Source organism: Antechinus flavipes, chromosome 1 (genome assembly GCF_016432865.1).
Source record: "Antechinus flavipes isolate AdamAnt ecotype Samford, QLD, Australia chromosome 1, AdamAnt_v2, whole genome shotgun sequence".
Lineage (NCBI taxonomy): Eukaryota > Metazoa > Chordata > Mammalia > Dasyuromorphia > Dasyuridae > Antechinus > Antechinus flavipes.
Window position 1 is genome coordinate 678,028,944 of NC_067398.1, and position 121,896 is coordinate 678,150,839.

General features: G+C 45.8%; 1 protein-coding gene across 1 annotated transcript; it reads left to right on the forward strand.

The window, feature by feature from the left end:
• The first annotated feature begins 41,963 nt into the window (after nucleotides 1–41,963).
• On the forward strand, nucleotides 41,964–121,469 carry LOC127548419 (mucin-17-like). Its single transcript, XM_051975833.1, has 21 exons — nucleotides 41,964–42,605; nucleotides 56,414–57,475; nucleotides 57,917–58,012; nucleotides 66,601–66,774; nucleotides 68,150–68,242; nucleotides 69,797–72,337; nucleotides 74,030–74,131; nucleotides 74,735–77,560; nucleotides 78,125–78,238; nucleotides 82,197–82,310; nucleotides 86,631–86,744; nucleotides 90,271–90,384; nucleotides 91,060–93,897; nucleotides 94,462–94,575; nucleotides 95,282–97,561; nucleotides 98,132–98,245; nucleotides 106,749–106,862; nucleotides 108,364–108,477; nucleotides 116,533–116,649; nucleotides 117,478–120,867; nucleotides 121,348–121,469. The coding sequence occupies exons 1-21, from the start codon at nucleotides 42,536–42,538 to the stop codon at nucleotides 121,467–121,469; spliced, it is 16,623 nt and encodes a 5,540-aa protein (XP_051831793.1). The 5' UTR covers nucleotides 41,964–42,535.
• The last annotated feature ends 427 nt before the right edge of the window (nucleotides 121,470–121,896 follow it).

Below are 121,896 nucleotides of genomic sequence, written 5' to 3' on the forward strand. Positions count from 1 at the left end.
ACTGTTGGGAGGGGAGGAAGGAGACATGAAATGACTTACTCAAGTTCACACTGCCATTATATGTTAAAGGTGGGGCTTGACTTGGGGTTCTGTGACTCTCTGGCTGGTTCTTTTTCTACTGAATCACACAGCCTCTCGTAACATCCCATAGTACGTCTTTTATTCAAGGCATTTACAAAGTCTTTATGCAGCTTTAGGCTTTAATGACAACACTTTAAAAGCTTTATGGTTAAAGGAGAGAAAACAGTACTAAGATTTTTGGGACACTGTATAAAGTTCCGTGTTGGGCTGTTCCAGAGAGATATATTAGCAGCTAAATGGAATGAGGAAGATGAGTCTTCCTGATTTAAAATCTGACTTCTTATTAGTGTTTTTTTTTTTTTTTTTTAAATTCTGGACAAGTTACTTAATCCTGTCTGCCTCAGTTTCCTCATTTGTAAAATAAGCTGGAGAAGGAAATGGCAAACTGCCCCAATATTTTTGCCAAGAAAATCCCCAATGGGGTCTCAGAGTCAGATAAGACTGAACAACAACAATTAGTCCTGGTTTACTTATCGGGAAACTGAGATTTAGAGCGGAGATGTTCAGGGACTTACCCTGTATCACACAAAGATGCCCGAGTCAGGTGTTCATGACCCTAAGTTCTGTACTCTATCCACTGTGCCTAAGTGTGCATGTTCTGGGGGAGCATTCCCATTGGCCCCCCTTTTGTTCTACTCACAGTGCTTGGTGCTAGATCAAAGTTTATTTCCTTCCCCTTTCTATCCTCAACAGCTGAATGGAGTGGTGTAGAGTAAGCATTATTATACCCATTTATCCGATGAGAAAAACCAAGGTTCAGAGTGAAAGAATGACTTGCCTGTTGTCACCCAGCTAAGTGACAGAGCAGATGTGGCCAGCCAGATGGATTACATACAGACTGAATCTGTCCTTGTCCTACTCCTGAATTCCCTGTGTTCCACGGGGAGTCAGCCTTTCAGTTACTGCCTCCCTTCCATATATAGGGAGATTTTTTTCCTCCCTTGCCCTTCCCCCCAGCTCTCCACCTACTACCTCAGCCAGCCCAATGTTTCCTTGGTCACACGGTGGATTTACCTCTTCTATTGACCCAGGCCAAGGGGAGACAATAGAGCTTACTCTCAGAGGAACAATGCGGGCAGCTCAGTTACTAATTCAGTGTTTGAGAAGGGTTTCGGCCTTCTCAGGGAGCAGAGGCAGAGGCGGGCTCCCCTTCTCTCTGGATGAGGAGCTCACCGTCCACCGATGCTCCTTCAGCTCTCCAGCACACCCTGAAAACCTTGGTACCTCCCCAGTGCTCCTTTCTGTTTGGGGGTGGGGCCGGGCAGGGAGGGGATAGCTGTGATTTAATTAGGATGGGCAGTCCTCCTGTGGAAAACCCCTTTACCAACAGCAGATGGGTAATACCTTGAACCCTATGGTCTTAGAGACTTGTCCTAACTGTCTCTAGGAGCTGAAGTGAGTAGCCTAAGGTCTCCCTACTAGTATGTGTATAACCCAGGTCTTTGACTCCAAAGCCAATTCTTGTTTTTTTTTTTTTAATTAAAGCATTTTATTTTTCAAAACATATGGATGAATAATTCTTCAACATTAACCCTTGCAAAACCTTGTGTTCCAATTTCCCCCCTTTTCCCCCATCCCTTCCCCTAGATGGCAAGTAGTCCAATACATGTTAAACATGGTAGAAATATATATTAAATCCAATATATTTATACAATTATCATGCTGCACAAGAAAAATCAAATCAAATTGGAAAAAAATGAGAAAGAAAATAAAATGCAAGCAAACAACACAAAAAGAGTAAAAATGTTGTGTTGTAACAAAGCCTTGATTCAATATGTCATGGTGAGAGACTGATGAGTGCTCTGGGTATTATTGGTCTGGACATCTTCCAAAAATCAAGTGTGTATCTTGAGTGAAATTTTATTGAATAAATTTTTCAAATAATATTGTATCTTATAATTATCTGCATTTATGTCTTATTCCCTATAAGAGTAGGAGTTGCATGAAGACAAAGACCTAAATTTTATTTTTTTTAACTTTTATTTTTAAAAGGTACACATAGATAATTTTCAGCATTCACCCTTGCAGAACCTTGTGTTCCAAATTTTTTACTCCCTCCCTTCCCCTAGACAGCAAGTAATCCAATATATGCTAAATATATGCAATTCTTCTATACATATTTCCACAATTACCTTGCTGCACAAGAAAAATCTGATCAAAATGAAAAAAAAGGGAAAAAGAAAACAAAATGCAAGCAAACAATAACAAAAAAGTGAAAATACTTTGATCCACACTCAGTCCCTATAATTCTCTCTCTGGATGCAGATGGCTCTCTTCTTCACAAGACCATTGGAACTGGCCTGAATCACCTCACCACCGAAAAAAACCACAGGCCCTAATTTTTTTTCCCCCTGAGGCAATTGGGTTAAATGACTTGCCCAGGGTCACACAGCTAGGATGTGTTAAGTGTCTTGAGATCAGATCTGAACTCAGGTCCTCCTGACTTCAGGGCTGGTGCTCTATCCACTGCGCCACCTAGCTGCCCCACAAGCCTAAGTTAAAAAAAAATATTATCACCTAAACTTTTCTCTCCCCCAATACTGCTAAGGCAATATTTTGAACATTGTCAATACTAAATAAATGTTGTATGAATGAGTGACATTAAGGTTGATGTGTGGAGGAGAGAGAGAGAGAGGTTTATTTTAAAAAAGGAGAATGAATAGAATAATAATTATTCCAATGGAATGATTCTCAGCTTTATTATTGTTGTTATTTCTTTTTTGTTTTGCTGAAGCAATTGGAATTAAGTGACTTGCCCAGGATCACAGAGCTAGGAAGTGTTACATGTCTGAGGCCGAATTTGAATTCAGGTCCTCCTGACTTCAGGGCTGGTGCTCTATCCACTGGGCCACCTAGCTGCCCCCAATGGAATGATTCTCAAGGAATGGAAATTGAGTTAATACAATTGAAGGAAAATGTCATTCTGGACATTGTACATTTAGTCATAGGATTATGTTGGAAGGAACATTGGAGGTCATCGACTCCAACTTCTCCTCATCCCATCCCCTCATCCCCCCTTAATTTATGGATGAGAAAACTGAGGCACATGGTTAGGAAATCACTGAGGCAAGATTTGAACTAGTCTTTCTGAGCTAGATTTCTAACCTCTAGGCCACTTAGCTGCCGCCCAATTCATGTTAAACAAGAACAGATTATTTTTTTCTTGTCTGCTGTTTTGAGTTTTTAGACCACGAAAGCCTTCAAGGCTCCTTTTCACATGAATTGTTGTCTAGCCAGGTCCCTCTGTCCTTTAATGTGTGATATTGGTTTTTTGATGTCAAGTGTTTAATAAATTCCATCTTATTAGATTGGACTTATTCTAGCCTAGTGACATGTTTTTAAACCAAGAATCTCTCATCTCATGAATTATCTGTCCCTCACAGTTTTGTATTCTCTGCTAACTCAGTAAGTCTTCATCCAAATAACTGATAAAAATGTCCAGTGGTTCTGGTCTATCAGATAGAACCTTGGAACCCACCTTTTGAGGTCTCCTTCCAGATGAACATCAATCCATTATCATCACTTTTGGAGTCTGGTCATTCACCCATTTATGATCCTGCCTAACTATCCTTCTCTCAGGATGACTTGAGACATTTTGTCAAATGCTTTTTTGAAATGTGGAAATCCCACATACTCTGAGGCAATGCAGTTTAGTGGAAATAGCATTGGACACAGAGTAAGAAGATCTGAATTTGAGTCTTATCTAACTACACAACTGAGTCTCCAAAGAGAAAAGATCTCAGAATGACTCCAAGTCAACTTTTAAGTCAACTTCTCTTCGAGGGAACTAGCCAGGTTCTGGCCAATATATGTTTAAAACTTCTTCAGACTCTGTAGTCTAGAGACCTCTGTTTCTGGGCCTGGTCTCATTGCCTCTGCTTATCTGGAAGTTCATCATCCAGTTTGATAAAGAAAAAAAATGTGGATCTGTGTAACTATGATGGGGACTTGACCATTTATCCTTTTCTCCAATAGATGGTCAAGGAAAATAAGCCAGAGGGCCAAGAGAAAGCCAGTGAGCCATGGGAAAAAGTGAAGAATTCTCCTCTAAGCCCAGCCCAGAAAGTATGGATTCCTATAGCCTGGCAGGGGATTAGGCTTCCCCTGTAGAAAACACTTGATACCCCCGGGTATGAATTCAACCCTTGGCTTGCTGTTTGCCAGGCCTGGCTCTTTCCGCCTTGGGGAAGGAGGGGCAGAACATGTCCATGAGAGAAGGCTCGAAACTAGTGAGGGGAACTGGTGAGACTGACGTGGACCCGAGGCAGACCCCATTAACCCTACTAAGTTTTGGGAAAAAAAAGGCTGAGACATCTTCCTAATGCAGTGAATGGACTGGACAGAGCATCTATCCAGAAGCCACCAGTGGCTCTTGGTGCCTATTTTGCTAGAATGCCTTCTCTCAGGTAAGGGCCGGGGAAGGGGGAAGGGAGAGCAGGCTGTGCCTTTGCATCCAGGACAGGGGCAAGGCAAGGCACAAGTTTCCTGTTCAGTGAGATGTCTTTTTGGACAGGAGTGTCATGCATGGAGTAGAGGGATGATTAAGGTGAACATTACCTGAAGCCTATGGGAAAGTATTCTGGGTTGTGGGATCAGAGCAAAAAGAGTCACGGAACATAGAACATTGGAACTGAAAAGGATCTTAGAACATAGAATAGGAGTTTAGATGGAATGTCAGATTTGGGAAGGGTCTTAGAACATAGAACATATGAGTTTGGATGACCCTTAAACGAAGGAATTTCAGATCTGGCAAGAGTCTTAGAACATAGATTATCAAAGCTGTGAGGGGTCTTAAAGCATGGAATGTTATGGAACTACTCAGTCATCAACAAATATTTACTGAACACATGTTCTGGGCATTGAACTAGATTTTGGTAATATAACAACTGAAGAGACAGGATCTTTATCTTCAAGGAATTTGTATTAGGGGTTCAATGAGTAAACAAATAAGTAAATAATGATATATATGAAATAAGCACAAAGTATTTTTGCAAGGAGAGGCTGGAATAATTGCAGGAATCATAAAAGGTTTTCTGAAGGAGATAGTGTTTGAGCTGATCCTTGAAAGGAAGAAAGGGTTTTAGGAGACAGAGATGAAGAGGTAGGGCACCTCAGGTATGGCTGAGAGTGTGCGCAAAGGAATGTCATATACCATGCATGTCAAGTGGTTCTTTTTTGCTGGAGCGTAGAGTGTGTGAATTATTTGTCCTAAGCTTAGAAAGATAAGTTGGGGCCAGATTGTGATGGGCTTTAAATGACAAACAGTATTTTATCCTAGAGATAATAGGGATACTAAAGTGTCTTAAACAGAGGAATGGCATCTGCTTTAGGAAGATATCTTTGGCAGCTGCGGGGAGGATGGATTGGGGAGATGAGAGACTGGAGGCAGGAAGACAAATCAGGAGGCAATTACAATATTCCATAAGAGAAGTGATATGCGCTTGAACTAGGGTACTTGTGGTCTGAATATTGTATGTCTTTTTTTTTTCCCTCTAAGGCAATTAGGGTTAAGTGACTTGCCCAGGGTCACACAGCTAGGAAGTATTAAGTGTCCGAGATCAGATTTGAACTCAGGTCCTCCTGACTTCAGGGCTGGTGCTACATCTACTGCACCACCTTTTCAACAAGACTTAAAAACTAGTTGGGGATAATGAGTGGGAATATTTAATGCAGTATGACTCTTAAATTGTAAATGGAAATAGAAACGTGATAGTACCCTAGATCAAAAGGAAACATTTGAAGAAAAAGGTGGACTTAGGGAGAAAGATAATCAGCTTCATTGAATTTGAGGTGGGGGAGATATGGATGACTTCAGGACAGAAAAGTAGTGCTCTCTAACAAGAGATCAAAGCAATGGAGTAGGAGGTGGCTATGGGTTCTCCTTCCCCCAGATTATCATGAAAATAAAGATAATGGCGACTATGCTATAGAACAGATACTGTTTAGATTCCAATAGTCTATCAGAAAAGAATAAAAGAACTGGTACTCTATTGAAAGCCGGTTGAAGAGAGGATGACATAAATGTGTACTGGTCTAGCCAGCCATCATCATGTGATTTCCTCTAGTGATACTGAGTGGAATATGATCAGAGACAGAGAGAGCAGATGTTGGGAACAATCCAAGATTGAAGTTTGGAAAGGGATAAAATGACCAAAAAAAAAAAAATAAGGGGACAAGGAATTCAAGGGTAGAGGGTAAAGTTGAATTGGTTAACTATAGAATTAAGATTTTGGAGGGAGAATTGTGATGTCAGTTTAGGAATGATGATCTGAAACAGGGAAGGAGCTGGAATGATTGGGGTTTGCAGTAAGGTTAGAGTGTGGAAGTAGGAGGGATGAGACAAAGGGAGAGTTGGAAGAATAGGAGATAATGACCAGCAGAGAAATTTCAGTTACTGATTTCAGAGAAATATTTGTGGGTGACGATGAGATCAAGTGGATTGGCCAGCCCTGTGTGTCTGAAGTAGCATGAAGGGGAAGATAATGGGAATTGAGAAGACTGATGAGATGGGAAGCAAGGACATCAACATAAAAATTGAAGTCCCCAAGAACAAGAATGGAGTTCAAAATGGAAAAGAACATTGTGACTCCCCTAGAAAGGTGTGAGGTTTACTTGGGGGTGGTGGGGGTGGCAGAGAGAACAGCCATAAGAAGCTGGTTAGGGAGATTTGTCTGGATGCAATGAACCTCAAGGGAGGAGAAGTTGCTGAGTGATAGTGGTAAAGGTAGAGAGAAGGGCTGGAAGTGGCAGCATGTAGCCTTTTTCTAGCCCAATGGGAAAGGGGAGATAAAAGAAAGGTAGCCAGTATTGGCCAGGAAGGCCAGAGATGCAGTGAGTTTGGGGGAGAAACCAGGATTCTGTGATTGTAAGAAAATGGGAAGGGGTGTAAGAAAAATGGTTATAATAAGAATAGAGGTTTGGTAAAAACAGAATGGAGATTCCATAGGACACAGTGGAGAGAGAGAGAGAGAGAGAGAGAGAGAGAGAGAGAGAGAGAGAGAGAGAGAGAGAGAGAGAGAGAAAGAGGAATGTGATAATGATGATGATTACAATCACCACAACAATAACAATAAACATGGTACTCACAACAGAACAATAAAACAATGCAGTTTTATAAATAGAGATATTCACAAAATCAAGGGCAGTCAGAGAGAATGATGGAAACAGGCCAGTTCTGTTAGGTATTGGATGGAGGAATTAGGTTAGTCCCCTGGGATCTTGAAGGGAATGGAAGTACACTCTCTCCCCAGACCAGTAAAGTCTGATGGGATTTTATAGAGTTCTTATTTGGGTCTAGCAGGATAAGGCGTTGGGGGAAGGGACTGAAGATCCTGGATCTGGGAACTGTGTTCATTTTTGGTAATGGGGAAAGACTTCTGGGAAATTGGTGGCTAATGGATATTCAAGCATCCTATCTTGGGAAAAGGAGCTTTTGGCTGTTATTGTCTGTCTTTCTCTCTGTTTCCCTTTCAGGGATTTTTAGTTTCCTCAGAACTTTGTTTAGTGGGGTAGCAGAAGTACCCCAGGGATACAGTGGCCCAGGACTCTTTAAAAGATTGCCTTCCCTTCTCTCCTTGTCCCTTTCCTCCTTTGCTTCCTCTTTGTACCTCATACTAGAATTTAGCCACTCCTGGTGGACTGGTCTATTTAGGTCTGCTCCAGATGTCCACACTCCTTTTTATCCCCCCCAGAATCTCTATTTCATCATTCGTAGTCCAGTTTATGTTAGACACAATGTCCACCTGGTTTTAAGAGTTTCCTATTAACTTCCTCCAAATATTTAGAATACTTAGAACCATATTTACTCAGACAGTAAATTTTCCTTTCTTTTATTTATTTTTCCAGAGGCAAAAAGAACATTTTGCCATGTCCACAAAGGTGGTCATTAGTTTATATGTAAATAGGAACGGCTAGTTCTCTTGCTGGCCAGAGTGCCACACCTGAAGTTAGGAAAATCCAAGTTCTAATCCAGTCTCAGACACTAGCTTTGTGGTCTTGGGCAAATTACTTTCCCTCTTTGCTTGAGTTTCCCCTTCTGTAAAATGGGGAAAATAATAGTACCTACCTTCCAGGGTTGTGAGGATCAAAAGCGTTAATAATTATAAAGTGCTTAGCACAGTACTTGGCTCATAGGAAGAGTTATTATCGTTTATAGTATAGTTTCTGTGTTTGTATATACATGCATGAGTCTGGCTTGCATGCATGTTACCATGAGATGAGAATCTGGGGAGCAAGGGGAAATCTTTGCCCTAGGCACATCCTAAGTCACAGGGCACCCCCTAAGCATCCTGCATCTAGAGAGAGTCAACTGCTTGGAGGACACAGATGGTAAAAGGAAGCAATGAATCCAAGGAGAAACTGTCCTGAAACAGGACACTCTGATTTCTCCAGGCCTGGGCAATAGGGAAAAGACCTGATCTCTGGCTTAGGGGTGGAGTTCATAATGTAAAGCCTGAGGGGTACTTGGTCATCCAGAAATGATGGGGACCAGGAAGTTCCTCTCCACTTCTTGGTCATATCTGGGTGTGTATATATTTGCTTACATGTGTATCGTTGTTTCTGAGTAGCTGGGAATGCATCTGTCCCTACATGACTAGACAGTGTTAGACTTGGAGTCAGGAGACCTGAGTTCCAATACTATTTCCTTGTGACTCTCTGGAACTCAGTTTCTTTATCTGTAAAAAAAGAGGGAGTTGGACTAAATGAAAAGGTTCCTTTCTGCTCTGAACTAGGACTTTATGATCCTATTTCCATGTATTTGGTGTGACAGCTTTCATGGGGCCATTGCTGTGTCTTTCGGAATATGTCTGTGTCTGTGTGGGGATGTGATTATCCGTATGGCTGTAGGTTGGATGGTGAGAGTTCCAGCTGCAGTGTGTGTGTTGGGGAAGAGAATGGGGTTTGGAGAGGTGCCTGTTGGGGTATAACTAGGCTGTGGATACCTCCCCAGCACCTGGAACACAGTAGGCACTTAATAAATGCTTTGGGCCAGCAGTTGACATTCCATCTTTTGGTTCTGCCTGTGTTACCAGTTCCTGAAGACTACAAGCTAGCCCCGAGAAGCTGTCACCCTCCTGCCGTCCCCCAGTGACTGAGTGTGACTGATTGCTGCTGGCTGATGCTGGGTGTCTCCTGGGAAGCGTGATTGTCACTGACCCAGAGAGGCCTCAGGGCCACACTTGAGGAGGGAGTTTCATATTCCTTGTAGCCAGCCATCCAGAAACACAATTGTGGTTTGCTTTTGGCTTTTACTGTTTTTCTCCACTCTGTGTTCACAAATTTCTTCCTTCTCACTCTTGTGACCAAAGGCCCCCGGGCGACCAGAGAGATCCACCCCAGTATGGAATTTCTTTAGGTGGGAGATTGGAGAAAGATGAAAAGAGACAAGGGGAAGAGAGAGAGCAGCCAAGCCTGAGCTCTGGCTAGGGGCTACGTCAGGTAGCAGAAAGAGCACTGGACATGGGGCTGGAGACACAGCTTAGAATTTCTGTGAGACCTCAGGCCAGTCCTTTTGCCTTCTTTGAAATTTAATTTCCTTATCTGAAAATAATAAAAAATACTTGGCACTGTCTAGTTCCCAGGGTAGTGGGGAAGGAAGGGGCTTTTAAAGGCTTCATTCCTCTCTCGGTTCTGCTCTCGAATTTTCTGACTTCAGCATCATTGCTTTAATTGCCTTCTCCCCGCCCCTTCCCCGAAACCTCCCTCCGAAACCTGTGGCTGCCTCACTCTAGAACATCCTTTTGCTCCGGGGCCCAATTCTTCCAAGAACTCCCCCTTTGAGGAAGGTCCAAGGGCAACCATCCTTCATTCTTCTCCCATCTGTTTCAGATACCAGTATGTTGAGGAGAAAATCTTCTCCTGTGTTCAGGGATAGGTTGGATTCGATGTTGGCTGTGATCCAACTCTGCAGTTCTCATAGAATTCTGTGAAATGGGAGCTGTTTTTCTTTAAAGAAATAGTCATCAAAGGAAGACAGGATTATTACATGCAGTAGGACCTCACATGGTGGAGAGGGTACTGGGTGGCTCACATCCCAGCTCTGAAACAGACTGACTATGTGATGCTGACTAAGTCACCTCACCTCTAAGGGCCTCAGTCAATTCCGAAGATTTCTCTCTTAAGCCACAGATAAGTTGCAAACAGAATTTCCCTTTTGCTTCTTTGGATTTGTGATTTAATTAATGTGGCTGTTCTTTCTAATGATGAAAAACTTAGCTATACCAGACCATCCTATGGACTCTTGTCCCTGACCTCCCACTATTCTCAATCTGATAACATCACAGTTACTTCATATATTCTCATCTATTATAGACATAAAGTTAATTTTAACACCATTGTTACAATTGCAAGAGTTAATGCTTATAAAGTCCTTTAAATGCTTCTTCGTTAAATTAGCTAATGGTTTATCTTTCTCATTAAAAAAAGACCTTAGTTTTATTTAATTCAATAATTTATTTTTATTTCATTAATCTCTTTTTTTGATTTTTAGGAGCTTGATGTCAAAATTTTGTTGGAATCTTTAATTTGCTGGTTTTCTAATTTAAAAAATTATTCAGGGGCAGCTAATTGGTGTAGTGGATAGAGCACTAGCCCTGAAGTCAGGAGGACCTGAGTTTAAATCTGGCCTCAGACACTTAACACTTCCTAGCTGTGTGACTCTGGACAAGTCACTTAACCTCAATTACCTCAGGGGAAAAAAAAATCACAATTTGTTGCTCTGTTGATTGCTCTTTAGTTGATGAAACTATTTAGAGACTTAAACTGCTCTAAGCTTGCAAAGTTCCTTATACATATTATTACTTTTGATCCTCACAACAATCCTGGAGGGGGTAAGTGTTGTTATTCCCATTTTACAGATGAGGAAACTGAAGCAAGCCGAGGTTAAGTGACTTGCTCAGGTTCACACAGCTAATAAATGAGGCAGGATTAGAGATTGTGACTTTTTTGACTTCAACCTCTATCTATCCTACCCCCTAACTGCCCAGCTTTCAGAATCATAAAATATGTATCATTATCCTTACTCACAAGAAGTGACACAACCTATCAGGATGCATGATTAGAAAAATAGGTGTTCATGTATTCAGAATCAGAGAAAACAGTTGGAAAGCCCAGATGTTGCTGTGGTAGCCTTGATATATGAAAAAAATCCAGGGAGAAACTTCAGGCCAATTGGTACAGAGGGACACAGGACGTAGAGTAGAACCCCTTAGCACAAAAAGGTGTATGAAGGTTGTGATTAGCAACAGTTGAGGGAGGAACTAACCTTAAGGGGGTGCATGGAAGTGTTATTTTTGCCACAGGTATTATCAGCATTCTGCTAGGGCTTGGTATGCCAGCAAGACTTGGACTATGTCTCTGAAGAATGAAAAATGAGGATCATACAGAGGGCAGGTATAGGGTGGATGTGAGGAGGCTGTAATATGTAATCAGGGAGGAGTTCTGATGAGGAACAGGAGTGAAAGAGGTCATTATCGAGAGGGAAAGCAGGTGGGCTGGTCATGTGGTGAGGGATGACAGGTGGACAGCCCCTGGATCACACCCTCTGTAAGGGTCCAAAGCTGGGTTTCAACTTAGTTCTTCCTGATTCCAGATCTAGACATGTATCTAGCTTCCTCTAAAAAAAGAGTAGAAAGAGATGAAGGAGAAAGAAGAGGAGAGGGGAGGAGAAGAAGGAAGAAAAGGAAAAAAGGGAAAGAATGGAAAAGAGAAGGAAGGAAAGGATGAGAAAATTTCCTTATACTTTCTTGTTTTCAAGGCTTATTCCCAGCAAATATTGAAATAAGCAAGATTTGTTTTTAGTTGGTCTCTTCCCTCATTTCTTGTCTTATTTTAATCCTCAGATCTTTAGTCTTTTAACTTGATTATTATTATTATTATTATTTGTTTTTGATGAGGTAATTCACACAGCTAGTAAGTATTAAATGTTTGAGGCTGGATTTGAATTCTGAAGTTGAGGATTTTATTTTAATTCATGTGTTGCTGAATGAAAGGTAAAAACATGAAATCATGTTGACTGGATCGGCTACAAATTTGTTACATAATTTCAGTGGGATGCAATCTTTATATATCTCTCTAATCATCTTACTATCACACTCACCCCAGTGGCTTTTTCAAACCCCCACCTTTTTCAAGCCTCCTCAGCTCCTCCTCTTAACAGAGAACTGGGTTTTCTTTCCTTTCTTCCTACTCCCCAGTCTCCAGATTTCTTTCTCTCCCATGCTCCAGGTTCCTTTTCACCATCCATTTGGCTTTCTTATCCTAGACCATCTTTCCAGCCCAGTACCTCCTTTGTCTTATTGGTTGCTTTCTCTCATTTTAAGGAAGGACTTCTAGCCAGTTTATTTCTTATTTTCCAGGTGCTTCTCCCCACCTCCCCCAGCTTTCTTCTCCCCTTCCTTCCTTGTTTTATAGCTCTTTTTTTAATGGATTACATTAGAATGTAAACTCCTTGAGGGAAAGGACTTTTTTGTTTTTTTTTCCCCCGGCACATTGTAAGAAATTAATAAATAAATTCCAATTTTTGTTTTTGTTGCCCTATATTTCATGGGAAAATTGCCATTGGCCAGGAGCTTCTTCCTCTCCCCTTTTCCTCATCTGACATCACTCAGGTGCCTTCTGCCACTATTTCTTCCTTCACTTCTGTCTTCCATGAAGAAGTGACCTTCTTTGCCAAGACAAACTCCTCTACATACATAAATAATCTCATTCCGTCCCATCTTTTCCATCATTCCTATTCTGTCACTTAATTTCAATCTCTCCTTATCTATTGACTATTTTCTACAAAAATGCCTATGCCTGCACCATTCTGAGAAAGCTCTCACTTGCTCTGCCTATCCCTCCTAACTACCTACCACCCTATAACTCTCTTCATGGGATTAAGTGACTTGCCCAGGGTCACACAGCCAGGAAGTATTTATTAAGTGTCTGAAGCCAGATTTGAACTCATGTCCTCCTGACTTCAGGGCTGGTGTTTTATCCACTACATCAACTAGCTGCCCCATAGCTAAACTTCTTGAAGAAGCTATCTATAATGGATACCTTCACTTCCTTTCTTTTTATTCTCTTAACTCTGTGTTGTCTGGCTTTTGATTTCATTATTCAAATAAAACAGCTTTCTCCAAAAATACCAATAATTTCTTAATTGTCAAAATGAGCGCTCTTTTCTCAATCCATGCTTCTTAAATTTTTGGCAGTTTTTTCTCCTAGATATCACCTATTTTGATCATCTTTTTTCTTTCTTTCTAGGATTTTCACGACACTGCTCTCTCCTGATTCTCCTCCTACTTCTCTGACTGTCCCTTTTCAGTGTCCTTTGCTAGATCTTCATCCAGGTCATACCCATTTATTGTTGCAGTTCCCCAAAGCTCTGTCCTGGGCTCTCTCTTCTTCTCCCTCTATGTTATTTCATTTGATGATCTTATAAACTTCTGTGGATTTCATTATCATCCCTAAGCAAATGATTCAAAATTCTATTTGACTGACAACCTGTTTTGTCACCAACTGCCTATTGGCACTTTTCTTGAACTGAATATCCCATAGATATCGCAAATCGAATTAATCATCTTTCCCCTAAATCCTCCCCTCTTCCTAACTTTCCTATGATTGCTGTGGCCACCACCATCCTCTCAGTAAACCATACTCACAACCTGGGTTTCATCTTCCACTTCCCACCCCCCACCCCCCACTTCCACATCCACTTTATTGCCATGTCTTGTTGATTATGTCTGCAGAACCTTTTTTGAATCTGTTGCCGTCTTTCCCGTAACATTGTCATGCCCCTGGCATCCAGGACCATCTCCAGTTGTCCTGATCTAGAGCTTGCTATTGGACCCAGATGGCTTCAAAGGAGGCTGGTGACTTTGCTCAGCCCTCCCTCTCCCTCACTTAGATCCAATTCTTTCGCATGGCATGGCATCTCTTTCCTGACATCCTGATCCTCTTGGAGAATGAAGGAAAACAACCTTATCATCTCAATCATGCATTATTACCAAAGCCTGTTGACTGATCTCCTTGTCTCCTATCTCTCTTCCCCAGGCCATCTTCTGTTCAGCTTTTATGATGATCTTCTGGGCTGCTTTTCTATTGAGTAAATTCTAGTGATTCCCCATTACCTCCAGGATTAAGCATAAAATCCTCTGCTTGGCATTCAAAAGCTTCAAAACATAGCTTCTTACAACCTTTCCAGTTTTCTTTCTCCTTACTCATTCTCACATACTTTTGATCCAGTAACACTGGTTTCTTTAAAGTACGTCCAACAAGTATCCACGTTTTAATTCTGTGCCTTTTCATCAGCTATCCTTTATATCCAAAATGTTCTCTTTCTTTTCTCTGCCTCTTGGCTTTCTTGGCTTCCTTCAAATCTTAGCTAAAATCTCATTTTCTACAAGAAGTCTTTCCTATTCCTACTACATTTTAGTATTCTCTCTCCAAGATTCTCTCCAATTGATCCTGTCTGTGTTTTGTTTATACTTAGCTGTTTGTATTTTGTCTGTTCTTTAGACTGTGAGCTCCTGGACTATTTTTTGCCTTCTTCCCACCTCTTGTCCTAAGATGAACCGTGAGCACACAGAGGCAAAAACAGTCCAAACCCTCTACAGCAGATAGTACCTGGTTCTTAGTAGACACTTAATAAATACTTGTTTACTTGACTTGACTATCTTAGTGAGCCTTGAAACAACTGGATGGAGAAGTTCCTAAAGGAACTATCTCCCTGATTTTGCTGATGAGGAAACTAAGGGTGAGAAAGTTTACCTGCTCATTGTCATGTTGGAGTCATGGGTGAAAGGCAGATGATGTTGCACTCCCCAACCCAGAGTGCCTCTTCCAAAGTTGACTCAGATCCTGAGAAAGATAGTGAGGGTTAGGAGGAGGAGGGCTAGATTTTTGAGTTCTAAGGCCTTGAGTTTGAATCTTGATTCTTCCACTTATTAATTGTGTGACCCTGAACAAGGAATTCAACCTCTATAAGTCTCTCATCTGTAAAAATAAAGGACCAGATGACCTTTCTTTTAGCTCTCTGATCCTTTACCATTAGTGTGGTGATGTGGGAAGAATGCAGAAAACATTCTTTTAACTGCTTTGTGTGATGTTGAATAAATCACTTACTTCTCTGGGCCTCAGTTTCCTGTTCTATAAAATGAGCCTAGATGACCTTTTCTAGCTCTATAACTGAGATCCTACATCCCCTGAAGTCCATTCCAACCCTAGATGAAGGGAAGGCACCTAATCCAGTTATTTCATTTTACAGAGAAGGAAACTGACACCCAGCCAAATTAAGTGACTTGCCTCAAATCACATAATGGATGACAGGGATTTGAACTTGAATTCTCTAGCTCTAAATCTATTACTCTCCCAAGTGTACCATATTACCTCCCTAATTATTGTATTTTTTTTAAAGTTAAGTATTACTATGCTGAAACTTTTCACGACTGGCAAAACCAAGGGTATCTCTTCTTTTTCTCCTTTCTCAGGAGCTGCTGTACACGTAGGAGCCACAACCCTGCCGAATACCAGGATAGGGATATCTGGGCCCACCCCAGACGTCTTGGATCATAACCACGTACACATGTTGGAATCCACAGTCATGGGACAGCTGCCTGTCCTGCCCACTGTGCCAGAAGGCCCCTTCCCACTGAATATGGTTCAGGGCCCATCCAGGACAGCAGGGGCCAGACTCTTACAGGCAGATCCTCAGACTCCCACCAGGAGAAAGGAGCACTTCCTTGGCGAGGCTGCCATGGAGACTAACACCTTTTCTGATGCTGAACCAGAGGACCCTTCCTTTGGCAATTCAGAGATAGAAGACTGGTCCTTTGATGATACCAGGAGGCAACCTGGAAGCATCACGACAGAATCCCCAGCTTCCTGGAACATGGGTCTCAGACCAGCATCCCTGCCCTGGACTGTGGTGCAGCCAGGCCCAGTGGGCTTAATGAGTACCAGCCCCCAGGGCCTAGGCTCCAGATCTCAGAGCCAGGACTGTAGCCCCACAGGACCCCAGGCATGTGAAGGGCCTCTGACAACCCCCACATTGGCAGCTCAGCAGAAGACAGAAGGTAAGTTTTTAGATATTTGGAAGTGATTGCTTTTGCCTTGTTTCACATGGAATAGTGGAAGAAGAATAGACTGGGGAGGGTCAGAAGAACTCTGTGTGAATGTGGTAACTAGCTGTTAAGCTTTGACTAAGTCACTTCTCTGAGACTCAGTTTCCCCATCTAAGTGAAATGGAAATCATAGATCTTGTATTATTGGCTTTCTAGGTTATTATGAAAAATATGGTTTGTAAACCAGAAAGTGCTATAGGAATGGGAGCTATTTCAATTTGAGGGATAAACACCAACCATGTGTCCTTCTACCTTCCCAAGCATTTGCACCTTTATCTGCACATCTTTTGCATAGGATCTGTCCCAGTTGCTCCCTAAATGCCTCCCCCTATGCCTTCCCTTCTTCCGTATAATCTGGGTATTTCTTAGATGTACTTGTTTACATGTTGTCTCCCCTATTAGAAATTGAGCTCCTTGAGAGCAGAAACCATTCTTTGTATTCACCGTATTTGGCACGCGGTGCCTGGTACAGAGTAAGCACGTGTGTGGCAAATTTTTGTTGACTTACTGGTAAGCCATCCTCCTTTCATAGGAAGTGTTCCAGAGTCCCCATTCTGTCTCCCTCTGTACAGGTCCATCCATCTCATTGGAGCTGGAGTGGGGATTCCTGGCTTCAAAGTGATAGTTGGTTGAGTACCCAAGCTCCAATTCTGTTAGCATCTCTCTTGGGGTAGGGGCAAACCCAGGGAGATTGGCACTGAGGAAGGCACAGATTCAGAATTGAGTGGGATTTTAAAGATGACTTAAATCTAATCCTCTCATTTTGTGGATGAGGAAACTGACTGTCAGTGAAGTGACATGGCTCCAGGATTCAAATCCAGGTCTTTAGCTTCAGTTCTAGACTGAAGTGTGTTCCATCATTGGTCCTCTGGACCCAAGATGTTTTTGCGTTATTCTGAATTCTGATTTTTGTAATGTTTGGATTTTTATGACTGGTAGTTAAATCAAATAATTTGATTTACATGTCTGGTAGTCACTTGGTTCTACCTGTTTCACTTTGTATCAGTTCAAGCAATTCTCATGTTTCTTTGAACACTACCCATTTGTCATCAACAAATAGTTGTCATTGACAGATATGTTGACAAAGTTCCCTTTTTCTGTAATCATAGGGCTTTTTGGGCGATCTGGTTGCCTTAGAGAGATCCCTTCCTTTTTCCTCAGGGACCCCCAATTCAACAAATATTTTTAAAGCATTCACTCTGTGTATGGGTGCTTTCACTCCAGGAAAGTCTCCTTCTAAAGCCTTATCATATCATGGAGGTGACCTTCACTTCTCAAAGACTATGCAAGTGGAACGTCTACTTGGGAAGACCCTACCAATCTGAAAAGACTTCTCATGTGAATTTGGAGTTAACTTTGTATCCATCATCTGAGGACCAGTCTCATGAAATTCAAAGATTCTCATCACTTGATTGGTGGCAGAATGATGCATTTGTCAGCCACGGTGACTCTTGGATGATTATCTACTAAGTCACAGAAAGATGAAATCAGATTTTTTTTGAACACCAAAAGGAATTACAGATTACTGAATGCTATGAAACACTGGGATACAAAATCAGAAGCAAAAGAACTCCTGCTCTCAATGGTTTAATATCCTGCTGGATCCTGCAGGGGGGAACATGACCAGTACACAGGGCATACAATACGAAGGATTCTAGGAATATCTAAGGAGGAGAGATCATTAATGACTGGAGGATTAGAGGAGGTTTCCTGGAGGACATGACCCCCTGAACTGAATCTTGAAATGGAATTTAGATTCTGAAAGACATTAATCATAAAGGAGTGTGCTTTAGGCATGAGAGATGTTTTGTCTTTCCATCTTTCCAGGGCTTCCTAGTGCTTCTAATCAGATATCCCCTCCTCTCCATGAGCAGATGGGAAATACAGATTTGGGTACAAAGAAATCATCCTCTTCTGGCTCTAGAGGTTTACATTGTTCCAGGAATTTACAATTTTTTAAAAAATTAAAATTAATTAAAATGAACAAAAATCGATTCCTGTCTCTCCCAACTCTTCCTTTCTCCCTGCATTGGAAAAGAAAAAGTAAAACTTTTTTTTTTTTTTTTTTTTTAGCAAGTAGGTATAGTCAAGCAAAACTCATTCCCACTCTGGCCAGACCCCAAAATATGTGTCTTCTTCTGCACCACAAGTCTATCACCTGAGTGTCAGAAGGTGGACAATAAGCGTCATCATTGGTCCTCTAGAATAATGGTTAGAATTGATCAGTTTTCTCAAGATTTTTAAAGGTGGAAAGTGGGGAAAACCTAGATTTGGGATCTGGCAAAGCATGACTCGATGGTCAGTAAAGAGATGAAGGATGGCTAAATTGGGTCAGGGTAATAGGGTTGAAACTATAAAAGGAAAAAAAATGAGATTAGAGCACAAGGGTTGAAGGTCATGGTGAGAATGAAGAACAGGCTTAGGACAATGAGAAGGAGGCAGAGGGCAAGACTGAATAATCAGAGGGGAATTTTGGAGATGTGGATTAATGGTAGAATCATTATTATTATAAGGTATGATCCTCCCTGTGTGTGGCCACAGTGGAGTGAAAGAAGAGGTTATTAGAGGATAGAAAACTGATGATCTCAGAGTCCAGGGTGTTTGAGGGGACTCTAAAATATTAATTGGGGACCTTAAAAATTAAGGGTTAGGACTGAAAGGATGCCTGTAATTCAGGTATTAATTGCCTTGAGAAAGGAAAGAGAATTCCTGCGCTTATAATAGGAAGTCAGGAAACTCCTCTCTCCACCACCTTATTGAGATGTGTAAATGTGAGCCAGAAGCAGAGGCGAGTGACCCAAATAGACCATGACCAAGAGGTGTGAGCCAGAAAAAAGGAAAGCAGCTTGGGATGTACAGCTAACTTGCGGTCACCAGTATCTGTTGTCTCACCTGCAAAAGCAAAATACTTCAAGCTGTCACACCTGTTTCTGAGGTGGCTGAACTGTTATAATTACTCACCTGGGAGATCTTTTTGTTTGTTTTTTTTAGCTAATGAATTTCCTGGTTATTTTTCTTTCACAATTTTGGGAGGTTGGAGAAAAGGAAAGTGATTTCTTCCTTGAGAGGCAGGATTTGTTCTGGGGATTGGATCCAAGCTGGGGAGTATTTGGAGCATATCACATTTTATGATACAAGTGGCTAATGCTTCTTTACCATACTTTTACTAATCTAATTAAACTGTTTGTTTAACTGTGAAAATAAATGGAGAAAAGAAATTGATCTGGAGGCTGACTCCAGCTTTCTGATAGCTGGAGCAAATATTTTTGCTGTGATAAAAAGGGATGGGTGAACCTCAAAGTCAGTCAGTCAACAAGTATTTAGTATACACTTATCATGTTCCAGGCACGGTGATAAGTGCTGGGGATATAAAGATTACATGGCTGAGTGACGGGGGCAAAAAGCTGCAATCAGAAAGTGAGAGTGAGGAAACAAGAAGAAGAGCAAGGCATTTTCAATTTTCTAGGAGCTCACATTCTAATGGGGAGGGGAGGGACACAACATGCATAGGTTTCTGATGCAAGTCGGATGGAAAGGTCCCATGGCCCTCTGCTTGTCTCAGTTTCTTCAATTATAAAATGGGGGATAATAATAACATTTCCTCCACCCTTCCCAATGTTGTAAGGACCAAATGAGACAATATGAATACTAGCTATTGTTGTTGTTATCATCATTATTATTATCCTTAATTGCTTAGGTTTGTTGATTGCTTGACCCACTGTGGCTTTTTTATACATAAGCCTAGAGGTTTATATGGTCCAGCCATTTAAAAGCTGTTTATTGAATGGTATCATCTGTCTTCATTCACTGACCCAAGTACTGTTCCTTTCAGACTGTTCAAGGACTTATTAACACAATGTTAGGAAAATTCTTTAACATCCAAGTTTAAACTATTGATTGATTGTAAGGATTTCCTTTTCATACAGATAAAGAAACTGAGACTAAATAAGTCTTTGGTCCATGTCTTCTTTAATGTCCATTTCCACCAATAAAACCATATCTGTTTCTGATGTTGAATCATTTGATAGTGCCCAGGAATTTGGTGGTGAGAATTTTCTTTTTTTGGGTGCTGGGGAACTGTGACTGACAATATGCTATAAGAGAAAAAGCAGTTGCCAGGTCACCTCTCCACCCAGATTGTTTCTGTGGAACATGGAATTAAGCCTGGTCATTATAATTTCCCAATGTAACCCTACTTATTGTTGTTTCCCCGCCAAGATGAAATGCTTGGGTAAGTAGGTAGATTGCTATATTAGTACTGAGTATCAATTATTTTGTTATTCTTCTTGGAGAACACTTCTAAGAGGGGGTATAGAAATTCATTCATTCATTCATTTATATAACAATTATTAAATACCAACCCAGAGCAGGACCTTTGGCTGTTCTGGGAGATGGAAAGATTAGATAAAACAATCTTTTCCCTTAGGGACTTGGACCTACAGATAAGATACTATTAAAAGTGAATTTTTAAGAGCTTAGACTATTCTGTTAAGAAACAACACAATAACCTCTCTTTTGTACTTGACAGTTTTGATATATATGACTCTTGCATGAAACAATATACTAGTTTTTCAATGTCTTCTTTCTTCCTCTAATTGTAACTAAGGTTTCACTGCTATAAAAGGAGAACTTTTATCTACTATCCCCTTCTTTATCTTGTTTCATAGATTATGTGTGGTGTTCCTTTGTTAGTACAACTAGATTTACTGACAAGAACACTTTTCTTTTCAATCTCCTAAAGTATAGAGTTAACTCTATAAGGATGTTTTTTCCTTATACAAGAAGTATAACCAGCTATAGGGACTATAATGAGCAGACTTTTAAAAAAAATTGTCTCATGTAAACATATAAGTATAACTACTATAATTGTATGAGACACTTGTCCATCAACTGCTGGAGAAATATGTCTCACTTTGAGTGAATAAAAACTTCTATGTTCCTATTTCTGGTTCACAGTGGGTTATTGGCAGTGAATAGTAAAAGTGACCAAAAGAAAATTCAAGCAACACTGATAATAAAAATCTCACAGAAATACTGAATTGGGAAGGCTTTTAGAGCTCATTTATTTCCACACTCCCCCTCATTTTACATATAAGAATTAAGAGGAGAGAGAAGTGATTTGCCTATTGATAAATAACAGAGCTGGAATTTGAATAAGAACAGCTGACTTTTGCAAAGAACTTTAAGATTTGCAAAGTACTTTGTATTCTTTGATGCACTTAAGAGTTATAATAACAATGATTTTTGAGGTAGGTATTATGACTCCATTTTACCTGTAGCATTTCCTTGAGGGCTGATCTCCTTCTTAATTGGGTACTTTGTCTTTCAGGATGGAATCCCCAGAGAGGTAGAGGCTATTATTTCCCAGGTTAGAGAGGTAACTCTGAAACCTGTGTTTTTAGAACTTTCACTCATAAGCCCCCACAAGTGTGCTCCTCATTAACAATCAGTACCCTCAATTGTTGTTTAGTCACTTTTATTCTTGTCCAGTTCTTTGTGGTCCTTTTTGGATTTTCATGGCAAGGATAATGGAGCAGTTTGCCATTTCTTTCTTCAATTCATTTTACAGGTGATGAAATGGAGGCAAACAGGGTTAAGTGACTTGCCCATGGCCACAAAGCCAGTATCTGAGGCCAGATTTGGACTCATGAAGATGAGTCTTCCTGATTCCAACCTCAGTGCTCTATCCATTGTGCTACCTAGCTGCCCTTAGAGTAACCTCTATTAGCTTATAATTTTATTTTTAATTTTTTTAAATTAATATGGTGCAATAAGACCAGAGTACAAAATATTATTCTCCAAAAACATGAAGTACACTGTTTCAAAAATATAAAAATGAACACGTAGGCTTAAATTTAAAAGTACAATGATAGTGAGGCACATGTATAGGATGCAGGTCTGAAAAAGGGCAAATCACAACTTCTGGAATATTATGATCTTATAGTTCTGTTGAGGTTGCGGAAGGGGACCCCAAAAATTTGGTGTCAAAGACCAGTGTTGCAAGGTGTCTCAAAAGAATTTGCAGGTTTGAACCCATTCCAAGTCAAGGGGCAAAGTTTATTGTAATTGTAACACCATCACAAAGTGGACTGAAGTTCCAAAAGAAATTAGCAGAGAAACAGAAGCAAGGAGACACATTTATCCAGCTTTCTAGCATTCATATGCTCATTCTATGGCTCATAGGTAGGATGGAGAATTGGTCTCTGGAATTTGGTTTTTGCTGACAAGATTATCAGTCAGTAATGAATTGAGGAATGGTCTCTTAAATCAAATAGATTGTCAGATTGCATCCCTATATTGCCCCAACAGAACAGAAGCCCCCCAAGGTCAGGGGGACCCCAAAAACCACTGCTATATTTCCCTAGAAGCGATATCATATCATTTTTCCCTCTCAAGCAGTTTGAACCCCAAATTCATTTGGGACAAAGGGAGGGAGATCTCATCTTCTGGAGCTGCTTCATGCTGAGTATAGTATAAGACCCTGCCTAGGGGGTCCACACTGAGGAGGGGAGGCAAGATGGAGGCAGCAGCATTCAGAGGGGTGCTGGGTTTCAGAATCAGTTAGCCAGTGGTATCCAGGGCAAACATGTAGTTGAAAGTTCATAGCTTGGAACCTGAAGAAAACAAATCTCACAAGTAGGTTAAAAATGCAGGGACCAAATATGAACAAAAAAGATAATTAAAAGTAGAGTTTGTAGGGACAATAGCCAGGAACATTACCCAAAAGAAGGCTGGGTTGGGGGGAAGATGAGGCTATTACAAATGCCTCTCATCCAAACAGCTTTTCCTAGGATAATACCAAATAATATTTCCCTCCAAATCCCTGATTTTGTCTCCTTGATGGGATGGGGGTGATGCTTAAAGCAATGGCATTATACACAGTGAAAGGAGCTCTCAGATGATTTGGGGTACAAGCACCATAACAAATCCCTTAGAAATGTCAAAGTAGAATGGAAAACCCATTTTACAAAGAAAAACATATCCCTTAGGTGCACAGATGGTATTTAGGTCAAGTTTTGTAGTAGCTTCCTAGTTAGTTGTTCTCAAGGATGATAATAATTACATGATATTGCATCAATCAGTTATGAAGAAGTTCTAAGGAAGGTAGTGTAGAAGCATTATGAGCGTTTAAAGCCAGAATAATTTTGGAATGGATATCACACAATTATTATGTGGGTAAGAGAACCTTTCTATTAAGAAGACAGGAGACAGGTTAAAATTATTCCCCTGGAGTTGCTAGTACAAGTGGGATAGCATCCAGGGTGGGGATGGAGACGTTTGGGAATGGGGCCTTTGCAAATAATGTATCAGGTCGCATGTGTGGGCTGCCTTGGGGATGCTGAGGGCAACCCCACAACCCTGAATGCTCCCACTGCCCATAGAGTTCCCTACCCTGACTAAAGACTGAGGAATTATCTCCCTACTGGCAGGGGCCATAGAGAGACATCAAGAGAGCTGGAGAGAAAATACTAAGAACAAAGGGCTCATCCTTTGAGTATTGTTACACTTGAAAAAAGTAGAAAGTAACAAGAAAGCAAGAAAAATTAATCCTAAATGCCTTAGCCACCTTTTGAATTATTTGAGGAATGAAGGCTGGGCCATTGCAGCTCTACTAAGAGACCAGAAAGAAGAGGCTGGCCTCTGGGATTAAAGACTGGCCCGAGGGTGTTGGAGACCACCCAGAAGGAGAAAGGCTATGTCCTCTTTTTACCGAGCTGGGGGAAATAAAGGTGGCATGGCCAGGGGCAAACAGGCAGCAGCATGGGCAGTGGGATCTGCAAGCCTGTTTCCCTTGATTATCTAATAGGAGAACTTTTTGCTGTCAAAAGTCCCCTTTTGTCACATAACCCCATGAGCGCATTTGGAGTCAGCAAAGATGTTCACTCTCTGTGGGAAACAAAGAGACAAAACTGGGAAACTGAGTCAGAAGGATCCCTCCTTAAGCAGAGGCTAAGGTTGTCCTCAGCTCTTGCCCATATAAATCATCCACCTAGACATTTCAGAACTCAAGAGAATATCAGTTATAGTCCCAAGAGATTTTATCTCTATTAGCAAATTCTACCAATTACAACTTAGGGCTAGATACATTATTTTAAAATTTTACCAGGACTTAAACCTATAGGAGATTTTGTTTAACATGTTTTATATGATTAAACTCATCCTGGTGCAAAGGATCAATCACTAAACAGGCTTATAAATTCTTAGTAAATGCATTCCTTGTTTAGAAACTATAAATCCTAGACAGGTTCAATTCTCAGGGCTGATGATCTTGCTGATGGTTTCAAGAAAACTGGCAAGTTTACAAATTAAGAGTTGTTGATAGAGACCCTGGGGAAGGGGCTGAACTTGAGATAGAACAGATTTAAAATTAATTTAACTTTAGTTAATGAGCCTAGACAAACTGAAATGAAATTTGGTTATTTTCTAATTCACAAAAATCATTTCTCTTTTGTGAGCCAAGAAAAGAATTAAGGTGTCAAACTGCTCTTCTGTTTTCCTAAAATTGCAAAATTCTTCTGTTAACACTATCATTGCAAATAGATCCCTTTAGTGGGCTTTCCTTTAAAATTACTTTTACTATCATATCTCAAATAAATTTCCAAATTACTTTACACACACATAGAAATCATCTATCTGTTGGTCATCAAAAAAAATCCCCATAAAGTTATCAAATATGAAGCAATTACATCTAATAAAGCAGCTAACATTTATATAGTATATTTTATGCTAAGCATTTTTGCAATCATGTAGTCTTCACAACAAACATCTATTATTTCTCTTTACAAAGCAGAAAACTGGGCAGAGATAAAATAATTTTCCATAAATTACATAGCTAATACATATCTATAATTGAAACAGAATGGTTGTCTTACCAGATAAGAGGCTTTCTCAGTTCATACTGCCATGCTGGGTGGTGCAGGGGTACCTGAATTCTTCCCAGGCAGTTTTTGGACAGAACCTGCTGAAAGCTGAGGTGACGTGCCAGCATATCCCTTTGATGGTAGTTTCAGTGCCAGGGCTCAGGGAATGCTGACCATTGGGCCTTACCCCCAATCCTCCAAAACTGGGTTGGGGAGGTGTTTGGGAAAGATTGTGTAGGTTTCCCACAGCTGCTTCTCCTATTTCTACAGGAGATGCAGAATTTGGGTTTTAATTTGACCTAAGATGAGAGGAGTTAGCAAATAGAGGGATGTGGGCTATATTGATCTTCTTGTTAGCAGTCCCTATAACTAAGCTCATAGGACCACTCTGGGGAGTGGAATGAGAGGGTCCCTTAATATCTTCTGGGGTGCTTTCCCAAAGGAGCAGAAGGGGGACTCGGGGCAAGATAGGAGTCAAGGAAAGGTTACCAAAAAATGTTGCTATTTAACTGGTTTGTTTTTCCTTGTCTTTTCTTTCAAAATGGGGTAAATTTCTGGAATTATCCCCAATGTTTCAGGAATTTTTCTTGCAGTCTTAAAATGACTAATTGCCAAACTTCTTAATCATTGCTTTAAAAAATTTGAGAATTTGCTAAGATGTTTTGCTCTCAAACTTTTTAAGAATCTGTAAAGATATTGTTTTAATTTTAATTAACTAACTTTTTTGTGTAACCCCCAGCTTGGCCAGACCTGAAGTCCACAGGAGGAAAAAAAAAAAGTTAGACTCTTTAAGAAATTTTCGCAGCATACTAACTACAGCTTAGAGTTGTTTTTTTTTTTTGTTGTTGTTGTTGTTGTTGTTTTTGTTTTTGTTTGTTTGTTTGTTTTTGCTGGTTGCATTTTAAATCTTTCCAGGTAACAAAATCTAGTTCACAGAACAAACATGACACAGACATTCTGCACAGAGACGCAGACATAGACAAAATGACATGAAAGAGGACTGTCCCATCTTTGCCATAAAGCCATAAAATTTTGCCAAAAGCAAAAATATAGCACTTTTGTCTTCTTTGGAATCCCAGAGAAGGTGAAAGGGTGGTAAAGGTTCTCTAAGAACTTTGCCGAAACCTGTAAGAATTTCCCAGTCTGAATGTCCCCAGTCAAGGAAAACTTGCTCAGTGTGAAGCAAACGATGACCCACACAAGCCTTCTCCCAGTGGTTTGGGGTGTCCTGCTATAGGATTGTGGCAGAAAAAATGAAGAGCTTATTTTGACAAGGAGGGAATCAAGATTAGACCAGACTCTTCTCATACGGGCCACCAAATGTTGAGGTTTCTTAATTGACCCAAAGTTTGGGGTCATAGACCAATGTTGTGAGGTGTCTCAAAAGAATTTGCAGGCTTGAATCCATTCCAAGTCAAGGGGCAAAGGTAATTGTAATTATAATGCCATTACAAAGTGGGCTGAATTTCCAAAAGGAATTAGCAGAGAAACTGAAGTGAGGAGCACATTTACCTAGTTTTTAAATCATTTATATGCTCATTCTATGACTTATAGATAGGATTGGAGGAGTGGTCTCCAGAGTTTGGTTCTTGCTGAGAAGATTATCAGTTAGCAATGAATTGAGGAATGGTCTCCTGAATCAGATAGATTGTCAGAATATAGCATCCCTAGGTTGGGTGTGTGTGATTCAGGTGCTGATTCAGACTGATCAAGGACTTATTCAGTGTTAGGAAAATTCCTTAAGATCTGCTTTAAATTATTGATTAATTGATTATCTCAAATGAGTTGTATGGTTCTTCTCTGATCACGTTAATTGAGGTCCTTTTTCATATAGATAAAAGAAAATGAAATAAAATAAGTCATTAGTCCAGTGTTTACAGAATCAGGATCTGAACCCTGATTTAGGTGTCTATTCACTCCAGATCTGGGGTTCCTTCTATTTCTGGGCACTGAAAAGAAGCATTATTACAGAATTTCACACTCATTTTTTTTTTTTTTTTATGCTGGTCAAACAATCTTGGAAGCCTAGGTACAATTTACAATTCTGTTCTTAGGATACGGAGGATTATTGAGATAGGACTAGGGCATATGTGAGAAACAGATATTATGTTTCAATGGCCAAGGAGATTTTACCTACCACCTATCCATAGGCAATGTACCTAAGAATAGACAGGTCCTGGGGAACTGATTCATGTCTTTCATGATATAATAGATAAAGGACTATCCTTAGAGTTGGAAAGAATGCCATATTTGGAAGCAATGAATGGGGTTCAAGTCTCAGCTATACTCCTTATTTCTCTTCCTCTGATCTCTTTCTTCAGCTATAAAATGAGGATGTTGGACTAAAGAACCTTTTAAGGCTCTTCCATTCCTAAATTTGTGATCCAAATTCTGCCTCTGACATATACTCATTGTGACCCAAGAAAATATCTAATCCAATGCTTTCATTTTAAAAAGGAGGAAACTGAGGATGAGAAAGGAAAGGATTTGTCTAGAGACCCACACAATGGAATCAGTCAGTGGCAAGGCCACAACTGGACTCTAGCTCTCCTAATTCCTGGGGCTGTCTCTACTCAGCCAAACTGCCTTACAGCAACTCAGTTGGTGCTTGGTTTAAAAAAAAAAATCAGTGTGTTTGTGCATCTGGGTAACCACAATTCATATTTTTATGGTATTTTATGTACATTATTTTGTATGATTCTTACAATAAACCTGGAAGTTATAGATGCTATTGTTATCTTCACTTTATCAATAATGACACTTGGGGTTCAGATAAAGTCATTTACCCAGGATCACACAGCTAATAATTACCTAAGAACAATTTGAATTAAGGTCTTCCTGATTTCATTATACCAATGTCTCTTTTCAAGCTAGAATAAGTACTTATAATGGACAATAGATCTAAAGCTGGAAAATCTCCAGGGTTTATTAAATCTAATACCTCTCATTACAAAGATGAGGAAACTGAACTCAACAGAATTCAAGTGGCTTATCCAAGGCCACATAGCTAAAGTCAGAGGTTTGACTCTTGATTTGAATCTAGGTCTTCTGATTCTGGAACTGGGAGACTCTGTATGACCTGAGTAAGCCCTCTAAAATTATATTAAACCACCAAAAAATGTCCTTTGATCTACAAACTCAAATGGTCTTGTATCCTCTCAGAGCAAGATAAACTTTCTTGGGGGAAGTCACAACTCCAGGAAAGATTTCACATTCACCTGAGATTTCCCTTAGACTCATACATAAAATGGGTCTTCAGAAAATGACTCTTTGTAGATCACTTCTTTCTTGAGAATGAAATGCCCGCCAAGAGAATCCCTCTTAGTATTTATTTAACCAAAAAAATTTTTTTCCATAGCCTTTGGTTTAGTGAATTCCTTTGCTCTAGAACTGGCACCTTGGAGAATGGAATCCACCCATTCCTTCCCAACCTCTCCATCAGTACCCTCATCCCTCATCAGAACCACTGCTTTTTTTTTTTTTTTACAGTACCATTCTTTGTTTAAACTATAGGCATCCAAGGTGCCTGTAATATAATAATGTATAATATAATATAATAAAGGGAAGGGAAAACTCACATTGAAACCACCATCAATCCTTTCCCTAAAGAGAAAAACAATCTTCTTCTCTTTACATTTCTCATATTTCATCATTTAGATCTCTCCTTTATACTTATCTTACTCCCCATTGCACCACAATTTGTGAGATTATAGGCTCATAGCATATATATCATGTATAAGGGAACCCTTAAGAAACTATCCTTCATATCCCAGCCAAAATACTCTTTCTTCTTCTCACATGAGCCATGGAATTTTTCTGATCAACAATCTTCCATACTTACCAATAAAATCTGAACTTCTCTGCTTGGTTTCAAGCCCTAATCTTGTACTTTTCTAGCCTTATCTTCCAACAAAACAGAAACCCTTTGAAGGAAGGAACCATTTGCTATTTTGTTATTTGTTACCTGGCATACTTCTTTGTGCATAGTAAGTACTATGTAAGTATTTACTGAATTGAATCAATTTTCATACAACCCCTTTCCTTTTGTCTCATTTTCCCCCTTTGTAAGTCAGTGTCTAGCACAGTACCTGGCATATAAAAAAAGGTTAATGAATACTTCATTGTTTCCTTGTGCTTTAGTCTATAGACAAATTGAATGACTATTCTCCATGTCTCCGCCTATTTTGATCACAGATTTAGACTTAACATTCATTTAGTCCAATCCCCCAAATTGTTTTTTGAGTTGAGACCCAGAGTGATTGAGTTTCAGAAGCTACAAACCCAGATGGCCCAGGAGCTAGCCTGAAACTCTACTGAAGCTTTATTCTGTACATTCTGCTGTATATCTTCCCTTTCATCTTCCTCTCTAGGCACCTAAGCTTACATTTCTGTTTTCCCCTGGTTCTTATAAGTACATATATACAAAGAATTTTTTTTGCATGAGAGGCCATACAATAACAGATAAAACTCCAACCTTAGCCTGTAAGACTTAGGTTTAAGGATTACCATTATTACAGACTAGATTACAGATTAGATGTTCTCTTGGGTCCTTTTCAGTTCTGCTATTCTATGTTTTTGGATAAATTCTAGCTGACGCTTTATATTCTACATTGTAAGACCATTTTCAGATGTTACATTCTTTGTTGGAAGGATTCTCCTACTTCTGACATCCCATGTTCTAAGGCCCTCCCAGCCCTGACATTTTGTATCCTAAGAGCCCTCCTAGATATGGCATTCTTTGTTTAATTCAAGGTCCCTCCCAAGTGTGACCTTCTATTTTTAAATTGTTCATTTCTGTTGTTTGAAAGTCCCTCCCAGCTCTGATATCTTGCAATTCTATGACATACCTTTCCAGTGACTGTAATAGAGAAGTCCGTTATTCAGGATACCTGTTTCCTGGTACTAGGGTATCTGGGAAAATGAGTGAATCATCGGAGGTTTGGCTGGCAAGTTTAGATCATGGCCAGCCAGATCTGGTATGGTTTATAGTCTGTTCTACCCCAGATCAGAAGAAAATGTCTTAGGCAAATTCCCACAAGTTACAGGTCTTTTTTACTTCATGCTGATTCTTCTAATCCAATCCTATCCAAAAAGCATTTATAAAGAACCTACTGTTTTCAGGACCTTATGCTAGGTGCTGGGGGATAAAAAAATAAGGCTAGGCTCATGAGGGAAGTGGGTGGGTGAGGACAAATCATGTAACAGGTAATTCATACATGACAATCTAAGAAGAGAGAACAAAGCAGCACCATAGGAACCAGGAAGTCCTCCTGTTAGAGGGAATACAGGAACTGAGCCTTGAAAGTAGTTGAAAATTCTAAGAAATATGATTGAGGAGGAAGACCAGTTTTGTTCACATCTATTTGAGAGGACTTATCTGTGCTTGTCTCGGGATTCTGGGTGTGCCCTCATATAGAGGGCACAAGAGACAAAAGTTTCCACTATCTGTTATTCCCACCCTCTTCTTATTCAGCTCACTCCCCGCTTCCTACCATCACAGCTCCAGTCCCCATTAAGATACAGAGTGATAGCATTGGAATGCTATGTCAAGAACAGTTATATTCTTCTAGATTTAACCACTGTCTCTTCAGTTCCACTTTCTTAGCACCTTGTAAGAATTCTAACAAAGAACCCCAGAGAAGGACATAGAGAACCTGCCTTCAAACCCTTTGGGGATGATTTTTGCCATAGATTTTCTTTTTATTTATTTGTTCATTCATTCATTTATTCATCCATGCATTCATTTGTTTTTTATTTTCTCTCTCATGGGTAGGTTTAATTATTTCTCAGGCTAATATTCTGTGAGACTCAGTAAGCTAGACTCAAATTCAGTGAGGTCAGTGGTTTTTTCCAAACCTGAAAGTGAGGTTTCTTGGCTCTCTGCATTGTCACCTCAACTAGAATCCCAGAAATGATAAACCAGGAAAGACTCCAGATCAGCCCTTAACGAGTTAAGGCTCATTATTAAGTGTTTACATGCAGGAATGGAAAGGAAAAGGAATTACTGAAACCCAAGTTCCAGGTTAGCAAAGTGTAGGAGCTTAATGTCTTTCAAACAAGGAAGCTGCAAAGAGACCTGAAGGAATCAGGAGTTAAAAGTCATCTTTTTCCCATGTAGTTTTTCTTTTCCAAAGGACCACAAGCTTTTAAGATGCTTGGTCTGCTGTATGTATTTCTGGTGAGCAGTATGAGGTGACCTCTGTTCCTCTTGGATGTCACTTTGTCCTCAACCAGTAACCATTGTGTGGTCTCTGAGAGTAAGGAGAAAAGACATAGGAAGAGTTTTCTATGTAACACAGTTCATTGTTCTTTATCAAAATTATTGCCTCTCTCTCTCTCTCTCTCTCTCTCTCTCTCTCTCTCTCTCTCTCTCTCTCTCTCTCTCCCCATATATATATGTATATTTGACATATCAAATAGCAATAAAGGACAATTTTCTAGGAATTGCATTCAAGAAAACCATATTTATTCAAGAAGAAGACCATATTGTCAGAAAATTAGGATGGTTTTGTATCCCATTGGGGAAAATGATAAAAGGGACAGGGAGAGAAAACTCAAGCTTGAATTTGGACAGTAAGGATGAGTCTTTAGAATTTCTGTATTTCACAGGGCAGAATTCGGGCACTCATCAATAATGAAACACATATACATATGAAGGAAACTAAAGTGCAATTAATTCATTAAACAAAAACAAAGAACTGTGAATTTCAGGAAAGGAGAGATTATTTTTGACTGAGATAGAGAGGGATACTACAGAAGGAAAGCATCTATGAAGAGAAGATATTTGAACTGGTTCTTGAAAGATAAGATAGATTTCAACAAACAGAGGTAGAGGTTGGGAGATCAGGTTGGGAAGGAGTATTCTAGTAAAGATAGGGAGATGGGAAAGGATGGAATATATCTGAGAGACAGAGAGTCATTCATTTGACTGGAATGTAGATGCCTAAGCAGAAAATTGTATAGCATCAGACTGTAGGGGAAGGGTTATATCAGGTTACAGAGGGCCTGTAAGGCTGGACAAGGAGTCTAGACTTAGAATGTAGGAACATACATTTAGAGTTGCAAGGAACTTTGATGGCCAACTTCGTCATGTTAGAGATGGGGAAATGGAGGCTCAGAGAGATTCATAGTATAATATATTTGGAGCTAGAAGGGGCCTTAGAATAATGATAATGATAATAATAATTATGATGACTAGCATTTATATAGGGTTTTAAGGTTTTCAAAGCACTTTATAAATATTGTCTCATTTTATCCTTATAACAATCATGGCAGGTAAGTGCCATTATAATTCTCAACTAGCAGATGAGGAAACTGAGGGAAACAGAGGCTAAATGTCTTCTCTGTGGTCACATTAGAAAGTATCCACGACTAGATTTGAACTCAGGTTTTCCTGAATCTAGGTTCAGAGCTCTATCTACCATACCATCCAGTAGCTTAAAATCTACCCTCATTTTACAGATGAGAAAACTGAGGCATAGAGATCTAAATGAATTGTCCTGAGTTACACAGTTACTGAGATGGTATTTGAATTAATAATAATAATAAAGTACTTTATATTCTCATTTGATCCTTACTACAACTCTGTGAAGTAGATGCCTTCATTATTGTAATTTTATAGATGAGGAAACTGAGACACTGAAAAATGGAAAATGAATTAAAGATTTTATTGCCCAGGATCATACATCTAGTGTGACCTACAAGAGATGGGATTTGAACCCATCTCTTTATGACTCTAAATTCAATCCTTTCTCTGTCATAACTAATTGTTGCCAATAGTGAACTATTGAGGGATTTTGAGCAGAAGAATGACAACCATATTCAATAAATATTTGTTGTGGTTGTATCATTTAACTCATGTCTGACTTTTTGTGACCCTATTTGGGATTTTCTTGGCAAAGATACTGGAGTGATTTGCCATTTCCTTCTCCAGCTCATTTTATAGCTGAGGAAACTGAGGCACATAGAGTTAAATAACTTGCTCAGGTTCACATGGCTATGCTCTAGTGTCCAAGGCTAGATTTGAACTTAGAAAGATGACTTTTCTGACTCCAGTTCTAGCATTTTATTTACTGAGCCATCTAGTTGCCCCTAATGACTACATGGAATAGGAATAACCTTAGCAAAATCCCTAAATAGAGTACTTCTCTAATTAAACACCTCAAGGGAGATGAGTTCACTACTTCAAAGTGGGACAATTTTGATTATTAGGATATTTTTTTTACCTGATATTGACTTAAAATCTGCTTCTCCTCAATTCTTGTTATAGTCTAGTTCTTCTCTCTGGGGCTCAGCAGATCAAGATAAATCTGTAATCCATATCACACTCCTTAAGATATTTGAAGAAAGAAATTATTTCTTTCCTAAGCTTTACTTTTTTATGTTGAATTTTAGATAACATGATTTTGAATATTATCCCTATTCTGACTGTCCTTCTCTGTGTTCATTTTAGTTTATCAATGTCTCTCTTAATGACCTTGGGATTGCCTTGAATCACTGATCATTAAACCACTGAGAAGAACCAAGTCTTTTATAGTTGATCATCTCACATTCTTTCTACAATGTATTCCTGGTTCTGCTTGTTTCACTCAACATCAGTTTGTGTAAATCTTTTCAGACTTTTCTAAAATCAGCTTGTTCATTATTTTTTGTAGAACAATAATATTTCATTACTTTCATGTATCATAACTTGGTTAGCCATTCCCCAGCTGATGGGGAATTTTACTCATTGTCCAATTCATTGCTACCACAAAAAGAGTTTCTACAAACATTTTTGTACATGTGGGTCCTTTTCTGTTTTTTATGATTTCCTTGGGACATAGTGCCAATAATGGCACTGCTGGGTGAAAGGGTATACACAGTTTTATAGCCCTTTGGGCATAGTTCCAAATTGCTCTTCAGTTTGATTGGATCATTTTACAACTCCACCAACAATGCATTGTGTCCCAATTTTCCCACATCTCCTCCAACATTTATCATTATCTTTTCCTGTCATCTTAGTTAATTTAAGAGATGTGAAGTAGTAACTCAGAGTTGTTTTAATGTGCATTTCTCTAATAAATAGTGTAAATCACTATTTAATTTTAAAAATTAAAGTTGTCTCAAACTGGAATGAGCTGCCTTGGGAAGTAGTGGATTCTCCTTCTTTGAAGGGCTTTGAGTAAAGGTTGAATGACCAATTGTCAGGTTTGGTTTACAGGGGCATTCAGATATTGTTTGGACCAGTTGACCTCAGATTTCACATAGATTTGATGGGGGTGTGAAGTTGTAGGGGAAAAGACCCTTTTATAATAGCTAAAATAGTTTATAATAATAGGTTTTTATAATAATTTATAACTTCCATAATCTAGAATTGTTATAATTTGATATTAAATTTAATATTTTATGATAATAAAATTTAAGTTTAATAAAACCTAACAATTAAAATAAAATAAAAATAATTTTAATAAGTAAGAGTAAATAAAGGCAGCTAGATGGCACAATGGCTAGAGCACCAGCCCTAAAGTCAGGAGGACCTGAGTTTAAATCTGATCTTAGACACTTAACACTTTCTACCTGTGTGACCCTGGGCAAATTACTTAACCTCAGTTGCCTCAACAAAAAAGAAATAAGTAAGAGTAATTTAAAAAATTTAAATTAAATTGATTTAATAAAATCAAATCATTTAAATAAACTAAAAATAAATTTAATAAATAAAAGTTAAAATAATAGTTTAAACAATTTAAAATGAAATAAAATATTTTAAGTTAACAATTTTATAATTTCTAGTTTATAGATTTTTATTATAGTTCAGATGGGTGATAACAAAAGTTGGTACTAAGATTTTGGAGGCCAAATTAGCAAGATCCAGGAACTGTTGGTTTTTTCATCATCTTAGCTTGACATACAGAAAATAATGTAGGGATCATCTAGTTCGGAGAGTCAAACACATGACCTGCAAACTGGTCCAATACTCCTAAGAAGGTTCTTAACCATATTAAAATGTAATAGAGAAATATTTAACAAAATAGATGCAAATCCAAAAAAAAGATAATGTTAATTTGTGGCTTTTTAAAGCAATGTGCACCTGGTAGGCATCCTTATGTTTAGTGGAGCAGGTATGCTTTTATTGGAATTTGATACCACTCCTCTAATTCAAACCCCTCACTTTAAAGATATTGAAAACTGGGATCCAGTCCAAGGTCACACAGGCAGAAAGCGACAGTTGGATCTGAGAGGTGAGAGAGGAGGCAAAGACAATGCTAATGATTGGAGTTGGTGCCAGTGGCAGAGATTTGGACAGTAACTGATGGTGGTGGAGATCATGTGATCAGGAAAATTCCCAGACATGTAAGAGTAGCTTCGCTTTCCAGTTGAGAAGGTCATTAACACTGGATTGTGTATCTTGGCTGTGGGGACCATGTATATTAATGTATCTGCTAAGGAGAGGCAGTGGGGGAATTTACTGGTGGAGATTGTCTGAGTTTGCCTTGAGGTGGTTCAGAAATGTGAAAACCCCCAAAGGAGCCCTTGGCATTGTGTCACCACATCTCAGTTGTCTTTTGGAGACCAAACTAGCTCTTCCAATGCTGCTCCTTCTTGGGTGACCATTGATTGTCTGCTATAGTGTGTACAGAGATAAATAAAATTTGCTCTCTGTGCCCATGAAAAGTTCAAAAAAAATGTACTTTAGGCAAGGATGATTTCTCTTTTTCTGTCCAGCCTTACAAACAGTCCTTCCTCCAAGATGCCTGAGCTCCTGCTGGTCTAATTGTAGGGACATACTTCTCATGTTTGTTGGGTTTTAAAGAACACTCTCCAGACTTGCCTCTTGGGCAGGGCCAGCCCAGGAGGGACTTCTGGGCCTCTCTGAAGCAAGTGGGCAATCTGTTTCAGAGGAAGGGGAGATGGGTTGACTCCTCCCCACATTGGGTCTTAAGTTTACAAAGGTGAACATAGAATTTGAAGGGACCCCAGAAGCAACCTACCTCATAGGGGTGTGGGGAGACTCAAATGAGATAACAGGTGCAAAGTGCTTAGATACATAATACATACATACATAAGGTGATACATAAATGTCAGTAATTAGTATCATCATCTTGTTCCTTTGCCAGCCACTTTTGTCTCCATCCAAGGCCATCTCCAGTCATCCTGATATATTTCTGGTCACTGGACCAGATGGCTCTGGAGGGGAAAGGGAGGCAGGTGACCTTGCACAGCTCTCCCTCACTTCAATCCAATTCACTTGCATGTCAATCCCCAACCTGATGTCCTGGTCGTCTTAGAGAACAAAGGGTGAACAACAACCTCATGTAACAGCTGATGGAAATGAGATTCAGCGATGATATGATTAGCTTAAGGCCACATAGATAGTGGAGCCCACCTATATTAGAGGTAGAAGTTGATTGGCTGTCCAAAGGAAGCTTTCAGGAGGGGGATTTAAATATTAATTATGAAGCTTTAAGGTTTACAAAATGTTTTGATCCTTACAATCACCCTGTGCAGTTACTTTCTTATCTGTAATACACAGATGTTGGAACTGAAGCTGGGAGTGAATAAGTGATTGGTGATTGGCCCAGCAGTCTTTCCCTAACTCAAGGTGTTCCTCATGGTTCTTTCCTGACTTCTCTATTCTTTTTTCTATATGCTCTTTCTCTTAGTGACTTCATCAGCTTCCACTGCTCTAAAGATCATTTTATGTATATGACTTAATGGTCCGTCTCAGTCTCACATCACTGTTTGTCTTTTGGACATTTCAAACTAAATGACCCAGAGATTTTTCAAACTCAGTATGTTCAAAACAACTCAGCTTTCTGGCCAAAGTCACCATTCACTTTTCAGATTTTCCTCTTTCTATCGAAAACACCAGTTGTATAACCTTTGTATTATCTTCAATTCACATTTCTCTGCCTCCATATCCAACCAGTTGCCAGATATTGTTGTTTCTACCTCCATGACATTTTTCACATTCAACTCCTTCTAATCTCACAAGTACCACCTACATTCACTCCCTAATCACCTTTCATCTCTATCACTACAACAGCCTCCTAATTGGGATAGCTGCCTAAAATCTCTCTCCATTTCGGTCTCTCCCCCACACTGTTGCCAAAGTTATTTCTTAAGCACAGAACTAACCATGTCATTTCCCGATTCAGTAAATGCCAAGGGCTTTCTTTTGCCTCTAGAATCAAATAAGAATCCCTTGGTTTTGTTGAGGTTGGGAAGGGAACCCCAAAAGTTTGGGATCACAGACTGATGTTGCGAGGTATCTCAAAAGAATTTACAGGCTTGAACCCATTTCCTTGTCAAGGGGCAAAGCTTATTGTAATTATAACGCCAATTGTAGTGTGCTAGATTCCTGAATAGACTAGCAAAAAGCCAGGAGCAAGAGGATAAATTTATAGGAAAAGAGAGACCAGGAGCTTCATGTTACTTATTTTCTAACTTTATGGCTCACAAGTAAGTTTGAGGGATGGTGTATTCCAGGCACTTGGTCCTTACTGACCAACAGATCATATTTGCTAATTTTATGGCTTTTAGGTAGGTTTGAGGAGTGGTCTCAGGAATTTGGTTATCACTGACCAGCAGAGCTAGGACTATCCTAAGGCCAGAAGACTTTGAAATCCTTGACAGACAGATTGTTCTTAGGTCAGGGGGCTTCAGGATCACTAATATATTTTCCCTAAAATCTAAAGGAAGAAATATTATTACATTCCTAGGCCAAAAGACTTTTACTATTATTGAAAGACAGCTTATTAGAACAATAGGTCAAATTACATCAGTTTCACTTTCAAAGCATATTATAGTCTCTATTTCAAATCTTTTTTACATATTGTCCCCTTTTGAGCATACTGCAGTTGGTTCAGCTGACCACTCTATTCCTTATACATAACAACCCATCTTTTATCTCTATTTCTTTGTACTGGCTGTCTCCTCTCACCTGGGATGTATTCCTTTCATTTATATAGACATCCGTTCCCTTTAAGATGCACAAATTGAGATTCATGCACTATCTTGCATGTGAAACTGTGTCTGATTCTCTCAACTGCTGTATTTTCACTCTTTCAAATTGTTACATTTAACTACTTTGTATTTATTTTTGTATTTGTAGTTATTCATCATATATATATACTCTGATTGTTCTTGTTGTAACCCAATTAGAATGCAAGCTCTTTGTAGGAAGGGATATTTGATTCATTATATCATTATTATCTTAACAGAATACCTGACTTTTAGTAGATTCTTAATAATAAACTTGTTGGTGAATTCTTGGTCAGGCATAGGTTGGACTATATAACCTCAGAGGTTCTTTTCAAGCCAAAGATTCTGTGACTCTGAGCTCCTGATCACTTTAGACTGAAGTCTAGCTACGTCTTTCCCATTTTATACGTGTGAAATTGATGTTTTGAATCCAAGGGGAAGCACTTTACATTTGACTCAGACTGTGGTTTTGTGCAGGAAATTTAAAGTGAGGAGATTCTCTTCGCTAAAGGAGATCTATAACTGTTTTACAACTTACAGTCTTAGGAAAATTTTTGTATATCAGAGGTATGCCTCTCTTCTCAAATTTAGTTTAAAGTTCATATTAGAGGCAGCCCAATGGTTCAGTGTGATGCAATCTGACCTAAGAGTACTATTGTTCTGACAAGCTGTCTGTCAATAATTGTAAAAGTCTTCTGGCTTAGGAATGTAATACTATTTCTTCCCTTAGATTTTAGGGAAGATATACAAGTGATCCTGAAGCCCTCTGACCTAAGAACAATCTGTCTGTCAATGATTTCAAAGTCTTTCGTCCTTAGGATAATCCTAGATCTTCTGGTCAGTGATAACCAAATTCCTGAGACCAGTCCTCAAACCTATCTAAAAGCCATAAAATTAGCAAATATGATCTGTTGGTCAGGAAGGACCAAGTGCCTGGAATAGACCACCCCTCAAACTTAACTTGTGAGCCATAAAATTAGAAAATAAGTATCCTGGTCTCTCTTTTCCTATAAATTTATCCTTTTGCTCCTGGCTTTTTGCTAGTCTCTTCTGGAGTCTAGCCCACTACAATTGGTGTTACAATTACAATAAACTTTGCCCCTTGACTTGGAATGGGTTCAAACCTGCAAATTCTTTTGAGACACCTTGCAACACCAGTCTGCGATCCCAAACTTTTGGGGTCCCCTTCCTAACTTCAGCAAATGGATAGTTGAGTCAGGAACACCTGAGTTCAAATCTGACATGGTCCTGGGCAAGTCAATTAATCTCTTTCTGCCTCAGTTTTCTTATCTGCAATGTAGAGCTAATAATACCATTTGCCTTCCAAAGCTATTGTGAGGATAAAAGAGGGATAGTATTTGTAAAGCATTTAAAATAATGCTTGGTGCATAATAGATGTTTAATAAATGGTTATTTAAAAATTACCAGATTTGGCCCCAAATTCTGACCTGTTGAAAACTTTTTGGATGCTGATTCTTTCATTGAAAGTATATCTCTTAGGGGCAGCTAGGTGGCACAGTGGGTAGAGCACCAGCCCTGAAGTTAAGAGAACCTGAGTTCAAATATGACCTCAGACACTTAAGGCTTCCTAGCTGAGTGATTCTAGGCAAGTCACTTAACCCTAATTGCCTCAGGGGAAAAAGAAAGTATATCTCTTCCAGCTTTGTATTATCTATAAATTTGGTAAATGTGGTATCTATATGTTAATCATTGATAAACATTGTCATTGATAAAGTCATTCAGTAGCACAGGTTCAATGACAGATCCTTGAGGTACTCTCCTCAAGATGAAGGGAATCATTAATGCCATCTCCTTGTATTGTCATCTTGAAGTGTTAGGAGAGAGTGTGTCACAGTGATAGAAGCTAAGTCAAGGAGGAAAAGGGCTGAAAACAAGAACATTGAATTTGTTCAGCTCTCCCCCACCCCCATTTCAGCAAACAGTAGTGGGTTATCCCTTGGGACTCAGCATAGATATTGGAGAGGACTGGAGATTAGTAGGAAACACAGTACCTTTTCTAGACAGTTAGTGTAATGAAGAAGCAGAATTTATATACTCACCTAAAATGGCCTGAACCAATCTAGTGCAGGTTGTGAGCAGAACTGTCCAGCCTACCCACCAGTGCAAGCAGGGGCTGAGAGAGAGGGGGGTCCTGGGAACTGATCCAGGAGAGCTTGAAAGAGGTGAGCTTTAAGTCTCATTTGTATATTATTATTTACACATGAATGTGGACTTCAGTGGGTTCTTTCTTTCTTTCTTTCTTTCTTTCTTTCTTTCTTTCTTTCTTTCTTTCTTTCTTTCTTTCTTTCTTTCTTTCTTTCTTTCTGAGGCAATTAGGGTTAAGTGACTTGCCCCAGGGTCACACAGCCCAGGAAATATTAAGTTTCTGAGACCAGATTTGAACTCAGGTCCTCCTGACTTCACGGCTGGTGTGCTATCCACTGTGCAATCTAGCTACCCCTAGACTTCAACTTTCAATGATTAATATGTGTTCAAACTCCTTGGAGGATCTCTGGAAAGAAACTAGTTGCTCAGAAGAAGAAGGCACCTATACAATTATCTAAGATGTGTGTGTGTGTGTCTGGGATTCCACACTGTGAAATGGATGTTTTTTCAATGCATTGAACTAATATCCAGTGGATATTTATTATCACTGATTAGAATGACAGTGACTTGTTAAAAAAAAAAAAGGTGTGAAATGGAAGCAAAAAGAGAGAAGAACTTTCTAAGTTGGAGCACTGACCTACCAGTGCTCCAGGCACAGAAGCAGGAGGGATCGATCCACTGGCCTAGACACAGTTGGGGAGGTCAAAATAATGAGATGGGAAATGAGGAGATACCAGGTTTCAGAACTCAGACTTGATTTGTGGGTATGTCCCCTGCCTTTCTCTGGACTTCAGTATCCACGTAAAATGAAGGTGATGTCTAAGACCCTGCTCAGTATTCTATTCTGGAATGTTATAATCACTTATTAATTTATTAAGAAAGGGAGGATGTAGCTATGACTGAGCTTTGAGGAAATGGGCATCTAGATGGGAGGGATTGGAGATAGGGAGGCAGGCAAGGAGATTGCTGAAATAATATAGGCAAGAAGGAATGATTCCATTATTCTCACCACCAAAATGGAAGTTCTCCACACTCTCAGGAGTATGTGTACTGGCTTGGTACTAGGCTATAAGAGTTTGAGGTTAAACAGCGATTTAAAGAATCTTAGATTATCTAGGCTACTCACCCATTTTACAGATCAAATTAAAGAGATTAAGAGGCTTGTCTGAGGTCATACAAGTTGTGATTGAATCAGGATGAGGAGTAAGGTAGACTGTGACCTGCTGTAAGAAACAAAATGTAGCTTCCTCAAAGGGCCAGGGGCTTCAGGGGACTTTCCTTTTAGTGCCTTAAATTGCTTGCATCGTGGCTTGGCCCAGCCTGGTGCAGAACCAATCTGACAAGGCAAGACTACAAAGCAGAAGGAGTTGGCTAAACTTACCCAGCAAGAGAGGAGGTAGAAGAGTGGAAGCCGAGTCCTAGACATGGCCAGGTCCTAGGGTCTGGTGTTATTGGTTCCCATCATATTCTCCCTAGCCCTCCAGGTGGGTGTGGTGGAGCAGATTACTCCTCCATCCTGGGAGCTGGCCCAGATGGATGCTTCAGCACCAGCCACCCTGCTGACCTGGATGGGTTGTTCCCCTCCTGGGGAATGCAGGCCCCCTCCCATTCCACTCCTTCACATTCTTCAGCTCCCTCGGAGCCAGTCTCAGCCCCTCACGTACTTGCTTCCTCTTTCTGCCCCTCCCTGAAATAAGGGGAAACCCAGGACCAGGGATTGGCCCAGCCTAGCCTGAGCCCCAATCTGACAGGATAGGACCACCAAGCTGAGTCAAACTAACCCAGAAAAGATGTGTAAGAATGGAGAATGGGTGAGTAGGGGGGATGATGGGATTCACCTCCCCTATTCAAGATCAGGACCAAGCTCAATAACAGACATGCTGCTGCCTCTAGTGTTTTCCCAAAGCAACTTTTGGGAGTGGATCTGGAAATCTCCCAGTTTGGACTGGAAACCCGTTTGCTCTTCTAAGCTTAAACTTCTTAGGGACCCTCAAGATGGATTAATTAGCCAGTCTCAGAAAGAGACTGGAGACAAAAGAGTGGTTTCTGAACAATCAGCTTCCATCTAGGAGTGACTGGCCATCCATCTACACAGAAACAGGTGGGGCTGGACATACCTCGTGGTCCTGCCCTCAGATTAGTCACTGGCCTGTCCCCACCGCCCAAGGTGCCGAATAATGCTGAGTGACCTTTGCCAACTGCCAGCTCCTTCCTCTTCTTCAGAGGGCCGGCCCTCCTATCCCTTTGTGAGACCTAGAAAGGTGTGTCACCTCCCTCTTTCACTTCACCAAACCCAGGGCTGGGAGGGTTTACTGTCAGCTTCCCCCTTAGGGTGTGAGGAGCAGGGAGCCACTCACTGCCTGGCTGGACCAGGCTGCTACTACTGCTGCTGCTGTGGGGGGCTCGGCTGGCCCGGGATCTAGGATGGAATGGAACTTCCTCCTGAAGCATTTGCTGGTTCTGACTGTATTTTTCATATTTACCTCTGGGGCAGGTAAGTTTATCTCCAGGATAGGGATCCAGGGAAGGAGGATGCACTATTTGGGTAACCGGGGGCAATTTCTTTTAATTCTCTGGGCCTCTAGGTCCTTGTTTGAAAAACTAGGAAGTTGGACCACATGATTCTTGAGGTCCTTTCTAGGAAATTCTAGGACCCTAGGTCATTTTGAGTGCTTCCTTGTACCAGAATGATAAGAGGCAGGGGTGGGGGGGGATGAAAAATTTTCCTTTAAGAAAGATGAATATTGAAAGGTAGGTGGGTGGAGAGGAAAGCAGACCCCTACTGTAAGCTAGCTGCCAGCTGATGGGGACCTCTCTTAGGAAATGAATCCGTGCTAAGGATCTCCCAAGGGGCTCCCGTTGGAGATATTTTCCTGGTTGGCTGAAGGTACCTTTAGCAGAGATTCTTATAGAGATAGGCAGAATCCTAGTTAGATTTTGAATGTGGAGGTACATCCAGGCAGGTGCTGTGGCAGCTTTCCGGGAGTTGGCCCTTTTAATGGGAGGTTTACCACTCAAGTTGGGTTCCATTCTTTATGTGGGATTCTTTTCTGGCGATGTCTATCCCTGAACACTCCCTGCAGACACTGGCTTTTCCTGGGGATACTCTGTCCCATTTAGCACCTCTGTTCTCCTTGTACAGATAGAAACTGGTTTGAAAAGATGAGGCTGTAAGGAATGCTCATGGGTCCAAGTCTGGACCAAAGCAAATAATTAACTCAGCAAATATTGACATGATAGTAAATTCCATTACTGTGACATTTTGGAGCTTCCAAAACACTGTTCCCATTACAGACCTCTGAGGCAGGTCATTGGACCTACCTCTATTTTACAGATGAGGAAACTGAGACTAAGAGAAGGGAATGACTATATAAGTAGTAAAGGATCTAAGAATCAGAATGTAGGTTCATACCTGGAAGTTGGGACAAAGATGGGGTGACAAGTGGCTGCCTCTGGGGACAGACTCTCCATTCCATTTTCTCTCTGGTTTTGTGATACTCCCATAGCATGTAAGAAGAGAGAGGGGAGAATCCTAAACTATGGTATTTAGGGAGGAGTTGTAATGTTCTAATTTGGGGTCTCTGGGTAGGCTAGAGGGACTCTAGTGGTGAGGGAGAGGACAAAAGTGGGGGGTGTGTGTATAGATAAAGGTGTCACTAATGGATGAGTTGGGGTCTGGGTTGAGTTAGAGAATACATCCCTGATATTTTGCCCAATTGCTATTGGAATTGGGGTGGAGGATCCCAGCAGTGATCTCACTCTCATGGACAAAGAAAGTAAAACCATGTGTGGTCTGCCTTCAGGGAGTATCGGGCAATTCCCCTTGTGGGACACTTGATTAGATCTGAAGTTGGAAAACCTGGGTTGAAACCTAAGCTCTCATACTAAAAATCCAAGTGACCTTTCATTGGACCTCAATTTTTTGTCTATAAAGATCAGGGAGGGCTGTGTAGGGGACTGATGTTTAAGGTCCCTTCCAGATTTAATCCTGTGGTCTTCAGGACCAGAGACTCCCATTCTTTGTTTTGTTTGCTTAGTCGTTTCCACTCTTAGAAGAGACTTAGCTTCTTTGTTCTAAGCAGATCAGGACCTAAGTCCTTTGAAATGGAGCTCAGTGAATCTAGCTACAGGGGTCCTCAAACTTTTTAAATAAAAGTTTCCAGTTCACTGTCCCTCAGACTGTTGGAGGGCCGGACTATAGTAAAAACAAAAACTTTGTTTTGTGGGTCTTTAAATAAAGAAACTTCAAACCCCTGGGTGAGGGGGATAAACATCCTCAGCTGCCGCATCTGGCCCGCGGGCGTAGTTTGAGGACCCCTGGTCTAGACCCTTTATATAAACCTGATAGGACCATAGTTGGTCATAATTAGAACCAGAGCTCAAGGTTCTTGACTCCAGTATTAGGGCTTTTATTTTCTATGGCAATATGTGGGCAGAAGACTTTAACTTCTAAGTCTTGACTGGTGAGGCAGGGGACTGACTGAAAGGGCTCCCCATTTAACCTCAATAAGTCTATGCACTCTCATCCTCCCCTGCTTCCCAGGAACAGGCCTAATTGGGGGTGGGGGGAGAGACTGTGAGTCACACAGGAATGGCTTGCAGGGCCAGGCAAATAGTTACAGGATTTGTGGTCAAAGAGTATTGTGCATGAAGCACAATGCCCTGAATAGCAGTCAGGTTTGCACAAACTATTCACATTACTTGTGTCAGGGAAGTATCAGGGGATCTGTCCCCAAATAATGTTGCCACAACAGAGACAGGCTTGCTTCTCCATTTCCAGGTGGAGTCTTTACCCAAAGATTTCATTTAGAATCACACTGGGCATTGGGCAAGAATATTTGTGGCTATTCATCTAGAACACTGGGAAGAGCCCCCTCTAGACTATTGCCATTGGCCACTGGTAGATCACCCCCATTCCACTCAAACTGGACAACGGGTGGACATCTACTCACTTCGATCATGTAACGGACACCTACGGTTATTCATCCTGGATACTGGGCAGGTCACTCTATGCTTATTCATACTTCTCTCTACCTTGACTTTTCACTGGCTATTGGGCAGTCCACCTCATTCACATTGGTCAATGGACGGTAGGTATTGAGCAGATATTGCCAAAACTGTTCATTCTGGATACTGGACAGATATCCCAGAGTTATTCACATTGGGCACTGGGTTAAAAATCTCTCCCTTCCCTCCCTCCCCTCCCCATACATCTAAAGATCACCATCAGTATTACTCACCTTGGACATTAGGGAGATTGTCTGGGGGCTATCTATACTAGACAATAGTATATTGTCACAGGGTTATTCACTTGGGAACTGTGCAGCTATTCCTAAGCAATTCACATTGTGTTGGGTGGACTCCAACGAGGACACCCATTGGAACACTGAGAAGACTTTGATGGCTAGTCATTCTGGGCATTGGGCAAGTCACTACTGGGTTTATTTGTGCTCAAAATTAGAAGTTCCCTCTCTCCTAGTTACACCCATGAGACAATGGGAAGGCATTCTTGAAGCTAGTCACATTGTATAGACCCTTGAGTTATCTACACTCCCTTTTGCTATTCACACTGGACAGGAGGCAAGTATTTCTGGGGCAGACTCTTCAGTTGTTCACACTGGCCAATAGGCAGATACTAATAAGGAATATTCATTTTGAGTCTTGGACCCATACTCCTAGGAACATTCACACTGGGGCACAGGCAGGACCCCTTTGGGGTAGTCACATTGGACTTTAGCTTCTAGGACTGTTTGCATTGCCCTGTCTATCTGGGTTTCTGAAAGTGCTTTGAAATAAATAATCAGAATCCCTGATTCTTGATGCTCAGCTTGGTTTCCCTCCCCTGAGTGAGATTATTTCTAGGAGGCACCTCTGATCTGTGGAAGCATTCCTGGGGTCCTCTTTAGTTTCTTCTCTTTAGTTTCCCCTCTCTTTTGACTTCCCGCCTTTACAAGTAGAATCAGAGTCCCAAGTACTGTCCTGTTGGGGCACTCAATGTTTGGGAAGAACATTTAAGGAAGTATTCAATGTATTTGGGGGTGTCTGGGAACACCAGAGGAGTCCTATGGAGGGGCCATCAAAGGAATGATGGCGGGCCACAGAGAGGCAAGGGAAGAGAGCCATCACTCTGGGATAGGTTTTAACTTAGCCCTCAGGTAGGGAGAAGAGTTTCAGTTTATTTTTCTTTTTACTCATTATAGTTCCAGGAAGCAAAAAATTATTTGCTTAGGGCTTCTTGATCCTTTGTAAACAAGGCTTTGCTGTTTTATGCTTTCAATAGTCTTCTGATCAGGAAATTGTCACCTTAATTGAAAAGACGCTAGGTGATGGGTGAAAGAGCTATGTTGTCCTTTCACTCCTCATCTGTCACCCTGGTCACAAAATCACACCTGGATAGGGAAAAGACTCCTCCCTGACCACTGACTATCCTTGCCACATTTTATTTGAGAGGGAGAGGCCAGAGAGAATCAATCCCAATCATTCCTCCTTCCAGGGTCCCTGCCATAGTTATTTCCCACCAAACCTTCCATGTCCTAGTGGCTTCCCCCCTAGTTTCCCCCCACTAGTTTCCCTAGTGAATTATTGGGTTCCAGGGAAATGAAACACAGAGGAAATGGAGACATAATTTCCATTTGGGGAAAGGGAATGGGGAGGTTTCTGTTCACTTGCTCCTTTCTCATCCCTTCCCTATATTCTCTGCCCTCATCGAAAATTATTTAACTTTTCTAGCCCTCAGTTTCCCCATACATAAAATTAAAAGATCAAATTAGTTGATCTCTAAGGTCCCTTTCCACTAAAAATCTATCATCCTTTCAATCAATTGATAAATCAATTAGTAAGTGTTTGAAAAATACCTTCTTATTATATGCCAACCACTGGTGACACAAACACAATGTACAACTAGTGAGTGACAAGCCAGGGGTACCATAGTGCATTGGAGTTCCTGGCCTGAAGTCTGAAAGACTCCTCTCTGAGTTCAAATATGGTCTCAGACATTTACTAGCTGGTCTTAAAGCATTTTAATTGTATCAGATGAGACAGTATATCTTCTATGTTTTAGGAACTGCAAAAATATTTTCTGATGAACATTCTTATTAACATGAGATATTTTTTTCTTTGACGGGGAGGCAGTTGGGGAATGGGTGAACCAAGAGTGGCTCATATAGAAGGTAAATCTAATTGAGTTTTGGAGGAAATAAAGGATTGTAAGAGGTGAAGGGAAGAGGGAGACTTATCCTGCATCATCATCATCATCATCGTCATCATGATCATCATGATCACTGGCATTTATATAGAACTTTAATGTTTTTGGAATGCTTTACAAATATTGTCTCATTTGGTCCTTAGAACCACCCTAGGAAGATAGGTGATATTATTATCTTTATTTTGGAGATGAGGAAACTAAGACATACAAAAACCAAGCAACATCCCCAAGATTACACTACAGATGCTTCTAGGCATCTGAGGTAGAATTTGAATTTGGGTCTTTCTTATCCTTCCTAACCTTCCTTATCCTGACCTAACACCCTATCTATTGCACTATCTAGCAGCCTCTATCATTCCTAAGTCTTCTCTTCTTCCTCATGCTCACTCTTTCTTCCCATATCTCTAAGAAGCAATATAGTATAATAGATGAGTCCGGGTTTAGGAGTTGGGAATCTGACTTCATATCCTGACTTGATCATTTCCTGGAACTATGACTAGATGTAAGTCACTTTACCTCTCTAAATCTCAGCTTCTTCATCTGGAAAAGGGGTACAAGAAGGTTTACAACTCATACCTCCTGGGGCTGCTGTGGAGGAAGTCCTAGATAAATATGGACCGTTATTAATATTATCCCTGGATGTTCTCTCTCTCTCTTTCTCTTTTCATTGTGTATGTCATTTTCCTGGCTCTGCTTCTTTCAATTTGTTCATAAAGATTTCCCCATGTTTTTCTTTTCATCATTTTATCATTTCTTACATGCACATATTATAATTTGTTTAGCCATATGCCAATTGATGGGCATCTACAATGGTTTCTAGTTCTTTGCTTTCACAAAAAATATATATTGGGGATGGGGAGGGCCTTCTTTTTATCAATGGATAGATACCTATCAGTCACTTTCTTGCATAATTCCAAATTCCTTTGCAGAATGATTTGTACCTGTTCACAATTTTACCACATATCTTTGTTTTAAAGAAGAGGAAACTGAGTCTCAGAGGTTGTATAGCTAGTAAGGGACAGAGCCTCAGTTTCAATGCAGATCTATGAAGGGCTGGAGGCAGCTAGGTGGCTTCATAGTGCACAGAGTACCTGGCCCAGAATCAGAAAGCCTCCTCTTTCTGAATTCAAATCTGGCCTCAAACACTTACCAGCTGTGTGATCCTGACCAAGAAACGTCAACATTTGCCTCAGTTTCCTCATCTGTAAAATGAGCTGAAAAAGGAAATGGAAAACCACTCCTGCATTTTTATCAGAAAACCCCAAATGAGATAAGATATGACTAAAAAAGACTGGACAACAGTTTTAAAGGGCTAATTCAGCTGATCTCTTCCCACATCCCCATCCTTCTAGACTTCCCTTCAGTTTTAAATCCTATAATCCCATGACATGGATCTGGGCACAGAAAAGCACGGTATACAGGGCAGAAACTAATAGGACTCCAAAAGAGCCCCGAGAATGCTTGAGGATGAAGGCATCTGCTTTCTTTCTTATAGAGAGAGAAGGTGATGGCTGATGAGGGAGAACATATCTCAGGCACAGCTTCCTTCCTGACACTGTTTTTTGGCACCCAGACGAGGCTGAATTGGGACTGCAGTTGGCACTAGGAACTTGACACCTAAGCTTATTGAGAAGTCATGGTTTCTTCCTCTCTTATAGAGTTTAGATATCCTTGCTGCCCTGGAACTGTGACTGGGGAGAAGCCGCTCCTATTATGTCAACATTGTGGTCTAGGTTGGGTGCTTGTTAGCTCACAGGTGGAGGATCATACCCCGCTATGTATGTTCCCTCTCCAACCCCGAGGGCCTCTTCATTGACGCAGGGTTGTAGAACCCTCTCGGGGTGGAACTGAACATTGTGGTATCTCCACATACCTAAGTTTCATATCTTTTGTTTTTCTTCTCACCTGCACTTGAACCTAGGTGCTCATATCTTTGAAAGGGAACAAACTTGAAACTTGTCATCTCATCAAGGTATATTGCATCCTGTTTACTGTCCTTGTCATCAAAAAGGAGCTTCTCTTTCTCTTTCTCCTGACTCTGAAAATGAATAATTTCTGTAGATCGGATTCTATCATAAAAACACCGATTTTTTCAAGACCCCCGTAGTTCTGACTCTTTGTGACTAGAGGATCCCAAGAGCTCTGTATTTGTGGTCACAGAACCTAGATTCAAAAGCTAGATGTTTATGCTTACTACCTATATGATCTTGGCAATCATCCTCTTTGGGCCTCAGATTCCTTAACTATGAAATAAGAGGGTTGGTCCTTTTCCAGATCTGAATAAAAACTCAGCATTCAAATTGATCAAGATTAAAGCACTGTAACTGTGAGATTATTTTTTTCTCATTGTTTTTAATTTTTTTTAATGAATGTAAACAAAAACATTTTTGACATTTATTTGAAATTTTTTTATTCCATAATCTCTCCTTCCCTTCCTTCTGTCCCACCTCTTTGAGAAGGCAAACAATTTGGTATAGATTATACATGTGAAGTCATAAAAAATGTATCTCCATATTAGTCATGTTGCCAAAGAAAATGCAGACCAAAAAACTAGAAATAAATTAAAAAGTATATTTTGATCTGTATTCAGATTCAGATAGCATTTTTTTCATCATAAGTTCTTCATAATTGTCTTAGATTGTTTTTATCCCTCTCAAAGAGGACCATGACATCAGGGGGGATGCCATGTCATACAAGTGAATCGGATTTAAGTGAGGGAGGGCCGTATAAGATCACCTGTCTCACTTTCCCCTCCAGAGGCATCTGGGTCCAATGGCAAGGTATAAATTCAAGATGACTGGAGATCGCTGAGAATAGCTGAGTCATTCACAGTTGATTATTGTACAATATTATTGTTACTGTATACAATATTCTTCTGGTTCTTCTCACTTTATTTTGCATCGTGCATGCAAATCTTTCTAGGTTTTCTGAAACCATCCCGTTCCTCACTTCTTGTGATGCAATAGTGTCCCATCACAGTGGTCAGTCCCTTATCCAGTTATTTCCCAACTGGTGGGCATCTCAATTTCTAGTTCTTTGTCACCAAATAAAAAGAGCTATGATAAATATTTTTGTGTATTTGGGTTTTTTTCCTTTTTTTTTTTTGATCTCTTTGGGAATAAAGACTTAGTAGTAGTATAGCTGTGTCAAAGGGTTATGTACAATTTTATAGTTCTCCAGAGCAGTTCACAGATCCAAAGGTACATTAGTGACTCAGTTTTCTCACATTCCTTTCAACACTTGTTATTTTCCTTTTCTGTAATTTTAGTCAATCTGATAGGTGTGAGGTGGTACCTCAGAGTTGTATTAATTTGCATTTCTCTAATCAATAAGGATTTAGAGCATTTTTTTTTTCATATGACCCTAGATAGAGTTGATTTCTTCTTCTGAAAACTGCTTATTCTGAAAATAAAATTATTTCCCAGGTTTCAATTTCCCTCTAAAATTTGCTGCTTTGGTTTTATTTGTACAAAACCTTTTTAATTTGATGTAACCCAAAATTATCCATTTTACTTTTGTTGGGTCCCAAATTCTTTCATTATCCATAAATCTGACAGGTAAAATACTCCATCCTCCCTTAATTTCTTATATCATACTATGGGATTATTATAATGGAAGACAGGTCTAAAAGGAAAATGTTAACTCTTTGCAATTGACTTTCACTACATGGGAGCTCAGGGAAGGAAGAGCTCAGCATGGGCCAGGGTAATCAAGGAAGAATTCCTTGAACTGGGACTTAAAGGAAAGTGGAAGAAAAAGCAAAGATTGATCCAGCAGGAGAGATCAGGAAATTGGAAAGGGCCTTAGATACAATTGGATCTTCTCTCTCTTATTTTATAGATGATAAAATGAATAACAGAGGTGGGAAAAATACTTGACCAAAGTCACATAGTGACATTGAATGGGCAGAACTAGAAGACATAGAGGCCAGAATGGAAAACAACAACTAAGCTAGGCTGAAAGTTTTGATTTAGATCTGGAAGGGATTTCAGGTATCCCCCACTACATTGAGAGGTAACTTAGTCACAGTCACTCAATTTATTTTATCTCAAAATGAAATGAAATTGAAAAAAAAAAACAATGAAAATTCATTTTCTTCCCTTACTTCCTTTTCCTCCATTTGGAAAGAAAAAAAAGTACTTTGAATAAATGTGAATAGTTAAGGAAAAAAATTTCCCCCAGTGACCATTTAAAAAAATATCTATGCCTCAATTTGCATCTTGACTCCAACACATTTCAGTCAGGAGGTAGGTAATGTGTTCCCTGTTTTACAAATAGAGATGAATGGAATAATAAATATCAAAACAAGATCTGAAACCATATTTACTTGTTTCCAGATCTGGCATTCTATGAAAGAATAGGGTAGGATCAAAGTGGGGTGCTTTGTTTTTCCATATAGGAAAAAATTCAAAACAAGGCAGGCCTTCAGAAATATGAGCAATTTATGAAAGGCATAGATACTAGACACTTGGTAGAAAGAATCCAAATGACATTTTTAAAAATTATTTTTTTAAAGATAACTGACATGTTTTAATTAGCCACACTTCTTGAAGAAAAATACAAGTGCCTTAAGACTATAATAAATGTTCTTATGAGTATTTTCCCATAAAGTATGTGACATCAGAGTAATACTTGCAGTTTTTCCGGTTCTATGGCATTTAAATTGGAACAGGGTATTAACCATTCCTAACTGACAAGGAATTTAGAAAAAAATTAATTCAAGGGCAAAAAATGTTATTTAGGGGGAAAACATTATATAGCTGCACAATTATTATCTACTTTAAATTTTATTTTTACAAACAGCAAGAGTTTAGTACTGGTGCTCAGTCCATTTACACCATAAAAATTGGCCTGAATAGGGCCTCAACAGGCCATTTACAATGGAAAAGTTAGAAAAGTCTGAACCACTGAGAAACATATCATTGCCCTATATTACTTCCCAAACCTCTTGACTTAAAAATACTTAAAATGCCATATATTTGGTATCTAGTTTTCTCTCTCTTATTCCCATTAAAGGACATCTTCTATGTTCCTCATTTTGATAGTGTACTATTCTGTCTGTAGTATGCTAGAACTTCCACCTCCAAAATCTTGAGCCGTTGCTGCCTCCAATCTTCCGTCCCTGAGCTACAAGAGGGCACTTTTCTATATTCTGCTAAATTTCTCTATATTCTACTTCACTGATTGTTACAATTCCTAGGAGCAAATTCACTAAAGTTTTAATGGATAGCCACTTTAATGGATATTACCACTTAGTTTTTCAAAAAGACTATAAAAGTATTATTTGATCCAATGTTTTCTTCTTTACTAAGGAAAATGTTCATATCATATATTTAGTTTTATTGAATCATATAACTATCTCATCATTGCAAATATTCTTTGTGGAGGATCAGTAAAATAATGTCAGTTCTCAATCATGCGATTAGAGGGAGCAGGGACAAGGAAAATCTAAGCTATTTCTACCTGATTCTGGAAGACACCATTGTAATTATTTTTTGTACAATCACACAATCATTAATTTGTAATTAATGTTTTATTTGGGGTCATATCTAAGTTATTTTGCACTCTATGAGCACGTATCAGCTAGATCCAAATGACATTTTTAGCTGGGAAAGAGAAACAGAGGGATATTTCTTTGGATGAGCACTATTTATGGTTATTAAACACCACCGATGGCCCTTCTTCCTCCCTGGCCTGACCAGTGGTCTTCCAATAATAGGAACTTCTATTCCTGAGTTTTTTTTTTTTAGCAGCTTGTAGAGATCTGAGTTCCAATCTTGCCCCCATGTGCTATGTGACTCTCTAAACCTTAGTTCCCTCAGCTGTAAAATGGGGATAATACCAGCCATACCTGGCTCCCAGGGTTGCTACGGGACTGAAGTAGACGATGTAAGAAAAGTGCTTTGTGATTGTTGAAGTTCCCTATAAAACTTCAGTGGCTATTATCACCCATCAGCTCTGTTGACTCTGGGTCAGATGGAGATGCTGTTGGAGTTTAGCATAGGATTAGGAGTCCTGCCTTGCATCACTGAGCTGGATCAAACATCCTTAACCTGAAGTACAGGAACTTTCAAAAGTATCTTTTGATAACTGTATTTCAATAGTGACCAATAAGTGGCGCCATAGTGCACAGAGTGCTTGGCTTGGAATCAGGAAAATGAGTTCAAATCCAGCCTCAGACGCTTACTGGGCATGTCACTTAACCCTGTTTGCCTCAGTTTTCCCATCTGTAAAATAATCTGGAGAAGGAAATGGCAAACCACTTCAGTATCTCTGCCAAGAAAACCCCAAATGGGATCACAAAGAACAGCCAGACGTGACTGAAATTGAACAAGAACCTAAAAATATCAATGTAATTGGTTTTCTTTGTAATCCTATTTTGTTTTATACATTTAAAAGCCTTCTGAGGAATCTGTTGGGCTTCCTCAGTGTCTGCCAAAGGAGTTCCTAGGTTTTCCCTGATTAAGAGAGGGGTCTGTGACAAAAAAGGTAAAGAATTTCTGGACTAGAATACCTCTAAGTTCCCTGTCAGGTCTAAATCTAGTGACTGTGTTTATGGTCTTGGAGTCAATGGGTATTGGAATTTAGGGAGGATGCTGATATGCTGGCGAGCATAGAAAGGAGAGGAGCTGAGACGGTGGAGAGCCTCTAGTCTGACTGGTTGAAAGTACTAGGAAATTTAGCTTAAAGAATCGGGTGGGAGATAGCTTTGAGGACTCATAAGGCTGTCATGTGGAGAAGGGATTTGGGGTGCTGTGCTTGGCCCCAGGGGTGGGTGGGGTGGAAACCAGGAGCAGCAGGGTGGAAGAGGTGTAAAATATTGCCATCTAGAGGAAGCTTTCCCAATCCTCTTAATTCTACTTCTCTTGATTCTCTCCCTTTTTTATCCTGTATCTATTCTGTTTGTAATTGTTTAGTTGTCTCCCCTCATGAGTTTGGGAGCTTCATGAAGGTAGGATGGGGACTATCTTTGCCTTTCTTTGTATCTCCAATTCAGTACAATGCTTGGAATATGTTAGGTGTTTAATCAATGGTTCTATAACGACAGACTTACTGACAAAATGGCAAAGAGGCAGATTTAGTCTAAACGTTGGGAAAAACTTGCTAACAATTAGTGCTGCTTAGAACATGGAGTGGGCAGGAAGAGGAGGGGGCTTTTTCTTCGGGATTCTTTGGGCAGAGGCTGAATGATCATTTATTACACAAATTGGAATGAGGATCCTTTTTTAGAAGAGGTTTCAATCCAACTCATGGACTTCGTTTCAACTTGGAAATTCTGTCGTTCTGGAGAAAGTCACAGGGAGGTATTAGAAAGGACTCAACAACCCAACAGTTTTTCTTTTTCCCCTAGTAGGAAATAGAACAAATCTTTTAAGTCTTTACCAAAAAAGAGTCAGTTGTGATGTAGTAAAGAGGTAGGGAAGAGAGGGATGAGAGAGAGATAGAGAGAAGGGGGGAAAGAAGAGAGAGAGAAAGGAGAGGGAGATGGAAAGGGAAAGGGAAAAGACAGAGGGAGAGGGAAGAGAAGAAGATGGAGACAAAGGAAAAAAGAGAGAGAGACAGAGACAAGAGACAAAGGCAGAGAGAGACCTACAGAAACAGAGAAAGACAGAGAGGCAGAGGACAGACACACACACACAGACAGACACTAAAAGACAGAGGCAGAGAGAGACACATAGAGCACTCTAGTCTGGGTTCTAGGGAGACTTGGGTCCAAGTCCTTCTGGCACATACTGGTTTTGGCAACCTGGGCAAAGCACTTCAGTCAAGAGGTGACAATTAGGGTCAAAAATAGGTAATTCTCTATGATAAAGAGAAGGTGTTGACTCCTGTTGATAAAGGATCATTACTTGAGAACTTGGGAATTCTTTACACCAAGAAACAACATATTTAACCCCACCCCCACCCCCCCACCCCTTGAACAGACTACTTTAGGAGAGAGGAATTTCTTATCTTCCAAATTGTCTCAGCCAAGGCTACAGAGGATATTTCTTCTTGGGGAAATTAGATAAAACTTTGAACCAGAGATGATACATCAGTATTGGAGAAACTTCAGCACTGAGCCCTTAAATGAAAGGGCAACCTCTGGCCCTCAGCTTGGGGTGTCATGCTTTTATTGCTATTGTGGATCTGTGAGTGTCTCGGCGAAGGGAACTCCTGAGTCAGGAAAACTCCCTCTCCCCAGCCAGATACAAACCTGCTTTGTAACTTGTAGCAAATTGTGGGGATGCTGAGATTTGTCTCGATGATTTGTTCAGGTATCAGAGGTGTGGACTTGAACCATGTCTTCCTTACCTGGAGGTCAGCCCCTCTATCCATGATACTTTGAGATTTTAAAAGTCTTTAAATATTTGAGAAGGTCACAAGGTGAGAGTCAGTGTGATATAGGGAAAAGAACATTGTCTTTGGACTCACAAGACTTGTTTGAAGTCTGAGAGACTCTGCCATGACACACCTGTGTTTCTAGAGGCAAGTCCAGAGACTATCTCTTTGGGCTTCAGTGTCTTCAATTACAAAATGAGATGGGGATAGGGACAGATGGACGCTGAGTTTGCTTCTGTGTCTAGTTCTGGGATCCAATAATTTTGGGCAGTTAAGACCAGAGCTGGAGTTTGACTCTTAAATTCTAGTTTCCATCACATCATTTCATCCACTGGAGAAAGTAACGCTGGTTAGACACTGTCCTACAACTAGTTCAGGGTGAATGGAGCCTTGGCATAGGTGCTGATATTTACAGGGCACTGGGAGGCTTTTTCCTCGAGGGGTTCCCCTAGCTTGCTACTCTGTTCCCTTGCTTGGCTTCCCAGGCTGTTGAGAGGACATGCTTTGGGGTCCACCTATGGCCACCCCCCTTCTCTACCTGTTGCTTTTCCTCCCTCCTCCTAGGTATTGGGGGTTGACTAATGATATTATTTTAGGGATGTGACAAGATCTCCTTTCCCCAGTGCTACAATAAACTCTCCTTGGAAATAGGAGGCTGATTTTGTCCAGAGTTCAAAAATTCCTTGATGTTTCAGCACTGGTTAGAAATAAAGAAGTGCCAGGGGATGAAAAGGGATATATTTTACCAGCCACTCTAACCTCCTCAACCCCCACAGATATGAGCAGCACCTTTACGACCAGCATGACAAGCAAGCTTGGCCCAGAAGCTACATCTTCCTTCACCACAACCCACCTTAAGCAGTCAAGTCCAGACCCTGGTGGGAGCCAGTCCACTCTCCCGAATGCTTCTGCAACTAAATCTCTGGATCCAGGCACACCTGTCACTTCATTTCCCATGGGGGTCAGCCCAAACTCAACAGCTCCCATGTCCGTGGAGCCATCTAAATCTTCATCTATGAGGACTAACAAGACTTCCCCATCATCCCCTCCCACTTCCAAGGTCGCAGGCACTGGGACAAGTATATCTGTTACTCCAGCCCCGAGGTGGGGGGAGAGCTCATTGTCTCCGGGCCCCATGTCCAGCAGAGTGGTCCCCAGCATTCCCCCGGTCACATCTTCTCCCCACCAGGGCTCCAGAATAGATGTCACATCTGACAGAGTGACAAGCACAGACCTGCTTTGGTCTACTCCCTTAGCTACGACTCCCTTGAAGGTAGATTCTAGCCCCACTGAGACAATTCCCTCTAGGCTGTATGAGCTCACAACCTTGACAACAAGAACCGTGGTAGAGAGTGTACCCCCCTCCAAAGTCACGTCAGTCCCTCCATTGTCAAGGACCTCGGCTTCTGGCAGCAGTGCTCTGCGGGCAGAGATGAATATGGCTACCTCTGCAGAAGGCCCTCCTTCCCAGGCAAGGAGCTCTCCCTCCCTGGATCCTACTCCATTTCAGAAGCCTTTGTCTTCTGGAATCTTCCCTGAAACGACCGCCCATATGTCTTTGGGCCCAGTTTCATCCAGCTTTCCCACTTCCACTCCTCTTGCATCCTGGGCAAGCACAGCATCTCCTGATGCTATGCCATCTCAGGGGGCCACTGGGACAGCCAGCATCACTGCAGGATCAGAGGACACTGCAGGAGCATCCACGCAAGCTATCATTACCTCTATGGCCGCTAACCATCTGGTCTCTCACCCACAAGAGACCACAGTGAGAGTGGGCAGCACCCCGAAAAAAGAGACAGCTCCTGATTCCACTCCTTCTACCTCTCTGCTGTTGACAAGTAAGGTTCCAAACTTCCCTTTAGGGAACGGTGCAGGGGGACCTTGAAAAGAAGGTTGAGTTGAAGTCTTAGAGCAATTTGCTATTTCCTTTCCTGGCTTGTTCTACGGAGGGTCCATGTTTGGGGCCACGTCTGCTGGACCCACGTAGCCCCTCAGGTCTCCCTGCACACTAAGTGGGAAGGTGGGCTCGGGGCAACATTACCTTTTTATTACTGTCGGCAGGAACTGGTGACTGTAATGACTGGATCTGTGGTGAGTGTTCTATTGTCCAACAGAAGAAAGGGCTTTGGTGGTGGAGTTTCCTGAGACCAGGGAGAGAGGGAAAGAGGGATGGAAGGCATTGTTTATCTGCTTGTTCTTTGGGATTAGTACCTACAGGAACAGTTTTTTTTCCTCCTTATTAACTGATCTCTTGTTACTTCTGACATCCTTTTCTTCAGGTAACAAAGCAGGTACGCTGCCTCTCTCAAGAACTAGTGATCAGACACCTTCGACAAGTAACCTTCTGGCAACAGTATCCACTGCCAACCCCATGGGTGAGTAGAAGCAGCAATTTGATGCAGTGGATGGAGTTCTCGGCTTGGAGATGAACTCAAAAGCTGGCCTCAGATACTTATTGGCTGCATGACTTTGGGCATGTCACTTCTCTCTGTCTGCCTCATTTTCCTCATCTGTAAAATGGGATAATAATAACAGCTTATCTTAAAACTGTCGCCTCATTTTCCTCATCTGTAAAATGGGTTAATAATTTAATATGAGTATATTGTACATAATATAATCATATAATAGTATAGTATATATAATTAATATGAGTAATAATAATAATAGCTTTCTCCTCAAGGTGTTGAAAATAAAATGAGAAAATAATTATAAAATGCTTATTTGCATAATGCCTGGCATATATAGTGGATGCATAATAAATGCTTTATTTCTTCATTGGAAATTGCTTTTTATCTGAAGCTGATGACAACCATGGGCATGTCTTGTGAAGGATTTATCTTGCTTACGTTCCAGTTTTCTGCTTTTTTGGTAATGTTATACTGATTTACTGCTTTATTGTTATAATAGTTGCTCAGTCATTTCAGTCTTCATGAGCCCATTTGGGATTTTCTTGGCAAAGATACTGGAATGGTTTGCTATTTCCTTTTCCAGCTCATTTTACAGATGAGAAAACTGAGGCAAACAGGGTGAAGTGACTTGTCCAGGCCACACAGCTAGGAAGTGTCTGAGGCTGGATTTGAACTCAGGAAGATGAGGCTTCCTGATTCCAGGAATGGCACTATGGCACAGCTCTCCCAAGTTATTGCTAGAGGCAGAAAGTTTGACATCAGACAATGAAACCCCTTGTCCTCCCTCCAATCCCTCCAGATGGCATGAGAAGATACTTGCCTTATACCCAGTTTCTCCCTTTTGGAATATGTTATGGGTGTAGAGCACACTCAGGTCCCAAGGGACAAATTGGGATCTTGGGAAACTAATTCAATCCAGCCCCTCCTCATTTTATAGATGAGAATTTTCAAGTTGAGATAAATAAAGTGGTTTGCCTTTATTAGCTGTGGGTCACACATCTAGTCAAGTGCCTGGCACATTGTAAGCCCTGAATACTTTCCTAATAAATGTTTTAAGTATTTAAAGCTGAATTCAAACCCAAGACCTCCCGACTGTCTGGCTTATAGAAGTGTCATATTCAAAGTCCACTCCCCAGTATGGTCCATACCAGATCAAAATATTTAACAAATTTAACAAAATAAATGAAAACACCATGCAAGATAGATAAATAAAAACACAATCTAGATAAATTAAAAACACAATACAACACAGATAAATAAAACAGCACAACATAGATAAATAAGTGTAGATAATGTTAATCTATGGGATTTCTAAGTCCAGTCCCGCAGGGGTCCATTTTATCCGAGTTTGACACTGTTGCTGCTATAACATGCTCTCTCCCACATTAGGCCGAATGAAGGGAGTTGCCCCAAATCGCCAAACTAAGAGTCAGGACTTGAAGCCAATCTTCTGATTCAGGGCTAGGGCCACTGCGCTGTAGGAGGTTGGGACTAAGAAGGGGTCTTACAGGGAAGAAATGGGCATGGGGGTCAGAGTAATTCCCCACCAGACCCCTCATGGAGCCCCGCTCTAGCCTTAGGCCTGCCCAGCAGCAGGGGGTGGGCAGGAGGCGCCACGGCTACACATCCTATGACCAGAGAATCCCCAGAGCCCTCCAGCATCCCTGTGATTGGCTCCACGCAGGGAGCTTCTATCTCCGACACTCCGACAGGGGCAGTTGTCATGGAGACAGTTTCTGGCCCTGCTGCCATTAAGTCCACCAGCCTCACTGGGTCTACTGCTACCGGCAGCCCAAGGAGCAAGCCACCGACAGGAACCATCTCCCCTCCACCTGAGACGTCACCAGAAGGAGTGACCCAGAGCGCCAGAACCACCTCCGTCTCTCCCATCCCAGCTGTGCCTCCCAACAGCCCAGGCTCTAGCGTTCCTTCCAAGACTGGCCTGCTGGGGACAGTTTCCTCTCCCACACCTCGAGCAGGCACAACTACTGGTGAGGGTCCCGGCCTACCACAAACTCCTCAGCCCCCTGTTGATTCTGCCCCCTTAGAGACAGGCTTCAGTCACCTTGTCCCTCTGTCCTCCTCTCCTGCAGCTTTCGGTGCCAAAGTCACACGGGGGAGTCCTGCTTTGGACCCCCAGTATACCATGTCCACCTCCAAAGAGAGGACAGACACCCAGGGAGGGACAGAACCTGGATCAGACCTCCTCTCTGCTACTCCACCGGGCAATATCCCTAAGACTGCCGGAGGGGACACGAGTGTAGCCACCTCATCCACTGAAGGGACAAGAGAGAACGTGGCAGGGTCGAGCGCTTCCCCTGAGCCCACAGACACCCCCATCATCACCCAGACATGGCAGCCCAGCTACCTGGGTGCCTCAGCTCCCTCGGCAAAGGACCCACTTCCCTTTCTCTCCACTATGGTCCCCTCACCCTCTGGCTCAGGGAGCAGCCTTTCTGGTGCTGACACGAGTGAAGAGACCACTCCACCCACTGTTCCCATCACCCCCAACGGAAGGTCTAGGTCAGCGGGATCCATTGACACCAGCTCGACTTTTATCAACACCGAGATCCCGTGGATGAGCCCTAGCTGGTTCTCCAACACCGTCCTGGCTGATAGGTCCAGCACAGTGGACAGTACTCCGGACATAGAGGCCAGCACCATTTCCTCAGGGACTTCCAACTCTACTGACTACAGCCTTAGCTTCAAGACAAGTCCTCCTAAAGGCTTCAGCACAGACTCGATTCTCGACTCAACTCTCTCCCATACCTCCAGTAACGCATCCGAGGCCAGGCTGGGATCAGAGACAGATTTTTTCTCAGTACCGACCCGAATAGCCGTTTCCACCATCAGTGGCTCCATGCCCACAGCCAGAGAAAGCGCAGTCATCCCAGGGGTCCCCGACACAGACAAAGACGTGGTTCTCACCATGTCTAAGTTAGAAGGCATAATTCCCGATTGGCAACAGGCACCAAGGGCCCCTCCCGTGGCAGAGGAGATGACTTCGACTGCTCCCGGGACTGAAAGGAGGAGCCTGCCCTCAGCAACCAAGGTCGCTGACAACAGTCCCATTTTTTTGTCCGAATCCTATCCTGAACTCCCAAGTAAAGAAGCAGAGGCTAATAGAGCCGCCCCCTTGTCTACTCCCCGTCCTCAAGGTCCACTGTCCCCGGGCGTTTCAGAGAAATTAGTTCTGTCTCCCGAGTCAGCTTCAGGAGAGATCTCTCCCGATGACATTTCCCCTACAGCAGCCCCAGAGAGCAGCACTGTCAGGGTTACAGAGGGGAGCCCTGACTCGGGGCTGACAAACGTACCATCTGAGGTCAGAGAGAAGCCGGGCGGGCAGACCGCAACGGCGGCTGCCCCGCCTCCCAAGGAAGCGCAGACCGCAGCAGCGCCGGGGGGGTCCCCTCCGTCCGCAGCCGCACCCGCGGCCGACGGAAAATCCGGCAGCACGTCCCAAGAGTCCCCCCAGGCCCACTGGTTTGACATAGCTCCTTTTGAAAAGTTTATCAGTGAAACCGAGGAGAGCTCCTGCGGGCTTCCGTCCTCCATGAGTGTGAACAATTGGATATCCTTTGTCATAACGAAATCACGGATAATGGAAGCGTCTTCTCAAATCATGGCTCTCAGAAAGCTCCTGGGTCCTGAACAAACGGCTGACTCTGAGGAGTCTGGGACCTCGGACGTCGCCACGATCGGCAGCGAGTGGTTGAGCTCAGGGATGGCTGCCGTGACCATGTTGGTGGATGAAGAAAATGCGCCAGATGCTCCAGATGCTCCAGATGTGGAGATCAGCGTGGATGGGCCTGGGACATCGGGCTGTCTAGAGAGCGGCGCTGGCCCCGTGATACATCCTCCTGCACTGCCCAGGACGCAGTCCTCTGTCTATGTGACCAAAGCTCACGCCCCAAGTTCTACAACGGGAGCCGACCTTCAAGCAGAGACAGGCTCTTTTCTGGCGCCCACCGCAGCAGCAGCTTCTCCTACCCGCAGCTTTGTGCCCACAATGGGAGGAAGTAAGGTGGTCCCAGAGCTCTCTTCCGCAGCCAGAGCCCCCGATTTTGCTACATGTGAGGCATACAGTGGTCTTTCTTCGCAGCAGCCTCTCACAGCGACTGCCCCTTTAACTTCATCAGGGGTCACTTGCACAGAAGAGGAGGTGACCGTGGCTATCCCTAAGACTGAGAGTGTAAGTCTGAGCCCCAACACCAATGTCACAGGCAGTCATACATCTCTGCTGTCCATGTATTGCTCTAAACTCCCAAGCACAAGTTCAGAGACTAATTTGGCCACCCCCAGGACCACTTCCTCAGCTGATAGTTCAACATCTTCTGTTCAGTGGGATATTCCAGTGCCTGAGCAAGAACAGAAAGAGGTTACCTTCCCTGAGCTCCCAGAAACAGCCCATGCTGCACGCCTGCATCCCAGCTCCGTGGTGTACCAGACTACTTCTTGGTCGGAGAGGATGGCCTCTTTTAATCTCCCCACTATAAGAGAGGAGGGGAACTTCTCTCCGTCTGTCTCCTCATCCTCCAAGTCCTCAGATAGTTCAGTGACCAACATTACAACCGGAGAAGAGATGGAGGAAGCTGTCTGTTCGTCTTTTGAGCATAAAGATACTAAAAGTCAAGAGCAGACAACCAGCTCTAGGGGATCCGTGGCCACCACGATGGGCCACAGATGGTCAAATTATAGTTTGGCCTCTACAAGTGCTCTGGTGCGCCAGGGAAGGGGCACGGGAAGTGTTCCAGCCCCACAGAATGGCAAAGTTTTTCCTGGTACCTCCGAGGCGATGGAAAGCAGCCTTGGTCTCAAGTCAAGTCGATCCACTTGGTTCAGAACAGACTCAATTGTCTACATGACTCAAGACCATACTCCAAGTTGTGTATCGGAGATTGACCTCGGAGCAGACACGGAGCCTCTGCCAGCACCAACCACAGAAGCATCTTCTGGTGCCAAGGATTCTATGCCCATCCCTGGAGAAAGCACAGACACTCCACGGTCCTCTAGTCCCACCGAAGCGGTGACTCTCACCATGTCTGGGACAAGACCCAGTCCTTCTTTGAAACATCCCCTCGCTTCATCAGTCTCAGTGGCCCTTTTGGGGGCCATGAAGACAGAGAAGATGGCTTCAGCTTTCCCCAGTTCAGGTTCGATCCATGGCACTAAGGCAGCAGGCATCAGCCCCAGTTCCATATCCATCTGCCATCTAGACCTCCAAAACATAGATGCTGAGGGTAGTATGGCCACTCTCCTGACCACTTCCTCTTCCGATATTTTAGCATTTTCAGACTATGAAACTGAGGGACAAAGCCCATTGGCAGTTCCTTCTGACTCGACTCTGAGGGAGACTTTCTCTGAAGATATTTCCTACCCAGCTCCTGAGACCCATTCTACCAAAGCCACAGGAAGAAATTCTCCTCTGTCACCGGCTAAGGCACATTCCATTTCTATCGCTGCCCCAGAGACGCTGTCTGCCCAAGCAGAAACGGAGCCCATCCCAGCTGCCCTGCCTCTCACTATCCTGAGGGATACCTCAGTGCCCTGCACAGAAACCATGCCCGATAGTGAGATGCCACGTGCAGTGCCCAGGATGACCTGCCGACACACCAGCTTGCCCATAGCACATCCGGCCACTTCTTGGTCCAAAATCCCAATCTCTCTTGGAGATCTTGAGGAGATGAACCGCTCTATCTCTACAGACATCACAATATCCATTTCCATGGCTGGAAGAAAAGCGATAGAAGTTGCTCCTCTTGCCTCTGTTGACTCCCTAGAGACTACCATTCCTGAGCAGGCAACTATCTCTGAGAAATCAGCCAAGGAAGCTTTTGCCACTGGCGTCACAGAGTCAAGTTCAAATTTGGCCTCCCTGAATGACGTAGAGGCTCAGGAAGGTGAAGGAGGCCATGGTACTATTTTCCCCGAGACAGCTGACCCTATTGGTCCAGACACTGACCTGAAGACAAGTCCAGATAGAGGGGCCATCCCAGAATCAGCTGTTTATAGGACACTCATGCATTCCACCTCAAGGACCAGCCTTGGAGCAGAGTGTAAGACTCTAAGCCGTACTGTGTCAAGGGCGAGCATCGGAGCAAAGACATATCTGCCCCAGGAACCAAGCAGAGAAGCAGCTGAGGAGCCTGAACTTGTTCCTGGAGATGACTCTTGGTCTCCTAGATCGTCAGAAGCCACAATTGTCACTGTGACTACCTCAACCACCAGCCTTCCTTGTCCAGAGCCCTTTACTCCATCATCTTCACCGGAGCTCATTCCTGTGGCCAATGAGATGGAGTCTGGCATCCTTGGAGCTGAAAGTTCCTCTCCGACCCCTATCAGTGAGATGGCGGACGTTGTGTATCGTCCTGACCTTCCAAATACGGGGGCAGAGACTGGCCTCGTTGACTTTCCAACTGCATCCTCTTCAGAAGCCTCAATAGGCTCAGACCTCGAGGATGGAGGCCCCAGTCCATCAGTCACACCTCTCGACTCAGCACCTGAAGGGATGCTCTCTGGTTGGAGGACACAAGCCAGCACGCAGCTCCATTCCATGAAAGTTCTAGGCAGGCCCTCAGCTTCCACCTTGACCCTGGTCTCGCCCACTGTGGCAGAGAGGCTGGATACCTGCCCGGGTCTGCAGAGGGCTGGCCCATCTGCAGACCCCCTGGGGAGGAGCACCCCCTGGTTTAGTTCTTACTTTGAGTTCACAGAAATACCTCAGCTATTGCACCCCAGCTCTGAAATGCATCTGGCTACTCCTTGGTTTGAAAGAAACAACTTCACAGAGACCCAGCGATACTCCGTGTCTGCCCCGCCATCCTCCACCGTTGTGTGTGCCATGGATCTCTCTGAAGTACAGGGGGAGGAAGCTCCCTCCCCATCCCATTGTTCCACAGAGACCACAGCTTCTGAGCAGGCTACTAGCTCTGCGGGAGTATCGGCTACTACTGGAGGGTTGACCATGGTGAGAACCAGATGGTCAAATCCAAATTTGCCATCAATGAACCCTCGAGTGGGCAGTACAGCGGGCAGCACCCTGGACTTAAGGAATAGTGGCTCCCCCGGGACTTCCTTCTCAACTCAGAGTGGAGCTGGCTTCTGGATTAGCCCTCCTGAAAGGCATAAGGGAGGCTCAGTCAGCAACACCAACCTAAAGTATACTGTAGCTGCTCAGGAGGCCAACCTGGCAAGGACCCACTCATCTTTGGCACTAACCACTCCACTTGATGTCTCCAGTACCAGCAGCCCCGTGGTTAACCCCGGAGAGAGCCCTGTCATCCCAAGGTCTCCAACCACAGCTCAAGTCACCATGAGTACTGCAGGTGCTGCCCTCCCTGCGGCAGAGAGCCTCATTGTACCAACCCCTGCAGTCTCATCGGGAGCTCCTCCCAGGGATGGGGAGCTGGGTTTACCTGGCCCCGGGATGGAGAGCTCACACCTGAGATCTGGGAACCAACTCAGAGAATTTATTCCGACTGCTCACCATCCTGACCTCCCACATGCAGGAGCCCCACACCTGACCACCTCCTTCCTGGAAATTCTGTCCTCCTTAGACAATGTGACCCCCCAGCCAGGTTCAGCTGCCACATCTCTTAACTCTACGACTCCTGAGAGCCCAGAGGTCAGCTCAGCTTTCCCTCTGACCACCTCATCTGCTCTAGCTACGGCCAGAGGCGCCTTGGCCAATGTTGTCGGAGAGAGCCCTCCAGTAGCTTTCTCTGCAGATCCCACCCCTGCCACCACCCGTGGCTCAGCAGTGACCACTCTAAGCCTGACCTCCTTAGTCCTTATAGGACGTGACCCTACTGGTAATGAGGCGGCCAGCGGGGCATCTAGCTCCCCAGAGCAGACACTGACAACTAGCTTGACACCTGCAGCTGCCTCTGGCTCAGTAGCCTCTCCTCCCACAATGCTGTCTGGTCTCACAGCACTGGCAACAGGAGCAGGTGCCCAAAGGTCTCTAGGGGAGAGCACACCCTCCCTGGAGCCAGGCTTAGGGACCAGCCTTTCTGTAACTTGGACCTCACCCCTGTGGAAGACCCCATCTTCCATCAGCCTAGATACAAAGTCAGGGACAGGAACCCCCAGGAGCTCCCCTGTCCTGGTTGTCACCACTTTTGGTGAGTCTGTACCTTCCCTTGGGGGTCTGTACCTGGGGACCCCCCAGTGCATCTAAGCCCAAAGCGAATCTTTTCCTTGAGCCTTGCCCCTGCATCCCAGATGAGTGCAGCCCCCGTGACTCTGCTCCTTCATGATAGGGGGGGAGTAAAGATGGGGCTGCAAGGACAGTTAATATCACTGAAGCAAAGGCAGTGTGGTGTATTGGATAGAGCACTCAACCCAGTGCTAGGAAAACTTGGGTTAAATCTCACCTTTGATGCTTACTAGCTGGGCAGCTATAGGCAAGTCTCACTTATTTACTCGAACCTCAGTTTCTTCATCAGTAAAGTGGGGACAAAAATAACCTGCTTCAGAGGGTGTAGGTGATGTGTGTAAAAAACTTGGCAAATTCTAAACATTATATGAACGTGTTGTGTCGTGTTGCATTACAGGTTCAGAAAAGGGTTCATTGGAAACATCCAAACTAGTGACCACTCCTCCGATGGACAAGACACGTGCAGTAGAGACAACAGCCTCATCCTCCCTCGAGACCCCAGCCACAGAGAACAGTGTTTCTGAAGCAGGAACAGACTCTACTGTTCCAGCCAACCCCACCCTCCTTATAAGTAAGTAACCACTGTGGGGTGTGGTGGAAAGAGCTTAGCACTTGGGAGCCAGGAAGAATTAAGTTCAAATTCTGATGCAGACACTTACTAGCTGTGTGACCCTCTGCCTGGTTTCCTGATCTGTAATGTCACCTACTTTCATGGCTCACAGGGCTATTGGAACACATGACGTGTAAAATGCTTTTCAGGACTTGAAGAGTTATGTAAAGGCTCGCGATTATTAGTGTTATCACTACCAGTGCCTTCTTCCCTTTGGGGAGCCTGGTGGAGGACATGGAAAGTGGAAGTGGGCTGTGCCCTGCGAGGTTAGAGCCACAAAAAGAGACAATTCTCCAGGTCCATTTTTTGGTCCTGATTTCAGGACCGTGCCCCAGGTGGTGCCCCAGCTCCCATGTCTGCTCCCCTGCACACTTCCCTGGAGGATAACTTTCAAGCTCTATTATCCTCTCTTGTCTTTTTTCTCCTCTTGAATTTGTTATATTGATGTCTTTTTACATCGTCTTCACTTCCTCATCCTTTAGCACTCTCTTGCTAAAAAAAGAAAAAGTCACATAAGCATGAACCATGTCTAAGAGTTTATACCTCATTCTGCATCTGTGATCTACCACCTCTCTATTGAGGAGAGCTGTCTGCTTCATCAGCCCTTTGGAGTCAAGATTGGATATGATAACCAATTTGATTACTGAGGTCCTTTACGTGGGGTGAAAAAAAACTTTTTTGAGAACTGTTATTTTTTAAAATAATAATTTCACTTCCCCCTCAATTTATTTTTTTAATTTAATTTTTAATTTAATATATATTTTTTTAATTTTGAGAATTGCATTTCAATAGATCGACATCCTATGTAATCCTATGTATACATTTTAAAAACATGATGTTGAGAAGGGAATGGGATCCACAGGCTTTATCAGACTGACTGCTACAAGGGATCATAAAAAATAGGGTTATGAATCCTGCTTTAAAATATTACCTTTCTGGGGACAGCTAGATAGAGCACCTGCCCTGAAGTCAGGAGGACCTGAGTTCAAATCTGATCTCAGACACTTAACACTTCCTAGCTGTGTGACTATGGGCAAGTCACTTAACCCCAATTGCCTAAGCAAATAAATAAAATAAATAAAAATTACCTGTCCTTTCTTGTTGGTATAAATAGGATTTTATTTTATTTTTGGTTGGGTCTAAGAAAAAATGTGGTATTGTCCATTGACAGGCTAGAACTTTGAAGACAAAATACCCTGGAGCCTATGAAAGTAATATTATGTGTTCTAGGTATATGACATATATTTAGAGTTAAAGATTGCGTATTTTCCTCCACAACCATCTTCATGTGTTTGCTATGACTGAGCCTGGTGTCTTCCCCCATTCTATTCTTCAGGCACAGTATCCTCCTCAGATACCCCGGGTCATTTGGGTACAGACGAACCAACAAGTGACCCTTTAGAACCTGTGAACACCTCCAATCCTCTGGGTAAGTAGAAGTTTTCATTCTATTGTTAATATAGAAGGAGCTCACTCCAGAGCTGGAAGGTCTTCACAAGGCCAGCTAATCATCAATGTAGCATCCGAGTGTCAGAGAAGTGAGTGGACTTGCTGAAGGCCTGCTTCCTTATTTTCTGTCCCTTACTCAGACTAATCAGAGCAGAACAAGAGCTTTTCTTTCTGGGCTCACATTTTATTTTCCTTTTTCTTCTACTTGTCTACTTGCCTGGAATTTTATTGGGATGGGCAGGTTTGTAAATTGTAAATTGTAATAGGCCATATCGCCTCAGAGTCTGGTGCTGTTAAATACCTTTTTAAAAACACAAACTGGAAGCCACTAGTCAATTCCTAAAGATACCACCTGATCTTTCTGTGGGAATCTTCCAGTCAACCTTGGAAAACATGGATAGAGAACATGGATAGAGTCTGCCCTACTATGGTGCTCTCTCCCATCTTTAATTCCTAGTGGAACTATGTGGAACTGCAGCTAAGCTTCAAGACAAACTATCTTGTAACAGTGACTCTTGCAAAGTTAGAGTAACAATTCTTAAATCAGCATGACATCTCGAAAAGTAACATTAAGCTCTAAGACTGCTCACACCATTATAAAAGACCATAAATTTGGAGCTAAAAGAGATCTTAGAGATTACTGAATCCAATCTCTCACTTTACAGATGAGGAGCTAAAAGAGATCTTAGAGATTACTGAATCCAACCCCTCACTTTACAGATGAGGAGCTAAAAGAGATCTTAGAGATTACTGAATCCAACCCCTCACTTTACAGATGAGGAGCTAAAAGAGATCTTAGAGATTACTGAATCCAACCCCTCACTTTACAGATGAGGAGCTAAAAGAGATCTTAGAGATTACTGAATCCAACCCCTCACTTTACAGATGAGGAGCTAAAAGAGATCTTAGAGATGACTGAATCCAACCCCTCACTTTACAGATGAGGAGCTAAAAAAGATCTTAGAGATGACTGAATCCAACCCCTCACTTTACAGATGAGGAGCTAAAAGAGATTTTAGAGATGACTGAATCCAACCCCTCACTTTACAGACGAGGAAACTGAGACCCAGAGAGATTAAAGAGACATGTCCAAGATTAGGTGGGTAGCAAGTAGCAATAGCTGAGTTTTGAATCCAGATCCAAAAGGTGCTTGTTTTAGGGAAAACAATAACTCCAACAATAAACATTTACCCAATACCTGCTAAATGTGTATATGGCACTAGGCTCAGAACTGGAAAGAAAAGACAAAAGCTTAAATTCTGTTGGGAAGATAGAAGGAGATAACAAAGTTTGGGGAGTTTGGTGGGTACAGTTAGAGGATCAGCAGCTAGCAGTGGGGAGGGAGGTGTTGCTAATGATTCCGATAGCTCTCCTATCACCATCCTTCTGCTCTTCCCAACCAATCAACTGCTTAGTCACCAGACTATCTCTGCTCTACCAGGGGTAGAGTGGCAGGTATTGCCCTGACTATACAGGAAACCTGGGAGCTCTCTAGGCTCCCTGAAAAAGACTAGGTCCTTTTTTTTTTTTTCAGAGACCTCAGTGGAGACAGTGAGTGGGGAGACAGATCCTGGCTCTACCACTCCTCAGCCAACCAATGTCCCTGAGTCCATCTCTACGAGCAGCCATGGATCTGGGGCACCCACAGAAGCCCCTATGCCAACTGAGATATCTACCCAAGTGACCACAAGACATGAAGACCTTTCTCATACCCCACTAAAGCCCACTGTTGCTCCAGGTTCCAGTCCCCCCTTAGAGGCTAGCACACTTGGGATAGTTTCCTCTATTCTCCCTGAGACAATTTCCTCTATCCTCCCTGCAGCCAACCCAACTGCAGGTATGATCACTGGAGAGATCAATCCACCAGTTCCCACATCATTGTCTACTCCAGTTGATTCCTTGTACAGTAAAGTTTTTGGTGGAGGAGTGGGAACAAGTCCCAAAGTCACATGGATACAACCTACTTCAACTGTGATGAAAACTACGTCTCCAACCCCAGAGAGGTCAAAGTCCCAGGCAAGAAGTGAGCTGAGCTCCTCTACCCTGTCTCCCATTGCCCTGAGTGATGTCCCAATAGCTGTTGGAGGAGACATAGGCATAACTGTGCCATTTACAAAAACAGCTACCGAGGGTATGGTAGTGATGACATCCAGCACCTTCTCTAAGCCTGAAGAAACATCCCATACCGTTCAAAGTCCACACCCGAGCTCCTTGGACTCTCCATCCATTCCCTGGACTGAGAGAGCAACCTCTTTGAGTGTAGAAAAGACTCTCTATTCCAGGGCTGTCCATAGGCCCTCGAGCTCATCTGACACCACAACCAAGACACAGACCAGCAAAGATGCTGCTCCATCTACTGAATCCACTGAAGTCTTGGTTGATCAGGAATCAACTAGCCCAATTCTTGTCACCAGCGAAAAAACACTGAAAAGTATAAATGTGACCTCCGGAGCCACTCGAGTGATTGAAGCCGGCACAGCAGGGAGAACTTCATTCTCAGAGACCAGCTTACTCTCATTCCCAGAGTCCTCTGATTCTACTGAGGTCAGAACCAGTCTCACGACAAGTTCTACCAGAAGACCCAGCTCTGAGACAGACCTGTCTTTTGGCGTCTCCAAGTCAGAGGAGTGGGGCTACTCGACATCTCCCCCCACATCCTTTCTATCTGTGGACGCATTGACATCTGTTGTCAGTAATGGAGCAGAAGTGACAGAAGCTTTTTCTCCAACTGCTGGCCCCACGGGGATCACCACTTCTGAAAAAGTCATCAGCTATCTGGGACTTGGAGCCACCACTGTAGGGAGCCTTGGGTCTGGGGCGCCTACAGGGACCATCTCAACTTTGGGAGGAACCACCGCACAAGCTGAGACAACTATCCAAGTGACAAGACATGAAGACCCTTTTCATCCCCCACTTAAAACCACTGTTGCTCCAAGTTCCAGCCCTCCGCTGGAGACTAGTACACTTGGGACAGTTTCCTCTACTTCCCCTTCAGCCTCCCCAGCAGAAGATCCAATGACTGGCGAGTTTCCCCACTCAGTTTCCACGCCATTGTCTACTCCAGCTGATGCCTTGTACACCAAAATTTTTGGTGGAGGAGCGGGAACAAGCCCCAAGGTCACATGGATACAACCTACTTCAACTCTGTTGAAAACCACATCTCCAACTCCAGAGAGGTCAAAGTCCCAGGAAAGATCCGAGTTGGGCTCCTCTCCTCTGCCTCCTATTGCCCTGACAAATGCCCCAGTGGCTATTGGAGGAGACACAGGCTCGACTGTGGCAGTCACAGAACAGACAGCTGAAGACAGGACAGCAAAGATAGCTGTCACCTTCTCGGAGCTGCCAGAAACATCTCTGACCACTCAGAGTCCACGCTCCAGCCCCTTGGACCCTCCATCCATTCCCTGGACTGAGGGGAATGCAGAAAAGACTGTCTATTCCAGGGCTGTCCATGGGCCCTCCAGCTCATCTGACCCCACACCCAAGGCCCAGAACAGCAAAGATGCTGCTCCATCTACAACAGCCCCAGATGAACAGGCGTCAACAAGCTCAATTTTTGCCAGTCGAGGAAAAACACAGAAAAGTGCCAGTGAGTCCTCAATAAGCCCCCTGGTGGCCAAGGGAGGAACATCAGACACAGAGACGGGCTCAGAATTCATCGATTCCTTCTACACAAAAGTTTTTGAAGGAGGGTTGAAAACCACCCCCCGCAGAACCTGGTCCTACCAAAGTCTGATCTCTACCAGCTCTTCGGTGGTAGAATCCCACAAGTCCCTCAGTGCTCCAGATACAAACGTGAGCCCATTTTCCTCTGAGACCTCTCTCTCTACTGACGCCAGTACCAGCTTCAGGATAAGTCCTCCTGGAACGTCCAGCGCAAACTCATACACGGCACTCACCCACACCCTACTCCCAAGCATAGCTGCAATCAAAGCTTTCATGACTTTGGAGTCAAAGTCTGGGACCCGAGAGACATCGGCTCGGGCAGAGACGCAAGACCTCCTTTTAGAGGTTACAGCGAATGGGAGCAGCCCTCCGAGGGTTCCCTCTCCTACTCCCGCCACCCTGCTTACAAGTAAGCTCCCACTTTGGCTTCCTGTGTCCTTTGGGAGGGCATGGTGGGCTCCACCCTAAGATGGGAGAGATACACCACTGAAAAGGAGAGGCATCTTCTAGCCTTCCTCCCCTCCCTTCTTCTCTCTTTTTTTCCCCTAATTTTCTAATTTAATTCTAACTTTTTTCTAATTAATTCTAATTGACAATGCCCCAAAGCACTGGGCTATCTCTTTAAGAGATCCCAATTTTGTTCCTTAGAATGGGAACTAGACAACATAACATTGAGTGATTTGGAGAGGAAGAGTTCTAGCTGTGCCCATCGTGGCTGTAGCCGTTGTAGCTGTTCCACTGAGGGAGTAGTCAGATTCACATTGTACCTTGGCTCATATTCCTCAAGAATTAATACAGCTTGGGGGATTTCTTGGACTTAGCAGATTGCTCTCTTCATGGGAGTCCAAAGGACATCATGTTTGTCACAAATGGGTGGCTCCGGGTATAAGAGAGGAGCCTCAGGTCCCTGAAACGACTTAAGAGATGCCAGGGCTTAAAGAGCAGCCTAAGTCAGAGATTTGCCAATAGGATAGGGTCTACCCCAAGGAAGGACCCAAACTTAAGGTAGGACATATATACCTGAGCCCAAATCTTCCTCAGGTTCCAACTAACCCCTCCTTCTAGTCTCAGCCCTATCTGAGAGGAGTACAAAGTCAGGGGGTGTCACAGAGCAATCTCATGTAAGCAGGAAATCCATAAATCCCCCAAGGTCTCGGCGATGGGATCCAAAACTGGACTTTTAATGTTGGAGATTCCGAGACAAACTGACTCCTCAAAGACAGCCTTTGCTTCTGCCTCCGCTCAGGTTGCTAGCTTCAGCAATTCAAGGGACCCTTTCTGCACAGAACTAGAAAGTAGCCGAACATCTGGTCTCTTTTCCTTTAACAGCCTTCAACAGCAAAGTCACAAAGATATTTTCAATCTAAATTTCAATCCAAACACACAGACACAGACACACACACACACACACAGACACACACACACACACACACACAGTAACTTCTACCATCTCAGGGAAGTCAGAGGCTCGGAGAGGGCTCAAGCCCAGATCAGCGGGGCAGCATTTTATTGCCATGAGTAAGACTATCTGCCATAGAAGGAGGCACGGGTACAGCTGTTCCATCCTTGTCCACAGATAAATCTGGGCTGGATCTAGCAGCATCTCCTGACCTACAGACACTGCCCAAATCACTCCAGGAGAATCTGGACAGTGAAGAAGCCTTAGACTGACAGAATGACTTCCTAAATTACCTGAGGCAATGAGAGGAACCAAGCAAAATGCTCATGTGTGATATAGCTTGAGTTCACATCTGGGGACTTCTTTACTCCTCTTGGTAGCTTTTCTCCTTCAAAACTCCTGAAAGGAGGAACCTTTTGGCCTTAGTGCCCAAGGAGCTTTCCCTTCTTCTGGGCAAAAACTACACATCCTTATTCTTTTAAAATGCCAGGTAGCATCTTAAACACAACTGGTCCGAGGAAAAGGGGAAACTTCAGCAAAAGGCTAGGAAGGATCAGAGATAAGACAAAGATACTCGTAGGGGTCTCTGTGAAACCTCATTTCAGGCTGCTTCATAAGGGACAAGTCTGTCTGCCTTGATTAGAGTCAGTGCTCAGGCAATGTGTGTTGACACAGGGATTGACTGACTTACCATTTCTACAGCAATTGGTGACAAGCAAGGTCCCAGTACTCACAGTGCAGAGCTGCCTTCAACAGAAGGTCCCAGATCTCCAGTCAGTGAGCCCCTGCTGCCCACCACGCCAGGTTAGTAAGAGTTACCCCTCTATGTGCAATGAAGGACAATGCCCATCTGTGCTCAGTTTTCTGCTTTGGGGGAGCTTTGCATTTCACAGATATTTGCGGTGCTCTTCTTGGTTCTTGCCTTTTTTAAGAGTTTTTGACTCTTGCTTTTTCTTGGGGACTGGAAAAAAGCACTGCTTCCTTTGGAAGATGGAGGGGATGTAAAGGGTTGTGCAGTGCTTTGCTACAAGTGGTTTTAGGACATGGCCTGGTTCATGCAAACAGGTGGACTGGAGGAAGTGCAGCTCAGAAGGGAAGGAGAGCATATATTAAAGAGGGCTCGGGACAAGTCTAGGAATACAGATTGCCAGTGGATAGAAGTCTGTAAAAGTGTATGTCAGTGTTGCAGAGGGGTTTGGGCTCAGGCACTGAGGGGAAGCTTATTGATGAAAATGCTTGTCCTGGAGAAGGTGTCATGATGAGCATGAAAGAAAGAGTGAATGGTGCAGCTTGGAACATTTTAGGTGTGTTTGTGTTTCACACACACAGAAGAAAAGATGGTCACAGGGTAATTTGCAGCTAGTCCATTAGTGTCTTGCTCCTGTGCCAACCAATGCCCTCTTTTAGACACAGGGTTATCGAGCAGAAGCCCAGATGCCGTAGGTACGGGGCACGCATCCCCTGCCAGTGGAGAGGACCCGGAGCCCACCAGCCTGCCTGTGGTTGCATCCTCCATGGGAACCTCCACCTTTAGGAGCCCAGCAGTGACCGAGCCTGTAGAGACAGCTCCTGGCTCAGCCTCTGCTCAGGCCTCCAGCTTCCCTGTGGGCTCTGCCTCGGGGAGCCCAGCCCTGGACACCACCCCAGCCTCCATGTCTTCTCCGGTGACAGAGGACTCCAAATCCTTGGAGACTTCTGCCACCGGGACCATGGGCACTGACTCCCTGCCACAGGTTCCTACTTCGGGGAAGCCACAGGCGGTTCCAGGCTCCAGCACTCCCTTCCCCTCCGGCTCCCAAGGGACAGTTTCTTCCCTTTTCCCCACGGCCAGCCCCAGTGCAGACACCACAGCAGCAAGGGAGCCTGACAGCACGGAGCCTGCAGACAGTCCCCCAGGGAGCTCCTTCCCTCCAGAGTTCTCGGCTTCAGGGCAAACTAGCAGCCACACTCTTTCCCCAGCTCCTTCTCACCCAGGCTTCCATAGCCAAGTCCCAGAGATGGTCCCCACATCCATCCCAATGCACACGGAGACTTGGAGCACGGCAGGGAAGCCAGAAAGTGAGACGGGCCCTGGGGCCATTTCATCTGGGCCACCCTCCACTGGACTGAGTCAGTCGTCCTCCCCTGAAGCAGGAGGAGCAGCCACAGACACAACATCCATGGCAGGGAGCACAGGGACCTTGTTGTTGTCCATCAGTGTCCCTGTATCCACAGCGAGTTCGGGAACTCCCATCCCTACTAGAATGCCCAGCCCTTCCACGGGGAGCCTGGAGACCTCCTGGCCTGAGACAAGAACCTCCCCTTTCTCTCCCAATGTTGGCCATGGCACGGGCTCTGCCAGCACCCGGCTCCTCCCGTCGGCATCCCTGGCCACTGGGATACCTGTTGGTATGACTGGGCAGCCGTCTTTGGGGACCCCCATGCCCGAGGGGGGGGCCAGCGCTGCAGCTTCTCTTGCAACCTTCCCGCCCAGTGGGGGCACACAGAGAAGCACCGGCTGGGAGTCCAGCCCCTTCCTCCTGCATGAGCCCAGTCCCACAGGCTCTGAGACCACGAGGGACGTCTCTGGCTCCCGGCTTCCTGCACAGACTTCCACACTGAGACACGTCCCAGGTCCCACCGCGGGGCCCAGCACTGACACACCGGATCTTCCCCCCTGGGACCACAGCTCCAGTGTGCCAGTGACCATTGGTGGGGCTGAGACCCCCGCCGGGCTGGGGCCAAGGACCGCAGCTGGAGCCTCTGCCTCTAGTGACCCTCTTGCTCATCCTGGGGAAGGTGCAACGGTCTCATGGTTTTCTAGCCCAGCTGAGGCCGCCATGGGTGTGCTAAGCACCAGCCTGGATTGGCTCCGGATTCCCACAGTAGTCACCCCTGAAGCCCCCTCTGAGTCCAGCACTTTGGGGGATGGTGGGAGTTCTGCTGTCCCTGGTACTGAAAGGACAAAGCTGACTCCCAGCAGTCAGAGCACAGTCAGAAGGGCCACCCCTCCTGCCTCAGCTTCATCCGTGGAGATCCCAACCCGGGAAGGAGGGGCCGGGGCAGCTGCCTCAGTGACTGCCTCCCTGTCTGTAGATTCCACTCCCTCAGGCCCTGGTAATGGAGCCCCAGGTTCTGCCTCCTTGGCCATTAGCTCCCCAGGGGATGGGAGTAGAACCTATGAGCTGTCAGCCACAGCCTCAGAGACCACCTCTCTTCATTCCCTGACCACGTCACCAGTGGAAGGTTCCACCAGGGAAGTCCCAGCTACTGTGACAAGAGAGGGCACTGAAAGGAGACTCAGTCAAGAGCCCCCTACTAGCCCAGAAGTCATCCCAGTCTCCTCTAGGGACACAGCTCCCACAGCGACAATCCATCTTCTGCAGGAGGTATCCCTTGGGCCAAGTACAGAAGGTCTGCCTGTCACTGACCTGCCAACAATGACTGAGACCACATCCCCATCGGCCCCTGGGCTGGCTGCAGAAGCCAGCTCAGCTTCTCCTCTTGCTCCGGTCACACGGCTCAGCCCTTCTGCCACATCCCCCAAGTCCACAGCAGAGACCCGTGGAGCATCTTGGGCCAGGACTGTTTCTTTGCGTCCCACCCACTTCATGACAGAGACCTCAAGGTCTGGGTTGCCCACCCACGCAGACAGGGCTGTGTCCACCTTCTCAGAGAATGTCAGCGAGGAAACAGCTTCTATTTCAGCTGCTCCTTTGGTCACAGCAACAGGGTCCCTGGGGTCTACAGAGCAGGAGTCCAGCCCCACGCGATCAGGCCTGTCCACCACTGAGTGGAATGGTTCCAGTCTCAGCCCTCCTCTGACCAGCGTTTCCATCATCTCAGTTCCTAGCTCACAGTCCCCTTCCTCTGGCTCTGGGAGCAGCCCCCCAACGCCACCAGACACCAGCTTTGCCAATGCCCTGGACAGCAACTCATCCCCAGGGACCAGTCTTGTGTCTGTCCAGTCCTCAGAGGCTGCAGCAACTACTTCCGGGCTGTCACACTCCTACCCAGGCTCCTCGGCTGAGTTCATGCCCTCCTCCACTTCTTGGACCAAGAGCTCTGCACCTGGGATGGCCACATCCTCTGGGTCCCCTGTGACCTTTCCCATCACCACTGGGTCAGAGACGAACATCAAAGGGAGAACAGCAGGGCCATTCACACCATATTTAGAAAATACGGAGCCTCTGTGGACAACTGTCTCTTCGCACTCAGGGATCAGTCTCCCGGTGGACGTCTCTTCCCCATCGGGTATTGTATGGGTTTTAGTTGCTGGTGTTTCCAGCTCGGTCCCATCCCTATGTGAGCATGAGCTTTGTCTTCCCCTTTGTGGAGGATCCCCTTGGAGTGGGGAGGGAGCTGGTCGATCTCTATTTGCCCTATGGTGGGAAGCAGCCATTTGTGTTGAAGACCCCAGGTATGTCTTGTTCTGGCAGTTCCTCCTCTTGAGCAGTTCCTCCCCATTGAGTGCTCTCCCTCCTGGTGTTCACTTTCAATCTGCCTCAGGTGGATGAGGGCAGTCTTGTGTTCTTTGTGCTGAAGTGCCCTTTGCCCTCTGGGGGGAAAATACATGTTCTCATTGAGGTCAGCTGGCTTGTGATGGAGGTAGAATGAATTTGGGGAGTGGGGGATGCCTCAGTCAGTATCTGGAAGGAAAGACGTGATCCTTGCAAGGCACAGCGTAGATCCATTGGAGAGCCAGCAGTCCCTTAGTCCCTACCTTTTGCTCCCTGACAGGTTTCAGATTCTCTGCTAGGGGACGTGGACCCTCAATGCTTGTTGGCTGGGGGATTGACTGACTTGCCCCTTTTACAGGAATGGATGAGAGCCTAAGTCCCAGCACCCAGAGTGCAGATCTACCCTCACCTGCACGTCCCAGATCTCCTGCTAGCGAGCCTATGGTGCCGACCATGCCAGCCACTGTTGCAGGTAAGAAAGACTCAGCCCTCTGCTTACAATCCTCCTCCTCGATTCAGTTTCCCACTTTGGGGGCATTCTGCATCTCAGGGACATTTGTGGGGCTCTTCTCAGAACCTGGAGATTGTGTGCCATTATCCTTGTGTCTTCCTTGCCTTCTTTTGGGGAAGTCTTTGCCTCCTTCTCTATTTCTTTGATATTGCACATCTGGCCTGCTTCCTTCTGGAAGATGGAGGGGAAACAGAAGTTTACCAAGACGATTTGAGGAGAGGGCTTGGCCATAAATAGAGGGCATTTGCCAGGCTGCCCTGAATAAGGCAAAGAGGAGCCCTATCAGAAGCGATCTGGGCCATTGAGAGGTGAATGAGCTTAGAGACCAAGTCTCTCTCCGCCTGCAGCAGGGTGGGTCAGCGTCAGACTTGCACTCAGGCTCACAGTCTCCTAGAAGAAGTTGTGTGAGGAAAGTGCTTGCCCTGCAGGATGTTCCATGGCAAGTGTGGGAGGGAGAATGAATGGTGGAGTCTGGAGCCCTGGAGAGGGGAGCATCCATCTTTCTCACTGAGAGGAACCTTGAATGGAGCCATGAGGGTGACTGTGGGTCATTCGCAGGTAGCCCACTAGAGCCCTGCTCCTGTGCCAACCAATGCCCTCTTTTAGATACAGGGTTATCGAGCAGAAGCCCAGATGCCATAGGTACGGGGCACGCATCCCCTGCCAGCGGAGAGGACCCGGAGCCCACCAGCCTGCCTGTGGTTGCATCCTCCATGGGAACCTCCACCTTTAGGAGCCCAGCAGTGACCGAGCCTGTAGAGACAGCTCCTGGCTCAGCCTCTGCTCAGGCCTCCAGCTTCCCTGTGGGCTCTGCCTCAGAGAGTCCAGCCCTGGACACCACCAAGGCCTCCATGTCCTCTCCAGGGACAGAGGACCCCAAATCCTTGGAGACTTCTGCCACTGGGACGATGGGCACTAGTTCCCTGCCACAGGCTCCTACCCCAGGGAAGCCACAGGTGGTTCCAGGCTCCAGCGCTCCCCGCCCCTCCGGCTCCCAAGGGACAGTTTCCTCCCTTTCCCCCACGACCAGCCCCAGTGCAGACACCACAGCAGTAAGGGAGCCTGACAGCACGGAGCCTGCAGACAGTCCCCCAGGGAGCTCCTTCCCTCCGGAGTTCTCGGCTTCAGGGCAAACTAGCAGCCACACTCTTTCCCCAGCTCCTTCTCACACAGGCTTCCATAGCCAAGTCCCAGAGATGGTCCCCACATCCATCCCAATGCACACGGGGACTTGGAGCACGGCAGGGAAGCCAGAAAGTGAGACGGGCCCTGGAGCCATTTCATCTGGGCCGCCCTCCACTGGCCTGAGTCAGTCGTCCTCCCCTGAGGCAGGAAGAGCAGCCATGGACACAACATCCATGGCAGGGAGCACAGGGACCTCATTATTGTCCATCAGTGTCCCTGTATCCACAGCGAGTTCGGGAACTCCCATCCCTACTAGAATGCCCAGCCCTTCCACGGGGAGCCTGGAGACCTCCTGGCCTGAGACAAGGACCTCCCCTTTCTCTCCCAATGTTGGCCATGGCATGGGCTCTGCCAGCACCCGGCTCCTCCCGTCGGCATCCCTGGCCACTGGGATACCTGTTGGTACGACTGGGCAGCCATCTTTGGGGACCCCCATGCCCGAGGGGGGGGGCAGTTCTGCGGCTTCTCTTGCAACCTTCCCGCCCAGTGGGGGCACACAGAGAAGCACTGGCTGGGAGTCCAGCCCCTTCTTCCTGCATGAGCCCAGTCCCACAGGCTCTGAGACCACGAGGGACGTCTCTGGCTCCCGGCTTCCTGCACAGACTTCCACACTGAGACACGTCCCAGCTCCCACCGCGGGGCCCAGCACTGACACACCGGGTCTTCCCCCCTGGGACCACAGCTCCAGTGTGCCAGTGACCATTGGTGGGGCTGAGACCCCCTCCGGGCTGGGGCCAAGGACCGCAGGTGGAGCTTCTGCCTCTAGTGACCCTCTTGCTCATCCTGGGGAAGGTGCAACGGTCTCATGGTTTTCTAGCCCAGCTGAGGCCGCCATGGGTGTGCTAAGCTCCAGCCTGGATTGGCTCCGGATTCCCACAGTAGTCACCCCTGAAGCCCCCTCTGAGTCCAGCACCCTGGGGGATGATGGGAGTTCTTCTGTCCCTGGTATTGAAAGGACAAAGCTGCCTCCCAGCAGTCAGAGCACAGTCAGAAGGGCCACCCCTCCTGCCTCACCCTCACCTGTGGAGATCCCAACCCGGGAAGGAGGGGCCGGGGCAGCTGCCTCAGTGACTGCCTCCCTGCCTGTAGATTCCACTCCCTCAGGCCCTGGGAGTGGAGCCCCAGGTTCTGCCTCCTTGGCCATTAGCTCCCCAGGGGATGGGAGTAGAACCTATGAGCTGTCAGCCACAGCCTCAGAGACCACCTCCCTTCATTCCCTGACGATGTCACCAGTGGAAGTTTCCACCAGGGAAGTCCCAGCTACTGTGACAAGAGAGGGCACTGAAGGGACATTGAGTCAAGAGCTCCCTACCAGCCCAGGAGACATCCCAGTCTCCTCTAGGGACACAGCTCCCACAGCGACAATCCATCTTCTGCAGGAGGTATCCCTTGGGCCAAGTACAGAAGGTCTGCCTGTCACTGACCTGCCAACAATGACTGAGACCACATCCCCATCGGCCCCTGGGCTGGCTGCAGAAGCCAGCTCAGCTTCTCCTCTTGCTCCGGTCACACGGCTCAGCCCTTCTGCCACATCCACCAAGTACACAGCAGAGACCTTTGGAGCATCTTGGGCTGGGACCGTTTCTTTGGGCCCCACCAACTTCATGACAGAGACCTCACGGTCTGGGCTGGCCACCTACAAAGACAGGGTTGTGTCCACCTTCTCAGAGAATGTCAGGAAAGAAACAGCTTCTACTTCAGCTTCTCCTTTGGTCACAGCAACAGGGTCCCTGGGGTCTACAGAGCAGGAGTCCAGCCCCATGCAATCAGGCTTGTCAACCAGTGAGGAATGGAATGGTTCCAGTCTCAGCCCTCCTCTGACCAGCGTTTCCATCACCTCAGCTCCTAGCTCACAGTCCCCTTCCTCTGGCTCTGGGAGCAGCCCCCCAATGGCACCAGACACCAGCTTTGCCAGTGCCCTGGACAGCACCTCGTCCCCAGGAGCTACCCTTGTACCTGTGCAGTCCTCAGAGGCCACAGCGACTACTTCCGGTCTGTCACATTCCAACCCAGATTCCTCGGCTGCATTCATGACCTCCTCTGATTGGACCCAGAGCTCTGCACCAGGGATGGCCATATCCTCCGGGTCCCCTGTGACTTTTTCCACCACCACTCAGATATTAATAGGGCCTTTCACACCAGCGTTGAGAGACATGGAGGCCCTGTGGACATCTCTCCCTTCACACTCAGGGAGCAGCCTCACAGTGGATGTCTTTTCCCCATCGGGTACAGTCTGGGTTTCAGTCCCGGGTGCTTTGAGCTTAGCTCATCCCCATGTGAGCATGACCTTACCTGCTTCTTCCCCTTTGGGTAGGATCTACTTGGCGTGGGGAGGTTGATCCCTTTCTGCTCTATGGTGGGAAGGAACCACTTGTGTTGAAGACCCCAAGGCATGTGTGTTCTGGCTGGAGGTCTTCTTGAGAGATTACTCCCCTTTGAGTGCTCTGCCTACTGTTGATCACTTTTTATCTGCCTCTGGTAGATGAAGGAAGCTTGTGATCTTGTGCTGAAGTGCCCCTTGTCCTCTGGCAGGAAATTGCATCTTCTCTTTGCAGTTAGCTGGCTTGGATAGGAGATAGAATGGATTAGAGAGGGGAGGTCACCTCAGCCAGTGTCTGGAAGGGAAGGTGTGATCCTTGCAACACACAGAGTCTTTCTTCTCAAAGCCTCAGCTAGGGTACAGGTCCCTCACTGCTTTTTGGCTGGGGGATTGATTGACTTGCCCTTTTTACAGGAATGGGTGAGAGCCTAAGTCCCAGCACCCAGAGTGCAGATCTACCCTCACCTACACGTCCCAGATCTCCTGCTAGCGAACCCATGGTGCCGACCATGCCAGTCACTGTTGCAGGTAAGAACGACTGAGCCCTCTGCTTACACTGGGGGACAATCCTCCTCTGTTCAGTTTCCCACTTTGGGGGCATTCTGCATCTCAGGGACACTTGTGGGGCTCTTCTCGGTTCTTGCAGATTATATGCCATTATCCTTGTCTCTTCATTGCCATCTTTGGGGGAAGTCTTTGCCTTTCTCTCTGTTTCTTTGGGATTGTACATCAGGCCTGCTTCCTTTTAGAAGATGGAAGGGAAGCAAAGTATGGTTTCTCCACTGCTTTTTTGAGACATTGCTAGGAGAGTTCTTGACTATAGATAAATAGTCGTCATTTGTCCATTTGCCCTGGCTAAGCCAACGAAGGGGACTGAAGGAGCTGCTCTGGGCAACTGAGAGGTGAATGAGGACATATGGAAAAGGTCAGGACAGACTCAGGGATAGAGAAGGTCAGTCTCTTTCTGCCTGCAGCAGGGTGGGTCAGCGTCAGACTTGCACTCAGGCTCACAGTCTCCTAGAAGAAGTTGTGTGAGGAAAGTGCTTGCCCTGCAGGATATTCCATGGCAAGTGTGGGAGGGAGAATGAATGGTGGAGTCTGAAGCTTTGGAGACGGGAGCATCCGTCTTTCCCACTGAGAGGAACCTTGAATGGAGCCACGAGGGTGACTGTGGGTCATTCGCAGGTAGCCCACTAGAGCCCTGTTCCTGTGCCAACCAATGCCCTCTTTTAGATACAGGGTTATCGAGCAGAAGCCCAGATGCCATAGGTACGGGGCACGCATCCCCTGTCAGCAGAGAGGACCCGGAGCCCACCAGCCTGCCTGTGGTTGCATCCTCCATGGGAATCTCCACCTTTAGGAGCCCAGCAGTGACCGAGCCTGTAGAGACAGCTCCTGGCTCAGCCTCTGCTCAGGCCTCCAGCTTCCCTGTGGGCTCTGCCTCAGAGAGTCCAGCCCTGGACACCACCAAGGCCTCCATGTCTTCTCCGGTGACAGAGGACCCCAAATCCTTGGAGACTTCTGCCACCAGGACGATGGGCACTGGCTCCCGGCCAAAGGCTCCTATCCCGGGGAAGCCGCAGGTGGTTCCAGGCTCCAGCGCTCCCCGCCCCTCCGGCTCCCAAGGGACAGTTTCCTCCCTTTCCCCCATGGCCAGCCCCAGTGCAGACACCACAGCAGCAAGGGAGTCTGACAGCACGGAGCCTGCAGACAGTCCCCCAGGGAGCTCCTTCCCTCCGGAGTTCTCGGCTTCAGGGCAAACTAGCAGCCACACTCTTTCCCCAGCTCCTTCTCACACAGGCTTCCATAGCCAAGTCCCAGAGATGGTCCCCACATCCATCCCAATGCGCATGGGGACTTGGAGCACGTCAGGGAGGCCGGAAAGTGAGACGGGCCCTGGAGCCATTTCATCTGGGCCACCCTCCACTGGCCTGAGTCAGTCGTCCTCCCCTGAAGCAGGAGGAGCAGCCACAGACACAACATCCATGGCAGGGAGCACAGGGACCTCGTTATTGTCCATCAGTGTCCCTGTATCCACAGCGAGTTTGGGAACTCCCATCCCTTCTAGAATGCCCAGCCCTTCCACGGGGAGCCTGGAGACCTCCTGGCCTGAGACAAGGACCTCCCCTTTCTCTCCTGGTGTGGTCCACATGGGCCACAGCACGGGCTCTGCCAGCACCCGGCTCCTCCCGTCGGCATCCCTGGCCACTGGGATACCTGTTGGTACGACTGGGCAGCCGTCTTTGGGGACTCCCATGCCCGAGGGGGGGGCCAGTTCTGCGGCTTCTCTTGCAACCTTCCCACCCAGTGGGGGCACACAGAGCAGTGCGGGTGGGGAGTCCAGCCCCTTCCTCCTGCATGAGCCCAGTCCCACAAGCTCTGAGACCACGATGGATGTCTCTGGCTCCCGGCTTCCTGCACAGACTTCCACACTGAGACACGTCCCAGCTCCCACCGTGGGGCCCAGCACTGACACACCGGGTCTTCCCCCCTGGGACCACAGCTCCAGTGTGCCAGTGACCATTGGTGGGGCTGAGACCCCCTCCGGGCTGGGGCCAAGGACCGCAGCTGGAACTTCTGCCTCTAATGACCCTCTTGCTCATCCTGGGGAAGGTACAACGGTCTCATGGTTTTCTAGCCCAGCTGAGGCCGCCATGGGTGTGCTAAGCTCCAGCCTGGATTGGCTCCGGATTCCCACAGTAGTCACCCCTGAAGCCCCCTCTGAGTCCAGCACCCTGGGGGATGATGGGAGTTCTTCTGTCCCTGGTATTGAAAGGACAAAGCTGCCTCCCAGCAGTCAGAGCACAGTCAGAAGGGCCACCCCTCCTGCCTCAGCTTCATCCATGGAGATCCCAACCCGGGAAGGAGGGGCTGGCGCAGCTGCCTCAGTGACTGCCTCCCTGCCTGTAGGTTCCACTCCCTCAGGCCCTGGGAGTGGAGCCCCAGGTTCTGCCTCCTTGGCCATTAGCTCCCCAGGGGAGGGGAGTAGAGCCCATGAGCTGTCAGCCACAGCCTCAGAGACCACCTCCCTTCATTCCTTGACCACGTCACCAGTGGAAGTGTCCACCAGGGAAGTCCCAGCTACTGTGACAAGAGAGGGCACTGAAAGGAGACTCAGTCAAGAGCCCCCTACTAGCCCAGAAGTCATCCCAGTCTCCTCTAGGGACACAGCTCCCACAGGGACAAGCCCCCTTCTGCAGGAGGTATCCCTTGGGCCAAGTACAGAAGGTCTGCCTGTCACTGACCTGCCAACAATGACTGAGACCATATCCCCATCGGCCCCTGGGCCGGCTGCAGAAGCTAGCTCAGCTTCTCCTCTTGCTCCGGTCACATGGCTCAGCCTTTCTGCCACATCCCCCAAGTCCACAGCAGAGACCCGTGGAGCATCTTGGGCCAGGACTGTTTCTTTGGGCCCAACCCACTTCATGACAGAGACCTCAAGGTCTGGGCTGGCCACCTATGAAGACAGGGTTGTAGCCACCTTCTCAGAGAAGACCAGTGGGGAAACAGCTTCCATTTCAGCTTCTCCTCTTGCTCCGGTCACATGGCTCAGCCCTTCTGCCACATCCCCCAAGTCCACAGCAGAGACCCTTGGAGCATCTTGGGCCGAGACCGTTTCTTTGGGCCCCACCAACTTTACGACAGAGACCTCAAGGTCTGGGCTGGCCACCCACGCAGACAGGGCTGTGTCCACCTTCTCAGAGAATGTCAGCGAGGAAACAGCTTCTACTTCAGCTGCTCCTTTGGTCACAGCAACAGGGTCCCTCGGGTCTACAGAGCAGGAGTCCAGCCCCACGCGATCAGGCATGTCTACCACTGAGGAGTGGAATGGTTCCAGTCTCAGCCCTCCTCTGACCCGCGTTTCCATCACCTCAGCTCCTAGCTCACAGTCCCCTTCCTCTGGCTCTGGGAGCAGCCCCCCAACGGCACCAGACACCAGCTTTGCCAATGCCCTGGAGAGCACCTCGTCCCCAGGGACCAGTCTTGTGTCTGTCCAGTCCTCAGAGGCCGCAGCAACTACTTCCGGGCTGTCACACTCCTACCCAGGCTCCTCGGCTGAGTTCATGCCCCCCTCCACTGCTTCGACCAAGAGCTCTGCACCTGGGATGGCCACATCTTCCAGGTCCCCTGTGACCTTTCCCATCACCACTGCGTCAGAGACAAATTCCAAAGGGAGAACAGCAGGGCCATTCACACCATATTTAGGAAATACGGAGCCTCTGTGGACAACTGTCTCTTCGCACTCAGGGATCAGTCTCCCGGTGGACGTCTCTTCCCCATCGGGTATTGTATGGGTTTTAGTCGCTGGTGTTTCCAGCTCGGTCCCATCCCCATGTGAGCATGAGCTTTTTCTTCCTCTTTGTGGAGGATCCACTTGGAGTGGGGAGGGTGCTCGTCAATCCCTTTCTCTTCTATGGTGGGAAGTAGCCATTTCTGTTGAAGACCCCAGGTACGCCTTGTTCTAGGCGTTCCTCCTCTTGAGCGGTTTCTCCCCCTTGAGTGTTCTCCCTCCTGGTGGTAAGTTTGGTTCTGTCCTTGGTAGAAGAGGGCAGTCTTGTGTTCTTTGTGCTGAAGTGCCCTTTGCCCTCTGGGAAGAAATCACATGATCTCATTGAGGTCAGCTGGCTTGTGAAGGAGGTAGAAGGGATTTGGGGAGTGGGGGACACCTCAGTCAGCCTGGAAGAGAAGGCGTGATCCTTGCAAGGCACAGCGAAGATCCACTGGAGAGTCAGCAGTCCCTTCTTCCCTTCCATTTGCTCCCTGAAAGGTCTCAGAGGTGGCTCAGGTTAGGGATTGGACCCTCACTGCTTGTTGGCTGGGGGATTGATTGACTTGCCCTTTTTACAGGAATGGGTGAGAGCCTAAGTCCCAGCACCCAGAGTGCAGATCTACCCTCACCTGCACGTCCCAGATCTCCTGCTAGCGAGCCCATGGTGCCGACCATGCCAGCCACTGTTGCAGGTAAGAACGACTGAGCCCTCTGCTTACACTGGGGAACAATCCTCCTCTGTTCAGTTTCCCACTTTGGGGGCATTCTTCATCTCAGGGACACTTGTGGGGCTCTTCTCGGTTCTTGCAGATTATATGCCATTATCCTTGTCTCTTCATTGCCATCTTTGGGGGAAGTCTTTGCCTTTCTCTCTGTTTCTTTGGGATTGTACATCAGGCCTGCTTCCTTTTAGAAGATGGAAGGGAAGCAAAGTATGGTTTCTCCACTGCTTTTTTGAGACATTGCTAGGAGAGTTCTTGACTATAGATAAATAGTCGTCATTTGTCCATTTGCCCTGGCTAAGCCAACGAAGGGGACTGAAGGAGCTGCTCTGGGCAACTGAGAGGTGAATGAGGACATATGGAAAAGGTCAGGACAGACTCAGGGATAGAGAAGGTCAGTCTCTTTCTGCCTGCAGCAGGGTGGGTCAGCGTCAGACTTGCACTCAGGCTCACAGTCTCCTAGAAGAAGTTGTGTGAGGAAAGTGCTTGCCCTGCAGGATGTTCCATGGCAAGTGTGGGAGGGAGAATAAATAGTGGAGTCTGAAGCTTTGGAGAGGGGAGCATCCGTCTTTCCCACTGAGAGGAACCTTGTATGGAGCCACGAGGGTGACTGTGGGTCATTCGCAGGTAGCCCACTAGAGCCCTGCTCCTGTGCCAACCAATGCCCTCTTTTAGACACAGGGTTATCGAGCAGAAGCCCAGATGCCATAGGTACGGGGCACGCATCCCCTGTCAGCGGAGAGGACCCGGAGCCCACCAGCCTGCCTGTGGTTGCATCCTCCATGGGAACCTCCACCTTCAGGAGCCCAGCAGTGACCGAGCCTGTAGAGACAGCTCCTGGCTCAGCCTCTGCTCAGGCCTCCAGCTTCCCTGTGGGCTCTGCCTCAGAGAGTCCAGCCCTGGACACCACCAAGGCCTCCATGTCCTCTCCAGGGACAGAGGACCCCAAATCCTTGGAGACTTCTGCCACCAGGACGATGGGCACTGGCTCCCGGCCAAAGGCTCCTACCCCGGGGAAGCCGCAGGCAGTTCCAGGCTCCAGCACTCCCCTTCCCTCCGGCTCCCAAGGGACAATTTCCTCCCTTTCCCCCATGGCCAGCCTCAGTGCAGACACAGCAGCAAGGGAGTCTGACAGCACGGAGCTTGCAGACAGTCCCCCAGGGAGCTCCTTCCCTCCGGAGTTCTCGGCTTCAGGGCAAACTAGCAGCCACACTCTTTCCCCAGCTCCTTCTCACACAGGCTTCCATAGCCAAGTCCCAGAGATGGTCCCCACAGCCATCCCAATGCACACGGGGACTTGGAGCACAGCAGGGAGGCCGGAAAGTGAGACGGGCCCTGGAGCCATTTCATCTGGGCCACCCTCCACTGGCCTGAGTCAGTCGTCCTCCCCTGAGGCAGGAAGAGCAGCCATGGACACAACATCCATGGCAGGGAGCACAGGGACCTCGTTATTGTCCATCAGTGTCCCTGTATCCACAGCGAGTTCGGGAACTCCCATCCTTACTAGAATGCCCAGCCCTTCCACGGGGAGCCTGGAGACCTGGTCTGAGACAAGGACCTCCCTTTTCTCTCCTGGTGGGGTCCACACAGGCCGCAGCACGGGCTCTGCCAGCACCCTGGGGGAAGGAGGGAGTTCTGCTGTCCCTGGTACTGAAAGGACAAAGCTGACTCCCAGCAGCCAGAGCACAGTCAGAAGGGCCACCCCTCCTGCCTCAGCTTCATCAGTGGAGCTCCCAACCCGGGAAGGAGGGGCCGGGGCAGCTGCCTCAGTGACTGCCTCCCTGCCTGTAGGTTCCACTCCCTCAGGCCCTGGGAGTGGAGCCCCAGGTTCTGCCTCCTTGGCCATTAGCTCCCCAGGGGAGGGGAGTAGAGCCCATGAGCTGTCAGCCACAGCCTCAGAGACCACCTCCCTTCATTCCTTGACCACGTCACCAGTGGAAGTGTCCACCAGGGAAGTCCCAGCTACTGTGACAAGAGAGGGCACTGAAAGGAGACTCAGTCAAGAGCCCCCTACTAGCCCAGAAGTCATCCCAGTCTCCTCTAGGGACACAGCTCCCACAGGGACAAGCCCCCTTCTGCAGGAGGTATCCCTTGGGCCAAGTACAGAAGGTCTGCCTGTCACTGACCTGCCAACAATGACTGAGACCACATCCCCATCGGCCCCTGGGCCGGCTGCAGAAGCCAGCTCAGCTTCTCCTCTTGCTCTGGTCACACAGCTCAGCCCTTCTGCCACATACCCCAAGGCCCTGTCAGAGACCCTTGGAGCTTCTTGGGCTGGGACTGTTTCTTTGGGCCCCACCAACTTCATGACAGAGACCTCACGGTCTGGGCTGGCCACCTACAAAGACAGGGTTGTAGCCACCTTCTCAGAGAATGTCAGCAAGGAAACAGCTTCTACTTCAGCTGCTCCTTTGATCACAGCAACAGGGTCTCTGGGGTCTGCAGAGCAGGAGTCCAGCCCCACGCAATCAGGCCTGTCCACCACTGAGGAGTGGAATGGTTCCAGTCTCAGCCCTCCTCTGACCCGCATTTCCATCACCTCAGCTTCTAGCTCACAGTCCTCTTCCTCTGGCTCTTGGAGCAGCCTCCCAACGGCACCAGACACCAGCTTTGCCAATGCCCTGGAGAGCACCTCATCCCCAGGGACCAGTCTTGTGTCTGACCAGTTCTCAGAGGCCGCAGCGACTACTTCCGGGCTGTCACACTCCAACCTAGGCTCCTCGGCTGAGTTCATGCCCTTCACTGCTTGGACCAAGAGCTCTGCACCTGGGATGGCCACATCTTCCGGGTCCCCTGTGACCCTTCCCATTACCACTGAGGCAGAGAGGAACACCAAAGGGAAAACAGCAGGGCTATTCACCACATCAAGAGACATGGAGCCCCTGTGGACATCTTTCCCTTCACACTCAGGAATCAGCCTCCCAGTGGATGTCCCTTCCCCATCGGGTACTGTCTCGGTTTCAGTCCCTGGTGCTTTGAGCTTAGCCCTGTCCCCACCTGAGCATGACCTTACCTGCTTCTTCCCCTTTGGGTAGGATTCACTTGGATTGGAAGGTTGTTCCCTTTCTGCCCTATGGTGGGAAGCAGCCACTTGTGTTCAAGCCCTAAAGGCATTTGTTACTCTGGCTGGAGGAGGTCTTGAGAGTTTACTCCCCTTTGTGTGCTCTGCTTACTGTTGATCATTTTTGATCTGCCTCTGGGGGATGAAGGAAGCCTTGTGATCTTGTGCCTAAAGTGCCCCTTGTCCTCTGGGAGGAAATTGCATGTTCTCATTGTGGTCAGTTGGCTCGGACAGGAGATAGAATGGATTGGGGCAGGGGGTCCCTCAATCAGTGTCTAAGGGAAGGCATGATCCTTGCAACATCCAGTGAAGATCCATCGGAACCTCAGCAGGCCCTCAAAGTTTTTCTTCCTGACAGGTCTCAGAGTCCCTGCTAGGGTACAGGACCCTCACTGCTTGTTGGCCGGGAGATTGACTGACCTACCCTTTTTTCAGGAATTGATGAGAGCCTAAGTCCCAACACCCAGAGTGCAGATCTACCCTCATCTGAACCTCCCAGATCTCCTGCTAGCGAGCCCATGGTGCCGACCCCGCCAGCCACTGTTGCAGGTCAGTAAGACTCAGCCTTCTGCTTACACTGGGGGACTATCCTCCTCCTCTGTTCAGTTTCCCACTTTGGGGGCATTCTGCATCTCAGGGACATTTGTGGGGCTCTTCTTGGTTCTTAGAGATTGCGTGCCATCATCCTTGTGTCTTCCTTGCCTTCTTTGGGGGAAGTCTTTGCCTTTCTATTTCTTTGGGATTGCACATCAGGCCTGTTTCCTTTTAGAAGATGGAGGAGAAGCAGAGTTTGGTTTCTCTAATGCCTTTCTGAGACATTTCTTGGAGAGTTTTTGATTATAGATAGGTAGCATTTGCCCATTTGCCCTGACTAAGCCAAAGAGGGAGACTGTAGAAGGGGGTCTCAGCAGCTGAGAGGTGAATGAGGACATATGGAAAAAGTCTGAGGACCAGCTTGAAGATAAAGAGTATCTATCCTGCTGTGCATCAGCTTCAGACTTGCCCCTGGACTTGAGGAAGCAGTGAGGAAAGTGCTTGCCCAGGGGGAGGATCCATGGCAAGCGTGGGAGGGAGAATGAATGGTGGAGTCTGGAGCCCTGGAGAGGGGAGCATCCGTCTTTCCCACTGAGAGGAACCTTGAATGGAGCCACGAGGGTGACTGTGGGTCATTCGCAGGTAGCCCACTAGAGCCCTGCTCCTGTGCCAACCAATGCCCTCTTTTAGACACAGGGTTATCGAGCAGAAGCCCAGATGCCGTAGGTACGGGGCACGCATCCCCTGCCAGCGGAGAGGACCCGGAGCCCACCAGCCTGCCTGTGGTTGCATCCTCCATGGGAACCTCCACCTTTAGGAGCCCAGCAGTGACCGAGCCTGTAGAGACAGCTCCTGGCTCAGCCTCTGCTCAGGCCTCCAGCTTCTCTGTGGGCTCTGCCTCAGGGAGCCCAGCCCTGGACACCACCCCAGCCTCCATGTCTTCTCCGGTGACAGAGGACCCCAAATCCTTGGAGACTTCTGCCACTGGGACAATGGGCACTGACTCCCGGCCAAAGGCTCCTACCCCAGGGAAGCCGCAGGTGGTTCCAGGCTCCAGCACTCCCCTCCCCTCCGGCTCCCAAGGGACAGTTTCCTCCCTTTCCCCCATGGCCAGCTCCAGTGCAGACACCACAGCAGCAAGGGAGTCTGACAGCACGGAGCCTGCAGACAGTCCCCCAGGGAGCTCCTTCCCTCCGGAGTTCTCGGCTTCAGGGCAAACTAGCAGCCACACTCTTTCCCCAGCTCCTTCTCACCCAGGCTTCCATAGCCAAGTCCCAGAGATGGTCCCCACAGCCATCCCAATGCACACGGGGACTTGGAGCACAGCAGGGAGGCCGGAAAGTGAGACGGGCCCTGGAGCCATTTCATCTGGGCCACCCTCCACTGGCCTGAGTCAGTCGTCCTCCCCTGAGGCAGGAGGAGCAGCCACAGGCACGGCCTCCATGGCAGGGAGCACAGGGACCTCGTTATTGTCCATCAGTGTCCCTGTATCCACAGCGAGTTCGGGAACTCCCATCCCTACTAGAATGCCCAGCCCTTCCACGGGGAGCCTGGAGACCTCCTGGCCTGAGACAAGGACCTCCCCTTTCTCTCCTGGTGTGGTCCACAAGGGCCACAGCATGGGTTCTGCCAGCACCTGGCTCCTCCCGTCGGCATCCCTGGCCACTGGGATACCTGTTGGTACGACTGGGCAGCCGTCTTTGGGGACCCCCATGCCCAAGGGGGGGGCCAGCGCTGCAGCTTCTCTTGCAACCTTCCCGCCCAGTGGGGGCACACAGAGAAGCACCGGCGGGGAGTCCACCCCCTTCCTCCTGCATCAGCCCAGTCCCACAGGCTCTGAGACCACGAGGGACGTCTCCGAATCTCGGCTTCCTGCACAGACTTCCACACTGAGACACGTCCCAGGTCCCACCGCGGGGCCCAGCACTGACACACCGGATCTTCCCCCCTGGGACCACAGCTCCAGTGTGCCAGTGACCATTGGTGGGGCTGAGACCCCCTCCGGGCTGGGGCCAAGGACCACAGGTGGAGCTTCTGCCTCTAGTGACCCTCTTGCTCATCCTGGGGAAGGTGCAACTGTCTCATGGTTTTCTAGCCCAGCTGAAGCCGCCATGGGTGTGCTAAGCACCAGCCTGGATTGGCTCCGGATTCCCACAGTAGTCACCCCTGAAGCCCCCTCTGAGTCCAGCACCCTGGGGGATGGTGGGAGTTCTGCTGTCCCTGGTACTGAAAGGACAAAGCTGACTCCCAGCAGTCAGAGCACAGTCAGAAGGGCCACCCCTCCTGCCTCAGCTTCATCCATGGAGATCCCAACCCGGGAAGGAGGGGCCGGGGCAGCTGCCTCAGTGACTGCCTCCCTGCCTGTAGATTCCACTCCCTCAGGCCCTGGTAATGGAGCCCCAGGTTCTGCCTCATTGGCCATTAGCTCCCCAGGGGATGGGAGTAGAACCTATGAGCTGTCAGCCACAGCCTCAGAGACCACCTCCCTTCATTCCTTGACCACATCATCAGTGGAAGGTTCCACTAGGGAAGTCCCAGCTACTGTGAGAAGAGAAGGCACCAAAGGGGGACTCAGTCAAGAGCCCCCTACTAGCCCAGAAGACATCCCAGTCTCCTCTAGGGACACAGCTCCCACAGGGACAAGCCCCCTTCTGCAGGAGGTATCCCTTGGGCCAAGTACAGAAGCTCTGCCTGTCACTGACCTGCCAACAATGACTGAGACCACATCCCCATCGGCCCCTGGGCCGGCTGCAGAAGCCAGCTCAGCTTCTCCTCTTGCTCCGGTCACACGGCTCAGCCCTTCTGCCACATCCCCCAAGTCCACAGCAGAGACCTTTGGAGCATCTTGGGCTGGGACCGTTTCTTTGGGCCCCACCAACTTCATGACAGAGACCTCACGGTCTGGGCTGGCCACCTACAAAGACAGGGTTGTAGCCACCTTCTCCGAGAAGATCAGTGGTGAAACAGCTTCCGTTTCAGCTTCTCCTTTTGTCACAGCAACAGGGTCCCTGGGGTCTACAGAGCAGGAGTCCAGCCCCACGCGATCAGGCTTGTCCACCACTGAGGAGTGGAATGGTTCCAGTCTCAGCCCTCCTCTGACCCGCGTTTCCATCACCTCAGCTCCTAGCTCACAGTCCCCTTCCTCTGGCTCTGGGAGCAGCCCCCCAATGCCACCAGACACCAGCTTTGCCAATGCCCTGGAGAGCACCTCGTCCCCAGGGACCAGTCTTGTGTCTGTCCAGTCCTCAGAGGCCGCAGCGACTACTTCCGGGCTGTCACACTCCTACCCAGGCTCCTCGGCTGAGTTCATGCCCCCCTCCACTGCTTGGACCAAGAGCTCTGCACCTGGGATGGCCACATCTTCCAGGTCCCCTGTGACCTTTCCCTTCACCACTGGGTCAGAGACAAACTCCAAAGGGAGAACAGCAGGGCCATTCACACCATATTTAGGAAATACGGAGCCTCTGTGGACAACTGTCTCTTCGCACTCAGGGATCAGTCTCCCGGTGGACGTCTCTTCCCCATCGGGTATTGTATGGGTTTTAGTCGCTGGTGTTTCCAGCTCGGTCCCATCCCCATGTGAGCATGAGCTTTTTCTTCCCCTTTGTGGAGGATCCACTTGGAGTGGGGAGGGTGCTCGTCAATCCCTTTCTCTTCTATGGTGGGAAGTAGCCATTTCTGTTGAAGACCCCAGGTACGCCTTGTTCTAGGTGTTCCTCCTCTTGAGCGGTTTCTCCCCCTTGAGTGTTCTCCCTCCTGGTGGTAAGTTTGGTTCTGTCCTTGGTAGAAGAGGGCAGTCTTGTGTTCTTTGTGCTGAAGTGCCCTTTGCCCTCTGGGAAGAAATCACATGATCTCATTGAGGTCAGCTGGCTTGTGAAGGAGGTAGAAGGGATTTGGGGAGTGGGGGACACCTCAGTCAGCCTGGAAGAGAAGGCGTGATCCTTGCAAGGCACAGCGAAGATCCACTGGAGAGTCAGCAGTCCCTTCTTCCCTTCCATTTGCTCCCTGAAAGGTCTCAGAGGTGGCTCAGGTTAGGGATTGGACCCTCACTGCTTGTTGGCTGGGGGATTGATTGACTTGCCCTTTTTACAGGAATGGGTGAGAGCCTAAGTCCCAGCACCCAGAGTGCAGATCTACCCTCACCTGCACGTCCCAGATCTCCTGCTAACGAGCCCATGGTGCCGACCATGCCAGTCACTGTTGCAGGTAAGAAAGACTGAGCCCTCTGCTTACACTGGGGAACAATCCTCCTCTGTTCAGTTTCCCACTTTTGGGGCATTCTTCATCTCAGGGACACTTGTGGGGCTCTTCTCAGTTCTTGCAGATTATATGCCATTATCCTTGTCTCTTCATTGCCATCTTTGGGGGAAGTCTTTGCCTTTCTCTCTGTTTCTTTGGGATTGTACATCAGGCCTGCTTCCTTTTTAGAACATGGAGGGGAAGCAAAGTATGGTTTCTCCACTGCCTTTTTAAGACATTGCTAGGAGAGTTCTTGACTATAGATAAATAGTCGTCATTTGTCCATTTGCCCTGGCTAAGCCAACGAAGGGGACTGTAGGAGCTGTTCTGGGCAACTGAGAGGTGAATGAGGACATATGGAAAAGGTCAGGACAGACTCAGGGATAGAGAAGGTCAGTCTCTTTCTGCCTGCAGCAGGGTGGGTCAGCGTCAGACTTGCACTCAGGCTCACAGTCTCCTAGAAGAAGTTGTGTGAGGAAAGTGCTTGCCCTGCAGGATGTTCCATGGCAAGTGTGGGAGGGAGAATGAATGGTGGAGTCTGAAGCTTTGGAGAGGGGAGCATCCGTCTTTCCCACTGAGAGGAACCTTGAATGGAGCCACGAGGGTGACTGTGGGTCATTCGCAGGTAGCCCACTAGAGCCCTGCTCCTGTGCCAACCAATGCCCTCTTTTAGACACAGGGTTATCGAGCAGAAGCCCAGATGCCATAGGTACGGGGCACGCATCCCCTGTCAGCGGAGAGGACCCGGAGCCCACCAGCCTGCCTGTGGTTGCATCCTCCATGGGAATCTCCACCTTTAGGAGCCCAGCAGTGACCGAGCCTGTAGAGACAGCTCCTGGCTCAGCCTCTGCTCAGGCCTCCAGCTTCCCTGTGGGCTCTGCCTCAGAGAGTCCAGCCCTGGACACCACCAAGGCCTCCATGTCCTCTCCAGGGACAGAGGACCCCAAATCCTTGGAGACTTCTGCCAACGGGACGATGGGCACTGGCTTCCGGCCACAGGCTCCTACCCCAGGGAAGCCACATGCGGTTCCAGGCTCCAGCACTCCCCTTCCCTCCGGCTCCCAAGGGACAGTTTCCTCCCTTTCCCCCATGGCCAGCCCCAGTGCAGACACCACAGCAGCAAGGGAGTCTGACAGCATGGAGCCTGCAGACAGTCCCCCAGGGAGCTCCTTCCCTCCGGAGTTCTCGACTTCAGGGCAAACTAGCAGCCACACTCTTTCCCTAGCTCCTTCTCAAGCAGGCTTCCATAGCCAAGTCCCAGAGATGGTCCCCACAGCCATCCCAATGCACACGGGGACTTGGAGCACAGCAGGGAGGCCGGAAAGTGAGATGAGGCCTGGAGCCATTTCATCTCGGCCGCCCTCCACTGGCCTGAGTCAGTCGTCTTCCCCTGAGGCAGGAGGAGCAGCCACGGACACAACATCCATGGCAGGGAGCACAGGGACCTCGTTATTGTCCATCAGTGTCCCTGTATCCACAGCGAGTTCAGGAACTCCCATCCCTACTAGAATGCCCAGCCCTTCCACGGGGAGCCTGGAGACCTGGTCTGAGACAAGGACCTCCCTTTTCTCTCCTGGTGGGGTCCACACAGGCCGCAGCACGGGCTCTGCCAGCACCCTGGGGGAAGGAGGGAGTTCTGCTGTCCCTGGTACTGAAAGGACAAAGCTGACTCCCAGCAGCCAGAGCACAGTCAGAAGGGCCACCCCTCCTGCCTCAGCTTCATCAGTGGAGATCCCAACCCGGGAAGGAGGGGCCGGGGCAGCTGCCTCAGTGACTGCCTCCCTGCCTGTAGGTTCCACTCCCTCAGGCCCTGGGAGTGGAGCCCCAGGTTCTGCCTCCTTGGCCGTTACCTCCCCAGGGGAGGGGAGTAGAGCCCATGAGCTGTCAGCCACAGCCTCAGAGACCACCTCCCTTCATTCCCTGACCATGTCACCAGTGGAAGGTTCCTCCAGGGAGATCCCAGCTACTGTGACAAGAGAGGGCACTGAAGGGACATTGAGTCAAGAGCTCCCTACCAGCCCAGGAGACATCCCAGTCTCCTCTAGGGACACAGCTCCCACAGGGACAAGCCCCCTTCTGCAGGAGGTATCCCTTGGGCCAAGTACAGAAGCTCTGCCTATCACTGACCTGCCAACAATGACTGAGACCACATCCCCATCGGCCCCTGGGCCAGCTGCAGAAGCCAGCTCAGCTTCTCCTCTTGCTCCGGTCACACGGCTCAGCCCTTCTGCCACATCCCCCAAGTCCACAGCAGAGACCTTTGGAGCATCTTGGGCTGGGACCGTTTCTTTGGGCCCCACCAACTTCATGACAGAGACCTCAAGGTCTGGGCTGGCCACCTACAAAGACAGGGTTGTAGCCACCTTCTCCGAGAAAATCAGTGGTGAAACAGCTTCCGTTTCAGCTTCTCCTTTTGTCACAGCAACAGGGTCCCTGGGGTCTACAGAGCAGGAGTCCAGCCCCACGCGATCAGGCCTGTCCACCATTGAGGATTGGAATGGTTCCAGTCTCAGCCCTCCTCTGACCAGCATTTCCATCACCTCAGTTCCTAGCTCACAGTCCCCTTCCTCTGGCTCTTGGAGCAGCCCCCCAATGGCACCAGACACCAGCTTTTCCGATGCCCCAGACAGCACCTCGTCCCCAGGAGCCACCCTTGTCTCTGTCCAGTCCTTAGGGCCTGCTGTGACTACTCCTGGGCCGTCAAACTCAAGCCCAGGCTCCTCGGCTGAGTTCATGCCCTCCTCCACTGCTTGGACCAAGAGCTCTGCACCAGGCATGGTCACATCCTCCAGGTCTCCTGTGACCTTTTCCATCTCAATGGGCTCAGAGAAGAACATGAAAGGGAGAACAGCAGGGCTATTCACACCATATCTAGGAGATACGGTTTCCCTGTGGACAACTGTCTCTTCGCAGTCAGGGACCAGTCTCCCAGTGGATGTCTCTTCCCCTTTGGGTAATATATGGGTTTTAGTCACCCTTGTTTCTAGCTCAGCCCCATCCCCACGTGAGCATAACCTTTGTCTTCCCCTTTGTGGAGGATTCACTTGGACTGGGGAGAGGGCTGGTCAAATCCTTTCTGTTCTATGGTGGGAAGCAGCCATTTGTGCTGGAGACCCCAGGTATGCCTTGTTCTAGGCGTTCCTCCTCTTGAGCGGTTTCTCCCCCTTGAGTGTTCTCCTTCCTGGTGGTCACTTTCGATCTGCCCCTGGTGGTTGAGGACAGTCTTGTGTTCTTTGTGCTGAAGTGCTCCTTGACCTCTGGGAGGAAATTGCATGTTCTCTTTGAGGTCAGCTGGCTTGTGAAGAAGGTAGAATGGATTTGTGGAGTGGGGGACACCTCAGTCAGTATCTGGAAAGGAAGGCGTGATCCTTGTAAGGCACAGCAAAGATCCATTGGAAAGTCAGTAGGCCCTTAGGCTCTTTTTAAGTTGCTTCCCATCTGATAGGTCTCAAAGTCTCTGCTAGGGGACGTGGACCTTCAATGATTGTTGGCCAGGGGATTGACTGATTTGCCCTTTTTACAGGAATGGGTGAGAGCCTAAGATTCAGCACCCAGAGTGCAGATCTACCCTCATCTACAGGTCCCAGATCTCCTGCTAGTGAGCCCATGGTGCCGACCACGCCAGTCACTGTTGCAGGTAAGAATGACTGAGCCCTCTGCTTACACTGGAGGACAATCCTCCTCCTCTATTCAGTTTCTCGCTGTGGGGACATTCTGTATCTCAGGGACATTTGTGGGGCTCTTCTTGGTTCTTGGAGATTGCACGCCATTATTCTTGTGTCTTCCATGCCTTCTTTGGGGGAAGTCTGTGTCTCCTTCTCTATGTCTTTGCGATAAGAAATCAGGCCTGCTTCCTTCTGGACAATGGAGGGGAAGCAGAAGTTTATCCAGAGTCTTGCCCAAGGCGATTTGAGGAGAGGGCTTGGCCATAAATAGAGGGCATTTGCCAGGTTGCCCTGGACAAGACAAAGAGGGGACCTGCCAGAAGTCATATGGGCCATTGAGTGATGGATGAGAATGTGCAGAAAAGGGTCTCAGAAAACCTTAAAGGATAGAGAAGGCTTGTCTCTCTCTGCCTGTAGCAGTGTGGGTCAGCATCAGACTTGGGCTTGGGCTCATAGTCTCCCTGAGGAAGCAGTAAGGACAGTGCTTGCCCAGGAGGAGGATCTATGGTGAGCATGGGAGGGTGAATGAATAGTGGAGTCTGGTGCTTTGGAGAGGGGAGCATCCATCTTTCCCACTGAGAGGAATCGTGAATGGAGCCACGAGGGTGACTGTGGGTCATTCGCAGGTAGCCCACTAGAGCCCTGCTCCTGTGCCAACCAATGCCCTCTTTTAGACACAGGGTTATCGAGCAGAAGCCCAGATGCCGTAGGTACGGGGCACGCATCCCCTGCCAGCGGAGAGGACCCGGAGCCCACCAGCCTGCCTGTGGTTGCATCCTCCATGGGAACCTCCACCTTTAGGAGCCCAGCAGTGACTGAGCCTGTAGAAACAGCTCCTGGCTCAGCCTCTGCTCAGGCCTCCAGCTTCCCTGTGGGCTCTGCCTCAGGGAGCCCAGCCCTGGACACCACCCCAGCCTCCATGTCTTCTCCGGTGACAGAGGACCCCAAATCCTTGGAGACGTCTACCACTGAGACCATGGGCACTGATTCCCTGCCACAGGTTCCTATTTCGGGGAAGCCGCAGGCGGTTCCAGGCTCCAGCACTCCCCTCCCCTCCGGCTCCCAAGGGACAGTTTCCTCCCTTTCCCCCATGGCCAGCCCCAGTGCAGAGACCACAGCAGCAAGGGAGTCTGACAGCACGGAGCCTGCAGACAGTCCCCCAGGGAGCTCCTTCCCTCCGGAGTTCTCGGCTTCAGGGCAAACTAGCAGCCACGCTCTTTCCCCAGCTCCTTCTCACCCAGGCTCCTCTAGCCCAGTCCCAGAGATGGTCCCCACATCCATCCCAATGCACACAGGGACTTCGAGCATGGCAGGGAGGCCAGAAAGTGAGACGGGGCCTGAAGCCAGCTCAGCTGGGCTGCCCTCCACTGGCCTGAGTCAGTCGTCCTCCCCTGAGGCAGGAGGAGTAGCCATGGGCACGGCCTCCATGGCAGGGAGCACAGGCTCCTCATTATTGTCCAGCAGTGTCCCTGTATTCACAGCGGGTTTGGAAAACTCCATCACTCCCAGAATGCCCAGCCCTTCTATGGGGAGCCTGGAGACGACCTGGCCTGAGAAAAGAACCTCCCCTTTCTCTCCTGGTGTGGTCCACATGGGCCACAGCATGGGCTCTGCCAGTACCCAGCTCCTCCCGTCTGCATCCCTGGCCCCTGGAATGCCTGTTGCCACGATTGGGCAGCTATCTTTGGGGACCCCTATGCCTGAGGAGGTGGCCAGTTCTGCGGCTTCTCTTGAAAGCTTCCCGCCCAGTGCAGGCACACAGAGCAGCACCGGCAGAGAGTCCATCCCCTTCTTCCTGCATGAGCCCAGTCCCGCAGGCTCTGAGAGAACAGGCCTTACCGCAGCATCAGGGACCGGCCTCACCTTCAGCCCTCCCATCCTCCAGACTACAACTTCCATAAGCACAAATCCTGGATTAGCAACAAGTTTATCTATTTTAATGAGTGGCCAGCCAATGGCACCAGACATGAGCATTCCAAGCCTTCCCAGCGATACTTTCACTAAGACTTCCAGTCTTGCCTCTAGCCGTTCCCCAGAAGCTGAGACCCCCAGCCAAGCTAATGTGTCTCCAAACCTCAGTCCAGACTCCTCACCTCTGTTCCCCCAACACACCTCCTGGACAAGCTCGTCTTCACTTTGGATTTCTCCTTCCTCAATGTCCCCACTGACAATCACCACCCCTGGGTCAAGGAAGAGCACAGAAGATACTACAGTACCAACAGTCTCCCCATCTTCAGATAACATAAAGACAGTCTGGCCATCCATCTCTCCCTACCCAGAAGCCACACCTGCAGTGAGCTTTATTCCTCAAGGAGGTACAGTCCCTTTTGCAGGCCCTTCTTTTGCTACCTTCACTGTATTCACAAGTAAGCACTGCCTCCTGCCTTTCCTTCTGGATATCTTGTTTGTCCATGTTGCTGTTCAGTTGTCTTTGTGACCTCATTTGGGGTTTTCTTGTTAAAGATACTGGTGTAATTTACTATTTACTTCTCCAGATCAATTTACATATGAGAAACTCAGGCAAACAAGGTTAAATGATTAGGGTCACCCAGCTAGGAAGTGTCTGAGGCTAGATTTGAATCCAGGAAGAGGAACCTTCCTATATTTAGGTGCCTCTTTCTACACCACCTATCTGTCACTGAGAGTCCATAGGAGTGGGTAAGATTATTTCTTGAGATGTAAAACTCTCCTTCCAGAGTCTTGTGGATTCAGGACATTTATGATATTCTTTGGTGATAAACCCAGTTTCCTTTTCTAAACTGCCTAGGAAGACAGTATAGTTGTTCTTGGAACCGAAATCTCCTCCTTCCCTCTCTAGTCCTCCTATCTCATCTCATCTCATTTCCCTCTCCACCCACCCCTCCTTCCTTTTGGCTCAGATTGACTGTCATTATTCTGGGCAAGTGATTTAGATAAAATAAAGATTTTCCTTTAGAAGGTAGTGTTTGTGAAGCCAAAGTAAGGATGGAAAGAAGTAATAGAAACACCCAGAGCATGCTCTACTTCCTCACTTTCTTCCCTCAACAGTTTTTGGTACCTGACATTTCTCATCTGGGCAAGCATTAATCTCTCTTTAAATGTTTGACAACAACTAGCTGACTGACTTCCCTTTTCTATAGCAATTGATGAGAGTCTGGTTTCCAGCATTCATATCATATCTCTTTGCCTGATGGTACCAGTGCCCCATCAAGAGCAAGCCCCTACCAACCCCACCCACTACCAGTGACTCAGGTTAATGGAAATCTCCCTTCTGCATTCTCTATTTGATACAAATCATTTCATCCTGGACCATCTTTTTCTGCTTGTTGTAGTCCGCCATTTCATGATTCTTTGAACTGATTTTCCTAGGTCTTGGGGACTTAACGATATAATTTCTGTCTCTGGGAACGTTTTAATTTTCTCTTTTTCTGTTGCTTTGTTTGATCCATTTCTCTTAATTTATCATGAATTTTATGTTAAAAACACCCACTCTTTTCCTTTGGAGAACTTGACAGAAGCAAAAGCTTGTCTATTATTGCTTGTCAGGATGCAGTACTTGGTTATTTTACATCTGCAGTGAGGTAGCATCCTCAACTCAGGAAGAGAATAATTCAGAGTCTGAGGATCTTGCTCGGATGAGAGCTGAGGGCAGAATGTTGAGTAGGGGTTAGATCAAGCTTCTTGAATGGCCGCCAGGTTTACTACTTCAGGTTTACTGTCTAGGATAGGATATTTTGACTAAGGAAAGTATTCCAGGAGGAGGTGCCTATGCTGGTCATGGAAGGCAAAGGAAAATGGTAAATTTTGGGAGATATATTATGTAAGAACAGGGAGGAGCCATCCTGAGAGGAAATGAGGATACTTATGAGTATCACAAACATCACAACTGATTCCATACATCCAATCAAACCCCTCTCTTAGCCTAAGGACAGTCCAGCAGGATCATAATGGCAGCAGGACCATGGATAGATACATCCTCTGCAAGAAGAGATGTCATAGAGATCAGCAGTATCTCTGTGATAGGGTCCACCATGGGGAATCTCTATTTTTGGCATAGCAGCAGTGGTTGTCTCCATGGAGACAGCTCCTAGCTCAGTTTCCGCTCAGTCTACCAGCCTCCCTATAGCACCTGCTGCAGATACAGTCCAAAGATACTCAGAATAACCATCTCATTTCTTTCAAGAGTCCCAGATGCCCCTGGGGCTTCTACAGGAGTGACTCCAGGTACTGGTATCCTCCCTCTTAACTATAACCTCAAGTGAATTCATAATCATCCCAGGCTCCAGGATACATTTATAAATCAGCCCCCAACGGACAGTCTCCTTCACTGTCCCTGGGGTCACACTAAGTGCAGCCACCACAACAGAGTAGGTTATAGTCAATGCATGGCATCCAGAGAACTCCAGTTGATTCCTTCCATATGGGTGCCTCTACCATAACTTTCCCTCTGTCTTCATCTGGCCCAGTATTCAGTAGCAAAGTCACAGAGATGCATCCCATTTCAAATCTGACATGGACAATATTTGCCACCTCAGAGGATGAGATAGGATCTGAGTTCAGACATGGGCTCTTTTCTATCCTGAATAATTCCCAAAGCACTCTGGGAGTGAGCACAAGTACTGCTACTCTCTTCACAATCATATAAATAGCCATATGACAATAGATCATATTATATCATCCAGCTCCAACCCTGAGGTCATAGACACTCCTCCATCACTCCAGGAAAGCACTCTGGCAGGATGAGAATACTGGAGACTCCTTGGTCTCAGAAAATGATTTCCTTGGTTGCCAGTGTGAGATAGGAGCTGGGGTATTGCACCATTCTCCTATCTCCCCCTGCCTTCCTGGAAATGATTCCTGTTTTGACTGGAGAGCAGAGAATGAATGGTGCCTCTCTTATACTGTGGATACCCTAAATCCTGAAGAGGAAGGGGTATCATGACTTCCACTGAAGGCTTCTTCCCTACTACCAGCACAAAGACCAATCCAGATGTGACCTCCACAATCATCTTCATGATTGAAGCAAATTCAGAAGTCTTAAGAGATCAGCACAGACCCACATGAATACTCCTGTTCTGTGAGACCACAGTTTGCCAGGTCACAAATTTAAGTGGAGGATCTGACACTGGCTTACATATGGACAGTACCTTAACCCATAGCACAGATGTTACAGGGACTAGTCTTGGAGCAGAGATGTCTTCCTCCCACATGGAGCCAACAATAGCAGCTGAAGCCTCCTCTAATAATGTTTCTGTGGCTGGCAATGAAGAAAGTATAATTGTTCCATGGTTCTATACAACAGCTGAAGCTGTATGCTAAGCACTAGTCTTAATTGCTAGTAGACTCTCACTCCAGCAACATCAGCTGTCCTAGGGACTGAGGGTAGAAGTCTGAATTACAGCAGCAAAGTCATCAACAACCTCCTTACCTCCTGTCTGCTCAGTATCCTGAGCTCCCAAGTGTAGGAGGAGAGACCAATGACCATATGTTCTTTCCTAAACTTTCCGCTTCCTCAGTGATTGATACTGTGACTACAGGATTTATCTGCTACACCTTTTAGCTCAATCTTGGTGGAAACCAGAGATACACAGCTGACAAATTTAGGGATCAGCTTAGTTCTCCCCACGACTACGGCATTTATGGAAGCTACAGTCAGAGCTCTCACATCTGCTATGATAGGAGAAGGCACTGGAAGGAGCTTAATTGAACCACCCAGCATCAGTATAGGAAAGATTCCAGCATCCTCTAGGGACAGAGTATTTATAGGGACAAGCTCTGCATCCCTGTAGTCACCCTTGACCACAGATAAAGAGGTCAGTATTAAATCAGTTTTAGCTTCAGTTCCTGGGATGCCATGTTTCCCCACACAAACCTCCCAACAATATCTGATACAGACTCCATCAAATTCAGCTTCTGGAGCAATAGGTCTCTCAGTTACCAATCTCTTTAACACTGACATTTCCATCAACTCTTCAAACAATTGTGGAGGCCAAGTCACCATTTTTCTGACCCTTCATATGTTAGGACCATCTCTGGCACAGAGACTACTAAGCCATCTCCCCATATTCTATTTTCTTTCTGGGAGCCTCCTGACTGATGGCACAACTTTTGATTCAGTCTCAAGCTCAGATATGGTTCTTTCTATTCCCTCCTCTAAAGACCACCTCAGTGGAAGCACACACTAGCTGCTTCTGCCACTGTCTGTTTGGCTTGTCATCTTCAGGGGATAGAATCTATGGCGGCAGAGGGTGGGGGTTCAGGAACAAGTATAGCCATAGGCATAGCATCAGGGACCACCCTCACTGTGACTTTGATCACTTCCCTTATTAAAGCTACAACTCCTATCGGCATAGATACTCCATTAGGAATAAATTCAGGTACTCCTAACAACCAGCCTACTAGTGGCAGCAGAAACCAGCATTCCTACCCTCACTGAATTTGTCCTTGAGTGAATTTGCCCCTTCCTTTGAGTCTTCCACAGAAGCAGATACCCCCATACCATAGAATGTGCCCATAAACGAAGACACCTTTCCTTTCTCTACCAAATCTATATCCTAGACAATGGATTCCTTGAAATTCTTCCTCTGAGTCTCCAGTAATGTTTAGTGCTACTACTTAATCAGAAGGGAGCACAGAAGGATTCAAATACCCTATCTTTATCTGGCAACTAGACACTCTAGACATCAACCTCTACACTCCAGATGCCATCTTGGGAGGCATCGAAAATGGGACAGTGCAAGTTTCTTCCCCATGTGTTGTTCCTTACATCTCTGTTGTATTCACAAGTACGAATCAGTTCCTGTCTGCCCTTCTGGGGATCTCACTAGGCCACAGGAAGTAGGGAACTGTTCTGCCCTGAAATGACGAACTATGTCTATGAAACAGGCTGGAATCTACTGTCTTAACAGATCCTTTTAGAGATTTGTGTTTGGGCCTCCAAAGGCCCTAAACTTGGGACTGTACCAGATAGACTTTGGTGGTCAGTTACTCCAATCCTACACATAACGATCACCTTGATATCCTTGGTGAAATTAAAACCCTTTTTTTCCACTTAACCAACATAGTTACTGAATAAGTGCTAAATGCTTATTTTGTAAGGCAGATATTTGGAAGGGATATTCCCCAGAGTTAGAGTAAGTTGTGTGGCAAACTTGAATGTGCTTTGTCACTAAAAATTCTTTGTAAATGTCAGTTATAAGATGAGGAAGGGAAGGAATAAGCATATAGTACCTCTTTTTTGTCATGCTAAGTGATTTTTTTTTTACAAATATTATTTTATTTTCACAACCACTCTGTGAGGTAATTGATGTTATTATCCCCATCTTTCAGTGTAGGAAACTGAGGTAAATAGAATTTAAGTGACTTGTATAAAGTCACCCAGCTAGTATCTAAGGCTGAATTTGAACTTTATCTTGATTCTAGTCAGAACTGCAGGTAAAAAATATAAACCTCCATTTTCCCTTTCTCAGATGGATGGGTATTCAGTCCACCTGGGACTTCTCTAGGGCAAAATCCATTTCTTTTTTTTTTTAATAGCTTTTTATTTACAAATATATGCATAGGCAATTTTTTAGCATTGACAGTTGCAAATTCTTTTGTTTCAACTTTTCCCCTCCTTCCCCCCACCCCTTCCCACAGATGTCAGGTTGATCAATACACGTTAAATATGTTAAAGTATAAGTTAAATACAATATATGTATACATGTCCAAACATGTATTAAAAGAGTCAGACTTTGAAATAGTGTACAATTAGCCTGTGAAGGAAATCAAAAATGCAGGCAGACAAAAATAGAGGGATTAGGAAATCAAAATCCATTTCTTAAAGATTTACAAGACTACGTCTCTGATTAGGCTATGATTTCTAGCAGTTTTATTTTCATTTCTTGGGCTGTTACATTTTATCCATAGTTGCTTTTCAGCCCTATTATATCTTGATATAATGTAACCTCCCTGAAAGTAGACACTGTAATTTTTATCATTGTATCTCCTGTGCCTTGTATAGTTTCTGCTACATACTAAATGCTTCCTGGATAAATGCTATTGAATATCTACTTTTTCCCCCTATGAAGATGGACTGTCTACTGATTAGCCATGGGTTCTAGGGTTTAGGAGCTTCTCAGGGACTCTTTAAGATTTTGACAGCTTGCTTTGTAAGCACACATTTAGAATTAGGTGTCCCCCCTCCCTGTGTGTTCATTCAAGTGAATTTGAATGTGTTGCCCAGCTGACACCAAAAGAGCTTTGTAGGGGTGGGATGAGGTAGAAGCAATTCATCTGGAGAATGGCAAGGGCTAGTCCCCATTTCTAAATCTGGCAAGGAGAGACAACAGTTGATAGAGCAGAGAAAGGAGACAAGAAAAATGATAGAAAAAGAGTGGCATGATGCCCAAAGCCATTTTGGAATGAAGGAAGGAACAAGGTATACCCCTATCTTGTTGCTCTCCATTGCTTCTGACATGCCTGAGTCCCGGCTTCTTCCTTCATCCTTTTCTTTAGATACTGATGCTAGTGTGGCACCTGTCAGCCATATCCCAGACCAGAAGACATCTGAAGGCCCATGGGCATCGACACGTGATTCACAGGCACCCATATCTACTGTCAGTCCCACGGGTAAGTAGAAGTCTTTATGCTCCTCCTCCTGAGCATTCAGACTTTCTCAATCTCCAATCCTGATTTTTGGAGACAACTAACAGATACAAGGCATTCCCAAAGTTTTAGTGCACTAGGAGGTTAAATTAGGTTAACTGAACCACCCAAACACCAGTCTGGGGAAGATTCCAGCCTCTTCCAAAGGCAGAGCATTCACAGGGATGAGTCCTTTATTCCAAAAGCCACTTTGATCAGGGATACAGAAACTAATGCTACATCAGGTTTGACTTCAGTTACCAGAAACACTAAGAGGTTAACTGAACCATCCAGCACTAAGACTTTTTGGGATGTCCTATATATGTGTTTAAAACTTCCAAGATGTTGTAAAGTGTTTTACATATACTGTTTTATTTAATCCTCACAAGAACCCTGTGAAAGGTAGATGTTATTATTAACTCCATTTTGCAGATAAGGAAATCGTGACTGAGCATGTAGGTGCCTTGTCCAGGGTTGCACAGATAGTAATAGTCTCTTTATTCTCTCTTCTCTCAAGATTTTCAGAACATTGATTTCTCTTGGTTCTTCTCCTACCTCTCTGATAGTTCCTCGATCTCCTTCACTGGATCATCCCCTCTAATCATAGGAAGGTTCTAAAATAAAAAAATCAATTATCTTTGACAGTCACTTTTTTCTTCTGTGAAGATGGACCTTGTCTATTGATCAGCCATGGGCTCTAGGCTTTGGGATTTTAAGATTTTTGGCAGTTTGCTCTGTAAGTGGACATTTGGAATTAGGTACCCCCCCTCTCCCTGTGTGATCATTTAAGTGAATTTAAATATGTTACCCAGCTGACATCCAAGTTAGAAATGGAGAGTTCTCAGAGGGGGATGATCATACCCTGTAATCATAGGTGTCCCTCAGGGCTCTGTCTTGGACTCTCTTCTCTTTTTCCCCTACACTACTTGACTTGGTGATCTCAGAAGCTCCTGTGGATTGAATTACCATTTCTATGGTGATGATTCTCAAATCCCTCATTTTGTGGATGAGGAAACTGAGGAATAGAGGAGTAATCGGTTTGCCCAATGTCACACTGTAGTAAGTATCCCAAGTCAAGAAATTGAACCCAGATCTAGGTCCTTCTATTTCAAGAGATATTTTTATTTCACCATTGTTACCTCATTGGTGAATTCTCTCACCTGGCCTTTTCTTCTTGGATCTCTTTATTTTGGACTATTTTGGGACCCTGACTTCAAAACTCTCTGTTAAGTCAATTAATGCACAGGAGGGTGTTCTAATGGTCCTTGCTGCTCTCCTTCTTGTTGGTGAAGACTGATGATCTTTAGGCAAGTATGGAATTGTCCAAATTTGAGCTACAATATTGAAAGGTGGACCTTTCCTAGAGTCAGGGTAGTAATAATAAATAACAGAAATTAGTCCATAGAGGTACAATGTATTTGTTTTCATGTACACCATGAGTCAGACATACTGATCCTCTGGCCCCTCCCCTCATTCCCTTCTGCAGGCAAAGAGCCTGATGTGATACCCATCACACAAATCCCAGACCAAGGAGCAACAGAAGGCCTTGCAGCACTGACAAGTAGTCCTCCAGCACTCATAGACACCCTTAGTACTACAGGTAAGTAGAAATCCTCCTTTCTATTTTCTCTACTGAATGATTGTTACTTCTACTCTTTGGAGTTAATAGAATGAATCACCTCCAGAGACTGAAATGAAGAGACCTTTGAGAGAAGAGTTTGGCATCGAGGTCCGTGTGGCAGTAATTGCTTTCTTGATTTCTTTCCCTGAGCATATTAGGTATGCTTCTCTTGTCTTTGGGAAAAATATTTTGGGTATGAACAAGATAGGCATCGTTCTGCAGTTCAACTAGAGGAGGCCAGTTGTGCCTGAACATTTATTACATTCCCTGTTCTCACCCTCTATTAGAATTCATTTGGAATAAAGCAAGAATATTGATAACAACAGACAATATCCTTTCAGAATATTATTATGTTTGGTAAACTTCTAATGAAAACTGGAGGCTGGTAGCTACATGTCAAAGATAATGATTTTTTTGATTTGGGGATCTTTCCTTACTAAGACTTTAGTTAAGCAAGCTAATTTGTGGAATTTTGGATGAAGTCTGTAACAGGTCAGTTCCCTGTTCCATGTTTCTGGATTAGATATCAAGGGGATTTCAACTAAAAAATGATAGTTTATGTCTCTCAGTAAATGCTTTCCCCTCTCATTCAATTCATTCATTTGTTCTTCATGCATGTATGCATTCATTCTTTAACCTTTTATGAGATCAGGAGATTCTAAGGATTTAAAATATCAGTCTTGGGATAGAGCATGACCCCTCTGTGGGATTGTGAATCCTTTAATTGATCAATGTCATCTCCCCAGCGCAGCAACAGTCATGGTCCTTTGGTTAATAATCTTACTCACAGGGAAGAGGTTCCCATGTGAACCATTGAAGGAGAAAGTTAAGTGATGAGGATGGTTTCTCAAGGAGGAATTAGTTTATTAAATAGAAATGAGGATGAATAACCTTCCCTGTTTCCTTACCTATATCCTTGCACATGTCCCAACCAACTGCTCAATCACAACATTCCCCAGCAAAAGCATCCAGTCAGGAGACTCATGTTCCATATCCTGAGACTCTCTGAGGCTCACCATCATTTCTGTGATCAGCTCTATTAGAGCTTCTTTTTCAAATACTTCAACAGAGGTAGTTGCCATGGAAACACTTCCTCCTACTCAGCCCATGAGCAACTATGTACCTATTGGTACAAGTAACCAACGAATTGAGACACCTACAGAATCTAACTTTTCTTCAATAGGAACCACTGCTTCAATAGGAATCACTGTGCCCAAGACATTCGAAGGAGTGAACATGGGTACGAGCAGCCTCTTGCTCCCTTTGACTTCAGTTGATCCCACAGCTACCTCTGACTCAAGTATTGTATTAAAGACCAACCAGCCTGGGACACTTTCCTCTCCTCTCCCAGTGATCACATCTAGAGCTACCATGGCTACCATGGAGAGCACGAGTACGGAACCAATATCAAGGTCAATTCCATCAGATGTTCTCCAGACAACTATCTCAGTTTCAGGGGTGGGCATCAGCTCCCCTGCTTTCCTGTCCTCCTCTCCTTCACCAACGAGTATGAAAGAAATGGGGGAAAGTTTTGCGCCAACTCCAATGCAAGCTGAGATTGCAACCCCAGAGAAGTCAGACACCCAGACGCGAACAGAATCTGGTTCAGCTGCTTGGCCCACTCCTGCCGTAAACATCATCCCAAGTGCTGCTACAGGAGGCACAAGTGCATCCTTGGCATCTACAGAAGGGAAAAGTGGGCTCATAACATTATCTGTTTCCTTTGTGGAGAGTACATATAAACCCCAGGCAATACCCAAAGAGCAAACACATTCCATGGAACCCTCAACTCTTTCATGGCCAGAGATAACATCTACTGTTGCCCCCCATGATGTAAGACAGGAAGACAACCACTCCACAACTAACTCATTTCTTGGGACAGGTGCCCCAACAAGCCAAACTGCACCTCTTGCTACTGAACCCACTAAGACCTCACATCCTGAGGGAGTGACCAGTTCAATTGAACCAGTGACTGCACACACAGCTTTTCCTCCTAGTGCCAGTCCAGAAGAGATCCGAGATTTGACCACTCATGATAACAGGCATCTGGGTAGTAGTTTGGTCTCCAAAACCACCCCTGTGCTTGAGATGAGTATGGCGGGTAGTGCTAAAGGATCAGCTGCTAGCACAACTTTTCCTGCTGAGACCTCAGCTGACCTCCAGGAAAGTCCTACTAAAGAGTCTAGCACAGGGCCAGAAGGCTTTGCCACTCTCCTTCTTCCCACAGGGCCCAGACTTGGAACTGAAACAGCCTTGACCCCTGTATCAACAATGGCAGTTGAAGATACTTTTACCAGTAGTAACTCTGTGACTCCTACAGAAGAAAGAACAATCAGCACCTCATCTTCTACCACATCTGAAAGTACATCTCTTATCATGACTAGGATGGGTAGCACCTCTACTTGGTCAAAAATCCTCAGTTCATCACCCACCACGGCTTCATCCAGGATTATCCACATACCTGAGGACATCAGCTCAGCTTCTCCTAGTGCAGACAGTACAAGTCCCATCCAAAGCAACAAGGTCATAGACATTGTTCCTCATTTTGTTGGGACCACTCATAGCCTTGAGCACCCAAAGACATTGGCAGAGAGCAGCACTAGTGGTCTATCAACCACTTTCTTATCACTTAAATCACCCATATCCTCAGCTACATCTATTGGAAGACCAGAACTATTGAGCATTTCTACTGGCTCAACTACAAGGGAAATGATGACTCAGGGTATCCCACCTGAAGACTTAGAGGTGACCTCAGATTCTCCCTTGACCACTTTGAACATGGCGGCCATGGCTAGCACTGTCACAGCCATGGAGATGGAAGGAATGTCTTCAGTTCCTCTATGGCCCACCATAGATATTCAAGTGAGCTCAGTCCAACCTCCTAGTAGCAGCACTAAAGATCTCCCTCAACAAAGCACACTCATTTTCCAGTCCCCCACCACAGCTAAATCCATGGATCTCATCCCCACAGGAACAGATATTACCACATCATCACCACAGACTGACTCTTCTTCAACTTCTGTGGCCTTATCTGGGATTACTTCCAAGATTACTACTGAGGACATGAGTTTAACTGCTCCTGGGACAGAAAGTCTCATCAAAAGCAGTGAGGTTATAAATAGAACTCCTCTTTCTATGATCACTGACAGTCCTGAACTTCCAAGCACAGAGGCAGAGAACAGTACAGGAGCCCCACTGACCACTGTGTCACTTCAACCTCTCATGTCCTCACTAGCTGTTACAGGTCCTCTGAGCATCTCTGCTGATAGAACTTCCCCAGAGACTATGGCTCATAGTGTTCCACAGACAGACACAGAGATAAGCTCCGATCTTTCCTTGACCACCTTGCTTATGGTGACAACAGTCAACACTTTCACAACTGTAGTTATGGGAGAGATGTTATCTCCAGTAAATAAGATTCACTCAACCCTATCTCCTGGTGTCAGCAGCTCCATGGCTGTCCCTGAACAAAGCACAGCTATTCCACAGCATTCTGCTACAACTGAAGCTGTAATGCTCACCTCCACTAGATCAGATGCCGCTACTATTTGGCCACAGACTATCCCTCCTTCAACTCCAGTAGGCTTATCTATGGTTACCCACGTGGCTGAGGATGTGGGTTCATCTACCCTTATCACTGAAAAAACAAATCTCGCCTTTAGCAGCAAGGTCACAGACATGATCCCTCTCTTTCCTGTAACTACACTCACTTCTGAACTCCCAAGTATAGTGACAGAGAACAGCACAGATGTCCCACTGATGACCACTCCTTCTAAAACTCCTGTTTTATTAGATATTACCTCTGAAAGAACAAGCCAATTGAGCACCCTTGCTGATTCAGCTTCCTGGGGGCCTACAACTCATTCAGAAATGAGCTCAAATCTCCCTCTGGCCACAGCCAGCACTGACACAGACATGGTGATAAGAGAAATATCAGACATTCCAGGGCCTAGCCCAGAAACTGAAGTGCACACCACCCTTCCTCCTGGCACTATTTCAGAAAAGATCTCAAGCTCTGAGCCCATGTTTCCCAGGGAGATAAGTCCTGCCACCCAGCAGGTTGTTGTGACCACAATGATCCCTTCTTATTTTGGACAAGAATCAAGTCTGATTTCTATTACTCAGGCTGAGCCATCTGAAACTCAAAGAGCAATAGTTACCCAAGTTCCACTGGAAAGTTACACAAAATCTCCCTTGTCTCCTACTGAAGCTGAGACCACTAGAATAGGGGCCATAACAACTCCTACTCTGGCATCTGAACTGGGGAACATCCAGTCTTCCACGGGTACCATCTCAGGCTCAGAGGTCAACATGACCTATTCTACTTTGTCATCTTCCTTGGAAAGTCCTAGAACACAAACTACTAGTCCTGAGAGAGTAGCAAGTTTTTCTCTGGCACTATCCACTTTGCCAACTGAGAAATCATTGGCAGCAGGTACTTATTCACCAATCTCTATTTCCACAATGCTTTCTGAAATCACTGCACCAAAGACCAGTGCTCAAAGATCTGAAAATCAGAGCACAGCTCCCCTGGAAGCTGGCACAGCTCCAGCAGTGGGGACCAGTCCTGCTGTGACCTTGATCCCTTCACAGTCAAAGGTCATGACTTCTATCAGCATGGAAATGGAAACCATGTCAAGTTCAGCTGCCTCATCACCAATAAAAACAAGCTCTCCAAGTCTAAATGACATCACATTAGATGATAATTCCCTGAAGCCCTCCGCAAAAACAGTGACTGCCAGCCTTGCCCATGATTCTCCAAGTCAAAGCCTAAATGTCTCTCCTACTGTTACCATTTCTGCAGCCTTGATAAGTTCCAGTCCGCCTGGGACTGCTCCCTCTAGGGAAGGATCAGAGAAAGCCACTTTTATTGCAGAATCAGTGGAAACAACTCTAGCTGTCACTCTGTCTCCAGCAAGAATACAGGAAGCCTGGACATCATCACCTCCTTCCCCAGCATCAACAGCCCCAGAGGGTAACAGTGCTATGGCAGGAATAGCCTCTATTTCTGCTCTCGTACCTGCCAGCTCCACTCTGTTCACAAGTAAGCAGACTCCTAATTAAGAGGATGTTGATGAGGCCTTGAAGGAGACAGATGGGTGGAATCTATAGTAGAATGAGAATCACATTTGGGCAAAGACATTAATATCATAGCCAATTAATTTCTCTTTGGATGTCTGTTTTGGGCTACTTTGGTGCCGGAACTTCAAGGTTGTATCTGTTAGATCAGCATAATTGTTCTAGTCTATCTCATCTCCCAGTGAGAAGATTGTCTAGGGTCTCAGATCCCAAAGATTTTCTGATTTCTTGTTGCTAAAATTAAGATATTTCCAGTTATTTTAAGATATAATGGGACTGTTTGGTACTGAAATAATGCTTTGGAGGAGAAACTTTCATTAGCCAGTAAGAAGGAAGAAAAAATAGAAGGCATGTAGTTTGGGGTTTCCACTCAGTAAGGACAATGTATTTCTTTTGAGTGTCCAGTAATCTGACGTGACTGATCCCTGGGCAACCTTCCCTTATACTTTCCTGCAGGTGGTTTGGGGCCTGACACCCATATTCCTGATCATGAAGTTCCAGGAGGCACTGCAACCATGACAAATGGACCCCTGATACCTGTGTCCCTTGTCAGTGCCCCAGGTCAGTGGGTGGCTCCTCTATCTTTCCTCTGTTGGGGGTTCCACTTTTCTGGGGTCTCATTTCCTGATCTTTGTCAATGACTCATTGGTTCATCTTTGTAACTTCAGAAGAATGGGCTTCTGGCTTAGGTTTTGAGCTATCAAGGATCAGAATCAGGAAATTTTATATTTGGAAGAGATGTGAGTAATTATTTGGTCTACTCAAAACTGCAGGAGAACCCCCATACCAGCCTAGCCAACAAGTATCTCAAGTATATCTTTTTCTCGAAGACATCACCTGAAGGAGAATCCACTACGTCTCTCACTTTGGGGCAGCTCTCACTGTTAGAAAGTTATTTCCTGACATCAAACATAAATTTACCTCTGCATTTTGAATCCATTGCTTTTGTTTTGGCCTCAGGAGATTACCCAAGAAAGTGAAATACACCATCCGAACAAGAATCATCCAAATACTTGAAGACAGTCAGTATATACCCCCTTTGAGCCATCACTTCTCTGAGTTAAAGTTTCCTCAGTTCCTTCAACAGATGCTTATATGGATATGGCTTTGATATGCTTCACCATCTTGCTTGTCCTCTGGAATCATATATCTAGAAATTGAAGGGACTTTAGTCGACTAGTGCAGATGTCCTAAAATAGAGTAAATGGAGACCCAGAGTGGACCTTTGCCCAAAATCTCATAAGGAACAAGCATTAAAGATATAGATTAAATCACATTCCTTTGAAATCCTCCATAACATTTCCTCTCCCATTTCTTTCTTTCTTTCTTTTTTTTTTTTTTTTTTGATGAAGCATGTGGTATAACAATTTTGGAAAAGATTTGGTTAGGACTAAGATAGGTATCCATCAATTGAACCTAGGTTAATTTTCTATCCTAATTAATGCCCCTGCCCTAGATATCAGTAGAACTGCAGTTAAGCATTAGTTCGTTCTTATCTCTATTCCATAAGCTTTCCTGGAATTTACATGACCTAAAAATGAATCTTGATATGGTTCATTCAGAGGGGTGTTTCATAAACTAATATGGCCATCCTAATATGGTTATAGCATAGCAATATGTAGCAATCTGTGGTAGAATCCTTAGACTAAAAAGGAGGCTTAATCAAGAATTGAGCTCAACTAAAGAATATGGGGAAAATGAGGTGTGGGGGATTGGGATCTATCTTCATACAGAAAGAGCCTGAGAGGCAGTGAGAATCTTTCTAAATGACTCCAAACTTCCCCCTGTCAACCCTTACACACATCCTTCAACCAATTGCTCTGGTCACAGGATTCTCTACCAGGAGTACAGTGACATTGAAGAATGTGAGTGGGTCTGACCTGGAAAAAGAATCGACAAATGTCACCAGCACTCCTATGATTGGATCTACTGTGAGAGATTCCATTTCAGACACTACAACAGAAATAGTTGTCATGGAGACAACTCCAGGTATAATATCCAGGTTCTCACTATGGCCACTGTAACAGGTGGCATTAGACCTGAGACACATAGGTCAACCACATAATTCCCTTATAGAAACCTCAGTTTCCTGAAGGGATCTCACACTAACTTATAGTGTGAGTTACTATGGGCATTGGAAACCCTGCAGTTTCCATGACTCTATTGGATTCCACAGCCACCGCAGGTAATTGTGTTCCCTTCAAAATCAGTCCAGCTTGGACAATTTCTTCCATTTTCCCTGCAGACACATCTATAGCAGAAACAGCCCCTAAAGAGTTCCAACACACCTTTATCTCATGGCCTGCTCCAGTTGATTCTTCCCATACCACTGTCTGAGTTATAGGAATTGAAATCAGCTAAATTTTATCTTTAATCTCAACTTTCTATAGCCATCAGTGTCACAGAGATTGAGTCAAGCCCAGATTTGCCTATGAGGCTAATCATCCCAGAGAAACACTATGCCATAAAAATCTAAAGAGAAGAGAGTATTCATGAAAATGGGGTAACAGTATTAAAAGCTTCAGAAATATTGAGAAAAGATCATTTGGTTTTGAAATTAAGAGATTGTTAATAACATTGAGAGGATGAAGAGATTGTTAATAACATTGAGAGGATGATTTCATTTTAATGATGAAGTACCTCTTGTACACAAAGTATCTCAAAGACTTTGAACAGAAAAAGAAAGAGCGATAAGGAATAATAGCTATCAGGGACAAATGGGTAAAGTGATGATTTTTGTTTCTTTGTTTTTGTAGATGGAGTAGTAGAGAAATAGTCAGTAGACAAGCAGAGATTGTAGTGTGAGACAATGGGACAATAGAGGAACATTCTGCTGTGTAAAGGATGAAGTAAAGAAAGCACATATTTTGGAGTTTGCAGTCAGAACATATGGAGATAATATATTGTCTTTTCTACTCTCTTGACTGTGATATGTATACTTACTTGATCCTACAGGTAGTGAGGTTGCTATAGTGCCTGTCACACATATCCCAGATCATGAAGCACCAGGAGAAAAGGAAGTACTGACCACCAGTGGCCCTCTGGTACCTGAATCTACTGTAGGCCCTGTGGGTAAGTAAATACCTCTTTTCTTTCTCTTGTGCTGGTATTCACCCTTCCTGGGTCTTTCCCCCAGTTTTGAGACAAGATATGGACTCATCTTCAGTCTAAGAGCAAGACACTGATAGGGGAATTTATAATTAGAGTGCAAGATTTGGCAGCTTCATCTGCTATATTATTTTCTTCACTGAAGTATGTTGTGATAAAAAAATGAAGAACTACTAGGGATTTGGTATTTTTCAATATTCACTTGCATGCACACATTATTACTTCCCTGATAAAAGTCATCCATAGGAAGGCAAGAGTCTTTTTCATTCTTGTCTATGCATTCCCAGCATCTAAAGCCCCAAAATGAATGGCACATAAGAGTAGTTGATGCTTTTGATTTTTGATGAGAACATGTATCCACCAGGCAGGCAGACTGTCTGAGCCTGGATCCCTAGACTTGTGCCAAGAAGTCAGGGAGATCTGCCTAAGGCACTGATCTCTTATTATTTAGTAATTCTCATGGTGGGGTGGTCTCATAGACCCAGGCAGAATCCTTTTTGTTATTGAAAATTCTTGTCGAGGAGAAAGCTGAACATTGGAAAGTAATGTGAGAAGTTGGGATTTCATTGTTTTTCCCAAGAAGGAAGTAGTCTTTAACAGGCAATTTCCAAATGACCCCAAACTTTCCCCATCAACTCTTAGGCACATTTCAACCAAATGCTCTGGTCATAGGATTCTCTACCAGGAGCATAGTAACATTGAAGAATATGAGTAGGTCTGACTTGGAAAGAGAATCAGCACAGTTCACCAACACTCCCATGACTGGTTCTACTATGAGAGATTCCATTTCAGATGCTGAAACAGAAACATTCACCGTGGAGACTATGCCAGCTACAACAACTGCTCAGCCCTCCCTTCTTCTCACTATGGCCACTGTAAAAGGTGACCACAGCCCTGCGACACACAGGACAACCATGCACTCTCCCACAGAAGCTTCAACTCCGTCTGAGACATCTCTTGGAGTGACCATGGGGGTGGGAAGCCCCACAGTTTCCATGACTCCGGCAGAACTGACAGCCAGCACAGTCTCTGATGGTCCCTTAAAGGTCAACCCAACTGAGAAGATTTCTTCTACATCCCTTTTGGACACACTTGTATCAGAAAGATCTCCTAGAGAGAGTCACAGTACCACTCTGACTCCATGGCCCACTGCAGTTGACTCCATCCATATCACTGCCTCACCCCCAGGAATGGAAATCAGCTCCATGTTGCCTCTATCTTCAATTCCTGCAGCTGCCAGTGATAAAGAAACCACGCCAAGCCTAGATTTGCCCATGAAGCATACTCCCTCAGAGCAACAGGATGTTCAGACTGTAACGGAGCAAGGGTCAGCTGCCCTGTCCTCCACTGTTTCCAGCATCATTCCAACATCTGTTGGAGGGGACACAAGCATTTTCTTGGTGTCTACAGAAGGTCCAAGAGAGGATAAAACAGTTTCTAGCACTTTGCCAGACACTCCTGGAATCACTCAGACAGAGCAGATTCATTCTACAAGCCGAGGAGGGCCTGACAGAAGCTTCACCTCTTCTCTGGCCCCTCTAAGTGAAGGAGGCAGCTATGCTAGGACTGTCCCCTCGCCCTCTGTAGAAGGCATGACAAGCCCGGCTGAACCTATCTTGGAGTTCACAGAGCCCACACTTCCAGAGGAGGGCACTCCCTCTGTTGCACCAGTGACTGAATTCAGCACCACGGACAGTGGAAAGTTACAGAGTAGTTTGGACTCCACCAGCACCCCAGTGTGGGAGACTAGTAGACCAGGCAGCACTGAAGCTTCAGATACCAGCACACTCAGCCCAGGGAAGTTTCATCCTGCTGAGAGTACAGCTAACCTCATGCCAAGTCCTATGGGAGGGTCCAGCCCAGAACCAGCTGTCTACACCACTCTATCCCATACTTCAGATATTACTACAGAGACCAAGCTTAGAGGAGAGACAGACTTGTCCTCGATATTAACCACACCAGCATCTGCTGTCTCCATCATCACTATCTCGGAGGCTCTGCCTGGAATAAGAACAGGGGTTCCCTGGTCCTTGACCTCAGCTGAAAACACAGATATCACCACAGATATCACCATGATTGGTAAAGATACTATGTCTACTTTGCCACAGACCTTTTCTCCTCCATCTCCAGACATCTTATCTGAGGTTACTTACAAGGCTGAGGACATGAGCTCCAATGTTCCCAGGACTGAAAGCATAAAGGTCACAGACATGACCTCTCTTTATCCTAAAGATACTACCAACCAACAATTTTTGGGGACAGTGGAGGAGAGTAGCACAAGTGTTTCACTGATCACTTCTTCACTTGGACCTCCTGTGTCCTCAGCCTCTATTATGGGAGAAGTAACAAATATGTCAGGTACCACTACTGACTCAATGCAAGTGACTACCACACATGGAATCCCAAATAGAGACTCAGAGAGGACCTCAAGTCTCCCATTGGCCACAGAGGACACAGACAATACTTCTACAGCCAAGATGCCTGGCAACATCTCTGTGCTCCCTACAGAGCACAGCACAGAAGATCAAATGAGTTCAGCCCTGCTTCCTACCACCAGTCCCAGTTCCATGGCTCTCTCTGTTCCAAGAACAGTTTCCCCCTCATCTACCACAGCTGAAACCAGGACTCTCACCATCACTGGAACAGATAGCATCTCTTCTTCAACTCCTATAACCTCATCTGGAGTTACTCCCTTCACTGAGAACATGAGCTCAACTGCCTCCAGGACTGATGCCACAAGTCTCATCTTTAGCACTAAAATCACAGACATTGTCCCTTTCTCCCCTATGGTCACTTTCAGACCTGAACTCCCAAGTATGGTACCAGAGAAAAGTACAAATTCCCCACTGACCACAATTTCTATTAAAGTTCCAGTGTTCTCAGATACTAATCCTGTAGGCTCATTGGTCACCTCTGTTGGCTCAACTCCCTTGGAGACTACTCATGGTGTTCCACATGCAGACTTAGAGAAAACCTCTGAGCTTCTTCTGACTTCCTTAACCACAGAGACTACAGAAAGTACTATTACAAGCAGAGCAACAGAAGGCATCACCTCAGCTTCTCCAGAGTTCAACACAGGAGCTGAAATGAGCTCAGCCATTCCTTCTACCACAAGTCCAGCAGAGATTACAAAAATTTCTGAGGCCATGACATCCAGAGATATAAGCCCTTCTTCCATGTCACCAGGGGTGCCTACAGTGACTCCTGTCCATATTGGATCAGATTCAAGTCTGGCTTCCGTGACCCAGGATAAGCTATCCAAAACTCAAAGTCAATCAATCCTTACCAAAGTCCCACAGGAGAGTGACACAGAATTCCCTTGGTCTTCTACTGCAACTGAGGCCACTAAATCAGTGACCATAACAGATTCCACTCCAATCTCAGAGTTTCAGGAGAGCCAGGCTTCCAAGCATGGCACTATCCCAGGAACAGAGGCCAGTAGGAACTATCCCACTTTATCTCCTTCAGAAAGCCCCATGACACATGATACTAGTCCTGAGAGGGCAACAAGCACTGATCAAGCACTGTCCACTTTGCCAGCTGAGAAATTACCTGAAACAGGTACCAGCTCGGCTACTTTTGTTTCCAAAATGCTTTCTGATGTCACTTCTTCAGAACCATGGACAAGTACTGAAGGGTTTGAAAGTCAAAGCATGTCTATCCTGGAGATGGAAACTGTCCTAGCAATTAGTACAGACCCTGCTATGACTTTTATCTCCCCACTGTCAAAGACCACAACTCCTGTCAGCATGGATATGGAAACTAATTTACCTTCTTGGGCAGCCAGCCCCTCCTCAAAAGTAGAAACAACTTCCAGTCTGGTTGATATCACTGTGGAAGAAACCTCCCAAGGAAGAGGAACTCATAGTCCCATCCATGAATCTCCAAGTTCAAGTCCGGGCCCTTCTTCTGCCTTAACTACTCCTGAGACTTGGACAATAACAGGTGCCCTTGAAAATACTTCCCCGTTGGAGGACTCAGAGTCAGCTGGCCTTACTACAGAGTCTATGAGGAGCTCAGGGGAGACACCAACTCTAGATGTCAGTCTGCCTCCATCCAGAACACAGGAAATCTTGATAGCATCTCCAAGCCCAACCTCCATGGCCACAGAAATCAGCAGTTCCAGAGCAGAGACGGCCTCTGTTTCTGCTCAAGTACCTTCCACTTCCACCCTGTTCACAAGTAAGCATATTTTAAGTAAGCCTCCCTTGGATGGGTTTGGGGTGTGGTCCTAGAGGAAATAGATGGTGTCTGTCCAGGGAGGGAAGGTCTAATGTCTTTCTAAAAAACAGGAAGGAATCTTCTTTCCTTGTCCTTTCCCTCTTTAGCCACTTTAGGGCCTTCTCCTTAGTGCCATATCTATTGAATCAATGTGGTCACCTATTTCTATGGGAGGGCAGTTTCACAGTTTCTGTGCTAAAGTGATTCTCCTTTTCTCATTGGTGGGATCCTGATTTCTAAGTCTAACTTTTATGGATTATCCACTAGTGAGTTAGTGCTTTGGAAGGAAAAAAGTTTTTTGTCATATGGGAAGAAGTCTGAGAAAGCACGTAAATTTTGGGACTTTACAATCGGTGGCAATAATGTACTTCTCTTTTTGTGCCCGCTAATAATGACATGACTGAGCTCTGGGCTCTCCTTTCCCCTCATCTCTCCCTGCAGGTGGTGATGCTGGTGTTGTGCCGGTCACACATGCCTCAGGCCATGGAGTACCAGGAAGCATAGCAGCACTGACCAGAGGTCCTCTGATACCTAGGTCTACTCTTATTCCCACAGGCAAGTAGACACCTTCTTTCTGTCTCCCCTTTTGGAAGGTCACATCTTTATGACCTTGTATCTCAGTTTTACAGATAACATATGAGATTATTTAAGAGATGATTCATCTTCAAAGTTTGAGAACAAGAGTTCAGGATGGGGGTCTTAAATCATGACCATATCTTCTAGCTGTTCCCCCCTAAACCTTAATTCCTGGAATGTTGTGAGAGTAGCCTCTGAAAGTATAGCTAGTTGGGAACCATATTTACTTACTCAAGCTTGAGAAACACAGGAGGAACCACATCCTCTCCACAGAAACTTCTTCAGTTCATCTGAGACATCTGGAGCCATCATAGGCATTGCAAACCTCCAACTCTTCCTGATGCCAGAAAAGGTTACAATTTGTTTTGTTAGAGTAGTCATTTCCACAAGGACAGGGACCAAATGATTCCTCTT

Excerpts from the sequence above, each read along its gene's own strand:
- LOC127548419 (XM_051975833.1), top strand. The coding sequence starts at position 42,536 with ATGGAATGGAACTTCCTCCTGAAGCATTTGCTGGTTCTGACTGTATTT. Across the intron at positions 66,775-68,149 it reads CAACCCCACCCTCCTTATAA|GCACAGTATCCTCCTCAGAT; the intron begins GTAAGTAACCAC and ends TCTATTCTTCAG. Across the intron at positions 90,385-91,059 it reads CCCGCCAGCCACTGTTGCAG|ACACAGGGTTATCGAGCAGA; the intron begins GTCAGTAAGACT and ends GCCCTCTTTTAG.